General features: G+C 44.5%; 4 protein-coding genes and 1 pseudogene across 11 annotated transcripts; 2 read left to right on the forward strand and 3 right to left on the reverse strand.

Moving 5' to 3' along the window:
- Nucleotides 1–17,097: 17,097 nt before the first annotated feature.
- On the reverse strand, nt 17,098–33,087 carry FUCA1 (alpha-L-fucosidase 1). Its single transcript, XM_079134230.1, has 8 exons — nt 32,655–33,087; nt 30,736–30,870; nt 27,463–27,600; nt 25,145–25,250; nt 21,458–21,658; nt 19,785–19,972; nt 18,097–18,196; nt 17,098–17,672 (listed from the first exon to the last, which is right to left on the reverse strand). The coding sequence occupies exons 1-8, from the start codon at nt 33,041–33,043 to the stop codon at nt 17,532–17,534; spliced, it is 1,398 nt and encodes a 465-aa protein (XP_078990356.1). The 5' UTR covers nt 33,044–33,087; the 3' UTR covers nt 17,098–17,531.
- Nucleotides 33,088–47,857: 14,770 nt separating this feature from the next.
- On the reverse strand, nt 47,858–70,387 carry CNR2 (cannabinoid receptor 2). 3 transcript variants are annotated; one of them, XR_013762025.1, is made up of 3 exons: nt 70,091–70,387; nt 48,709–50,386; nt 47,858–48,192 (listed from the first exon to the last, which is right to left on the reverse strand). XR_013762025.1 is itself a non-coding variant. In XM_079128506.1 (3 exons), exon 3 carries the CDS (start codon nt 50,357–50,359, stop codon nt 49,280–49,282), a length of 1,080 nt encoding a protein of 359 aa, XP_078984632.1. In that variant the 5' UTR covers nt 50,360–50,386; nt 50,858–50,934; nt 70,091–70,387; the 3' UTR covers nt 47,858–49,279. The 3 variants fall into 3 exon arrangements, 2 of the variants coding, with proteins under 2 accessions (XP_078984632.1, XP_078984631.1); XM_079128506.1 differs by adding an exon at nt 50,858–50,934 and having other exon boundaries at nt 47,858–50,386; XM_079128505.1 differs by having other exon boundaries at nt 47,858–50,386.
- A 14,503-nt stretch (nt 70,388–84,890) lies between these two features.
- On the forward strand, nt 84,891–86,374 carry LOC306670515 (myosin regulatory light chain 12A-like; annotated as a pseudogene). The gene has a single exon. The product of its transcript is annotated as a myosin regulatory light chain 12A-like (transcript).
- A 1,933-nt stretch (nt 86,375–88,307) lies between these two features.
- On the forward strand, nt 88,308–93,762 carry PNRC2 (proline rich nuclear receptor coactivator 2). Of its 2 annotated transcripts, none has more exons than XM_079115493.1 (4): nt 88,308–88,483; nt 89,174–89,379; nt 89,644–91,585; nt 91,628–93,762. In XM_079115493.1, the coding sequence occupies exon 3, from the start codon at nt 89,663–89,665 to the stop codon at nt 90,080–90,082; it is 420 nt and encodes a 139-aa protein (XP_078971619.1). In that variant the 5' UTR covers nt 88,308–88,483; nt 89,174–89,379; nt 89,644–89,662; the 3' UTR covers nt 90,083–91,585; nt 91,628–93,762. The 2 variants fall into 2 exon arrangements, with proteins under 2 accessions (XP_078971619.1, XP_078971620.1); XM_079115494.1 differs by having other exon boundaries at nt 89,178–89,379.
- A 922-nt stretch (nt 93,763–94,684) lies between these two features.
- SRSF10 (serine and arginine rich splicing factor 10) lies at nt 94,685–106,045 on the reverse strand. Of its 4 annotated transcripts, none has more exons than XM_079115464.1 (6): nt 105,845–106,042; nt 104,323–104,429; nt 100,662–100,763; nt 99,328–99,490; nt 98,946–98,996; nt 94,685–95,693 (listed from the first exon to the last, which is right to left on the reverse strand). In XM_079115464.1, exons 1-6 carry the CDS (start codon nt 105,910–105,912, stop codon nt 95,633–95,635), a joined length of 552 nt encoding a protein of 183 aa, XP_078971590.1. In that variant the 5' UTR covers nt 105,913–106,042; the 3' UTR covers nt 94,685–95,632. The 4 variants fall into 4 exon arrangements, with proteins under 4 accessions (XP_078971590.1, XP_078971589.1, XP_078971588.1 ...); XM_079115463.1 differs by having other exon boundaries at nt 98,946–98,999; nt 105,845–106,036; XM_079115462.1 differs by lacking the exon at nt 94,685–95,693 and adding an exon at nt 96,276–98,814 and having other exon boundaries at nt 105,845–106,045.
- Nucleotides 106,046–115,897: the final 9,852 nt, after the last annotated feature.

Here is a 115,897-nt window from a genome sequence, read left to right on the forward strand (position 1 = left end):
GCTGTCCACTAGAAGGGTCCATGCCTATCTGTCCAGAGATGTAAATGGTCCTGTCCACTAACACTGCTTGACTGTAGGGACCAATGGTCCCTGGGGCTTTTGTGGTGCTGATCACTTTTCTGATAAGGGAAGACATAGCTAGTCCTTTGTTTCTCACATCCCTCTGGGAGAAGAAACCCCTTCACCAGCCCTGCCTCCTTCTCACCCCACAACTGACCAGCCCGGGAAGCACAACTTTTGTGGCCCTAGTTTTACATGCACTTTTCTGGTCAGACTGCAAGTTTTAAAAATCCTTTAGCCCTGTCTTCTGCTCTCAATTCTTACAATAAATCTGTCTAAATACTGACTGCAATATCCATGCCACTGACTGGATGCTCTGCTGCCTGGAAATTTTCTCTGTCAGATTTATTAGGCCATCACTTTTAAATTCAGCTTCACACTAAATCTCAGGACATGAGCAAAATATAGCCAAGTTCTTTACCAGAGTATAAAATGAATGACCTCTGGTCCAGTATCCAATGGAGTCCTCATTTTCTTCTGAAACCTCATGAGCAGTCTGCAATGCCTATAATCATTCGGTTCTTCTGAGCTCTCACCAGAATCTCCCATTAAGCTCTGTTTACAACATCCTAAAATTTTTCCAACCTGAATCTCTAAACGTTCCCAAATTCTTCCCACACATTAGCTCCAAAGACTTCTGAACCATATGGTCAGAGTAGTCACAATATGACTCCACTCCTGGTACCATTTTCTGTGTTAGTCAGCTTTATACTGCTGTGACAGAAATACCCAGACCTTTAGATGAAGAAAGGTTTATTTTGACTCATGATTTCAGAGATTTCGTCCATGGTCGGCTGAGTCCATTGCTCTGGGCTCAAGGTGAGGCAGAACATCATGGTGGAAGGACTTGGCAGAGGAAAGCTCCTCCATTCATGACAGCCAGGAAGCAGAGAGAGGAAAGGAAAGGGGCTACTGAGAACGTGAACCCTGGTAGGGCACACCCCAGTGACCCATCTCTTCCGGTCATGTTCTACCTGCCTACAGTTGCCACCCAGTCCATTTAAACTAGGATGGACTAATTATGTTACAGCTTTCACAATCCAATCACTTCACCTCTGAACATTCCTACATTAACACAGGAGCTTTTGGAGAACACCTCACGTGTATACCATAACGGGGGTTATCCTCTAGTCCATTGAGTACCTATATCAAACAGAAAAGTGGAGAAAGGAAGAATTTTCTCAGCTTGATCTGGGTTTCTTGGGCCTTTCTGCTTGGACTAGAAGCACACGCCAGCTGTTTTGGTTCTCCAGTTTGCTGATGGAAGACTTGAATCAATAAACCAAATCAATAAACCAAATAAAAAATTCAATGGAAAGCATCACCAACAGACTAGACCACTTAGAAGACAGAGTCTCAGGCAATGAAGACAAAATATATAATCTTTTTTTTTTTTTTTAATTAAATGATCATTTTTTCAAGGGGAAAATATATAATCTTAAAAATAAAGTTGACCATGCAGAGATGTTAAGAAACCATGAGCAGAACTTCCAAGAACTATGGGATATCATGAAAAGGCCAAATTTAAGATTTATCAGGATTGATGAAGGCATGGAGATACAAACCAAAGGAATGCACAATCTTTTCAATGAAATAATATCAGAAAATTTACCATACCTAAAGAATGAAATGGAAAATCAAATACAAGAGGCTTATCCAACCCCAAATGTACGAAATTACAACAGACCCACACCAAGTCACATTATAATGAAACTGCCTAACATACAGAATAAGGATAGAATTTTAAAGGCTGTAAGAGAATAATACCTGATTACATATAGGGGAAAATCAATTTGAATCTCAGCTGATTTCTCAACCCAGGCCCTCAAAGCTAGGACATCCTGGAATAATATAAACCAAGCTCTGATGCCAACCAATAATTAAGCTTCAGATTGGAAGATGATATAAAAACATTCCATGATGAATACAAGTTAAAATAATTCACAACTATAAATCCTGTACTACAGAACATTCTCAACAAAATATTCTATGAAGATGAAATTTAAAAAAAAGTGAAAACCAGCAAAGGAAGGAACTACACTAAAGGAATAGTCCGTCAAAGGAGAAACAAATTCAAATTAAAAACCAGAAATAAACCAAAATGACTGGGAATACAAATCATATTTCAATAATAACCTTGAACATTAATGGCCTAAACTCACCAATCAAAAGACATAGCCTGGCAGACTAGATTAAAAAACAATACCTAACAATACGCTCTCTCCAAGAGACTCGTCTCATAGGCAAAGACATCCACAGACTGAAGAGGAAAGGATGGGAATAAAACATATCACTCATATGGATTGTGTAAACAACTAGGGGTTTCTATCTTCATATCAGATAAAGTGGACTTCAAGCCAAGATTAATCAGAAAGGACAAAAAAGGACATATCATACTGCTTAAGGGAATTATACATCAACAAGACAACAATTATAAATATTTATGCCCCAAACAAAGGAGTATCTACATACATGAAACAAACCCTTCTCAGTTTTAATAATTAAATAGACCACAACACAATAATACTGGATGAATTTAATACACCTTTCTCACTACTGGATAGATCCTCCAAACAAAAACTAAACAAAGAAACTACAGAACTAAATAATATAATCAATAATTTAGACTTAACAGTCACAGAATATTTCATCCACCAACGAGCAAATATACTTTCTATGCGGCAGCACACGATCCTTTTCTAAAATAGAACATATCTTATGCCATGAAGCAACTCTTAGCAAATACAAAAAATAGAGATAATACCCTGCATTCTATCAGATCATAATGGAATAAAATTAGAAATACACCACAAGATAAAAAATAAAAGTCACTCTGACACTTGGAGACTAAATAATATGCTATTGAATGATGAAAAGGTAGCAGAAGAAATAAGGTTTGAAATAAAAAATTCTTAGAGGACAATGAGAATAGTGATAAAACATATCAAAATCTCTGGGACACTATGAAGGCAGTGCTAAGCGGAAAGTTCATTGCATTGGGCTCATTCATTAAACTAATAGAAAGTCAATGAGTAAATGACCTAACATTACATCTTAAAAATGTAGAAAAAGGGGGCTGGGGAGATAGCTCAGTCGGTAGAGTGCTTGCTTTGTCAGCACAAGGCCCTGGGTTCGATCCCCAGCACCCCCCCAAAAAAAAAAAAAAAATGTAGAAAAAGAACAAATCACACCAAAAGCAGTAGAAGACAAGAAATAATTGAAAGTCAGGGCTGAAATCAATGAAATTGAAACAAAAGAAACAATTCAAAAATTGACAAAACAAAAAGTTGGTTCTTTTTAAAAATAAATAAAATTGATAAACCCTTAGCCTCCCTAACAAAGAGAGAAAACTTAAATTACTAAAGTTCAGGATGAAAAAGGAAATAGACTGATACTACTGAAACACAGAAGATAATCAGAAACTATTTTGAAAATTTATACTCCAGTAAAATAGGAAATCTTGAAGACATTGACAAATTTCTAGAGATCTGACCTACCCAAACTTAATCAGGAGGACATACACAATTTAAGCAGACCAATTTCAAGCAATGAAATAGAAAATGCCATCAAAAGCCTACCAATCAAGAAAAGCCAAGGAGTCTCAGCTGAGTCCCAAAAGACTTTCAAAGAAGAATTAACACCAATATTCGTCAAAGTATTCCATGAAATAGAACAGGATGGAACCCTTCCAAACTCATTCTATGAAGCTCGCATAATAACCCTAATACCAAAATCAGAAAAAGACACATCAAAGAAAGAAAACTTCAGACCAATATCCCTTACGAGCATAGATGCAAAAATTCTCAATAAAATTTGGGCAAATCGCATACAGAAACATATTAAAAAGATAGCGCACCACAATCAAGTGGGGTTCATCCCTGGAATGTAGGATTGGTTCAACATACAGAAATCAATAAATGTAAGACATCACATCAGTAGACTTAAAGATAAGAATCATATGATTATCTCAATAGACATGGAGAAAGCATTTGACGAAAGACAGCACCTTTTCGTGTTCAAAATACTAGAAAAAGTAGGAATAGTAGGAACATATCTCAACATTGTAAAAGCTATCTATGCTAAGCACATGGCCCACATTACTCTAAATGGAGAAAAATTAAAAATGTTCCCTTTAAGAACTGGAACAAAACAGGGATGCCCTCTTTTGCCACTTCTTTTCAACATCATCCTTGAAACTCTAGCCAGAGCAATCAGACAGACCAAAGAAATTGAAGGGATACGAATAGGAAAAGAACTCAAACTATCACTATTTGCCGACAACATGATTTTATATTTAGAAGATCCAAAAAATTCCACCAGAAAACTTCTAGAACTCATAAATGAATTCAGCAAAGTAGCAGGATATAAAATGAACACCCATAAATCAAATGTGTTCTTGTACATCAGTGATGAATCCAATGAAAGAGAAATTAGGAAAACTAACCCATTCACAATAGCCTTAAGAAAAAAAATTGGGGAATCAACCTAACAAAAGAGGAGAAAGACCTCTACAATGAAAAGTACAGAACGCTGAAAAAAGAAATTGAAGACCTTAGAAGATGGAAAGATCAGGGCTGGGGAGATAGCTCAGTTGGTAGAGGGCTCACCTCACATGCATAAGGCCCTGGGTTCAATCCCCAGCACCACCACAACAACAACAAAAAAAAAAAGAAGAAGAAGATGGAAAGATCTCCCACACTCTTGAGTAGGCAGAATTAACATTGTCAAAATGACCACACTACCAAAAACATTATACAGACTTAATGCAACTCTATTAAAATCCCAATGACATTTTTTTTTCTTACTTTTGGTACCAGAAATTGAACCCAGGGGCACTTAACCACCAAATCATGTCCCCAATCCTTCTTTATATTTTGTTAGAGACAAGGTCTTGCTGAGTTGCTTAGGGCCTTGCTAAGTTACTGAGGCTGACTTCAAATTTGTAATCCTCCTGCCTCAGCCTCTTTTTTTTTTTTTGGGGGGGTGGGTGCTGGGGATTGAACCCAGGGCCTTGTGCTTACAAGGCAAGCACTCTAGCGACTGAGCTATCTCCCCAGCTCCCTGCCTCAGCCTCTTGATTCACTGGGATTACAGGCATGCACCACCGTGCCCGGCTCCCAGTGACATTCTTTTTTTTTTTTTTTTGGGTGCTGGGGATCATACCCAGGGCCTCATGCGTACAAGGCAAGCACTCTACCGACTGAGCTATCTCCCCAGCCCTGACATTCTTTATAGAAAGAGAAAAAGCAATCATGAAATTCATTTGGAAAAATAAGACACCCAGAATAACCAAAGTAATTCTTAGCAGGAGGCATCAAACTTAAACTATACTATAGAGTCATAGTAATAAAAAAGGGCATGGTATTGGCACCAAAATAGACATGCAGACCAATGGTACAGAATAGAAGACACAGAGAAAAAGCCACATAAATACAGTTATCTCATACTAGACACAGTTGCCAAAAACATACATCAGAGAAAAGACAACCTTTTCAACAAATGGTGCTGGGAAACCTGGAAATCCATATGTTGTAAAATGCAGCTAAACCCCTGCACAAAACTCAGTTCAAAGTGAATCAAGGACTTAGGCACTAGAACAGAGAACCTGCACCTAATGGAAGAAAGTTGGCCCAAATCTTCATCCTGTCGCCTTAGGCACTGACTTCCTTAACAAGGCTCCTAAAGCACAAGAAGTAAAATTAAGAATCAATAAATGGGTTGGACTCAAACTAAAAAGTTTCTTCTCAGCAAAGGAAACAATAACATGAAGAAAGAGTCTATAGAATGGAAGAAAATCTTTACCGCACGCACCTCAGATAGAGCACTAATCTCCAAGATAAACAAAGAACTCAAAAAACTTAATACCAAAAAAACCAAATAACCCAATCAATAAATGGGCTGAGGAACTGAACAGACACTTCACAGAAGAAGAAATACAGTTGGTCAACAAACATGGAAAAAATGTTCAACATCTCTAGCAATTAGAGAAATGCAAATCAAAACTAAGATTTCATCTCACTCCCGTCAGAATGGCAATTATCAAGAATACAAGCAACAATAGATGTTGGCGAGGATGTGGGGAAAAGGTACACTCATACATTGCTGGTGGGAATGCAAATTGGTGCAACCACTATGGAAAGTAGAATGGAGATTCCTCAGAAAACTTGGAATGGAACCACCATTTGACCAGCTATCCCACTCCTCGCTTTATCTCAAAGGACGGAAAATCAGCATACTACAGTGATGCAGCCATGTCAATGTTTACAACAGCTCAATTCACGATAGCAAAACTATGGAACCAACCTAAATGCCCTTTGACAGATGAATGGATAAAGAAAATGTGCTACTGTTAGGGTCCCATTCCGACTAATCCCCGGAGAGTCAAAGTGAACACACGGTAATGCAAATCACACAAGGAGGTTTTATTAAAGCAAGCTCGAGCCTGGACCGCAGCCAGCCCCTCAGACCCATGCAATGGCTGGGGGGAGGGAGCGGCCCCCAGGGGCGAGAAAGCCCTCTATTTAAGAGATTTCCAAGCATTCACACACAAAGACCTGTACGTTATTGGTTAACATTTGAACAGCTAAACATTAGTCCTCCTCTGGTTGGGTCCTGCCAATCTATTTGATTCTCATTGGGTCCCACCAGAACTGAACGGTCCTAGAGGAAGAAGGGAGGAGGGAAGGGGTGAACTATGCAGGAGATGAGTCAGGGTTAGGCCCCTCTGTCCTTGATAGATAAGGTTTCTAGGCAGCTGCACATTCCTCAGACAAATATCTCTTAACAACCTCGGTAAGCACGGGGGCCCAGCAGTCCTGTTTGTGCTGTATTGGCTCTTGAGGGTGCAGTTGCAACTGCCTGCATCCTGGTGATTAAGACAGTTAGCTGCACAGATATCACCCTGTTCTCAACACTACGTGTACACAATGGAATATCACTCAGTCTTAAAGAAGAAAGAAATTATGGCATTTGCAGGTAAATGGATGGAGCTGGAGAATATCGTGCTAAGTGAAATAAGCCAATTCCAAAAAACCAAAGGCCGAATGTTTTCTCTGATATTCAGATGCTGACCCACAGTTGGTGGGGGATAGGGAAGAATGAAGGAACTTTGGATTATGCAGAGGGGAGTGAAGGGAGGGGAGGGAGTATGGGGATAGGAAGGACAGTAGAATGAATTGAACATTATCACCCTATGTGCATATAGGATTATATGTCCAGTGTAACTCTATGTGACGTACAACCAGAAGAGTGAGAAGTTGTGCTCCATTTATTTATGATGTGTCAAGATGCATTCTACTGTCATCTATAACTAATTAGAACAAATAAGGAAAAAAGACAGTGGGACTTCTTGGCCTCCATAATTGGTGGGCCAGTTCTACCTGTTGGTGGATCTCCTATTGGTTCTGTTTCTCTGGAGAACCCTGACTAATACTGCGTCACCTAGAATAGGCACATTCACAGAGAAAGCAAGCAGGATGCAGGTACCAGGAGCTAGGGCAGGGGAAGTGGGGAGTTTTGTTTAGTAGGCTTATTGTTTTAGTTTGGGCTGATGCAAGGGTTCCAACGATGGATCATGAGGATGGTCACACACCAATGTGAATATACATAATGCAATTGAACTGTGCACTCAAGGGGGTTAAAATGGTGAATTTTATGATATATATATTTTGCCATAATTTACAAATACAAGTATACCTGTACCCCGCCCCCCGCAAATGACTTAGGCAAAGCATACCTTTTCCAGTTTTCTAGCCCCTACCATTCTGTTCCCCATCTGCTCCCTAAAACCACTTGTTGGCAAGTTCTACCAAAGTAAATAACTTACACACTCATTTCTAAGGCAAATGCCTAAAGGAAAGAGGAGAGACTCTAACTGGTTGTTTGCTGTGTTGTCCCCAATACTGAAACCAAGGGAAATCTAAATAAATAACTAGCTTCACTTGCTTTCAATTACTTGTTTTTAGTAAGCTTTAAAATAATCCCTGATTTTGGAGGTCACATGGCTGAGCATGCATTTGTCTCCCTCTGGCTCTGCTGTGGACGATACTCTGCCCTGTGGCCCACGATGGTGACGCTTGCCTGGGTTACTTATCAGGGACTTGAAGTCTGCTCTCGTTCAAACTGCTGACTCTTCACTTGGGCCTGCACAAGTGTCCAGTGGGTGACCTTTTAATGTCCGGAGGCCCCAAACTCCACCCTCAGCTCATGCTAACCTCCATTTTCTGAATGAGCACCCTGAGAAGGGCCATGAAATGTGATTTCAGGCACCGACCACTGATGCCATCTCCTCCAGCCACTTTCCTCCACATCTTTTTCTTTTCTTTTCTTTTCTTTTCTTTTGTGGTGCTGGGGATTGAACCCAGGGCCTTGTGCAAGGCAAGCACTCTACCAACTGAGCTATATCCCCAGCTCTTTCTTTTCTTTTTAAGAGGAGGAAAGATTTACTTTGGCTCAGGATTTCGAAGGTTTGAGGTCATGATCCACCTGCTTCATTTCTTTGGGCCCGAGGTGGGGCTTCTGCCAAGCCCTAAGTCACCCTGTTACTGAACCCAAGTCCATTTACTCGCCACCTGAAGAGGCCCAATGACTCAAGGGCAAGTTGTGGGGCAAAGAACAAATGTTTCAGAAAATCAGCAAACCCAGAGGATAGCAGGCTATTGCCAATAAAGGCCATCTTCACTCAGCATGTGTTTCAAGTTCCTTTTACCCTTAGTCAAGGGGGAAGAGTCAGGGAGGGGCTTGGATTAGGAAAGGACTAGTAACTGGAGACTCCGAGACACATCTCCAGTGGTCTGAAATGGGATGGTATAGAACCTGGTCGTCCATACCCACGTAATCACAAGGTCTTGATGCCCCTGTAAATCTTGAAAATATCTTATTTTGGTGTCTTCAGTCTGGAAGGGAAGGAGAGCGACTAGGTAAATTTAGGGCTAACCAGCCTTGTACTACCAGACCCGGATGAGCATCAGGCAGGGCCGAGCAGAAATCTGACCCAAAGGTTAAGTTGCAAAGGAGACAGAGGCAGTATGAAGGCAGCGATATGGAGACTTTCACCCCTTTTAGTTACCCATCGAACACTTTCACAGGCCTGAGCAAATGGGGCTCTCAGCAAGACAACTTTCAAGCCCCGTAGTGGCGCCCCGTTGCAATTCCAGTTGCTCAGGAGGCTGAGGCAAGAGGATCTCAAGTTCAAGGCCAGCCTCAGCAACTTAGCAAGACCCTGTCTCAAAGTATAAAACAGAAAGGGCTGGGGATGTAGCTCAGTGACAGAGCCCTTGCCTTGCATGCTTGAGGCCTTGGGTTCAGTTCAATCCCCAGTACTGCAACAAACAGACAAACAAAACTTCAAATGTCTGAAAAGTAACCTAGGCAACCATTATTGGGGCCCACACGTCAGTTTCAACTATAGCAGAGCCTGTGGGAGACTAATAACATATTACTCGGCTGTATGACCTTTAAATTAGTGAATTTTTTTAAGCCCACTAAAAGCGAGCAAAGCTAGAGGGTTTATTTAGGCTTTCATTTAGTTACAATCCTACTTCTTTATTCCATAAGCATCCCCAAACCCTATGCTCAGGAGGTGGATTTGAAAACTGGAACTGTTCCTCTACATTCAACTGCTTTTTGAAGAAGTTTTCTTTTGCAAAACGCATTGCATCAGCAATTGGCATATTGTACAGCAAGCGAAATGGACCTGGTTCAGTAACAATAGCAGACCTGTGGCTAGCACTAAGTGTTACTGAAAGAGGGTTACTAAGCCGCTATATGAGGATCTGCTCATTGTTATCCTCAGTTGAAATCTTATTTTAAGCAAGATGCTTTCTTATTTGCACTGTAACCTGCTCTCAATTTAAAGCTCAAAACAATATTAATACTAGCAACTACGACATGCTAAGCACATTCTATGTCAGTTGTATTACATAGCTTGGCATGAGTTATTTTTTACAAACTCTGCAAGATAGATATTACTCTGCATTTTAGAAACGAAGAAGTTAAGGCTGAAGAGACATTAACAAAATTAATTTCCTGAGCTCACGTATGGGAGGTAAGCTCAGTCCTAAGATCCACCCTAGAGCATGCTTTGTTTGCTGTATGCTGAGACTATTTCTCTCTTTCTTCTTCCATCTCTCAACTCTACAAAGACTATAGGACATTTACTAAGAGATTGCGAGGCTACGACCAAGACACAACTTGTGAGGTGCTGGGAAAGTGACTTCCTCAGACCTTCAGCTTTTATGATGATAGGTTTTTATCATGGGGCTTTTTTTTTGGTTTTAAGTTGTTTTTTGACTTGTGGAGTAGGTTGGGCCAGCTAAGGAATTAACACCTCGATTTAGGCAATAAGAGCTTGTAACAAAAAAGGTAACCGTAATTCAAATACCAGTTGTTTTCATGAAAGATTTTTGTACTCAAATTGCATTTCTAACACACAACAGTAAATTTCTATTTATAGTTCTTCCTTAAAAGCAGAGGACCCTCAGGTGCTGTGCTGTTGGGGGCTGTGCCAGGCGGCCGGGGACAGAAAGGCGCCTGATCACATCGGCAGCGGAGGTTAATTGACATAAGCACACTCAGGTGATTTATCGTCCACGCACACAATGCATGCGCATGTGTTCTCAAGCACTCCTAATTGTGCCTGCTCAGACATCTAGGGTCTTGCTTAATCTTTGCATAAGAGGCGTGGCCCTGCTCTCTGCCTCCTGGAGGTGATATAAGCGGGCCATAGGCAGAGCGAGACACCGCGCAGAGAAGCCATTAGCAGAAGAAGCGGCAAGTAGGGGCAGCGGCAGAAGGCAGATCGCAGAGCGGAGAACTGAGAACACACCTTTAGGTTGCAGATCACAGAAAGCAGAGCGCAGTATGTGGGACGCATCACTAAAGCACCTTAGGTAGACGCACCCTTAGTTCACAGGATGCAGGACGCACCAGTAAGAAGCAGCAGACCTTAAGTAAGGCATAGCAAGTCTCTCTTCCTCTAAGCAAAGTCCTTCTCTCAAAGTCTCTCTCTCTCTTAAGCAAAATCTCTCTTTCTCTCCGATAAGCAAAGTCTCTCTCTCTCTCCTCTCAAAGCAAGTAAGCCTCATTTCCTTTATCCTCTATAAACGAACAAGCAAGAAAGCAGCCCACTAAAGAGAAAGATAGAAGTAGCTCAGTTTCCAGTCCACCTCCGATAAATACCCACGCAATTGTTGCTGCAGGTGTAACAAATTGCCGCGGGCGGTGACACTGTGCTACACTGTAGTGACAGCTGCTTGGGAGACTGAGGCAGGAGGGTCACTTGGGTCCAGGAATTTGAGGTAAGCCTGAGCAACACAGTGAGACCTCTTCTCATAAAACACAAACAGCAGAGGATCTGACCTCCCTTCTGCAACTCGGACTGATGTTTAAATTCAACACCTTCTTTTCTGCAAAATTGGTGAGTGGTAGCCAGGCTTGGTAGCACACACCTGTAATCCCAGCAGCTGGGGAGGCTGAGGCAGGAGGATGGCGAGTTCCAAGCCAGCCTCAGCAAAAGTGAGATGCTAAGCAACTCAGTGAGATCCTGTCTCTAAATAAAATACAAAATAGGGCTGTGGAGGTGGCTCAGTGTAGGAGTGCCCCTAGGTTCAATCCCTGAGTTAAAAAAAAACAAACAAACCTGTGAGTGGTAGCAGACTTTTTACATTAGTGGAACCTTGCCAGTGTGGACTTTATGAAAGTTTATGATATTCTGGGCCATGAAACCAATATGAAATAATTGTGACATACATGTCCTATTAATTAACCATAATGTAATTAACTTAGAAATACCAAAACACTGTATTTGAAAATTATGAAGAAAATCCCTAATTCATAGGTCAAAGAAAAAAAAATTGTGGGCTGGAGATGTGGCTCAGTGGCAGAGTGAACGCTCAGCATACACGAGGCCCCAGATTCCAGCCCTGGCACCACAAAAAAAAAAAAAAAAAAAAGAGGACTGATACGTGTAACTTTGAAAACCTGCTAAGTGAAGAAGCCAGATACAAAAGAATGTCACATGATTTTTTAATGTTTCGAGGCTGGTAGAGAATTTACCTGGCATATGTGAGGCCCTGGGTATAATCCCCAGCATAATGCACACACAAAAGTTCATAATGACAAATTTTATGCTTGAATTAAATGTGTGTGTGTTTGTGGGGGGTGTGGGTGTGTGTGTGCTTGCATGCACAGACTGTACTGGAGATTGAAACCAGGGCCACATGCTGGATAGCACTTTACCTCTAAGCTACATCCTCAGTCCCTTATTTCTGAGACAGGGTCTCACGAGTTGCCCTTTCTGGCCTTGAACTTTTGATCCTCCTGCCTCAGCCTCCTGAATCACTGGGGCTACAGGTATGTGTCACTTCACCTGGCTTATGGTACATATATTTAATAACAATAAAAAAAGATTATCTAGGCATGGTGGTGCAAACTTGTAATCCCAGCTACTTGGGAGGCTGAGGTAGGAGAGTCCCAAGTTCCAGGCCAGTCTCAACAACTTAGAGAGAAGCTGTCTCAAAATAATAAAAAGGGTTGGGGGATGTAGCTCAGTGGGGAAGTGACCCTGAGTTCAATCCCCAGTACCAAAAAAAAAAAAAAAAAAGGATAAACAGAGCTTAGAGTTACCAGTAGTTTCTTCAATAGGTATACCAGTTAGCTCAAAAGTAGAAACGACCTACATGTTCTTCAAGTGATTGATAAATGTGGTAAGTCCATACAATGGGTTATTATTCATTCATAAGGAGAAATAAAGTAATAATAAATGCTACAACATGGATGAACCTTAAAAAGATATGCTGGGTGAAAGAAGCCAGACACAAGAGACTATATATTGTAGGATTCCATTTATATGAGGTGCCTAGAATAGGCAAGTTCATAGGTACAGAGAGCAGATGTGTTTGCCTGGGGCTGGAAGGGTGTTGGGGAAGAGAGGTGGTGACTGCTAATAGGTATGGGGTTTCTTTTAAGAATGAAATTGTCACCAGGTATGGTGGTGCTGGCCTTTAATCCCATTGGGCTCTGGGGGCTGAGGTAGGAGGATTGCGAGTTCAAAGCCAGCCTCAGCAATGGCGAGGTGCTAAGCAACTCAGTGAGACCTCGTGTCTAAGTACAATACAAAATAGGGCTGAAGAAGTGATTCAATGGTTGAGTGCCCCCGAGTTCAATTCCCTGAACCAAAAAACAAACAAAAAGAATGAAATTGTCTTATTATTATTGTGATAGACAATCTGTGAATATACTGAAGACCATTGAATCATACATTTTAAATAGGTGAGTTGGAAAATGTTAATTACATCTCACAAATTGTTTTTAAAGAAAGATAAGAAACATGTTTACATAAAGGGAGGGAAAGCCCCAAAATAACCACCAGGAGAGTCCCTGGGCTTCCATGGCCCAGCATGCCTGCCTGCTTGCGGTTGGCCCAAGCAACTCTAGGTTGGGGTCTGGGGCTTGGACAGTTTCCTTCACTGCATCCAGTGTCCCCTGGCAGCCACTGTGGCAGGACACCTAGTTCTGAGAGCCACACCTAGGAAATTTCCAGCCCATCAACATTTAATAGCTTGGTAAGATCAGGACCCTGAAAAAAGAATTGTTTATATTAGGTAGGATTTCATGGCAAACGGGAGTACGTCGCCCCCCAGGTCCGCAGCTGAGGAAGGGAGGCCTCAGTGACATTAGGGGTTCCGATTCTACTCTTCACTACAAACTGTCCTGGCCTCTTCTGGTAATTTTAATACTGAATGACCTCAGACTTTTGCATTGAGAGCAAAAGGCATTCAGTTGACTATCTCCACTGAGAAAGCCTCTCCAGGGAGGATTTACCACATGCAGATTTGCTAGTGACACCTGGTACAGTCCAGAAAACTGGAGTGGGGGACACACATCGAACTTCCACTGTGTACGGCTTCAGAGCAAATCAACCACCCTGTTTTTGCAGCAAACCATCCTGCCTGTCATCCTTCAGGAACAATTCTACTTGATCAGGGAGGCTGCAGGGAGAAACACAGCTGGGACCTGGATTTTGTAAGGAGTTGGACCTACTGTCTCCGACTTAACCATTCTGAAATGGAGACCCTACTGCACGGATTTGCTCCAGACTAGAGATTGCAATCTGAAGTCTTCCCAACTTGGGAAACAGTTTGGGACTCAATTTTGAAAGGAGTTAGATTTGTTCATAGGAGCCTTTCTCGAGCAACACCCAACAGCACAAATCTACCCCTTGATATCCTGGGAGATGCATCTTGGGAATCATTGTTTGAAGGAACTGAAAGCCACCTGTGTTCACAGCCACCACCCTGAAGCAATGCCAACCGGCGAGGATTTACTTAAGACCCTAGATGCAACATCAAAGTCCTTGGGAGTCGGGCCAGGCTTTGCAATGAAATCTCCCAGGAGCTAGAGCTACTGTCCTGCAGGAACCGTGCTGGACTCGTGCCCCCAAAGCATTCCGGACATTTACTACCTGCTGGAAGATATAGGAGCTGGGGACACATCCTGCGACATGATTTCGTGGGGAGTTACATCTACTGTGGAGTCACTCAGTGAGGTGGAGGGAGACATTCTGTGCAGTCCCTTGGGGAACCCTGGCCCGTGAATATCTCCATCTCATGTCTCCATCTGCATCTGCTCCCCGGTGGGTGGTTAGAAACTGGGGGCTGTTGGAGGTGGCACGGTTGGGAGTCACTTACTTTTGTTTTAGGGTTTTGATATCTTTTGTTGTTATGGCAAATAGGATTTTTTCACTGTTTCCTAATTCCTGGATTGTAGACGTGCAATCGCTTTTTACTGCTTCAAGGATTGATGAAAGTATCTTATTAATTCTAACAAGTGTTTGTATGCTGTTTGTATGTTAACCGTGGACTGTTACCATCTGAGAACACGGGCAGCTTGCTCTCGTCCTTGCTCCTCATGCCCCATTTCCTTTTACTTGTTTTACTGCATCTATTAGGACCTCCTCCCAAATATGGACTAGCAGACACCCCACCACATTCCCATAGAATCCCAAGATATTCTAAATACCTTGCCCTTAAGTATGTTCGCTGTGAATTATTAGTATGTGCCTATTTCTAGTCCTGCTTCACTTTTTTAAAAATCACCAACATTTTGAATTTTCAGAATTCACGAAATGTGAAGGTAACCTTGAATTCCTGAAGTAGCCAGTTGTAATGTCATTTGTATGTGTGTGGTGCTGGGGATCAAACCGGGGTTCTCGCACTCACCAGGCAGGTGGTGGACCCCTGAGCTACACTCCCAGCCCTGATTCACGTTCTCATGAATATTGCTTGGATTGCCAATATTTTGCCTAGAATTTTTTGCGTTATCTGTTCATGAATGGATAGGGCTTACTTACTTACTCTCCTTTTAATTGTGGTATCCAAATTATTGTACTATGAGAGTTATGTTTCATCTTCCTCTAGTCTGAAAAGCTGTACAACTTCCAACTTCCTTGTGGGTTTCCTGTGGCTGAACTGTGAAACCTCCTGGGTCTGGTGTTTTGTTGGGACAAGAGTCTTCTTTCACCCCTTCTTCGTTAGAGACATTTCAAGTTTCCTACTTTTCCTTTAGGCATTTTGCTTGGCGATATTTAATAGAAATGTGTTCATTATATACTTTAAATTTTGTTCTAATATCATTCATATTATTTTTTTTAATTTTTTTTTAGTTGTTGATGGACCTTTATTTTTATTTTTATGTGGTGCTGAGAATTAAACCCAGTGCCTCACATGCTAGGCGAGTGCTCTACCACGGAGCCACAACCCCAGCACTATTATTCTTTCTAATCTTGTACTTTTCATTCCTAAAATTGTTACCTGTGTATCCTTTTTTATTTCGTTAGTTTTCAAGAATCAACCTTGCGTCCTGTTCACCATTACTGTGTCGCACTTCTTTAGTTTCGGTTTTTAATTCTCTTCAGCCCCCTTTGTGTGTTCTTCCTGATTTCTTTGTGCTGACATTACACTGCTTGTTATGTTAACATTAAACATTAAAGGAAAATTAAACTTTTTCCTTAGGTGGTTTTCTTCCCCAAGTTCTTATTACTGTACCTTAAGCATGTTGTAAAATCACTATATGGTTCATTTGATACTGCTTATTTGGTATTTGAGATTCTTTTTTTTTTTGGTACTGGGGATTGAATTCAGGGTGCTCGACCACCAAACCACATCCCCAGCCCTATTTTGTATTTTACTTAGAGACAGATCTCACTGAGTTGCTTAGCGCCTTGCTTTTGCTGGGCCTGGCTTTGAACTTGAGATCCTCCTGCCTCAGCTTCTCAAGCCACTGGGATTACAGGTGTGTACCACACACCTGTCTGGTATTTGAGATTCTTAAATGTTCCATAAGTTCTTGAGCAAAACATTCTTTAAGTGTTGGGTAAAGATTTCTAAATATATTTGTCAAATAAAAAAAGAATAGAAGCTGGGCACAGTGGCGCATGCCTGTAATCCCAGTGGCTCAGGAGGCTGAGGCAGGAGGATTGCAAGTCCAAAGCCAGCCTCAGTAACTTAGCAAGGACCTAAGCTACTTAGTAAGACTCTGTCTCAAAAAGTAGGGGGTGGAACTGGGGATGTGGTTCAGTGCATAAGCGCCCCTGGATTCAATCTGTGGTACCAAAAAGTAAAAAGAATAGAAAGATTGACTAGATAAATAACAATACAAGAAGCTGAACTGGTAATCACTCAGAAGAATGGTACCCAAAGTTAGCAGCAGGATGCAAAACCACAGGCTTACATTCTTTGTTCTGCATTTAGGAGGCCCGACATGCTTTTCCTTCCTTTCTTTCTTTAAAATAAACAAACAAACAAACCAGAAACTGATCATAAAGCTATAAGCAGTCCAAATTGAAACAAGGGAAAGAAATCTACAACATGCTTTTTGGTAAAAATGATTTGACTTATAAATTTATTTGATCATATTTTAAAAAGCAGGGCAGAATCACATTCTAAGTCTTAATGGTACCACTGTAGACATACTCCATTCCAGAGCCCTTGGTCTGCTCAGAAGAGTTGATCCCCAGCGGCCTGGGGAGTCTTTCCTTCCCCCCTCCAGGCTCTCCTGTCCTTTTGGGGAACAGTGTGATGACATCTGATGCTCAACAAAGAGCAGGTGGTTGAACTTGCTAAGCCCTGTCTGCCTCCTCCCACAGGCAGCCAGGCTTAGCTTATTCTTTATGAAAAGTACTGAGTAAGTAGAAGGTCAACCCCAGAATGAAGGAAATTTCCATTGTAGATGATCCCCAAATATAGGAATGGGCGAACATGGTTTAACTGTCCAGTCCCTTCTTTTGCTGACCACAGAGAGATATGTTAGCAATGGATCTCTGATCCATCGAACACCAGTGTAATGTAACCAGTCCCCTTGATCAGAACGTGTTGGAAAAGCCATCTCTGGGTGGGGAAGAAATTACTTTATTGTAATGACGGTACTATAAGAAGAAAATCAAAGCAACCAGCAGGCAGAGTTCCTATATCACATCACTCCACTCCTCTCAGCTTTACAGTCCAAGCAGACCCCACTGGGAGAGCAGAGGGCAGCAACAGGGGCAGAGAGATGAGGAGACCTTCTTCCTGACGTTCGACCCATTTCAGATCTCCCTGTATTCCTAGCATCGTTATCTGCAGAAAGCAAAAGGGAATGGAAAACCCTAGTAACGCACCAGGGAGTACAAATCATGGCCTAAATGTGTTAGGAAACACCGTGGTGGGGCAGAGCAGGAAGAGTCTGGCAGGCGGAAGTATGGGAGGAACCCCAAGACTAAAGGAGGATGGAGAGAAGGCCCGCCAATTCCCATGGAAAAAGATGGATCTTAGAAAGGACTGAGTGGGTCAGGTGCCTGTAATCCTAGCAGCTCGGGAAGCTGAGGCAGGAGGGTGGCGAGTTCAAAGCCAGCCTCAGCTAAGCAATTCAGTGAGACCCTGTCTCTAAATAAAATACAAAATAGGGCTGGGGGTGTGGCTCAGTGGTCGGGTGCCCCCGAGTTCAATCCCTGGTACCCCTATTCACCCCAAAAAAAGAAAGGACTGAGTGGGGGCTCCTTACTTTTGTAGTCGTTGTGGTTATGGGGGATACAAGGTTTAAGATTCCATTTTCTGGCCAACGTAAAAAAATGGCATAAACAGCTAATTCCTGTGAGGTATACCTGGGAAAAAAGAAAGGTCGTTGTCAAAGACACCTGGATTGTTACCCCATAGATGATCTTATGATTCTGCTCTCAACTGCCTACCAAATCCAAGACCGTGACTCTGTCCTTTCTTCCAGGAGGCACTAAGAGTGCAATACCAACTAAGGGCTGCAGGAAGGAAGCAGTCTGTAAGACTCTTTTATATCTATTTTCCCCTCTGCTGGATTAAGTTTTATTTTTATTAATCTCTTACACTAGTGATTTTACACTGAAACTATTCATTGTCAAATCTTTTTTTTTTTTTTTTTTTCCAACTCCAAATTCATGAGAAAAGAAATTAGAGCAAGGGCAAGAAACGCAATGAAGATGAATTTGTCCTGAGATTTCACAGTGTTTAGGGAAGCGGGTGGAAATCACTAAATGGAAAAAGTCACCCCCACACAAGGAACAATGTGTTTCTCCTGGTCTGAAGACTAATGCCTTCGGCTCTTAGGTTGTTTTCCTGAACACTTCTGGGTGCTTTATACATATTAGCTCACTTAGTCTTCAAAACACATTTTTTTTGTACTAGGGATTGAACACAGGGGTGTTTTACCCCTGAGCCATATCCCCAACCCATTTTATTTTTTCTTTTGAGACAGGTTCTTGCTAAGTTTCTCAGGGCCTTGCTAAATTGCTGAGGCTGGCCTCAAACTTTCAATTCTCCTGCCTCAGCCTTCTGAATCTCTGGGATGAAAGGTGTGCACCACCACACCCAACTCGTCTTCAAATGACTCTCTGAAGATAAATATCATCACTCTCTTTTGCAGTTGGAAAAAACAAGGTTGAAGATCAAATAATTAGATCTAGAAGTTCAAGTACGAATGGAAAGAATTTAGAATGGAGCTCTGTGCATTGTAGGTGCTGTTCGAGCATCAGCTAGTACTCTTTTGGGAGGCAGGGTCCTATGATCTAGACATGTGGTGTCCCCAAACTTCCTGTGCTAATGCAAGAACTTCAGAGACGGGACGATTAGAGCACGAGAAAGACCTGATCAGCAGATTACTCTGTTTGCTGGATTAGTAATTTGAATGAACGACCTGGCGTTAACTATAGGTCACTGGGGGCAGGTCTTTGGGTTTATGTTTTGACCCTGGTCCTTCACTTTCTCTGCATCCTGGCTGCCATGAGCTGAGAAGTCCCCTCCACTGCGCCCCTCCACCATGATGTTCTACCTCACCTCAGGCCTAGAGCAAAGGCATTGACTGATCATGGACTGAAACTCTGAAACTCTGAGCCAAACTAAGCTTCCTTCTCTAAGTTGTTAATGTCAGGTATTTTGCTCACAGCAACGAAAAGCCGGCTAACACACAGGGCAAGAATCACAAGGACACGGACCAACGCGCTGCAGCTCCTTCCCTTTCCACCAGACCACGGCCTCCCTCCCTGCCAGGCATTCTGGTGTTCTAAAACATGACCCAACGGGGGTCACAGACTGTACGGCCAAACAGCTGTTGGGTTTCCTCAAGACAGCGTCCAGCCTGGCAGGCCACACTGTGGCCCTGAAGACGTGCCCATCTGGCTCAGCACAGCCTTGTTCCTGCACACATCCCAAGATGAGACTCACCACACAGACGAGTTCTTTTCGAATTGTACCCGCCATGGTTTGGAAGCATAGATGGCCTCCCCGTTGACATTCAGCCACCTGCCAATACTAAGAAGCCTTTCTTGGAAGATGGGAGGGATCAGTCCATCTTTAGTTGGTCCGATGTTGAGAAGATAGTTGCCTCCCAAACTTACTGTCTGAACCAGCTCCTAAAGAAAACGATGGAAAGCAAGCTGTGAATGCCAGGCCCGCTTACGGCTCAGCACACACATATTAAGAGAGGCGGAATCGGGGCACGCTCTTCCTGCTTTGTGAATATCCCTTAACATTCACAGATAATACATATTTTGTGTTATAAAAGCAGGACAGGCTCCTGTGAGAAACACATTAACTTGAATTCTAGGGGGCGGTCTCGGGCTCTTCCTGTGAGAGGCACTTTTCACCGGGCTGGACTCAGCGGGAAGGGTCGGACTAGAAGCACGAGAAGGGGGTGCAGGAAAGAAGAGTGCTCTGCAGAGGCGAGATCCACAGGAGTAAGGGAAGGCAGACGGACTGACTGACAGGAACACGGGGATCGGAGAGGAGAGATTCCGCATGGGTGCTGTGGAGACTGGGCTAGGGGAGACGGGAAGACTCCGGGACCTTCACCATGGGATGGGCCACAGGCGGCCCCTCTGGGAAAACCGCTGCTGAGAGGGGCAGTGTGTGAGGATCTGGGGTGGGGTCTGTGTGTGTGTTCCCTGTGACCTCAAGCAAGTGCCCGTCAAGCAACAGAAAGACTAAGGTTCGATGTACGGTATTTTAAAAAGGAGAGTCCATTACAGCATTCCAAAGACACCACACCACTAACCTCTAATGTCTTCTTTCAGTCTTTTTCCTATGCAATTAATCTTACTTTTATTTTTAAACTTTTAAAATTTTTTTTAGTATTGGGAATCGAACCTAAGGGTGCTTAACCACTGAGTCACATCCCTAGCGCTTTTTGAGACAGGCCGTCACTAAGTTGCTGAGGCTGGCCTTAAATTTGCAGTCCTTCTGCCTCAGCCTCCTAAATCACTGGGATTACAGGTGTACATCACCACAAGTGGCTTCATCTTATTTTTATTGATTGGTTGATTGATTGATTGATACTAGGGATTGAGTCTAAGGACACTCTACCCTTTTTTTTTAAATTTTGAGACAGGGTCTCACTAAGTTGCCCATGTTGGCCTCAAACTTGCAAACCTCCTGCCTTAGCCTCCTGGATATCTGGGATTACAGGAATAAGCCACTGCACCCAGCTCCCATGCAGTTAATTCTGTACAGCTGCAATAATACATGATAATTTTTCACTCAGAAATTCAGCATTAACCCCTTTTATGTTCATCAATATTTTACTGGTTTAAAAAAATTCTCAAATTTACTTATCTCTTTATGGCTGTAAGAAATTGAAACCACCCATATGTCTAATTAAAAATAATCCTGGGAGAACATCTCTATGTAAAACTTTCTTTGGAATTTGCGATTATTTCCTTAGGACAGGTTTCTTTTCGGGGGTTCAGTAGTTCTAGAAGGTTCTCTCAGCCTGCACTTCCATTCAGGTGCTTCTGTCACGCTTGGTCAGAAGGCTGGTTTGAGGTAAGTAGTTAAAAAATAGCTAACATTATAACCAATCAGAACAAATAAGAAAAAAGAAACACTTGGAGGGCTCTTACCCAAATGATCTCAGATTCGCTGGTGATGTCGGCCATGGACATGTCCCGGCGATAGCCCCAGGAAGTCTTGTCGATGCTGGTGCACATCTCCCACTTGTGGCCCAGCAGGTGCTGCGGCTTGAACTTGTCCTGACAGTTGTAGTACCCTCCATGGTGGCAGGAAGAGTTCTTACCCCACCGATCATTGACCACCACCTTAGCCTAAGGGAGGAAGGGCCGGGTCACGGCGAGGAACACCACGCAGCCCTCTGTGGGAGGCAGTGTGATGGGATAGAGTCTGTCTGGAAGCAGGAACAGCTCACCTAAAGCAGGGGGTCTCCAATAGGGGCAGTTTTGTCCTGTGGGGCATCTGGGAAAGCCAGAGACACTCTTGGCTGTCCCAACTGGGTGGTGCTACTGCCTTCTAGTGGGCAGAGGCCCTGGATGCTGTTAAACACCCTGCAGTGCAGAGGACAGCCCCAGTGTCACTGGGGACTGAGGACGAGACCCCTGACCAGAGACACAGGACGGCAGAGCCAGGAATCCACTTCTACTGAGGAAGAGTGGAGAGGAGGGCTCGTCTGAGGTCCTGTGCCCAGGCAGCTTCCAAGCCTGGGATCAGGCATGGGAGTCCAGCCAGGTGGCCTGCTATCATCAACCCTAAAGCCAGCAAGTATTCATTTTCCTCTTTCAAGGTTTAGCTGATCTAAGAGAAATCATTACACAGAGTACCTTACTGTGAGTGTTTAATGTATAGTATTGTATTTTAATAACACTATCAGCTCATAATTCGTAGAAGGACATGCAATAAAAACAAAATTCTGCTTTCTTGCCTGTTTTAGGGCCACTCATGTTACTATGGACATTCTTCCTATGAAGCTAGTTGAGTGCCAAAGCAAAAGAGGATATTCATTATTTGCAGCTAGTTTGATTTAATGTCCTGACTCAATTATTGATGTCTGGGCATCATCAGAAATGAGAGGGTCAAGAAAAAAAAAAAAAAAAAAAAACTGAAAGGGTGGGGCTGGGGTTGTGGCTCAGTGGTAGGGCACTTGCCTAGCACTCGAGGCCCTGGGTTTGATCCTCAGCACCGCATAAAAATAAAATCAAGGCATTGTGTCCCACCTACAACTAAAAAAAAAAACTACACACACACACAAAATCCTGGAAGGATTGGCTCAAGATCCACCCCAGTTCACCAGAGGCTTTGGATTCACAGCTAACTCCACCACCTATGAGTCAGAGGAACTTAAGTGGGTTTTACCTTGTTAAGTCTAGTTATCTGTAAAAACAAATGAACAAACAAACAACAAAACTCAACCAACTACAAACCAGCCAAAGGAAAATCACCTGCCTCCTGGGGGTTTCCAAAGGGATAGAAGTGACAGCAGCCTGCCCCTGGTACAGAATGGCTGCTCAGGAACCCCTCGTTCCTGTCTCCCTCTCAGCCCTCCCTGGACACTCAGCCCTTCAAGGACAGACACAGCCTTGAACTTCTTCATACCCACAGTCTAACTTGGCAGCCCATGATTGTGAAGACTTGGGACATACCTCTATTGTCTTTCTGATTACAGTACAGTGCACTCTCTCTCTCTTCAGACTGAGGTTCCTTGAAGGCAGAAATCATCAGTTCTGAAACTCCAGGGCTCGGCATACCACATGCCATAGAGCTGGCTCCTAACAGATCCTTGGGGAAGCAGGGAGCATCTACCACAATCCTGCATTTCTGCAAAGTTAGTGTGTGAATAGGTAGAGACATGTCCACACTAAAGGTTCTACTTGCTATGGAATTGTTGTTTTAAGAGAAGCCAAAAAGACTGTCTCCCTAGCTAACTGCACTTGTTTTTTTCCAGCACTGTTGGGGATCAAACCCAGGACCTTGTGCATGCTAGGCAGACGCTCTACCACTGAGCTGCACCCCCACAGCCTTGATATGATTGGTATCAGGGATTAAACCCAGGGGTGCTTAACCACTGAGCCACATCTCCAGCCCTTCTTTTAAAATTTTGAGACAGGGTCTTCCTAAATTTCTTAGGGCCTCGCTAAATTGCTGAGGCTGGTCTTGAACTTTCAATCCTCCCAAGCCACTGGAATTACAGGTGTGTGCCACTGTGCCTGCCTCAATGGCAGTGAAGTGATATTTCTTCTTTTCCAATCCTGCATCTTTGCTTAATCTTTTTCCTTTTTTGTGTGCTCCTTACCTGCAGACACTTGACTGTAACCCCACATAGCAAATGACCTGACTTCTTGGGTGTACACCTTGAATGGGTATGTAAAAGCCACTTCAGAGAAAAATGGGGTGTTGGCTGGGCATGGAGGTGCACACCTGTAATCCCAGCTACTGGGGAGGTGGAGGCAGGAGGGTCCCAAGTTCAAGGTTAGCCTAGGCAACTTAGAAAGAAAACAAAAATAAAAAGGGCTGGTGATATAGCTCAGTGGTAGAGTGCTCCTGGGTTCCATCCCCAGGACCATGGAAAGAAGAAGAAAAAAAAAGAAAGAAAGAAAGAAGAGAAAAGAAAAGTGGGGTTTTAACCATCCCCATTCTTGGTTTGGCAGCCACACGTTCATTAACTATTTACAGAGCATCTAGTATAAGGCTCAAACTGTGGCAGGTTCTGGGGTATCTGAGGTGACTAAAATACAGTTGCTGTCCTTAAAGAATAAGCATGAGACAGATACGTGGATAATTATGACATTATATCAGTTAATTTTTTAGGGGTAAACTGCATACCTGGGAATCCCTCCATACTCAACAAATTCCTGAAAGTCGCTTGTAATCTCTCTCTGTCCATCACACAGGGTCTCTTTCCTCTTTTCCTTTCTTCCCATATTCTAAGTTTAGTAATAGCTACCCAACAAGATCCTGAGAGGTATTTCAGTTCAACCTTTTATTTTGGTGCTGGAGATTGAATCCAGGGCCTTGTACATCCTAAGCACTCACTTAACTACTGAGCTACAAAGTCCCTAAGCTGGTTGTGTGTGTGTGTGTGTGTGTGTGTTTGTGTGTGTAGGGTGGGGGGCAAGGTGGTTGCTGGGGATCGAACCCAGGGCCTCAAATATGCTAGGCAAACCCCTGAGCCACATTCCCTGCCCCCAAAGTGATTTTACATTTAGACTTTTTTAAAAAATCTACAACAAATCTAGAATGTGAAATATTTGAATTTTTCCATAATCAAGATTGAGATTTCTGCTACTTTGTAAAAGCACTGCAGTATAAAAAGGGCAGCACATGCACTGGCTAATAGTGTTAATTATGAGGAGCGAGTCAGGGTAGGCAGTATACACCCCAAAATTTGAATATAAGGGAAATGACCCTGCTCCTTGAGAGTTAAACTATATGACTGATGTACGGTGGGTGAGACCACAGATATTCACATTTTATCCTTATCACTTAATTTTGTTTTACATATTAATTTTGGGGTGTTCTCATTCATACTATTTGTTCAATAAATTTATTTTTCTCTGGAGTAGTCTGGGAACTCTATATGCTATTTCTACTTTACCACCACTTAAACCTACATCATCAAAATAAAGAATGAAAGGAGAAGAGGGCGCTTGCTCTCAGGGAGGAGGGCTTCGCGTCTGCTGGGCCTCCCAGCCCTGCCAGTGTCACCGTCCATAGCGGCTGCCGCTCTGTGACCGCTCCAGGTCTTGGCTCCTCGTGTTTTCTTTTATCCTAACAGATAAACAAGTCCTATGATCACCCACCTTGACAGGGCTGTCATTGTAGAGCCAAGAGAGAAAACCCGTGGAGTTCCAGTAAGCATCAGGAGACTCCCACTCGCCATCGGACCAGATGAGATCCGGCTTGTAGCTGGAAGACAGGGGACCAGGGAAGAGGTCGCTCTCTGAATGCATGTGAAGTGTGAAGTCTGTGAAATGTCTGAAAGTATCATATGAGTGCTGCAGTGGGGAGCAGGTGGGAACTAAAGGGACAACACGTCACTTTGTCATCATAACCACTGCTTAAGACCAAGAGCTCTTTGGTTTATGTCCTCCTAAACTTTTTCTGGAAAAAGGAGTTGTTTCCTTCCAGTAACTAAAACCAATTAAGAGTGGTGCTCCAGCTGGGCATGGTGGCACATGCCTATAATCCCAGCCTCTTGGGAGGCTGAGGCAGGAGGACTGTGAGTTCAAAGCCAGCCTCTGCAACTTAGTGAGGCCCTAAGCAACTTAGCAAGACCCAGTCTCTAAATAAAATACAAAAAGGGGTGGGGATGTGGCTCAGTGGTTGAGTGTCCCTGGGTTCAATACCTGGTACTGGGGGTGGGGGACAGTGGTGCTGCAGAAGGTACAGGACTAGGGTTCTGCTTTTAAGGTGAATTGAGAGTGGGGTGAGGTGGCCACGCCTGTAATCCCAGCAACTCTGGAGGCTGAAGCAGGAGGATTGAAAGTCTGAGGCCAACCTCGGCACCTTCATGAGACCCTGTTTCAAAATAAAAAATGCAATGGACTGGGGACATAGCTCAGTGATAGTACCCCGAGTTCAATCCCCAGTACCAAAAAAAAGTTGCACTAGGCAGTTTCTACTCACTGCCTCTATTGGTTCTCATGACTTTGTGGTGTTTTAGCTCCATTTCATGCATAAAGCATCTGAGTTCTAGAAAAATTGCATGGTTAATTCAAAGCCACACAAATAGTAAGAACAAAAGAATTCGGATTCAGATCTAGCAATGTCCAGCTCTGTCTCGGGACAGGTCTTCTGCAGGTCTCTGACAATGATACTGTTTCCTTAGAGAAGTCCTCAGGATAGAAGCAGATGCAGGACATTGTGTTGTTGTTATTGTCCTGAAATGAGAGTCCAGGCAGAGATGGCTGTCCCTTGAGTTTAAGGTCTACCACCTGCTACAGGCCCCCAGGAGCAATGAGGGCAGACTGGGATAAACATGGTGAAGACCCGTGGCAAATTCTGAAGTAGAAGGGGCCTTTCTTTTCTCCCTCCTCCCTCCCAGCTCCCTCCTTTGCTCTTGCGCGCGCTCTTTCTCTCTCTCTCTCTCAGTACTGTGGACTGAAGCCAAGGCCTTGCACATACTAGGCAAGCACTCTACAATGAGCTATAGCCCCAGCTTTTTAATTTTTGTTTATTCATGGCACTAGGGATTGAAATCAGGGATACTCCACCACTGAGTTACGCCCCCAGCCCTTTTTCTTTTCTTTTCTTTTCTTTTTTGGATACTGGGGATTGAACCGTTTAACCACTGAGTTATACTCCCAGCCCCTTTTTATTTTTTATGAGACAGGGTCTCCATAAGTTGCTGAAACTGGTCTTGAACTTGCGGTCCTCCTGTCTACCCTTCCCAAGTTGCCGGGATCATAGGCATACATCACCACACCCTGTACAAAGAATGATGATCTTCATAACAACACTTTTCTCTGTACCAGGCATCATGATGAATACCTTCTATGCGTAACTCTAAGTCCTACACAGAAGGAATTACATCCCTACCTTACTAAGAATTGGAGGCCCAGATGAGTGATCTGTTGAAGGTTTCTAAGTGACAATAATGCCAATGTGTTAGACCATCCACCCCTCTCCAAGGTCCTGATGTAGTGAAAACAGAAAGCATGTAGGGAAGGGAAGTTCTGATTTACTCTCACCTTGGATTTGGGGAGACAGTTTCAATTTATAAAGGCAATATTACCACATTACAGAAGTTTCAAAAAGTAGAAGAAAAATTTATTTTGCCTTAATACAACCACAACCACCACTTTTATGATTTGCCGTCCTCTAGATTTTCTTCAAACCTGCCAATGCCCCCACTTCTGCTTTTTAAAAATTTTTGCAGTCCTGGGATTAAACCCTGGAGAGCTCTAAAACTAAGTGAAACCTAAGAGCTTCAGTCCCTCCCCCTTTTTTTTTAACTTTGAAGCAAGGCCTCACTAACTTACTGAGGCTCACCTCAAACTTGCAATCCTCCTGCCTCAGTCCCTCTGAGTAGCCACAGTGCCCCCCACAACAGCAGCCTACAGGAAGCTCTGATTTCATTGCTGAAAGTAATAAAGCCACCAACGTTTCTGGTTCTTACGTGTTAACAAGGTGGTAGAGCTCTGGCATTGTTTTCACATTGACAAAATTCTGAGTTTTGAAGCCATTTTTCTTATCCAGTTGGTAAAGTGGATGGAACCACTCTAAGAGTGAGTGGTAGAGGCCGTAGCGCAAGTTCCTGAAACAGAAAAGCAGGATGGTGACTGTCGTTAAGCAAAGGACACATAATTTGCTTGAAGAAAATTCAGTTCCAGCATTTTTTTACATCTCAGTGAAGTTCACTCTCATGCAGGATAGAGGGACCCAAATCCACTTGTTCAATTCTTCCTTCCCTTTCCTTCCTGCTCTCTTTTTATTTATTGTGCTGCTGGGATCAAATCCAGGGCCTCACAGAGGCTAGGCAAGTGCTCTAGCAGTGAGCTACATCCCCAGCCCTTAAGTTATTTCTCCTCATCTACTCAAGCAAAAGTATTGTGTTATTCTGTGTGTGTGTACGTGTGTGCGTGTTTGGTGGTGCTAAGGATCAAACCCAGGAGCTCATGCACTTTTTTTTTTTAATCTCTTTTTGTAGATGAACACAATACCTTTGTTTTATTTATTTATTTATTTACTTAACGTGGTGCCAAATCCAGTACCTCACATGTGCTAGGCAAGCGCTCCATCACAAGCCCAGCTACAAGCCCAGCCCCATGCACTGTGTTTTGATAATAAACATAACTACTTTTATACACAGATACCTTAACACCAAAATATCACTTAAGGCAGGGGGTGTAGCTCAGTGATAAAGTACTAGCTTAGAAAGTCCCATGTCCTGGGTTCAATCCCCAGCACCACACACCCAAAAAGTCATCTAAACTATTTTTTAGGACAATTATTTCAGTAACATATAGTCCTCTTTAAAAAATAATAATAATGTTTTCAAGCCAGGAACAGTGGCACACACCTGTAATCCCAGCAGCTCAGGAGGCTGAGGCAGGAGGACTGTAAGTTCAAAGCCAGCCTCAGGAACTTGGCAAGGCCCTAAGCAATTCAGTGAGACCTTATCTCAAAATAAAAAATAAAAAAAAGAGGGCTGGGGATGTGGCTTAGTGATTAAGCAACCCTGGGTTCAATTTTTTTAAAAGTTTTCATCATTAATCATAAAAATCTGTATTGTAGAAAAATTAGGGGGGCTGGGGATATAGCTAAGTTGGTAGAGTGCTTGCCTTGCAAGCACAAGGTCCTCGGTTCAATCCCTAGCACCGCGAAAAAAAAAAAAAAAAAAAAGAGAGAGAGAGAAATTAGAAAATAGAGAAAAGCATAAAGAATAAAATGCCCCAAATACTATCATTCTGAAATAATCATTTGCAACATTTTCTAAATAGTTGAAATGTATGACTATAGGTTTATCATTCTATTTATCTAAGATTTACTAATAGTTCGAAACATACCAAAAATGAAATGTGGTTAGAACAATCTGTTTTCACATATAAGGAAGATTTTTATTTTTCCCAGTACTGGATGGAACCCAGAGACTCACACAGCCTAGGCAAGTGCTCTACTACTGAGCTTCACCCCCCAGGTTCATGAATAGTGAGCATCATAGAAGAGAGGAGAATAGAGGACACTAATGCGAGGAAGGATGGGGGTGGGAGGAAGAGAGGGGGCTGGGTAACAGGTACCAAAATACAGCTAGCCAGGAGGAGGAAGTTCTGGTGTTTCACAGCACAGGAGGGCACCTACAGTTCACAATAGTTCATTTCATATTTTATAAAGAACTAGAAGAGAGGAGTGTGAGATTCCCAACACAAAGAAATGATAAATGTTTAAAGAGATGGAATACTAATTACCCTGATGTGATTGTTACACACTGTACACATGCATCAAATTATCACACCGAAACCTATAAAGATGCACATTATATTAAAAAAATTAAAAAAAAAAAAAAAAAAAGAATAGGCCTGTCATGTAGGGAGGGACTTGGGAGGCTGAGGCAGGAGGATCCCAAGTTCAAGGCCAGCCTCAGCAACTTAGCAAGACCCTATGTATAGCAAGACCTTGTCTCAAAAAATAAAAAGGACTAGAAGGTAGCTCAGTACCCTGGATCTAATCCCCAGTACCCTGAAAAAAAAAAAAAAAAAAAAAAAAAAAGAATAATGTTACAAAAACATTATGCTGCAAGTGAAAAGAAAAGACTATAATGTACAGGTGAGAAAGAACTGAAATTGGCATGTCATCATATGACTCAAGACTAAATAGCACACGGAAGATAAAAATACTGGTTTCCAAAGTCCATAACAAATCAGTATCTAAGATCTAATCAGGACTGATGGACAACTAATCTAATCAGGACTGAAGGACATCAGGACTGATGGCAACTGAATACTGAGCAGGTGACGGGAGTCAGCAAACTTGCTCTTGAAGTCCAGGTAGTATTTTAGGCTTTGCAAGACATGTGGTGTTCAGCTCAACTCTCCCATTGTACGCGGAGCGCATCCTAGACGGAACATAAATGAGTAGGCACAAATGTGTTCCATCAAACTATGCTACACACTTGGTAGCCAGTCTATCCCTCAAATAGGATACCACATTTACTGAATCATAGTGCAGCTGAGGCCAAACCCAGCACAAAACCCACCTTTCCTCCTTACAGGGTTGTTGGATCCAAAGAGCGAACATCTGGGTTCCAATCCCTATTCTGGGGCTGGGGGTGTAGCTCAGTGGTAGACTGCATGCTTAGCATGCAGGAGGCCCTGGGTTCAACACCCAGCACCCAAAACAAGAAAACAAATTCCACCTATGCCACGCCCTACCTCTTTGATCTTGAGAAGCCACTTCCTATTAAGTGAAAAACATTAGGGAACATTAATTACAATCAACTGTGTGCCCTTCCTTTTGTTCCGTTTGCTGCTTTAGCTAACCTTTTCAGTACCCAGCTTAGTCTACCATCATCCAAACCCTTCCTGTGTAAAGCTCGTGCTGATGGCTAAGGAGGACACAGAGGCAAGAGGCCCAGTCCCTGGTTTCCAACAGGCATTGGAAAAGGCTCTGCATTGAAAGCCTTCCCAGGAGGGATCCTCTGCAGGATGCAGGCAGAGATTTGTGGTCTCTACTGGGTATGCTTCACCCAACCAGAAGTGTCCATGAACTTCTCAGAAGGTGTCACGTTTGGCCATGTGAAAACTGTTAAGCCTTAAACACTGGTAATTCAAAGGCCAGAAGTTCTTCAGGCTCCTTGCTAAACGCAAACTTAGAAAACACTCGAGCAGAGAAGGTACAGAACTCTGAAAGAGAAGAGATGAGATGAACAGGGTAGCCGTCCGTAGACACACACCTATTCCGGACAGCTGCTCCCAACTCACCAACCAAATCACGATGGGGGCCCACGTCCTTAGAGTTCCAGTTCCAAGACACAGGACTTGGCCAGTTTGTGAAGCCTTCATGATGTTTTGTCGTGAAGACCACATACCTGTGAAGGTTAAAAACACATGAGCAAAGGAATTGGCCAGCGAGTCACAAGAATAAACTTGCCCAGCCTGCCTGTGGCTTTTAAACTGGTCAGGAGAACTTGACCATAGGAAATGTACTGGGATGGGTGACTAATTAGTGATACCCCAGATGTTGCTTCAGTCACAACACCCTTGGGTATTATTCCAGGAATGAAGCACAGCAAGCAAATCAGCATCTGCTTCAGCCAAGGAGACCCAGAGGGAGTGGAGGAGTGGGTAGGAGGAAAGAAGTGAACTTTAGCTCTCAGGTCCTTCGACCCTTCTGGGTATGAACAGTTAGCTTGGTTTAACCCTTCATCCTAAAGGAGAAAGGTCTCTATTGGAATGGTAGGTGATAGAAATGTAAGCCTTTTGTTTTGGTAAGCCTGTAGAACTTCCCTCATGTACAGAGGTGACAAAGACCCAAAGGGCTGGGGGAAAAGGGCAAGTACTGAAATAACCAAGAGACTCAGTATTTTATTTACTTCTATGGCAGAAAAATAGATAATGCTATCACGTGATGATTCTACATCACTGGTTGGCAGGAGGAACTCCTAGACTTTGGGGGCCAGATAGTATTTTATTTTATGCTTGTGACACAGTCCTCTATACACATTCTTTTCTTCTTTCATTAGAGTGCTTTGCAAATGTAAAAGCCATTCTCACTTTCTCAGCCTTAACAAAAACAGGAAAAGACCATTTCCTCTGGCCAGTCTGCTGACCCCTGATGCAGTGGAAAAGTCTTTACCCTGCAGTTATAGGATTTGCAGTCTAGGACATTAGGTCGCTTCCTCTGTCTCTGAGCTACTCACCTTATCCTGAGGGGTCTGGAAAGAGGCTGTCTCCAGATTTTAATTTTATTGTTGTAAATTATGGATGGCTAACACTACCAGAAGACAGATTACATTTGCTGTGCTTACTCAAACCTTTTATTCCCATTCATTTAGTGGGAAGCATTAAATGCCAATTGTAATTTCCCTTTAGTATAAGAAAACTAAAAAAGGCCCAGAGAAACTGAAACATGGAAGATGAGTGAAAATGGAAGACTGACCCCCCCACAAGCCTCCACCTACTCTCTCCAACCCACTTCCCTCTCCCAGCAGCCCAGAGCAGCAACCACTTCCTGACCTAGCCCGGGGGTCACACAGGGCCCTCAAGGGTTACTTCTTCAGGATGGCCCTGCCTTCCACAAAGGAATGGGTCCCGCGCCCTTTCCCGTATCGGGCCACTCCAAACTTTCAGTTCCCTGAACCAACCCGCCGCAAGCTCCAACCGTTTTCAACACAATTCACAGTATTCTGGAGCACTTCCTATGAGCAAGGCACCGAGAGGAGCTGACCAGGGAGAATCCTTGCTGCATCCCAAATACACTACACGCCTGCGAGGGCCCGTGGCGGGACTGACTCCCTTCCCTCTTTCCACCTTAGAGACAGTAAAGCAACCGGTGCAGTTTTCTTCTCTCAGCATCCAAGGAGGCTGGAGGGTGGCCGAAGTTCACAACTGAACTAGGACCTGGCTCCAGGCCACTGATGGAGAACCCCCGCTGCCGTGCGGATCGGGCCAGGGCATTAGGTACCGCCCTTTCAGGTGTAGAGCTCTCCAGGCCATCCAGCCCGAAATTTTTATTTTCAAGTCCCCCACCAGAGGGGACTTATGATCTCCTTATGATCAAGTGTGCCACGTTCGATTCTGCATCCGAAACACAGGGCCCGGAGGCACCTGAGGTCAGACAGGCCCTGGGCGGGCGGCCCAGCCCGGCACTCACTTGGCCCCCGCGGCCTGGAAGAGGTCGGCCCACTTATCCGGCTCGAAGAACCGCGCCGTGAACTGCGGCCCGAAGTCGGCGTAGCTGAAGCCGGGCGGGTAGTTCTCGCTCATGAAGCGCCGGTACTGGGGCAGCCCCTCGCCCTGCCAGTGCCACCAGAACCACTCGCTGCCCCAGGCGGGCACCGAGAACACGCCCCAGTGCACGAACACCCCGAACTTGGCCTCGTCGAACCAGGCCGGCAGCGGCCGGGAGTCCAGGCTCTGCCAGTCGGGCGTGTAGCGATGCCCAGCCCAGCGCGCCGACTTCGCCACTCCGAGCAGTAGCGGCGGCAGCAGTAACAGCAGGACGGCGACCAGAGGCCGCCACTTCCCCGCCACCTCCCGCATCGCTGCCTAGACACCAGCACCGCCCCTGCTCAACGCGCTGCGGCCGGAGAGCGGCTCCGCCCCTCTGACTAACGATTGGCTCGCACAGGAAAAGGGGCGGGTCAGTCCGACGGGCTGTTGAGCCGCTTCCTCCGCGGAGCGCCCTTTCCTCGAGCGCCCTCTGGCGGCCCAAGGGAGAAGGACGCAAGGCGGTGTTGATCTCGCTCCACTGATGAATGACCGCTGTCCCCCTAGGGTTTAACTGCGAGGGTAAACCGTGGAGTTTGGGAAAGCTCAGGAGAAAACGGGTAGTAATTCACTTTGCTGCGGTGATCTGGCAGGGGTCGGCGAAGTCGGATCATGAGTTTTATTTAGTGGGCAAATGGGAGCCACAGGGGGCTTCTGAGCTGTTCTTTTGTGAGTTTGGAGGGTGTTGAAACAGCCCTGGCAGAAATAAAGACAGAGAGGGATGATAGAAAGTAGCATTATGTGAGAAGCAGGCTCTGCCCTGTTCAGAGTCACTCCATGAAGTATAGAACAGCAGTTTTCAGGCTGTGCCTAAACCTGAGTTACTCCATTATGGAAAGCAGTAGTTTGCCATAAACTTCTACGTGCTGAGGTGGAATGACTACACCTTGTTTGTACAAGTAGACAACCACCATCAGCCCAGCACAACCAAAGGGCACCAACTGGTAAATAAAGTAAGTGTGCTAAAGAAAATAACTACCTGGGTGCCGAGGACCAGCCCAAGCAGCAGAGTCCAGGGGTCCTTGATGGCCTGAAATGTAAAAGCCCCGAGTGATTAGGCGGCGCAGCGTCGGCGATGGACAGCAACCACACAGACTCAGGTCAGTGTTAGGTTGCTGACAAGTTTATTGAATTCTTCTTACAGTTTATATACCTTTACACTTTTCACTAAAAATATTTATGACTTCATATGAAGAAGAAAGTTCTTAGAAGTTTATCAATAGATAACAGAAGTTAGGTCTGCACAGTTAGCCAATTAGCGCCACCTGGCACATTCATCTTACTTGACATTTCCCCACAATGAACTATCCTTGACTCGAAACTTACAAAAGCAAGTTGATGTATACCACTTGTTTTTCTTTGAAGTTTAACTTCTATTTGATCTCTTACCGCTAAGATTAATTATAACTTCTAGTAATTTGTTATTAATTTTTCATGATTATAATTACATGTCTATGCTATGTTAAATCATATTATACTATTAAGAACCAAGTTATTATCTTCAAAGTAAAAAATTCTTCATCTAAAAGAACTAAAACTTTTCTTTTGAACTAAATATAATGTATTTCTGTGGGAGGCTCATTACTTTGTAGAAGAAACCAGATGTAATAAATATGTTGATCACTGAAGCTAAGAGAATCACTTATATGTAACTAGATGTCTGGGAGTCTTGTAAAAGTTAACAAAAACATCACAAGACATATTGTTTCAGAATGTCCACCATTCCCTATAGGAATATTAGTGCTTTGTGTAAACAAATGAACTTTATTTTACTGGAATTGAGTTGACTCATATGAACTGTTTGTGTTCCCATCATCCTTCAACCGAAGAACTTTATTAAACATGATTAATCCACGTAATATTGTGAGTTCTGGTGAAAAACAAAAAAGGAAGAGAGATTAACACTCTGAGGAAGGGGCTCCAGCTTTACTCAACTTACGACGAGTCCTTGCCAGCGTCTTCCAGGGAAAGCCTTAGCAGAGCCCAACTTACGACGAGTCCTTGCCAACATCTTCCAGAGGAAGTTTCCAACCTCTGGCATGGACTGTTATCCGCTAGGCACATTCCCTTGGCATGAGTTCTATACGCCAGGCGCCCCCGCAGTTCCCCCTTTTTTGTTTTGAAGATCAAAAAGACCTTTTTGAATTTGAAGGCCCTTAATAGCCCTTGTTAAAAGTCGAAGGATGACTGGAAGACAAAGAATCATCATAAAAATGCAAAATCCAATTAGAGCAAATTGTAGAATAGTGTTAAAAAGGGTACTATCAGTAATAGTTTTCTTAATATTAGTAAAAATTTCCATGGGAAGGTTGGCATCTGGAGCAACAGCAAGATGTGCTTGACTCAAATCTTTTATTTTTTGTTGCAAATCTAAGATATCCGGAGCTAAATTAGTATTATTCCATATACCTTTAAGATGATTTTGAACCTCAGACCAATGAGTAGTGTTATCAGCTTCTAAAGGAGTAACACAAATCCATTTGTAGTTAGCATGACACCTAGTGGTCATTCTGGTTTGTATATTCTGAATCTTATTCCCTATAAAAAGAACTGCTTCTTCAAGAGCATTGATCCGAATCTCCAATTTCTTATCAATTTGCTCCTGGGTAGCTAGAGCCACGGAAACATTATGCGAGAGATCATTAACATGAGAAGCAGTATGGATTTGCTGTACTAAAGCAGTAGTTGAAACTGCTAATGCTGTAATGATACTGATTAAAGCTGTAATTCCTAAAATTAGCGCTGCCACAAAACGTTTTGGTCTCATTAATTCATTTAGGTTTTTTAGAATTTCAGTCCCTGGATCATCATACCAAGTCTCTTTTAAAGTTACAGGTAGAATAACATAAGGAGGTTGATGTACAATAAAGAATACCTTTAAATCCTTGTCAAATGTAGAGTTAATGCAATTAGTTAACACACAATTCTTACATCGTATGTCATAGGCATCATTGTTTTTTGTAATGTTAACATTAGAAACAGAACCTAATAAGATAGCATGAGGAGCATTAATGCAAGCTCTAATATTATAAGACTCAACCTTAGTAGTCTCAGGCCTATTTAATTTCACTACATCAATGGCTGCAAGCAATCTATATAAATCTGGAAAATATGAACGTTTGTCATGTTTAAGAACAGATTGAAAAGCCGGAGTTACCCAGCCGGGAGTAAACCACCTATGTAGGGGCTCTCCAAAACCTAACTCTTTTGATCCAGAAAGAGTATACGTTCCATCTGGCTTTTGATTTTCCTCAAGTATTTTTGGTTTATAATCAGTCCAGGGAGAAGATACAGAAAAATCTTTGATTAAAGTATGAGAATCCCTTGGGTTAAATATTACAGCTGATTGTGAAAACCCACAAGTAATCCATTTGGGAAAATCAACATGGATGTCTATAGTATTCCAATAACCATCTGGATGCTTAGCCTTTGGTTCACATTTTGTAACCATTTCAGGAAGACTTTCATTTATATAAGTTTCATTATAATTATTATAACCAATTGATATCATTTCTAAAGTCCAAATATATCTTTTAACTGGATCGAACTTGGGAGAATCAGTTAAATAAGTTCTATAACTAAGAGGAAGACATCCTAATGGCAAATGTATATTATCCAGAGAAAAGCACAAAGGAGTCTCTTCCGTTAATCCATGAAAATTAACTGTATCTGCCATCTTATGAGGAATAAAAGAATCAGATACACCTCCCATGAGTTCTGGATGACTAGTAAATATTTTTACGTTGGGTCTACCCCACGAGCTTGCATGAAGCAATGGCGGATTAGGAAAATAGGTCCAATAAGCCTTTTCGGCGTCAATTTGGTCATTCATAGCATGTACAGGCAACACCTGAACAGTGAGCAAGGAAAGCATAGCCAAAAAAAACCAGTTCAGGTGTTTTAACTTTACCCGAACTAGTCACCATACGCTCAGCCTCAGAAGTTAAACGTTTTAATTGTCCCCATGATGGAAAGGGAGAATGACGAGTGGAGTGAGCCTGGGGAAGACGCAATTCGTCCAATCTTCGTGTTAAAACATCATCCGGGATTGAACTGGTCGGGTAAGGTGTTCGAGAATTCCTCCTCCTTCTCGGGTGACGTCTTTTGTTTGACTTCATCTGCATTGATGTCTCTGATCAATCTATCAGGAATCCACAGCGGTGTTTCTGCGTCCTGTGGAAAAACACAAGCATAGCCTCGACCGGATGTTAAAAGAACATCAGGTCCTTTCCATTGTCCTGTAAGTAAATCTTTCCATTTAACCATAACAGCTGGATTGGGACTTTGTTGTTCCCAATGTCTCATCATAGGAGTTATTCCTTGTTTATCAGCATTTAAATGATTAAGAACAAAAAGAGCATGTTGTAGGATATGATGAGGGGAAGAATATTTTAATTCCCCCTCTTTAAGTTTATTAATCTGTTGTTTTAGACGTTGATGACTTCTTTCTACAATAGCTTGTCCTTGAGGATTATATGGTATACCTGTAGAATGGCTAATATTAAAACGTGAACAAAAATCCTTAAATGCTTTTGAGGTATAAGCTGGAGCATTGTCAGTTTTAATCTTTTTAGGCATGCCTAACATAGCAAAACATAGGAATAAGTGTTGAATGACATCTTTATAGGCTTCTCCGGTCCTAGCAGAAGCAACAACAACATGAGAAAAGGTATCAACCGTAACATGCACAAATGACAATTTTCCAAATTCTATGATATGAGTAACATCCATTTGCCACAAGATGTTAGGAAGTAAGCCTCTAGGATTAACTCCAAACTGTGGAGAAGAAAAATATTGAGGACAAACATGACAAGAACGAACAATCTGCCTAGCTTCTTCCCTAGAAATATGAAACTGCTTTTGTAGAGCAGAGGCATTTTGATGATGATTCTTATGTGAAAGAATGGCTTCCTCTTTAACTGTTAAAATAAAGGGTTTAGTCAGCAAATCCGCTTGAGCATTTCCTTCAGCCAAAGGTCCGGGTAATTTAGAATGTCCTCGAATATGACCTATAAAAAAAGGTAAATGTCTTTCTTGAATTAATTTTTGTAAGAGAGAAAGTTTAGGCGCTATGGTTGAGGAATCTGAGATGGTTGCAGTTTCAATAACAGGAAACAACTTTACAATGTAAAGTGAATCAGTATAAAGATTAAATGATTGACTAACATTACTGAAGGCATAAATAACTGCTTCTAGTTCGGCTCTCTGTGCTGAAGTTTCTGTTGTCCATTGAACAATGGGTTGATTATCAATTAAAGTTACAGCTTTGCCATTTGAAGATCCATCTGTAAAAATTGTAATAGCATTAGATAAAGGGAAAGAAGAGGTCCATTTTGGAAAAATAATGTTAGTTTCCTGTAGAAAATGTAAAATAGGATCATTCGGTAAATGAAAAGAAATTTTTCCCAAAAAATTACAGAAAGCTACAGTCCAATTGTCATCAATTTGCATTAAATGTTCAAATTGTTCCCTTGTATAAGGAATAATAATTTCATGCATTTCCTGAGCAAATAATTCTTTACTTCTTTGTCTAGCTTTAAGTACTAATAAAGCAACCATGGTAGGATAAGCTAGGAGAATCTTTTTTCCAGTAACAGGTAAATGAATCCATTCAATAGGATCATTTTGCCACAAACATCCAGTTGGAGTATGCTTAGTTTTTAAAATAATAAAATACCATGGTAAGGCATAATTAATTTGTTGTAAATAATGATGAGAAATGGCCTGTTCAACAACACGTAAAGCTTCTTTTGCTTGATCAGTTAAAGTCCTAGGGGAAGTTGGGTTAGAATCTCCTTTTAGTATTTCAAACAATGGCTTTAAATCCCCTGTAGATAATTTTAAATAAGGTCTAATCCAATTAATATCTCCTAGAAGTTTTTGAAAATCATTTAAAGTTTGCAATTTATCTTGCCTAATTTGTAATTTTTGAGACATAATTTTATCAGTTTTAATTGTTCTTCCCAAATAATTAAATGGAGGTTCATGTTGAATTTTTTCAGGGGCGACTACAAGACCCCAAGTTTGTAAGGTTGTAATGACAGTCTTTAAAATCTGTTTTAAAATATCCATAAGGGGATGAGCAAGTAAAATATCATCCATATAATGAATCATATAACAATCTGGGTAGGCTTCTCGACAAGTTATCAGGGCTTGATCTACAAACTTCTGACATAAAGTTGGACTATTTTTCATTCCTTGAGGCAATACTTTCCACTGATATCTTTGATAAGGTCTTTGTAAATTAGGAGAAGGCAGACTAAAAGCAAATCTCCATCTGTCTTGTTGAGCCAGAGGAATGGTAAAAAAGCAATCTTGTAAATCAATAACAATGATATGATATCCTTTAGGAACAGCTACTGGAGATGGGAGACCAGGCTGTAATGCCCCCATAGTTTCCATAGTATCATTAACAGCTCTGAGATCCTGCAAAAGTCTCCATTTTCCTGATTTCTTTTTTATAACAAAAATAGGAGTATTCCAAGGACTAGTGGAAGGCTCTATATGTCCCAGAGCAAGTTGTTCTTTAACTAACTGAGTAGCTGCAGCTAATTTCTCTTTAGACAGGGGCCACTGTTCCACCCACACTGGAATGTTGTTTTTCCAGATTATCGGGTCAGCCTGTCTGGTAACAGAGGCCCCCAGGAAAAAGGCGAGTCTGATTCATCAGTCAGTGTAATATTTAATTGCTCCATTAAATCTCTACCCCACAACGTAAAAGGGAGGGAGGGAATCACATATGGCTGAAAAGTCCCTGCTTTATTTTTATCTTCCGATTCCCAATGAAGTATCTCTGCACTTTTAGCTACGTTAGATGCAAGTCCCAAGCCCACTAGCGTAGATGGTGATTTAGTAGTCGGCCACGAAGGAGGCCAGTCATGAGCTGCAATGCAAGTAACGTCAGCTCCAGTATCTAACAACCCCTTGAATTCCTTACCATTAACTTTAATAACTTTCATAGGTCTTTGCTCTGATATTTTTTGAATCCAAGCTACCGTGTTAGTAGAGCCAAAACCGTCAGTTCTTTTTCCTTGTAAAACTGGATTAGGCAACTTTAAGTATGGCAATAACAGTAATTGTGCTATTCTCTGTTGAGGGAAAATCTGAATTGTTTTAGTAGGAGGCGAAACCATGATCTTAATCTCTCCTTGATAGTCAGAGTCAATAACACCAGGAATAACTTGTAAGCCTAGTTTTGCCATGGAACTGCGCCCGATAATGAGGCCCATATGTCCTTCTGGAAGAGGACCATAAACTCCTGTAGGTATTAAGGACACTTCTGATTCTGATGTTAAAATTAAATGTTCAGAGGAAGGTAAATCTAACCCTGCACTCCCTGGGGTCCCTCTGGCCAGGTCATTGACTGTTGTTTTACAAACGGGTTGGTAGCTCCCCAATTGTTTTTCGGGGCCTGGGGAAGGCCCCATAACCCGTTTTTTGGCTGAAAATTATCAATTGGCGTCACAGGGACAGTTTCTTGATTAGACCCTGGAGCAGTAAGTATTGATCCATCCTTATGGAATCTGGAGCGACACTCTCGGGCCCAATGAAATCCCTTTTGACATCTGGGACAAATAGTTTTTGGATTTCCAGCATTAAGTGCAGGCTTATTTTGTGGTTGAAAATTAATATTAGGAGGCCGAGAGGGACACTCCCTACTAAAATGACCTAATTGGCCACAAGAAAAACAGTTTCCTGGAGTGCGAGAAGACCTTGGCTGATTTCCTTGAGTGTTTTGGGGTTTTCCCTGATTGATATTTTTTAAATATTGGGCATAAGTTTTTCCTTGAAAAGCAGCTGCCATAATCATCCCTTGAATATGAGCTGGACTCGTGTCCATGCAGGTTTTTATATAATCAGATAATGTCCCTGTCCTTCTAATAGGCCTTAAGAGAGCCTGGCAAGTAGGATTAGCATTTTCAAATGCTAATTGTTTCAACAATATTTCAGCAGCCTCAGGATTAGTAATTATTTTTGAAATATTTTCCTCCAATTTGGCTAAGAAATCTTCATAAGGTTCCATACCTCCTTGCTTAATATTACTTAAAAAGGATGTTTTTGTATCAGAGGACGGAAGGCGTCTCCAGGCAGCTACAGCCAATTTTGAAACTTCCTCCAACACTTTTCTTGGTAATCTAATTTGAGCAGCTGGGGAAGCCCAATCATCAGTCCCTAATACTTGTCCCAGCAATATTCTATTTCTATCTCTAAGACCTTTAGCCAATTGAGATTGTAAAGTCATTTTTGCCTGCTCTTCATATTCGGTTTTCCATAGTAAATAATGCCCGGGAGTTAAGCAAGAACGAGCAGTTTGTTGCCAATCAAAAGGCGTAAGCCACTGAGAGCCAATATTTTTTACTAACTGGAGGACATAAGGAGATGTTGGTCCTAAATCTTTCACAGCTGTTCTTAACTTTTTAATTATCTTGAATGATAAAGGCTCCCATTGAGGTTCTCCTCCTTCATCGATAGCCCAAATCACTGGGCAGCAAAGACTAAGATCTCCGACCTTTTGTGCCTCTGCCACAGCCCCTAAAAATCCTACTTTTGCTGCTAAATTTTGTTTAGGTGATTTTTGTTTATGAGTAACAGGGGCCACAAAAGGAGGATAGTCCTCATTATGATATCTAAAAGTAGCCTCCTCCAAGTCTTCCTGATCTGAGGATGACAATTGATCAGGATCATCGCCTTCCTGAATTCCCTCATCATCAGCTTCATTAGTATCACGATTCTCACCCTGTGTTTCTTGATTATCTTCAGCAGAGACTGCTATGACCTGATCATTAGTAAGCTCCTGATCACTGGTTGGGGACAACAGTAATTTTCGTTCCAATTGCTCAGCTGGTGGTTTTGTATCAAAACAATCCCTAAATAAACCCCATAATGCAAAAGCATCCTTAGGAACTCTCTCATTTCCATATAACTTATAATAACTTTTCATATCACGACCGACCTGTTTCCATATTTTTAAATCAAGAGCGCCTCTGTCTGGAAACCATGGTGAACATTCCTGTATAAACTGAAAAAAGTGACGTAATTGTGCAGAACTTACAGTAACACCTCCTTTCTTTAATAAATGCTTTGCTATATCAAGAAATAAAGTTCTCTCTTTAGATTCTGTATTACCCATCCTTTCCAATCCCTGCCCTTTCTTTCTCAGTCTCTGTTACTGAGGGGACCGCGGCTCCCCGGGCAGTATCCTAGCTGCCAACCGCCTGAAAAGAAAAGAAAAGAACAAAAGAAAAGAGTAAGACACTTACCAATAAGGTCCCTGTTCGGGCGCCAAACTGCCGAGGACCAGCCCAAGCAGCAGAGTCCAGGGGTCCTTGATGGCCTGAAATGTAAAAGCCCCGAGTGATTAGGCGGCGCAGCGTCGGCGATGGACAGCAACCACACAGACTCAGGTCAGTGTTAGGTTGCTGACAAGTTTATTGAATTCTTCTTACAGTTTATATACCTTTACACTTTTCACTAAAAATATTTATGACTTCATATGAAGAAGAAAGTTCTTAGAAGTTTATCAATAGATAACAGAAGTTAGGTCTGCACAGTTAGCCAATTAGCGCCACCTGGCACATTCATCTTACTTGACATTTCCCCACAATGAACTATCCTTGACTCGAAACTTACAAAAGCAAGTTGATGTATACCACTTGTTTTTCTTTGAAGTTTAACTTCTATTTGATCTCTTACCGCTAAGATTAATTATAACTTCTAGTAATTTGTTATTAATTTTTCATGATTATAATTACATGTCTATGCTATGTTAAATCATATTATACTATTAAGAACCAAGTTATTATCTTCAAAGTAAAAAATTCTTCATCTAAAAGAACTAAAACTTTTCTTTTGAACTAAATATAATGTATTTCTGTGGGAGGCTCATTACTTTGTAGAAGAAACCAGATGTAATAAATATGTTGATCACTGAAGCTAAGAGAATCACTTATATGTAACTAGATGTCTGGGAATCTTGTAAAAGTTAACAAAAACATCACAAGACATATTGTTTCAGAATGTCCACCATTCCCTATAGGAATATTAGTGCTTTGTGTAAACAAATGAACTTTATTTTACTGGAATTGAGTTGACTCATATGAACTGTTTGTGTTCCCATCATCCTTCAACCGAAGAACTTTATTAAACATGATTAATCCACGTAATATTGTGAGTTCTGGTGAAAAACAAAAAAGGAAGAGAGATTAACACTCTGAGGAAGGGGCTCCAGCTTTACTCAACTTACGACGAGTCCTTGCCAGCGTCTTCCAGGGAAAGCCTTAGCAGAGCCCAACTTACGACGAGTCCTTGCCAACATCTTCCAGAGGAAGTTTCCAACCTCTGGCATGGACTGTTATCCGCTAGGCACATTCCCTTGGCATGAGTTCTATACGCCAGGCGCCCCCGCACCTGGGGACTTACAGAATTAATCAGAAGCACATGGACACTTGGGCATATCACACTCCTATCGAAACAACCAGACCACTGAATGCAGCAATCCCCTCACTCAAGGCCCATAAAAGGAGGAGCATCCTGACCCCATCTCCTGGTCACTCCTCAAGAGCTCTGCCCAGGATAATCACAAATCACCACAGCAATAAAAAACCAAATCTGTGTCTTTGGGCTTTAGTAGAATGCAGTTTCTCCTCCCCATGATGACCAGACACAGCCTCAAGCTGACACTCCAAGCTGACACTCTGAAACTGCCTTCACCCTGCACCTTTGCCTAGGACAAGTTCCTGTGCTTTGACAGCTCTGCACCCTGAAAAGTTCTTCTGCTGGTTCTTAATCTTATCTGACAACAAGCAGTGACTACATGCTTTTGTGTCCGCTGACTGTCTTTGCTCTCAGTTCAACTTCCTGAACCCCTGTGGTTGCTTTAACCCTTTCTTAGCCTTTCTGTAACACACACACACACACACACACACGTACAGTGTGATATGTGACTTGAGTGTTACAGATATTAGAAATTAAGACTGGAATAAAAGAACTTGTGTTTGTCTGGGTTAAGACTACCAGGTGACCCACAAGTATTCAGTGAACTGCCACAATTCTGAAACTGTGGACAGACACACATAGATGTGTTTGGTCTATGTTAATGCCACAGCTTGCTCGTGACACCTTTACCGGGGCTGAGGAGGGAGAACATGGGCACTGAGGAAGAAAGAGCAGCTGTGATCATTTTGCTGTTTAATTGAGCTTGCTTTTGGAATCTGGAGGCATTTCAGAGCGGTTAGCATCTAACTATGAAAACACAGCTGGGGTTTGGCGTAGTGGTAGAGTTCTCCTCTAGCCTGCCTGAAACCTTGGGGTTTGTCCCCAGCATTGCAAAAGCAAAACAACAAACGTGACCCATGCACAGGCTGCCCTCAGTGACATTTTTAGAAAACCAGGTTTAGAAAATTGAGTGCCAAGAGACGGTGAGCCTGGGAGGATATGTACTACCCTCGAGCCCTTGACTGTTGGTGCATGTTATACATGCTCAGTCAGGTGGAAAGTATGCCAGTCAGAAGTCACATGACCCACGTGGACGTCAGATGTCCCTGATCCCATGTAGTAAATACTGCCCCACAATTGCTACAGGGCTGGGGCCTTGCACGAAACTGAGGCAGCACGGAGGCCCTCCGTGGACCCCAATTCTTGTGAACACCTCAGAAAGATTTCAGACTTGTTGCTCAGAGTAACAGGCATGAGTCTATGAGAAAGGATAGGACCCGGGAAAGGGGACACTCTCAAGGGAGAGAGTGGGTCCTCTCGGAGAGGAGAGGGACAGTGTTCCCCTCCTGCCCTCCAGTTTTATTGGGGCCCCAGGGAAGTTTCTAGAGAGTCACCCTGAGGCCTGCCTCTTGACTTTTGACTGCCAGCAGGATGACTTCAGACTTTCAAGTCTCCACTGCCGTGACCATTCTAGGTCCCTGCGGTCCATGCTGACTGGTTCTAGTTGGAACATGTTCTTACAGATTTTAGGGTTTGGAGGGATCATCCTCATCTCCCTGAGTTCTGGGATCTGGTCTGTGTAAGGGTCACAAACGCAGCCCCCGTCTTCAGGCAGGGTAGGTCACATTCTCACTTCAGGCCTGCATGTCTCCTGCGGATAAGAGATTATTTGCTGGGACCCCAGCAAATACTGGTAGAGCGCTTGCCTCGCACGTGTGAGGCTCTGGGTTCAATCCTCAGCACCACATAAAAATAAATCAATAAAAAATAGAGGTGTCGCGTCCATTTACAACTAAAAATATTTTAAAAAATCAAAATTTAAGAAAAAATAAAAAGAGGTCTTTGCTGAGGACTGCAACATTTCCTGTGAACTTAAGCCAGGTCAGGCTGTAGGTAAATTGCTTTTCAGAAGAGAAAGCGTGTGGGGTCAGCACAGTGGGCTCATTTCGTAGATTTAGTCCTTTTTTTTTTTTTTTTTTTTTTTTTTTTTTTTTTTTTTGGTGGTGCTGGGGATTGAACCCAGGGCCCAGGGCCTTGTGCATGCGAGGCAAGCACTCTGCCAACTGAGCTATATCCCCAGTCCGAGTTATTCCTTTAACCTCATGTTCCTCTCACGTCTGTCAGTCCCTATCACAGTCAGTTGGAGAATAGCAGCATGCCATTTGGCCATGAGAGACTTTGTAGATCTCCGGCATCATCCTTTCCACCCTCTTCCCATTTTACAGAGGGGGAAACTGAGGCCCAGAGAGGGGAAGATCACGCAGCTCATTTGCATCAAGAGTGGGACCAGGATGCAGATCTCCATGGATGTGGAATCTGTGCCTCTGTCCACCTACAGAGGAGGGGCCAGAGCGGGTGTTGACAGAACCAAGCACTTCCTTATTGGGGAGTGATACGGAAATAGTGTTTTCTTCATTTTCTGTGTTTCTTCCTCTGCAAGGTTATGTGGAAACATTGTTCCAAAGAGTAAGCACAGATACCTTAAAAAAAGAAAGAAAGAAAAGAAAAGAAACCACCCACCCACCTACCCACATCTAATGATCAGAGTGTGCCCTGGTCTTTAATGTACAGAACTTATCTTGGGGGGCTAAATTGGGGTGCCATGACCTTCGTTTGTCCTTATCCGCATAACCAAAACGCCAACCCACAGGGACAGAGGAGAGACATTGCGCTGGAGTGGACAGAACTGCATGACAGAAAACCGAGGCTTCTTGCACTGGGCACCATGCTGGTCTCCTTGGGCAAGACTTGTCCCCTCGTTTGGTCCGGTTTCTTCCTCTAAACAAAGAGGACAATGCTCAGTGATCTCCAGGGCCCTCTTTCCTATCTTCCTCTCCCCCAATGAGCTTTCCTTCTCTACTTAGTAAAAGGAGACAAGAGGATGGTGTGGAAGTGCACTTAATTGATTCTTAAAACCTAGTTGTATTCATTCAATAAAAACTGAGTGCCAATTTCTGTCACGCACTTGGGCATTTTCTTTGCTAAAAAAAGGAGGAAAAGCCACCAATGGGGGGCTGGGGTTGTGGCTCAGTGGCAGAGAGCTCGCCTAGCACGTGTGAGGCCCTGGGTTCGAGTCTCGGCACCACACATAAATAAATGAATAAAATAAAGGTCCATCGACACCTAAAAAAAATTTTTTTAAAGCCACCAATGAAAAAGAGAAACATGCCACAATAACCGCAATAGTGAACGTGCAAAGTCACTTTAAAAATTCGTGGCATTTGCTGGGGACGTAGCTCAGTGGTGGAGCACTGGTCTAGTACGGGCAAGGTCATTGGCTCCATCTCTGGCACCAGAAAAAAAAAATTATGGCATTTCTTTGCTATAATATGAGTAAAAATAAAAATCTTGATTTTCCAAAATGCATGTTGGAGCTCTTCAGAGACAATTCATTTCTGCAGTTGTTGACGAGGTCCCTTAAGACCCTCTGACTCTCCTCCTTGACCACTGGGAACACAGAGGCAAATAGAGCTCAGATCTGGAGAAGACAAGCCAGTGATGTCATCTAACACAGCCCACAGGGGTGGACTTTGTCCTTGGAGGCTGTCCCAGGTTGAACAAAAAGCATTCCCCAGAACTTCACATCCACCTGGAGCCTGCAAATGTGACGTTATTTAGAAATAGGGCCTCATAGGTGTAACTTATTAAGATGAAATCATGATAGATGAGAGGTCTAAATCCAGTGATCGATGTTCCTAAAAGTAGACACTGAGAGACAAGGGGGGCAAGGCCACATGGAGACAGAAGTAGATTGGAGTTATGTTGCCACAGTTCAGACATGAGGGGCCACCAGGAGTTGGAAGAGGCAAGGAAAAAGCCTCCCCTTGAAATTTTGGAGGAATCAGGACCCTACTGATTTTGGACTTCTGGCCTCCAGAACTGGGAGGGGGTAAATTTCTGTTTTGTCAAGACACCCAGTTTATGGACATTTGTTATAGGAAATGAATACAGGGGTATAAAATGAAACACGTTAAGAAACAATGCCGAGTTAGAGTGGCAGTGATCTCAAGTTACCAAAAACCATCATCACGCCTAATGAGCACTAACCAAGACAAATCGGTCTGAACTAAGCCGAGAAGATAATGTTTAAGAAGGCAGGCTTTGGAGTCAAACAGAACCGGATTGGAAACCCCAGCTCTGGGAAGTCAGCCGTCCTTAACCACTGGTTCCACATGTATGAATTCAACAAACCACAGATCAAAAAAAAAAAAAAAAAAAAAAAAATTTTTTTTTTTAAATTTTTAAAATTTTATCTGGCCGGATATGGTGGTACATGCTTGTAATCCCAGTGATGTGGGAGACTAAGATAGGAGGATTGAAAGTTCTAGGCCAGCCTCAGAAACTAAGCAAGATCTTTAGTGATTTAGTGAGACCCTATTTCAAAATAAAAAAGATAAAAAGGGCTGGGGATGTGGCTCAGTGGTAAAGTGCCCCTGGGTCCAATCCCTAGTACCGGCCCCCCCATACACACGCACAAAGCACGTGCTGGAGGATGCGTGCAGGTTATAGGCAGATACTCCTTTTATATAAGGGATTTGGGCATCCGAGGAGGTTGGTATCTGCAGGTAGTGGAGGAGGCCCTGGAACTACATTTATTAGCAATTTGACCTCAGGCAAGTGACTTTTTTTTTTTTTTTTTTTTTAGTTGTCGAAGGACTTTTATTTTATTTATTCATATGTGGTGCTGAGAATCGAACCCAGTGCCTCACACAGGCTAGGCAAGTGCTGCTCCACTGAGCCACAACCCCAGCCTTTTTGAGGCTGCAAGGTCCTGTTTGTCAGGTTATCATGCAGACTAAGTGAAATAAGGCATCCCAAAGCCCAGGCCCAGGCTGGCACATAGCTGTGGTATGACCTGAACACACAGTAAGTCTAGCCTACTTGAGGTCACCTCCATCCACACCTACCCCATGACCTTGCCAGTGTCAGGCATTGTGTCTCCTGTCCATAGTTCGCTGGCTTTCTTTGGGGAACACATTGTCCCGTGACTATTGAATGAAAACATGGCTAGTCAATATGGTTCCTTTTATTGCATCTGTGGTCCCAAAGAACTGTGTCTGAATTCCTCTGCTACCCTTCCCGCCGACAGCAACTTCCCTGGCCTCCTACTGGGAACCCAGCCCCACTAATACGTGGAGCATAGGTCGGTGCAGATCTTCCTAAGCGTGGGCCTGTTCTTGCGGGGGGTTAAGGGACTGGAATGTCAGCCCCCTGCCTGGCACAGAGTAGGGAATTTCCCTCCCTCCCACTCGCTCTGCATTCTAGGTGTGTGGTGGAGGCAAAAGGGCTAGACTGAGGGGACTGAGAATGCTCTGGGGACTAGAGTCTGTGGCTAGCTTCCTTCTTCCTGGAGCTGGGTTCGTCTGGAACACTGCTTGCTCCCTGTAGCACCACCAACTGGATGTCACAGGGTCAATATGGCTCTTGGAAGAGTCTGCATCTCTAGCACCCCTCATCTCCCGGGGACCTAAGAGGGATTGTCAGGGCATCAGGAGGGTCCTTACCCCAACAAGGTGCCCTGAACTGAAGTCTTGTCATTTGTTTCTGGGAAGTGGGTCAACCCCCTTGATCCTCATCGACTCACAGTTCTTGAGCCTCAGCAGGAAAGGGGGACCTGACTGAGGGGCATTTCATGGTTCCAGAAGCGAGGAGGCTCTGACCGTCAGCCACAAGCCCTGGCTGGCTGTCCCTTCTGATACCCCAGGCCCCGGGAGCACAGTCCCCCTGCTCCTCACAGTTCCTCTGAGTCCCTCATCGCCAGCCTGATGCTCCCTCCTGGGGTCTCGGGATGCAGGCACTAAGCCACTGGCTGAGAAGGTTTTCCTGGCCGGACTTGAAGTGAGCCTGTCCCAGGCCCTGTGCCTTTGTTTCACTTTGTTGCTCGTCAAAGGCCCCAGCCTTGTGTAGGTGGACATGGCCAGGCCGCCCTCCAGGAGACAGTCGCAGCACACCTCAGCACAAAGGGCTCAGTGTCCAAGTTCTGGGGCTGGTTTACGAAGTCGAGAGGGCCAGAACCACTCTCATCCAGGGAGCAAAAGGATTTCTGACTTGAGTTAAAATTGGGATGAGGCCTCCTCAGTGATCTGAGCAGACTGGACCTCTGACCTCTGGTCCTGAGGTGATTTTCGCATCAGCCTCTGTCTCGGTGACCGAGGACTTCGGGACTTCTTCCCTTCCCTCAGGCCCAAGGCCCCTCAGGTAGCTCTTCCAGCGGTTCAGGCTATGCTGGGCAGAGGAGCGGATCTCCCTGCTCCTCAGGGCGTAGATGACAGGGTTGACCATGGAGTTGAGCAGGCACAACAAAGAGCAGAAGGCAAAGGCCTTCTTGACCTGGTCACTCAGCGTGGCGGCCAGACTGTAGACCAGGAGGGCCAGTACAGGGAACCAGCACATGAACAACACAGCCAGCAGCAGCCCCAGGGTCTTGGCCAACCTCACGTCCAGCCTCATGCGGATCATTCCTGGCCCCTGTCTGTCCTGGTGCTCAGCCAAGCTGGCTACATGCTGATAGGCCTTCCAGAGGACGTGCCCGTACGTGTAGACAATGCCAGAGAAGAGAAGGGCAACGTACAGCAGCCACCCCAGCAGATAGTTGTCAGGAATCAATGGGAACAGCTGAGAGCAGGGACTGGGACAGCAGGTCCATCCCATGAGAGGCAGGTAGGAGATCAGGGCTGACAAGACCCACATGAGGCCCAGGGTCACCAGGGCCCTCCCACGGGTGAGGAGAGCTTTGTATGTGGGTGGGTAGCGCAGACAGAGGTAGCGGTCAATGGCGGTCAGCAGCAGGCTGCCCACCGAGGCTGTGAAGGTCAGGGTCACACTGCCGATCTTCAGCAGGAAGATAACCTCTGAATCCATGTTGTGGAAGACATGGAAACTGACAAAGTTGCAGGCAAAGATCACACTGGCCAGGAGGTCAGCTATGGACAAGCTGCCAATAAACAGGTAAGAGGGCCTCCTGCGGAGCCGGTGGGAAGACAGGATCAGATAAAGCACAGTCAAGTTCTCCAAGGCACTCAGCAGGCCCAGCAGGGTGCACAGCACCGTGACCGCTGCCTGCTGAGGACTGTTGAGGACCATGTACGCCTCCATGGGGTTGGAATTCAAGCCCTGCTTTGAGCCGTTGACCGCTCTCTCCAGGCACACCTCCATGAGTCTGGGCTGGTCCCGAGGGCTTTGCTGCAGTACAAGGAAAAGAGAGAACTTGACATTCAATGCAATCCTCCGATAAATGGCAATAGTCACTTGACCTGTGCGCATGCACCACCTGTCGAGAAATCAGTGTACGTTGTTGCTCTACATTTTGTGTTTTCTCCATTTAAGCGGACAGCCAGCCAGGGCCATAGGAATGCAACAAGCAGGAATAACCTGTACTGTTTTTTGCCATTTGTTTTTCAAAACACTAATCATAACACTTCCTTTTGAAAGCAAGGGGGATCCCCCAGAGTCAACGATCAAGAAGAAAGCAAAAGACAAAGAAATGGAATCTGGAGATGGTGGACAGGGGTTTCAACAATTTGGGGAAGGGAAATAAGCTTGGTCTTCATCCCAAGTGCTGGGAAAATAAGCTCTAGAAGATTATAGAAGATAAAATATTTTATATTAGATAGAATATAGAAACCCAGTTAAGCTGGTTGCGGTGACACATACCTATAATCCCAGCTACTTGGGAGGCTGAGGCAGGAGGATCGCGAGTTTGAGGTCAGCCTCAGCAAGTCAGTGAGACCCTGTATCAAAATAAAAAATAAATAAGGACTGGAGATCCAGCTCAGTTGTAAGGCACCCCTGGATCAATCCCTTGCACACACACACACACACACACACACACACACACACACACAACAAAAGTTCAGTTAAATTTGAATGTTAATGAATCATTTTTTAATATAAAAGTTTGAGACATTGAAGAAAAAACTCAGGACATGTACATATTGCCTGCGACATGACAGATATCATTAAAATGCAAGCTAAACATTTTTCTAGAGGGATAGGCTTCAACAGCTTACACAAGATTTCCACAGAAAAAGGCCTGTGGAATCTGAGCTCACAATATAAAAGTTCACAGTGTGTAAGGAAGCGAAAGCAGGAGTTAGCAGGAATGTCAAATAACAGAATCACACTTCTAAGAACTTTATTAAGTATAATTCTTGGATAATACTTATAAAAATGTGTTTGGTGTAAATTAAGCAATAATTGAAAGCATGAGCTCAGAATAAGAGACTGTCCGGGTAGATGTTTTTATTTTATTTATTTATTGTGGTACTGGGGCTTGAACCCAGGACCTCACACACGCTAGGCAAGCGCTCTAAGCTACGTCCCCGACCCTTTCCATTTTTTGTTTTGGGACAAGGATTCATTAATTTGCCCAGGCTGACTCAACTGTGGTCCTCATCCTCCTGCGTAACGGGGATTACAGGTGTGCACCACGCCCAGCCTATTTTTCTGAGATGAGGTCTTGCCTAGTTGCCCTTCTGGCCTTGAACTTCTGAGCTCGAGCCCCTCCTGCCTCAGTCTCCCAAGTAGCTGGACTACAGGTACATATCATTGTGGGTAGATTTGAAAAAGAATGAAATAAAATTTCTGGAAGTGAGGGCTGGCAATGTAACTCAGTGGTAGGATGCCTGCTCAGCACGAGCCAGGCCTGGGGTATGACCCCCAGCATGCCTTTATTTTATTCATTTATTTATATGTGGTGCTGAGAATCAAACCCAGTGCGTCACACGTGCTAGGCAAGGGCTCCACCACTGAACTACAGCCCCAGCTGCCTGGCTGCTGCTGCTTTTTCTTTCTCCCCACCACCCCTTTTTTCTTTTTAATTTGTGATACTGGGGATTGAACCCAGGGGTGCTCTATCACTGTGCTACATTCCTAGCCTTTTATTATTATGATTATTATTTTAATTATGAGATAGTCTTGCTAAGTTGCTCAGGCTGGCCTTGAACTTCTAGGGATTGAGCCCAGGCACTTGCTCTACCACTGACCTATCCCCAGCCTGTGTCTTTTTTTGTGTAGTTACTGGAAAAATCTACTGACATCCGGGAATCCTGCCAGCCAGGTGGAGGCGTGCTCCCTAGCCCCGCCTCCAGTTCCCCAGTAGTCCTGCTTTCTGGACTCCAGGTCTTTGCCCTAGGATTCTTCTCCTGGCTCACCTTCCCTCTTGACCTTCCACTGGGCTCATCTCCTGCCCAGTGAAGACTTTGCCAAGCCTGTGGTCATATGCACAACTCCCAACCTTACTCTGTACCTCCAGTGTGTATGATTAGGGCCGCCACGGGTACCTAGGACAAAACAGCCAAGTCTTTAGGTCCTGACCCATCATCTATTAAGAAAACAGAAAAATATCAGGACCTTAAGCCCCTGTTATAGTTTGGATCTGGAATGTTCCACAAAGGATCATGATGGGTTCATGATCGAATGAAGTGTTAGGGGGTGGTGGAGACCGTAGGAGATGGTACCTAGTTGGAGGACGTAGGTCCCTGGAGGTGTGCCCTGGAAGGGGATGTCTTGTCCCCAGCCTCTTCCTCTCTCTGTCTCTTTGCTTTGTGACCACTATGAAGTGGGCCGCTTGCTCCCCACACGCTCTCCGTCATGATTGTCTGTCTTACCAAAGGCCCAGAAACAATGGAGCCAAGTGACCATGGGTTAAAATCTCTGAAGATTTATGCAAAGAAAATCTTTCCTCCTTTTGTTAATTTTCTCAGGTATTTTGTCACAGCAACAGAAAACTAACACAATCTCTAACCTATCATTCCTTAAAATCAGCATGCAGTTTTTTCTTTCCTTCTCTTTCTTGCCCACATTCTTCAACAATCTTATCACAAGGAAGGTGCACCAGAAACGCTAGAATACTGGTGCCATAATATCTGGAAAATAAACTAAATGCCAGGTGCAGTGGTGCCCACCTATACTCCCAGCAACTCAGGAGGCCGAAGCAGAAGGATTGCAAGTCCAAAATAAGCCTCAGCAACTTAATGAGGCCCTGTCTCAAAACAAAATATAAAAAGGGCTGGGGATGAGGCTCAGTGGTTAAGTGCCCCTGGGTTCAATCCCTGGTACACAAAATAAGAACAAACTAAATAAAAACTGATTTGTATCTTCTACAAGGAAGAAATTCCTGGAAAAAAAAAAAATACCATACTCATGACTAGTAGGAAATTACCAGACCTAGCCCATCCCCTGAACTCAATAAAAAGCTGGCCCCTTCCTTAGGGAGCATTCTGATACTGTCTCTCTCTCTGCGTGTGCTGTCTCCCTTCTCCTGAAATAAAACCCCCCAATTAAAGTTTTTTTCTGTGTATCTGAACTCCTGGCTGACCCCATACAAATTCCATATAAAATATTTTTCTAGCCATAATTGAATTTCATCTAGATACCTATGACAGAAGATTCACGATTGGGTGGGGCGAACTATGTCACCTGCATTAATTAGGACTTCAAAATGAACCCTACTATTATGTATCACTATAATGTACTAATAATTTTTTTAGAAAGAGGCATTATAAGAGGTTGGGGCTGGGGATGTAACTCAGTGGCAGGGCCCTTGCCCAGCATGCACAGGTCCTGGGTTCTGTCCCCAGCACTGAAAAAGGAAAAAAAAAAAAAGTTTTATTATTCAGTAGTTTTTCAGACTTTTAGGGGAGCAAACCTTCTGACAATTGACAGGACCCCTAGTCATAAAAGAGGCCACCATGTCCTCCCTCCTGTAAGCTCAGGTTCACCTGTGGGACCATCAGACTCCAAGGAACAGACTGAAAACTCGCCCAATGCCATCATCTCACCATGGAGCCAACAGAGTAAGGGTGGGGATGTGATTTGCCCAAGGCCACCCAGCAAATTAGTGGCAAAGCTAGAACTGGACTCACATCTCCTGACTCTTGTGCCACAGGCATAGAGATGGCCCTACCCAGGGAGGCATTTCCCTGGGACAGATGCCCTTGGCAGAGCATCATCCAGGTCAGAAAGCAATGCCAGCTGAACTCTCAACCTGGCTAAGATGAGTGACAAGCAGTGCCCAAGCCATGTAAGCTTCCTCAGCTCCATGTCCTTGTGCTGCCACCTCACAAAGCTTCCACCTCTGGGGACAGAGGTGCCCCCTATACCCTCATAAGCCCCCCAGCAGGGACTCTATTTTCTTGTTTCTGTTGAAAAACTGCCCCCTCCGGTCAGGGAGTGGCTTACTGCCCCCAGAGCCCAGCCTGGAAGAGGGACGCTGGGGGTGGCGGCACGGCTGGCATCTGTGTCTGGCTCAGCCCCAGTGTGGCTGGCGATCTGTGTTGCTGTCCAGAGTGGGAAGGGGCAGGAAAGGCGGGCTCACAAGGCAGCATCTAGCAGCAGCAGGACGCCCAGAGCAACAGGAAATCCAGCTCCCTGTCCTCGGTCCTTTGGAGTCACAAGAGCTGGCTTCTAGGCGAGGACGGGGCCTGAAAGCCCAGCACCTGGTGAACAGGTAATGGTGCCAGCCCCACCTCTGCCATGCCTGTGGAGATCCCTGTGACTCTCTGAGCTTCTTTTCTCAACAGGGTAGTGGCAGTAGCGGTACCTGCCCCTTCCTCCTTAGGAAGGCCAAAGGGCTGAGGATTTCCATGATTTCCAACATAGCTTTTTAACCCCGGGCCAGGGTGGGCTCTGAGGGGGCACTGATCCCTCCAAGTGTATGTGAGACCCACCAGTGCATTTATTTATTTATTAGGGAAAAGGATTCATACTTTTTATCAGTGGTCAGGGCAATTTCAAGATGAACTTGTTGGGTAGCAGTGGACTTGCTAGTAATGGGCCATGACAGGGGACCAAGAACAGCAGGTCACATGAATTGCCTTCCGTGAACAATCAAGTAACTCGTAGAACAACAACAGGTGTACTCATCCTGAGAACAAACAGGTGGAAACAAAAGGAGTCGGTTAAGAAATATGTAAAGCGGGAAAGATCAATGGGGTTGATTCCTGGCAGGGTCTACTGAGGTCACGGCACAGTTAGGGCTTACGTCCATCGGTTTCTTAATGGATTTCAGAAGAGAAATTTCTTTAGTAGCTCAGGCACGCTAAGGGAAACTGCCCGGTCAGGGACCCCGATACCCACACTAACATGGGGTGGGGCCGGCGCAGCGGCACACGCCTGTAATCCCAGAGGCTTGGGAGGTTGAGGCAGGTAGATTCAAGTTCAAAGCCAGCCTCAGCAATTTAGCAGCCCCTGAGCAACGCAGTGAGACCCTGTCTCTAAATAAAAGAAAGAGCTGGGGATGTGGCTCAGCGGTAAAGTTCCCTGGGTCCAATCCCTGGTACAAAAAAAAAAAAAAAAAAAAAATAGGGTTGACAAGACTAGTAGATGAAGCTCCCTGAATAGGCTGGTCACCATGACAGCTCAGGAGAGGACCAACCAGGGTCAGAAACTCCACCGCCCGACGCGAAGGAGGAGTTGAACACCTGCTTGGTGGACCGAAGCAGGTGGACCCCAGTTCGTAGTAATTCCGGCAGCAGAACTGTGTCCTTGGCTGTGCTCTGCAGGAGACCACCCACTGTCACTCTTGAGGGGGCCCTTTGCTAGAGCCTTACCTGACTTTCACTCTAAAATTTTCTCGCTTGACTTTTCGGGTTTGACTTTAAGTTTTCTTTCATCAGGACATAAGAACCTGGGTTTGGGACTTGAGCTCCCCGCTCTCCTGAGACACAGACACCTGGTAGATAGGGCCACTGAGGTATGCAAAAACGTCTTGTGAGCTAATGCTGTACAGATGTCAGACTGCAAGAGAGCCAGCTGACCAACGAGTGCTTTCTCCACGAACCAAAAGCCAAAGGCCGGAAACCACGCGCGCTCCTTCCCCAGGGAGCGCGTCCGGGCTGGGCGTGGCGTCGCGTCTGGGGGCTGCCGCCCGGACCCAGCAGAGCCAGCGTTGAGGGCTGGGGAAGGGAGCCTGGGACTGCTCAGAAGGTGTTCCTGGGGTTTTTTCTGACCTGAAGTGAAAACGTGAAGTGAAAGGAGGCGGCAGCCGCAGCCGCCCTGCCACTCCTGGAACTGCCTGCTGCGTGGGAAGCTGAGATTCCAGCCGCCCGCCTTGGAGGGGGTGTGGTTTGGGTTCTGGTTTTGTTTTGGTGCTGGGGGTGGAACCCAGCCTCCTCATCCCGGATTCTGACTCCTGCCGTGCCACCAAGCGACTTTGGCAGGTCCCTTCTACACTCTGAGCCCTTCTTTTCTCATTTTCAAAGCAGGTGGGTTCCTGGGGGTAATTCCTAGGGTCTTCACCAGGAGATTCAGCATGTTGGATCCCAGTGTCTTGAAACAAGACGTCCCTGCATTCAAATCCAGTTCTGTAACAAATGGGCTGTGTGATCTCGGGCAGGTTACTGCATTTCTCTGAGCCCCCTTTTCATAATCTGTAAACCGGGAGAAATCCTACCCACAGAACTTCGAGCAGATCAATGCTAGAAGCTTACTAAACTCATAGCACTGTGCCTGGTTTATAGCAGGTGCCTATTGGAAAGCAGGAAGTGCTCAGTAGACTTAGTTCACAGGAGTCTTATACGAGTCTGGGCTCAAGTCATTCTGGGATGAGGCAGATGGAAAGACCCCACTTACTCTGGACTGACGCCCTGTCACCATCGAGGCCAAACCTTCAACATTGAAGACCTATATGACCTGGAAGAATAGCCCATTAGTGACGGATCAGTGTGACCTTCTGGACCTGCCGCCCAGAAAGCCTTGAAGTCTCATGGGGCTTCCTTCCACTTTTTATTTTTATTTTTGTAGTGCTAGGGACTGAACCCGGGGCCTGAAGCATGCCAGGCAAGCACTCTACCCCTGAGCCAATTTCATCTCCTAGTCCCCACCGTTCATGGTAGTCCTTGATTACGATTGCAATACGTTTTTCTTTGAGTTTGTGGCTGTGGGCTGTGGTCATTCGCCCACATTTCATCCATTTTTATATCGCTATCTAAAACCACTACCTCCTTGGGCTGCGGATATGGTTCAGTGGCTGGCATGCACACGGCCCTGGTTTTGTTCCCTACCGCCATGAAAACACAACAAAACCCCAGCCGCCTCTGCCTTCTCCAAGAAGCCCTCTCTGGTTTCTCCTGCAGTTGGCTGAAACTTGTGGCGTCTGACCACGTGGATCACTGTCCACCTTGTGTTATTTGTATCCATTCTGTACCTTGCTTTCTGGACAATGAGCTTCTTGTCTTGAACTTCCAATTTGGATCCGGAAGTGAAGTTTTCTTTGTATTTCTCATCCCCCTTGCTCCAAAAAAAGATGTTGCCTAGCACGATGTCAGGGTCAAATTTGATTCTTGGTAGAGGCCTTTTTTTCTTTTCTTTTCTTGGTGCTGGGGAATGAACCTAGGGGTGCTTAACCACTGAGCCACATCCCCAACCCTTTTTATTTTTTTATTTTGAGACAGGGTCTTGCTGAGTTGCTTAGGGCCTCACTAAATTACTGAGGTTGGCTTTGAACTTGAGGTCCTCCTGTCTCAGCCTCCCAAGCCACTAGGAATACAGGCGCGTGCTACCATGCCGGGCTTGGTAGAGGCCTTTTGAAGAGGCACCAGAGCTAAGCAAAGCGACCCGTGTGGCCATAGAACAGCCCAGCCAGGTGAAGCAATTAGATGGCCCCTGAGCTACCACTCCTGGACCCCATGCCCATGGCAGACGGTGCTCCGGAGTCCTGCCCGTTCACCTGCAGTCTCACGGGCTCTCTCAACAGTGCTGCTGGCCTGGGGACGTGGGAACGACGCGGGAACACAGCAGAGCACTAAAGCTGGATGTGAGCTTGAAGGTCAGCAGCTGTCCAGGCTGATGGACAGTCACTCCTCAGGTGCATTCAGCAGGGGAGGTGGGAAAGCATCGTGGGGAGAAGGAAGTTAAAGTCTCTCCAGTGACGTAAGTCCCAGGAGTTTATTAATGCAAAGCAAAATACAGAAACTCTTGAGAGCTGAAGAACTGACACTGGGCTGTTTTTCCTCATCAGTTCCTTTAACAAACTCCTTCTGGGATTTCCAACGCCTGAGCCCGGGGGAAGACTGGCAAAAGTAAGCACTTAAATACTTTTAAATTGATTTGTCAAATGAATAAATGGAAGGGTGCCTGGTAGGAGAAAAGCAGGATTCTTCAGAGAGACGTTTTTGTTTGTTTTCGTTTCACTGTACTGGGAACCCACCAGGGCCTCAGGCATGCCAGGCAAGCACACTAACACTGAGCTACATCCTCAGCCTTTTTATCTTACTTTGAGACAGGGTCTCACTAAGTTACTGAGGCTGGCCTCAAATTTCTCTATCCTCCTTCCTCAGCCTCCTGAGTCAAAACCAGAGCCTACATGCATGTCAGGCAAGTGCTCCACCACTGAGTCACATCCGTAGCTGGAGGAGGTAAGTGGTTTTTAAAAATAGATATAAAAATGGATGAAATGTGGGCGAATGACCACAGCCCACAGCCCAAAACTCCTGAAAAATGTATTGCAGTTGTAATCAAGGATTACCAAGAACGCTGGGGACTAGGAGATGAAGTGCGGGGGCCAGAGGTTGGCTCAGTGGTAGAGTGCTTGCCTGGCATGCTTCAGGCCCCGGGTTCAGTCCCTAGCACTACAAAAATAAAAATAAAAAGTGGAAGGAAGCCCCATGAGACTTCAAGGCTTTCTGGGAGGCAGGTCCAGAAGGTCACACTGATCCGTCACTAATGGGCTATTCTTGCAGGTCAAGTAGGTCTTAAATGTTGAAGGTTTGGCCTCGATGGTGACAGGGCGTCAGTCCAGAATAAGTGGGGTCTTTCCATCTGCCTCATTCTAGAGTGACTTGAGCCCAGACTCGTATAAGACTCCTGTGAACTAAGTCTACTGAGTACTTCCTGCTTTCCAATAGGCACCTGCTGTAAACCAGGCATGGCGCTATGGGTTTAGTAAGCTTCTAGCATTGATCTGCTCGAAGTTCTGTGGGTAGGATTTCTCCTAGAGCCTCCTCTCGAACTCGCCATCCTCCTACCTCAAGCCTGTGCCCCTGCGTTTAGCTTCACCTGCATTCTTGCTGTGCAGATTAAATAATTATTAAAACAAATTAAGCAGTAGCTGGGGTGTCTGGTTGAACTGAGGAGAATGTCTGATGTGGTGAAAAGGAAAGGGTCCCAAAGTAGGAATCGGGGACTCAGAGTTGGAGTCTGGGCTCTGGAGCCAGGTAGCTCTGTGGAGAAGCCACTTACTCTGTCTTGTTCTAGCCCTGCCATTGGAAGACAGGAGTATCCTGGTGATGAGCACCAGCTCTGTCTGTGTACTACCTCATGCAAGCCTCCACACAGCCCTGCAAGCTGGGTATTGTTATTCTTTTCCATTCCGTATAAATGGGGAAATTGGGCCTGGAGATACCAAGAAGCTCCCTGGAGTCACTGGGCTTCATTCCTCCGAAGCCCCAGGATCCCTGCCTGCGGTTTTGCTATTCTCCTCTCCCCACCTCCAAACAGATGCTGGTGAATTCACTGACTAGCTCAAGATCTGCCCACAGGTTGGTTTTGTTGAGTCTTTTCAACCACCTTCCTCTTTCAGCTGTCTCGTGCTTCTGTGACTTCCTTTTCAGAGAAGAGCTGAATGGAGCCCACGTTCATATCAGACTTGATCATTTACACCCCAGCTGTCCAGGGAGACAGGCAGCATTCTCCAAGCAAAGGGGTTCAGAGGGGGTAGGTCACTTACCCAGACACCCACAGCAAGTGGCAGTCAGACCCTGTCATGGCACCAGGTGAAGAGGCAGGCAAGGGCCCAGACAGGAGACGCAGGCATCTACTGTCTTTATTACCAGGGGAAGATCACATGCCTTTTCTCTTTCTTTGACTCTTTCTTCTTCTGACCAATTTTGCTCCCTCATGCCTCCCTAGACTTTAGTTCTGTCCCCATCAACCTGGTAGAGTCCTGACCTTCTCACCTGGAGGACCTGCCTTGGCTGTTGGGCCTTGGAATCGTGGCTCAGAAAAATACTACTAACTTTGTGCCCTTGGGTAAAGTCGCTTACTTTTTTCACCACTTTCCCTCGGTTTCCTCATCTGTAAAATGGGAACAGCAGACAGTACTTGTCTCACTGGTGGTGAGGCACGAGGATTGATCGAGACAGTGCCACGCTTGCCACAGAGGCTGGCGCGGTGAGCCCTTCATAGTGACGGCTTATATCCATCTTCTGTAGAAGGCGTACTTGCTGCAGCTTTCTCCTCTGGGGCTCAAGTTCTTTGCTAGTTGATAATGAATGACAGTGAAGAGGTCATCTCTGTTGTGCTCCTGGGCTGGTAGGAGAAGGTCAAAGAGGGAGGTGAGAGGCAGCCTGGAAGGCTGGGACAAGAAGGCAGAGGAGGAGTATCCTCTTTCTATTCAGGATTTGTGGGGCTGAGGGTTTGCAGACAAGCCTGGCTGACTGTAAGCAGCTGGGGCAAAGTCAGCAGCCACCAGCCTGTCCTCAGGGCAGGAGCCCTGGATCAAGGACACATCTGGATTCCACTTCTATTCCTGCAAGAAACTGACAGCTGACGGCGGGGTAGCAGTCCCTTCTCACCAGGGTGGGATTATTCTTTCCTTCCAGTACTGGGGACGGAACCCAAGGGTGCCCTACCACTGAGCAACTTCTCTAATGCTTTTTACTTTTCATCTTGCTAAGTTGCTGAGGCTGGCCTCAAACTTGCCATCCTCCTGCCTCAGCCTCTTGGGTGGCTGGAATTTCGGCGTGCCTCTAGGAGTGGCTTTTTGGTGAGCTCTCAGAAGGTCCTGCCAGCCTGGAAGTGGTGTGGTTAGCCACAGCAGAGAAGCTGGCTGAGAACCGGGGTGTAGAACAGCCTGGAAACCACACTGTGGCCTCAGCTCCCTTCACCATCTTAAAAGTTCCCCCGGGCGCTACAGGGCTTTTGATGTGGGTTACCTCTATCAGTATTATAAAATAAAATGGGTAACTTAAAGAAGCCTTTAACAAGCCATCACTTGTTAATAGAAATAACATAGTTTTTTGGAAAAATATACTATTAGAAAACACCTTTGAATCCCTTTCTTGCCTGGCTTAGGAGAAGGCAGCTGGATTCGCACATCTGCTTCTGTGTTCAACTCTGGTTGAGGTGGAAGTGTATAAAGACATGGAGCCCCCACTGCGTCTGTGTACTACCCCTGTGGCAGGCACCACGCAAGACACTTGTTACACTCATTGTCTTCCTCTCTCTTTTGTTCAAATCCATATTATCTATTCTTTAAAATCTTTTTTTTTATTTGACTTGTAACTGATAAATGATTATTATCTCTAAGGAGTACCATGTGATGTTATGATACATATATCAAAATTATCCTCTTTGGGACTGGGTCGTGTCTGAGTGCAGGCTTAACACAATTCAGGCCTGGGTTCAGTTTCCAGCACCAGAAAAAAAAAAAAAAAAATGCTTAAAGAGTAGTTTAAAAAATTTTTTTTTAGTTGCAGATGGACACAACACCTTTATTTTATCTTTTTATTTTTATGGGGGCTGGGGATCAAACCCAGTGCCTCACATGTGCCAGGCAAGCACTCTACCACTGAACCACAACCCCAGCCCCTCGAGGAGCAGATTTTAAATGCTCATGCCACAAAGAAGTGGGCTGTCGCCTTTAGTCCCCTAGCAGCCCTCAGAGGAAGACACTCTCATTTTCCCTCTCTCACTGCGAGGAACCTGAGGATGGGGCCAGGATGGGGCCAGGATGGATTTACCCAGGTCACTCGCTTGTGTGGCAGAGTTGGGGTTCAGACCCCTGCCGCTCTGCCTGGCAGGGCCTCTGGGCCACACTGGCCTCTCCACTTCCTCCATTCCTCCTTGGGCGACTTTAGGTAACCAGGGCTTCAATGCCACCCGAGGACACCAGGGCGTTAGCACACGTGTCAACAGAGCAAGGGCTCCTGGCGTCTGCTCGCTGTGCGCCTTGGGCGCAGCTGCCCGGCCTCCTGAGCCCATTGGCTGACAGTGCTCTGGCTCAAGACGGTCCTCCAGGAGCCGTGCCTCTAAGATTTTCGACTGGACACGACCGATCCGCTTGCCGAGAGAGATGGTGGACTAAATGCACGTGGGCAAGAAGGGCGAGCAGCTGCGGACCCACCCGAGCCCAGGCGGCAGCTCTAACGCCCTCGTCTCCCTGCGCACACTCGGTGAACGCGCCCAGTGGCCGGGGCGGACGATGAGGGCCGTCGTCTCTGTCACAGACAAGGACAGGAGCCAGGAAGAGGTGGACTGGACTGTCCAGCCGGGTCCGGGGCAGAGCCCAGCCGGTACTCACCGCCCTGCCCTGCCTCCTGGTTGCTCAGCGGGCTCCTGCCACCTTCTCCAGGGCAACTGCAGGGCCTTTGGAAATACCAATAGCACCAGGTTCCCACGGCTGCTTCTCGGGACCCCAGGGTTTGGGTCTCAAGAGGACGTGCCATCTGTAGCCCTCCGTCACGCCCCTCCAGGGCGCCCCGCACCGCAACCAGGGGCTCCACTGAGTGCCCGTCCCCAGCTCTTCATCTGTAATGCGAAACAAAATGGCCCTATCTTTTTTCTTTGTTTCTTTTTTTGGTGGGGGAGGGGAGTGGGGATTTAACCTAAGGGTGCTTTACCACGAGTTACATCCCTAGCCTCCACCCTTTTTATCCCCACCCTTTTCATATTTTTATTTTTGAGACAGAATCTCACTAAGTTGCTTAAGGCCTCGCTAAATTGTTGAGGCTGGCCTCAAACTTGCGATCCTTTTGCCCAGCCTTTCAAGTCACCGTGCCTAGCTCCCATAGCCCTTTTTCAAAGAAAGCCTGCTACAGAAAATTATTTGAAACTCAGTGATCTGTGTATACACGATGCATACACACACACACACACACACGCACACACATATATATAAATTTTATTTATTTTTTGGTACTGGGGATTGAATTCAGGGTTGCTCTACCACTGAGCCACATCCCCAGTCCTTCTTTATTTTTATTTTAAGGGTCTTGCTACATTACCCAGGCTGGTCTTGAACTTGGGATCCTCCAGCCTCATGCCCCCAAATAGCTGGGACTACAGGTGTGTGCCAGCGCACCTGGTTTTACCCGTAAAATCTTAGCTGCTGGGAAGGGGGGCAGGCATTGGGGGAACCTTGTGAAAATCACCTGGGGTGGGACCCTTCTGGCCCTGAAGCACTCTCTGTGGGAAAGGAAACTTCCAAACCGAGAAAGGTTAGCGCAGGAGGACAGAGAAGGCTTCGGGTGACAGGCACGAGGAGGACAGGGCCCACCGTGCGGCCTTTCTTAATGGCCTGTGGTTTCCCTCCAGGCGGCTCTGCCTCTTCCTGGCTTGGCCAGATGCCCACCTCAGTCACGATTCTGCTGTTTGTAGGGTTGCTGGGGAGGCTGCAAGTCAGGCGACTCTCCCCACAGAAGCGGAAAGTAGGGAAGCATGTGCAGAGCCCTGGAGGGAGGCTCACCCCTTAAGCAGCCTGGTGGCGGTGGCAGTAGTAGCAGCTGAGCGAGTGCTCACCCTGCACGTGCCAGGCACCGGTCTCTGCACTTTGCGCATCAGCTCAGGCAGGGTGCGGCCACCACCTCCCTTCTCTACCTAGTAGAATGGGGCTCCAGCAGAGGGGCTGATTCACTGGGCTGGGAGTGGCTAAGATCTGGGGGTGGTGACAAAGGGGCTGTGAGGACCCTCCAGGGACAGCCGGACAGAGGTGGATGGGTGAGTTAAACTAGTGGGTGCCCAGGCCTTGGGAAGCTGGGCAAGGCACCTGGGGAGTCGAGCCTCCTGCCTGTTCCACCTGCCCCTTTGTCACAGAATTAATTCATGTGCACTTGTGGATCTGTTTGGATTTTAGTTCTTGGGACCAAGAAGAAGAAGCATGTTATGATCTCTGGCCTGGGATTTGGGATCAGACCCAGCTGTATCCCTACCCTGCAAGGTGGCCTGGTGTAGGGCTCCAGCTTGACTTGACTACAGCCATGTTGTCTGAAATGCCATTTTGTCTGTCAGGTGACCCTGGCACACATCCCAAACCCTATAGTACAAACGAAGTTGTTAAGCTAGTTAGCTGTTGGATGGGGAGGTAGCTCAGTGGCAGAACACAACCCTAGCACCATTAAAACACGCGCACACACGCAAACACACACACACATACACACACAAATCCACCAAAACCAAAACAAGATAGTCAACTGAGTGTTTTGTGCTAGCCATTCACAACCCGCTCTGTTTTTTAACTGACACTGGACTTGCTGATAACTTTGAGAAAGGCCAGGTCTATTCCAGCGGGCCGTGGCCCACCTTGGTCAGGCTTAGCATATATACCTCTTCCTCCTGCCTGGGGGTGCAGCGATCCTATCTTGTTGGCACCCAAGGCACACGTCGTCCGTATGTCCCCAATAAACTGCACTGTTGCCATCCTAGACCTGTCCGCTTCTTTCCTCTGCCTCACAGTCCCTTAAGCCTTGGCGGAGTGATTCTCTACGCTGGGATCTAGTTTTTCTGAAATACGTGGATCTCAATTTCCTGTTGCTGCTCCTGTTATTTCCTGTTCCTCCTCCTGTTCTATGGTTTATAACTAAGCACCAACTGAGAATAAGAAAGAAATAAGTAGACAAGAGGTTTAAGAGGCAGCCTGACGCACAGTTGTGAATTCTAATTCTGCCCCTTATTACTGCTGTGCTCTCTTGGGCCAATGGCTTTGCCTTCTTGAACCTCAGTGTCCTTATCTGTAAAATGGGCATAATGAAAGTACCTCTGCCCAGGGCTGGCGTGAGGATTAAATGGAACAGAAATGCAGAAATAGTGCAGAGCACAGTCCCTGGCTGTCACTTAGTATTAAGAGTCATTAAGTGCTATGTTGTGATGTTTCATGTCTAGGAATGCGTTTTTTCATGTCTGGTTACTTAATGATCACATCAAGATTTAAACAGTAAAATAAAATAGAATGGGGGGATTGGACTTGACCATCTCCAACTTCTCGACTCAGAAACTTGTTTCATAAGCAGTAGATACTTGTACAAGCCCCACTGGGAACTTCTCGAGCCGTTTCATCATTTTCTATGGTCCGTAAGAAAGGAAATGACTTTAAGTCAAATAGATTATTTTTGATAAGTGCATCATTTAAAAACTTACCTTAGCATTTGTTTTAAACCTTAAACTGATATGCATGCTATATGAAGCCAGATTTTGGCCTCTCTGCATTTCACAAGTTGCATGTGTGTTAGGTTTAGTTTAAACTCTTGACATAAGAAAATATAGGACCGCTCAACAAATTGTAAGGTGATATTTTATTGGGAACTAAGTGTGCGCTGAAGTGGACGGAATTGTGATGAGGGGGGAGGGCTCTTTCACTACCTGAGGGTTTGAATTTTTTTTTTTCTTGCTTCTGTTGCTGAAAAAAGTTAATTTGTACCTTTTTTTTTTTTTTTTTTTTTTGCGGTGCTGGGGATTGAACTCAGGGCCTTGTGCTTGCAAGGCAAGCACTCTACCAACTGAGCTATCTCCCCAGCCCTAATTTGTACCTTTTGAAAAATAATTTTTTGTTTGTTACAAAGAGAGATAAAGTAGGCCTCAGGTCCCTAATGTGCCTTGCAGGTATTGATCAATCCTTAACATTTCATGAAGCACTAGAATTTCTCTGATACGCTATGTAACAAAAAAAAGTCAGGTAAATGCAACTTCCATATATATATATATAATATTTTATATTATATATAATATTTTATATATATAAAATATATATAATATTTTAGTTGTAGGTGGACACCTTTATTTTTATTTATTTATTTTTATGTGGTGCTGAGGATCGAACCCAGGGCCTCACATGTGCTAGGTGATGGCTCTACCTCTGAGCCACAACCCCAGCCCCAACAACGTAAGGATCTTGAGACAAACTTACAAAGGAATCGCCATCTTCCTTCTGACTTCCTGGAATTTTCAGCAACATAGTTCCTATGCTTCCTGTGCTTCCTGCTTTTAATCATTGACTCATCAAGGGTGTAAACTAAACGACTAAGAATAAAAACCATGTAAGGTCAAACATGAACCAAAGCCACTCCAGGGCACAAATCAGTAGTAGTCTAGTTGTGACTCATAATGATAATGGTTTGTTTGGTCATCTCTAACTGTGGCTTGTCTCTTTCATTGATTCTAGAAACCTCTCACCTTGACAAAAAAGTCTTTTTCTTTTGATGGTAGGGATGGAACACAGGTCCTCTCACATGCTAAGCAAGCCCTCTATCACTGAGCTACACCCCCAACCTGCCCCAAACCTTTTAAATATTAAAATAATGATTTGCTAATTTTTTAGGCACTAGAGACAGGTACCAAGGGCTTTGAATGATATAAATCTTCCAAGGCATCTCTCTGCCTGGTGAGGAAAGCTGGTAGAAAAGAGATTTGGGCTCCACTGAGGTCTGTCATTACCTATTGTTTCTGAGTCTTGGTGGCCCCATCTGTGACATGGGTATTAAGAATGGCCCCATGAGAGGGAGGACTGGAGAAGTTGGTGAGACAGCTTCCTGCACCTCCCTTGTAGGGATCCATCTTGACATGACTACTGCCATCTTGACTGTAATTACCATTTTTGCCTGCCAGGTGAGCTTGGTGCCCATCCCAAACCCTCTAGGACAAACAAAGTTGTTAAGACAGTCAGCATTTTGTGCTGGTCACTGACACCTCGACTGTTTCTTAGTTGATGTTTGCCTTGCTGACGCCCAAGACAGGCTTCCACAAGCCCTTAATGAACTGTGCTCTGTACAGTCCTGGGTCTGTCCCCCTCTTTCTTCAGTCTTCTGGCTCCTTCCCGCTTTGTTGGCCATTTCTCATACACTAGTTTTCCTGGAACATTCCTGGTTCTCAGCAAGGGTCTGATCCACTGCCCCCAGGCCTCCTTGCCAGGCCTTCAGCTCTATTAGGTTGCCCAGGACCCAAACCCATCCACACAGAGAGACGCAGAGGACAGTCAATGAATTTTGCCAGAGGCAACACTGTAAGTGCAGCTGTGGCTCTTAAAGAGGAACTATGGGTGGCCACAACCCCGAGGGAGACAGGGGAGCCACCAAGAGCAGGGAGCAGCAGTTTGGGTGGGGGCTGTCTCTGGTGGCCTCCCCTGGCAGTGGGGGCAAGGTGGGAAGGAGAGGAGGGGCGAGGAGAAGCCATAAGCTCCCAGGACACCCCGCACATGGAGTCACTCCTCCCTGTTTGTGTGGGGTCCCTGCAGCCTTCCCTCCCTGGCTCCAGCACCCTGGGGGACCCCTGCTGCTCCCATGGATTTGCCCCTGTCTGTGGTTTTCTCTCTTTGGCATTTGAGGTCCTCACTGCATGGGGTGGGGACAGGGTGCACCCACACTCCCCAGATATGGAGGGAAGAGGAAGTGTTTTTGCCCTTTTCTGGGCTCTGCTGAGAGACGCTGGAACCCTGATCTTGATGCGTGACTCATGCATTAGCCCCATGGCGGAGGTGAGGCTGGGGGCCCTGCTGTGCCTGGTTCCCACTGTGTCCTCCTGCTCTTTGGTCTTGGCAAAGAAGTCACTCTGGCTAGACCTTGACTCCCCTGTTTACTCTGGGACAGAAAGAAATGCCTTGTAGGACCTGGGTGAGGATGAAAGAAGATAATGCCCTCGACACCCCTGAGCACATTGTGGAAGTGGGGACCCTTCCAGGCCGACGGCCAAGCCTCAGGCCTGGCATGGAGCGGACAGTGCGAAGTGACTGCTGGATGGGATTATCCAGCACTGGGAGGGGGAACCAGTCCCAGTCCTATGCTCGGCTCCCCTCCTGCCCCCAGCTCAGGGTCTTAGGATGCCGGTGCTGTGGCATCTGAAGTGACAGTAAAGACAATGACAGTGAATTGCACCTCAGCACCTGGGCGGTGCTCTCCGCACCCACTTGCCTGGCTCTGGATTCAGATCGACCCACCAGCTGGTGGCCCCCCGAGGCTGAAGCTGGTGTGAGCGTCTCACCTTGCAAGTGGGGGCGGGGACGGGGTGCGTGGAAGTGTCAGTGAGCCCCAGCGCAGGTGGCAGGTGGTGATTGAAGAAGAAAGCGAGCCCTCCCCTCACAACTTCCTTTCAGAATGGGAGTCTCGGTGGGAACAGTGGGAACGTGCTGTGACTGGCCCCAGGGCACCTGACTTAACTGGGGAGGGAGTCTGGGGTCTCGGGTGGCCCTGCAGTGGACAGCACAAGCCCTGGGCTCTGGGAGCTGGTCTCCACTCACATTGGCTCCTCTCTTCTCTGGCCACGTGACGCTGGCCAAGTCACCACTGCTGCTGAGCCTGGTTTCCCTTATGGATGAGATAGGCCTGTCACTTTTGCTTCAGTGAGTACCCTTTGTCGCTCTTGTCTGGGGCATTTTTGTAGATGTTGAGGTAAAAGCAGAAGCTATTTGAAAATAACCCTTCTTCCTGTCCTTCGTGAGAAGCCGAGTCAGTGGGAGGGCCAAGCTGTGTGCCAGGTGGGTAGGGAGAGAAGAGTGGCCAAAGAGAAAGCAGAAATTGCCCCTAGACTGGGGAGGGACCACAGGCCATGGGCCCCTTGAGTGCTGGGAACCAGGTTCTGCTCCCTCAACTTCCAGGAGAAGCTGCTGTGTGGCCCAGCCCCACGGTCAAGCACAAAGCCCAGTAGTCTCATGTGGGACCCCTGGCAAGCCAGAGAAGTGGGCACAGCCTGACTGGAGGGAATCAAGCCTACGAGGACAGTGGATATCCGCCAAGGGTCCGCATTTGCAGCTAGGAGGAGAGAGGCTCCGTGGACACCGAGGCTGTTTCCCACTAGCCCAGTAGGATGCAGGCTCAGAATCCTACGGAGTGAGATTCCATTGGAATAAATAAAAGGTCTTATGTACATTGAGGACACACAGCAAGAGTATAAAAGGAGGGAAGAGGAGAGACCGGTACTGGAGGCTCTGCTTGGCGGAGGCCGGCTGCCATTTTGCCCACTTGGACTGGCCAAAGGGGAAAGGACAGCTCACTGGCCAAGACCAAAGCTGCAGCTCGGGACAGGTGAGGGGGCCACCTCCCTTGAGCCACGAAGTGGTTACCGAGCTGGAACCAGGACCCTCTCCCCAGGCTCCCTGAGCCCCTCCTCAGCCCCTCCTCTGCCTCAGCCCTGGGCTTCATGCCCTCCAGGTATCTCCCTGCCACCCATTCTAGGGAAAGGTGGCCTCATCTTATCCTCATCTCTAATCCACAGCAAAATCTCCACCAGAGCCATACTGAGCCCAGCGCAGGTACCCACCTGCTGCCAACATCACTTAACTATGCCTGGGAGCGATGTTCTCAGTCCCATATTGCACAGGAGAGGAAACTGAGTGGGAGAGTAGCCTCAGGCCATAGAGTTACTGGTGGCAGAGTCAGGATTCAGTCATGGCCCTGGTCCCAGGGCATGCTCATCAGTATCATTTTTTAATTTTCAGATTTTAATAGCCCAGGGGCTCTCCCACTGAGACACATCCCCTCTTTTATTTCCCATTTTGAGACGCATCTTGCAAAGTTGCCCAGGCTGGTCTCAAACTGAAGATTCTCCTGCCTCAGCCTCCAGAGTAGCTGGGATCACAAGCGTGCGCTGACGCTCTTGTCTGATGCCATTGTGACTCGAGGTAAGTCGCAGCCCTGTTCTGCCAAGCGGACAGTGGCAACGGGGCTCGCTGTAGACAGTCGTGAGGATTGAATGAATTCAACCACGAAAGGTCCTCAGAGGCAGGCCCAGCACAAAGCCATATGTGAAGGTCTGGTTTTCACGGTGGTGGTGAGACAAAAGCCTGTTCTGACTCTTGGTTCTGTCCAAGGAGGACCCACAACCCTGCAGGTGTCCTGATGTGACCTCAGCCCCTGCCCCAGACAGGCCCACCCAGCTTCTGACTCTGGAGGGAGGGGGTGAGGCAAGAACACAGGTTTTCTGGAATGAGGAAGATGTCTAAATAAATCAACTAAAAATGTGACTCACGTTTGCTGGAGGCTGGACCCTGGGAGCTTGTGGGGTTTGTCCCCGCTGGTTTTTGTCCACCCCGAAGTCCTGGTCCTGCTCAGAGGTCCTGTTGAGCCGCTGCCCCCAGCCAGGTTTTTCTTGCGTTTGCACTTTCTCACAGACGAGTGGATGTGAAGAGGTCCTTCCGGCCCGGTTACCACTTCCCTCTGGGTCCCTGGTGCCACAGTGCTCTTGCCCCTATAGCTGAATTCTTTTTCACAGGAACTCTGGGCAGGGTGGGGCCTGTGCCCACGCTGTGGAGTCAAGGGACTTGGGTTCCGATCTGGCCTGGATGTCACAACACTGAACAATTCACTTAGCCGGCCTGAAGTTTAGTTTCTTCATCTGCGAAATGGGGATAATGTGCCAGCCTTACCTAGATTCCCCAAAAGGACATTCCTTCCACTCCAGGTGTCCTCACTATGAGGTCAGAGCTTAGAAGTGTGGATACCTACAGAGGCCAGGCAGAGACCATAAATGGGAGATGGGTATGGGACAAGAGGGAGTAGGGGGGACCATGGGGCAGAGGGGACTATTGGTGCCTAAGCGGGCAGGCACCTCAGCTCTCCTCCACTTGGCAGTGCAGACCCAACTGCCAAATGTTTCAAATTTAAGTTTAGAAAGTAGAATACAAAGTCAAATCTTTTAAAAATGCTGTGTGAGGGGTTGGAAAGTGTCACTCAGTGGGATAGCATGTGCTTAGTATGTATGAGGCCCTGGGTTCACTTCCCAGCGCCAAAAAACAAAAGCAAAATGCTATTCGATCAAACAACAACAACGACAAAACATTTTCACCAGGCTTGGTGGGACACGCCTATAATCCCAGTGGCTCAGGAGGCTGAGGCAGGAGGATCACAAGTTAACGTCCGCCTCAACAATGTAGCAAGACCCTAAGCCTCTTAGCAAGACCCTGTCTCAAAATAAAAAATAAAAACGGCTGGGGATGTGGCTCAGTGGTACCCTGGATTCAATCCTTGGTACCAAAACCAAACAACAAAAACCCAAAAGGAAGTTATTGTTTATCTGAAATTAAAAGTTACTTGGAAACTCTAGGCAGAGTGGACATTTAGCCATGCTCAGAGCCTTCTTTGGTTGTTTTACCCTGGTAGGGGGGTTCTGCTGTTCTCTAGTGGGCAGAGACCAAAAATGCTGCTAAATATCCTTCTGTGGGCAGTTTAGTCCTGATGCAGCCAGCGCAAGACGTTACCATGCCAAGTTTGAGAAACCCTGGTCTGGACCTAGCCTTGGCCCCTTTGGTGCAAACCCGGTGCTGGGGGCACTTTTAATTTGATAAAACCTTGTGGGAATGCACCATGATAGCCTCAGCTCTTGTGCCTCTACCAAGAGCAAGGAATTGGGACAGAGAACCCTGGGGTGCCAACAAAGAACAAAGAAGCCCAGGGGAGACACAGACTGGGGGCCTCCTGCAGCCTCCATCTGACTTCTGTAGAAGCTGCAGAACTGGACACTAGAGTGAGCTGGATGAGCTCCAGCAGGTCTTGCGGCCTCCAGGACCCTGATTCCTAGACCCCAGCTTTGAGGAGGCGTGTGAAGAATAGTGTGGTGGAACCCGCGTGCCAACTCTCCATTGCAGTCGGAGTGTGTGCTGGCAGCCGGGGTGCGTGGAGGAGCAAAGAAATGAACGAAGGAAGAAAGAAAGAATACCGGGAAACCGAGTTCTCGGGAAACCGAGGAGTTCTCATGTGACAGTCATTTCTTTTGTCTGGTCTCAGTTTCCCCGTTCCTAGAACGAGGAAGTTGAAGATAAGAAGTGCTTCTCAAACTTCCACAAGCAACTGAATCAACCAGAGATTGATTAACCAGTTAGAATACAGAGGGCTGGCCCAGGCCCCAGAGATTCCGATTAGTTCTGGGGTGAGACCAAAGAATCTGGATCCCTAACCAGCTCCCAGGTGAGGTCCATGCTGCAGGTCCTGAGACCCACCTTGGATGGCACTAGACAGTATGGCTGGTAAGGGGCAGGATCTCCGAGTCCCCGGGGTGCCCTGGCAGGGCTCATGGGCCCACCCAGGGAGCGTCTGTTCTTTTTCTCTGGTGCATTTGCAAGTGAGGGTCCAGTAATGGGTTCCTCTGCTCAGAAAACCAGCCTCACTGGCCCTTGTGCTGGGGGACACTGCCATCTACTGGATGTGTCTATACTGTGCAGGGGCCCAGAGTGAGGCTGCTACTGGGCTGAGTGAGGAATGTTCCTGGGAGGCTACTATTCCTACCAGTCTACAGGAAGCAGCCTTGATCATGTCTGGACTATCTGACTGCTTTGGGGTCCAATGTGGATGTTGGTCCCTGAATTATTTGGGGAAAATAAAAACAACATGCGTCTGCAAGCCTTGGGGATAACTTGCTCTATTGTGCCCTTAGTACCCTGGAATATAGGCCAGCAGAGTGGTGCAACCTGGTAATCCCAGTGACTTGGGAGCTGAGGCAGGAGGATCACAAATCCGAGGCCTGCCTCAGCCATTTAGCAAGGCCCTAAGCAATTTAGTGAGACCCCGCCTCTAAATAAAATATAAAAAGGCTGGGACGTGAATCAGTGGTAGGACAGGTGATCAGCATACATTAGGCTCTGGGTTCAACCTCGAGGACCAAAACAAAACAAATCCCTGTTGTACTGTTATCACTTTTAAAACACTAGCTGGGCCAGTTGGTGCACACCTGTAACCCCAGCAGCTTGGGAGGCTGAGGCAGGAGGATCGAGAGTTCAAAGCCAGCCTCAACAACTTAACAAGGCCTCAAGCAGCTCAGTGAGACCCTGTCTATAAATAAAATTCAAAACAGGCTGGGGATGTGGCTCAGTGGTGGAGTGCCCCTGAGTCCAATCCCTGGGACTCCCCCATCAAAAAAGAGGAACTTGGAGACTGTCAAAGGTTCTAGTTTCACATGATCAAAATCACCTGCAGAGCAGACTGAGCAAGGCCTGAAGTGGGCCTGAAAGTTCCATTTCTAGCCAGCTCCTGTCCCTGTGTGACATGTGCAACCTTGACCCCTCTGAGCCTAGGAAGCTTCAAAGAGTAAGGTAGGTGTCATGTGAAAAAAATGTGTGTCAAGTTTTTGTCACTCTCATGAATCATTTTAAACACGTCCATGGTTTTGAATCAGTAATTTGATGTGCAGAAATCTACATTTAAAAAGTCGTCGTCGTATGAACAAAGAGGTTCATAGTGGTATTATTTATGATAGAACCAAGAAATAATCTAAATGTCCAATAAGGGAGGAATTATTTAGTAAGTGTGGTACATCTATTTGTTGGAATATAATAAAGTTATTAAAAATGGCACTTTTCTAAGAGCTGTAATGAGTTCAGAGAATGCCCACCATGCTTTTTTTTTTTCTTCTTTTTGGTACTGGGGGTTAAATCCAGGGGTGCTTTACCATTGAACTACATCCCCAGCCCTTTTTATTTTTTGAGACAGGATCTCACTAAGTTGTGGAGGCTGGCCTTGAACTTGCTACCCTCGCCCTCCTGCCTCAGCCTCCTGAGTCCCTAGGATTACAGGTGTGCCACCACACCTGGCTACAGCACACTTCTTAAGGACACACTTATTTACTTGTTTTTTTGCCATGCTGGGGATCAAACCCAGGACGTTGACCATGCTGGGCAAGCACCTACCACTGAGCCCCAGCCAGCCCTGCAAGGACACGATTAAAGTCAAGGATACTTTTCAACCTAGGGATTCCCAGAATGGGGTCAGCCGTGTTGGGGGTAGGAGGACAATCAGCTCGCGGAGCAGGGCCCTGGCAGAGCACCAGAGTCGTGAGCCCTAGACTGAAGGGGTCCCCCTAAGGAAGTAAGAATTCAAACATTTGGAAATCTCAATATAATGTAAGGAAGAAACCCAAACTGCCCCCTGATGTCAGTTCGCACCGGGTGGTAGCCATGGCGACTTTAGATGTATCTCTCTTGGTGGCCGCGAGCGAGCTCAGGGCCCAGGTGTTCAGGGCCCAGCTTGCTGGTGGGGCCGGGGAGAGGAGAGATGGTGGCAGAGATCAGTCCGAGGGCTGAGTGAAGGAACCGGAGTGTGAGCCAGACTTTGGGCTTCCAGGATCTGAAACCTGCCCCGGCCAGACGTGGGCAGATGCCGCCCTGCCCGCCCAGGGTGTCAGCTCTAGGAGTAGACGCTGGGCTGGCCTGAGAGCAGGCAGGGCTCTTAGCCTGCACTCTCACCATAGGGCTCAGACAGCAGGACAGAGCCTCCTACCCCCAAAGGAACCATGGCAGATGTCTTTGGTAGCAGAAGACTAGATTTGGATTTTCAAAATAGATTCTGGCTCTCAGCGTCCACACGGTCTGGGCCAGATGGACCTGGGCCTCTTCCCAGTTCTGCCACTGCACAGCTGTGTGACCTTGGCTGGGTTACTTAATGTCCTAAACCTCAGTTTTCCTAATACTTATACTACCTAGCAATTAAATGTCAAAAAAAGGAAAAAGAAAGAAAGCACCAGATAAATAACAGGGACTAATGTAAACACAAGATAAATACAGATTCTATCACTGACCAAGATTCTCTCTTTGGCCAGACTTTAGTTAGGTTCCTTGTCTTTTCAACTAGGTGTTGACTTTGGCTCTGTCTTGTCTTTGGTCTGCCCAGCCCCATCTTAGAATCCTTTAAAACCATCCTGGAACAAGAGTCCACTTCCTGCTTTGAATATAAACATGGCTGCTTGACCACTTAGGGGCTTATTTTAAAACTGACCTTTTTTTTTTTTTTTTTTTTCCTTTCCTCTTTTCCTGCTCCCCCTCTCTTACCTCTGGAGAAAAAGATTAACAATCTTTCTGTCCTGGGCGGAGTTATCTGTCCTTTGGCTCACTAACTCAGGAATGAAGAAATTCCGACTTGGGAGCTGGAACCAGCAGATCTAAGAAACGGCCATCTCTCGAGGCTACCATCTGGATATCAATTATGAGTCCTGATAGGAACACTTGGAACTTTTTAGCCTTTGTGTCCCCTTTTAAAAACCTACTGTTGCCCCTGACAGAATCATGGTCTCTGAGATGTGAGTCCGCTGCCTTCTCCCTTGTTAGCAAATCAATAAAAACTTCCTTTTCTTTTTTCTCAAAACCTTATCCTCCTTCTTGGATCTGCACCAGGATTGAGCTTTCCATATCAGTTCCCCCACCATGATATATGACCATGCTCCTCAAGCCCCACCTTTGATGTAGAAATCCTTGGCCTGCCTTTAGCGAGAGTCCCCAATCCTTGATGTCTTCTCTTAGTGATGTCCATCTACTGATCCCCCCACTCTGCTCCTTGGCTGTGAACCCTCACTGGTCCTTGATGTATTCAGAGTTAAGCCCCAATGTCTCTCTGCTACTACAACAGTCTTCAGCAAAGTCTCATCTTTTTTTCTTCTTCTAATATTGAGGAGCAAACCAAGACCTTGCACATGCTAGGCAAGTGCCCTACCACTGGGCTATGTTCCCAGCCCTTCCTTACCATTAAAAAAAAGAAAAGAAAAGGAAAGCAAGGGGCTGGGGATACAGCTCAGCCGGTAGAGTGCTTGCCTCGCAACTGCAAGGCCCTGGGTTCAATCCCCAGCACTGCAAAAAAAAAAAAAAAAAAAAAAAAAAAAGTGAGAATAATTTTTCCTTAACATTCCCAGTCTGAACAAAAATTTAATAATTAAACCAAAGGAAAACTAATGGCAGGTAGTAAGTCCCATACCACTGTTGAAAATTTCATCCCACCCAGTATGTGGCACAAATATCCAACCTTCGGTAGGACTTCAGAAAATCTTTGTTGAATGAATAGATGCTGAGTGTCCTTAAATAGTAAAACTAATAAAAGTCCTAGTCTTTAAGAGCTCACTCCTATCTGTTCCCTTAGTGCAGAAAGGAGGGAGGGAATGGAGAGAGTCCTGGGAGAGACCCAAGTGATCCCTGCCCTAGAGTTCGGCCTCTCTTAACTCTGCCTCTGAGTCCCGGTCCCCAGTCTGCAGAATGAACAGGCTGGATTCCACAGGGAGTTAAGAAAATTTTCGTCACGGGGAAAAAATTAAAATCAAATAAAAAAATTCATATGAAGATTCATTTTAATTATAATCCAGTATATAAATATACTGGATTATATATACACTGGATTATATATACACTGGATTATATATATACTGGATTATATATATACTGGATATATACTGTCTGCAAAATTGCAACATCAATTTCATGAAACTGCAATAGCCTTACCATGAGGTGTAGGCTCTATTTTCTTTGCTATTTTCATTCTTTCTTCTTTTTCCCTCCCTCCCTCCCTCCTTCCTTCCCTCCCTCACCCCCTTCCCTTCTTCCTTCCTTTCCTGCTGGGGATTGAACCCAGGGGTGCTCTACCACTGAGTTACATCCCCAGCCCTTTTTTAAAAATTATCTTGAACAGGGTCTCACTACCTTGACCAGGTTGGCGTTAAACCTGTGATCCCGCTGCCTGGCTCTCCTGAGTCGATGGAATTACAGGCCATTTTTATCATTCGCCCGTGGATCACACTGAAATTGGAAAGCGCTGTTGGAGGGCCTCCTCTCTAGTCTGGGGTTCTAGTCTGCCTGCGTGTCCACCACCCCACCTTTGGTTCCCCCAGCTGTGGTGCTCTCTGCCCTCTGCTCATCTGCTTGACCTTGACTTCTTCCAGGCCCGGCTCCAGTTCTTCCTCCTCCAGGAAGTCTTCCCTCCACACATCCGCTTTTCAATCGATCAGTTTTCACTCCTCCACTGGCCAGAGCTGTCATTTAGCAAGCGGGTGTTTATTTATCCTCTTATGGATCTAGAAGCTGGGGGTGCTCGGGGAGACAAAAATGTGTAAGATGTGTTCAGAGGCTCAGGCGCCATTGGTACCATGAGCAAGACACAGAGAACGGGGTCAGGAAAAGGCAGCCTCCAAGGAGTGACAAGCCCCTGGCATTGTGAGGGGTGGCTTTTCCTGATATCCCCCTCACTGACCCCTGCAAGAACTCAGGGAAGTGGAGGGAGGACAAAGAGACTTAGGGCTGGGGACAAAAGTATGTCCAAAAGGAAGGGAGTGGCAGAAGGAAGGCCCTGGGAGAATCCAGGTCCCCACACAGTGCTAAGGGAAATGGGTCAGAGTGAGGTGCTTCCTGCCACTGGGCTCAGCAGCTGCAGGTTCCACTCTGCACAGATGCCCAAGCGTCCAAGTGACTGGGCACTCCTGACCCAGAGTTAACTAGAGGAGCTGCGGATAGGCTTATCTTGAATTTCCAGGAGAAGAAAGTTGATTGAACTATTTCAAAATCCTGGTCCTCTTGGTGCTTGCCTCCCAGCATCCTCCCCCGTGAGAAGAGATGCAGGGTCACGGGACTGGGCGTCAGGCCTGCATGCTGACACTTTAGTTACCTGTCCGTGGCAGACAGAACTAGTCAATCGAGATCCATACATTTTATGTAGAGAAAGCGGCCCGGGAGATGTTCAGTGATGCATCCTCTGCGTGACGGAGCTGGGATTCAAAACACCAGCTCCCGTGGGCAAAACTCCAAAGATAGATTGTGCAAGTCTGGGAATGGACTCTGTACTGGAAAGCAGGGCCGTGTGCAGAGAGAGGTGAGGAAACATTTTGGTAGCTACTTATAACTCCTGTATAGCACTTGGCCTGTTCTACTTTATAGCACACCTAATTGTTCCTTTTTCTGGATCCCTCTGGCAAAGCTCCATGTCTTAATTCATCCCTGAACCTAGCTAACGTCTAACCCAGCACCAAGGACTGAACTGGAGCTCAGGGAAAATATTTGAATGGACTAGATTCCTCCTTTAAGCTGAAGCACTAAGGCAATTATATCTGCTCATAAAAACAAGAACGCCTTAAAAACACATTTTAAAATCCCCCAACATTCCTGAAACACTTCTAATGCAAGCTTTCTACTTGGGGCTTTAAATCCAACCCAACATTTTCTTTCTTGAGAGTTTGCAGATGTGGTCACCAAAGAAGGGGAAGAAAGAGAAGCAAAGAGACTTTAAGGCTCCGAGGGACCCTCCCTGACACATTCCTCAGGGTGGGAAGGAGGCCGCCCATTTCCAAGTGTCAGATTCTGACTGAGGAGGAGCTGGGAGGAGGAGTTATTTGAAACCAGAACTCTCTGTGGAAACTTGTTTTCACAAAGTTCTCTTGTGTGACCTGACCCAGAAACTCTGGGGAAATTTGAGTGAGATTTTGAAGTTAGTCAGCAGATGCCCAAGAAATTAGGTCCAAAAGCTTCCTTCAGACTAAGGCCCTCCTTATGGAAACCCAGAGAACATAAATAGTTTCCAGCGTGGCCAGAAGGGGAATTCCTCAACGTGCTTATGTGGGTGGCTTTGTCTTCCCTTTTCCACAGCGGGTAGTAAACTTCCAGAAGTTGACATTGAACCGAAATAGAAGGATTTCTCCAGTTGTTGGACTAATGCTAAGTGCAGCTGAAGGCGCTCATTCTACCGACAAGGAGGAAACTGAGACTTTTGCAAAATGCATAGGAAAGCTCTAAATTATGATGGATAATATTTCACATTCATCTGACGTATTGAAGCAGCAGTCATGTGTGCCATGGTTCAGAAGCATAGTTTTTGGTTTTGTTTTGTGTTTTGGAGACAAGGTTTCCCTAAGCTGCCCAGCTGGGCCTCCAACTCCTGGGCTCCAGTAATCCTCCTGCCTCAGCCTTCCAAGTAACTGAGGCTGCAAGTGCCTCACTGTGCCTGGCAAAAATACAGCTTCAGAGCTGGGCAGACTGGGTTTCAGTTCCAGCACTATCATTTTGCAGATGTGGGGCCACAGGTAGACAGTTGGATCTCTTTAGGTTTCAATTCCCTCTATGACAAACTAGGTGTAATAATCGTTCCAGATTCATGAGGGTTATGTGAGTGTGTGTATATATGATTTAGGATATTAAATCATGGGTAGATGTTAGCTCTGTGGTGGGAAGCTCCTGTAATGTCTCTCAATGGCCCTTGTCTCCTGGAATTCACATCCTTTGTGAAATCTCCTTCTGAGAATGGGGTGGACCTAATGACTAGCTTCTAGTAAATAGAGTCTAGCAAAAATGATGACATGTCAGGGACCCCAAACTGCCAAAACGATCTTGGAAAAGAAGACTGAAGTTGGAGGGCCCATATTTCTTGATTTCAAAACTTATTATAAACCACAATAATCAAAACAGTGTGGTACTAGCTAAAGATGGACATGCAGACCAGAGGTATAGGCTTCCTTACCTTTTCTCTCTCTCTCTCTCTCTCTTTTTTTTTTTTTTTTTGGTGGTACAGGGAATTGAATCCAGGAACTATTTCACCACTGAGCTATACTCCCAGTCTTTTTAATTTAATTTTTTTAAATTTTATTTTGAGACGGGGTCTCACTAAGTTGCCCAGTCCGGCCTTGAACTTGTGATCTTCCTGCCTCAACCTCCCAAGTGGCTGACGCATGCTCCAGGGTGACTGGCCTTTATTTCCTTTCTGATTGGCAATGACATATGTGCACTGGGCTGATGAGAACCTGGACCCAGAGAGGTGGCTTGCTCATTCTGAGCACTTCCTAGGCACAGGGACTCTGAAGACTGTGCTAAGGCAGCAGGATGGTGGACACAAAAGCTTGGGTATCAGAGTAGGGCACAGTGGCAGGTGTCTATGGTCCCAGCACTCAGGAGACTAAGGCAGGAGGATCCTTTGAACCTAGGCTTCCAGGCCAGCCTGGGCAACAGTGAGACCCTGCAGCAAGGGGGAAAAAGAGAATGAAAGAGTGAGGGGAAAAGAGAGAAAGAAGGAAAGAAAGAAAGAAAGAAAGAAAGAAAGAGAGAGAGAGAGAGAGAGAGAGAGAGAGAGAGAGAGAGAGAGAGAGAGAGAGAGAGAGAGAGAGAGAGAAAGAGAGAGAGAGAAAGAGAAAGGAAGCAAGCGGCAAAAGAAAAAAAAAATCCTTTGGTCTTAGATTGACCCAGGTTTAAGTTCTATGTAGGTGATTTGGGTATTTTAGTTAGCTTTTTTACGGTGACTGAAAGACCTGCCAGAACAATTGGAGGAAGAAAAGTTTATTTTGGGGCTCACGGTTTCAGAAGTCTCCGCCCAAACAGCCGGCTCCATCCCTTGGGGCTTGAGATGAGGTAGAACATCAGGGCTGAAGAGTGTGGCAGAGGCAGGTGGCTCATGTGACAACCAGGAAGCAGAGAGAGAGAACCAGCCCCCTGAACAAGGGCAGAATACATACTCCAAAGGGCTGTCCCCAGGGAGCCACCTCCTCCAGACAAACCCTACCTGCCTTCAGTTACCACTAGGTTAATCTCCATCAGTGGATTAATTCACTGATTGGATTAAGGATCTCATAAACCAATCATTTCACCTCTGAATGTTCTTGCATTGTCTCACATATAAGGTTTTGGGAGACACCATAACATTGGGTAAATCACTGAACCTACCACTCTGAACCTCAGTTTTGTCATCTGTTAAATGGAGACAATAATAGCTCTGACCTCAGTAGGATTGGGGAGAACGAGGTAAGATGCACACAGTGGCTTAGTCTTGCCCCTAGTACAGTGCTCAGTCCTTACTGTTATTATCTAACGAGCAGACTTTGTAATATGTGGAAGACTGTACTTAAGAATTGTATAAGCAACAGTTATGACAAAATAAAGAGCTGCCAGTCAAAGGCAAAGAGATGTTGAAAAAATCCACCCCCAGTGAACTGGAATCAGAGATCAGAATGCCCTTCAGCTCGCAGTGTCTAAGAGGCTGTTGGTAATGGACACTCCCTTGCTGTCTGCCCTTCTCCAGAGTGGAAGGCACACCATGCTGTCAACTAGGCCAAGCGGTCTTAATGAGCTATAAAACTCTGTCAATATGTTTTGTTTTGTTTCTGCTATGGCAAAATACAGGCTCTTGGGCCATGGAAGCTTGATTTACAGCCTCTTCCCAAATCCAAGCAATGAGCCAGAGGACAAATACTGGCCTGTCTGAGTCAGTGGAAAATTCCAGATGTTTGTGGCTCATTAACTGCCAAATTGACAGCTATGAAAGCTGTCAACTGTGATAAATAAGTAGCCCTTATTAGCTCCATGTTACCCTGAAGAAAGAGCTGTTCCACAGGCTTATTTTATAAAGGACCACATATAACATGGTCTTGTGTCGGGGTGATGCCGGGCTTGACTGAACCCAGGGCCTGGCACAAGCACTGTGCTCCAGCCCTTTTACGATTTTATTTTGAGACAGGGTCTACGTTGCCCAGGGTGACCTTGAATTTGGGATTTTCCACCCCAGCCTCCCAAACAGCTGGGCTTATAGGTGTGCGGCACCATGCCTGGCTGATGTATTCACCAGCTTCTCTTACAGATCCAGTGTCAGAGAAGCAGCTGTGAAAAACAAGGAGGGGAATAGCATCCTCAAAGCTGGAAATTGGGACCTTATTTGTACCCAGACGGTGGGGTCCTGCGTGGATATGTTGAAGAAGACATATTTGGTAATATGTATCAAAATCCTATCTCCTATACTTACCTTGTACCTAGTAATTTCACTCTTGGGAATTTGTTCAAAGGAAATTTAGTTAAAGAAATGAAGTTTTATCTATACGGATATTCCACTTTAGCATGTGGAATATGCAAAGAATTGGGAATAGTGGAGGATAATAAAATGAATGAGAGATGATCACAACAGAAAGTTCTGGAATAACCATGCATACATGGAAACGCGTTCACAATACACAGCCTCAACAGTGAATGAAGACAGGTAACAAAACAACACATATCATTTATAATCATTTTTGTAAAGAAAACAAAAACATTCAGTAATCGAGGGCTTTGTGAGCACGTCAGTGATGTTGATTTAGTTCATCTGCACACTAAGTGTTACTGAATGGTAGGTATTGTTTTTATTCCTCTCACAGAGAAGACAATGGAAGCACAGAGAAGTTAAATACCCTGCCAAAGTCAGTTACATGCTAGGAAACCAGAGCTTTAAGACTGGACTCTGAATAGGCTTTGGAGTCAATCACTACTACTGATCCTGTTTCTCAGTACAGAAAAAAGGCTGTTTGAATGAACATTACTTCAAAGCACCAAGATTGGGGCTGAGGGTGTATCTCAATGGTAGATCACGAGCAGCATGCATGAGGCCCTTTGTTGGAGCCCCAGCATTCCCCTGCCCCCACAAAATAAGTGAACCACGGTTACGTCTGGTAGATGAGACATTAAGTTTTTTTGTTATTTTTACCTGCCTTTTCACAGTTAAAAGTGTTACATAACAAGACAAAACTTTAATGAAAATGCTAACAATACAAGATCTCTGCTGCAAACTTGAGAATCTGCTGCAAGAATCTCTGAGCCTCAGTTTCTTCATCTGTAGAATGGCAGGCATGCCTATTTGGTCGGATGGAGTGAAATGATGGATATGGAAGCATTCTGAAGGGGTAGATTTAGAATAAGTTAAAAACACAAGGGGCTCTTACAATATTAAGTAGAAAGTGATGCAGTGAATGTGTTTCCAAGAACTCAGAGATGGCCGGCGAGCAAACATTGGGAGCTTGAGAGTTTTCACATCTTACTGGATTTTCTTTGGCACCTTCCACTTTGACTTTTCTTTCTTTCTAATTTTATTTTTAAAATTTTCGGTGCTGAAGATGGAACGCAGGATCTCACGTATGCTAGGCAAGGGCTCCTACCACGGAGCTACACAGCCAGCTCTGCTCCCATTATTTCTGACCCGGGGATTGCATGTGTCCTCTTCATGCCAAGGATATGAACACTGGGAGACAGGCATTGTTACGGTCTTAAACATAAGTCGACGACTCCTCTATTCCATTTTGTCCCTTGGTATGTTCCAGATTCCCTCTATCGACCTAGTTACCAGTCTCGGTCTTTCTTGGTCATTCTTCTCAAGTTTACTGCCCAACTCTGGGCTCACCCAGCTTCTGGTCTGAGGGACTAGAGGCTCAGATCCAGAAGTGGGTCAAAAAATGAGCAGCTGGGACCAACAGACAAGCAAGGAGCCTGATGGCAGAGCCTGGGAGTTCACCTGTGTGATTAACACTTTTAAAAGCAAATCTAAACCAGGCACGGTGGTTACTCCACCAATCTCAGGAGGCTGAGGCAGGAGGATCTCAAGTTGGAGGCCAGCCTGGGTAGTTGAGTGACATCCTGTTTCAAAATAAAAAGAACTGGGGATGTAGCTCACTGGTAGAGTTCCCCTGTGGCCAATTTCCCAGTAAAGGGGGCAAGGGATTGTCTAAATAACCCTGGATGTTCAGGAGCTATTTTCTCACTTTCTTGTCAAGAATTACATAAGCGGGGCTCCTTCAGACATGCAGCGCTACACCAGATGACCCTTGGGAAAGCTTACAGCAGTAGTTTGCAACTAGAACAGAATATTGGGAGTGGCTGACTTCAAAGACCCATGTGCACATCCCCAAAAGTTCTGGTATTCTCGGATGGTGTTTGAGCATCAGAATCCTTCGAAGGTCTTCAATGTTGAACTCCCAGACCAGAGTCTCAGGAGGCACAGAAGGTTAGCACAGACTTCCTGTGCTCCATGGAGTAATTAGACCGAGATGATTGTCATGGCTGACAACAGATTTGCCACTTCTCCAGTGTGTGAGCTTATAGGAGGAACCACAGATGCTTCCCCAGGAAGTGAACTCATGATGTGGAGAGGGATGGGTGTTTTGATACCAGTTTGGCAACAGAATCCAAGTTCTGAAGCATGTCCAAACATGGGGCAGGTGTTCCATTTTATCCTCTGGCAGGTTCCAAGAATTTGCTGCAAATAAGCCATCAGCTGACAGACTTGCAGTCATTCACAGTTGACACTCGAAATTCATAGATGAGTTTGAGGAAGAAAAAGGACGACACCAGCCTTTGGTTTGAAATAGACACACTCACAGGGAAATGACCTAGCCTGAAAGCTAGACAGCAAACTGTGGCCAACCTGGCACTGTAGTGTCTCAAATATCAGTGAGCCCTGGCCTGCGACTTGCCCATCCTCCAAAGCGAGGCTTTCAGAAGCAACTTCTTTGTGTCCGACTCTTTTTTTGGTAGGATGCAATATCTTTGTTTTTATGTGGTGCTGAGGGTCGAACCCAGTGCCTCACACGTGCGAGGTGCTCTGTCACGGAGCCACAACCCCAGCCCCTTTGTGTTCAACTTCTACTTACAGATTAGGCAATGTTAATGTGATAGTTTCATTGATTTTGACTTCACTGACACATAACCACAACAGATTCTCCTATGAAAAATTTTATCAAGTGCAGGAATCCCCTCCTTAGCATTAGCAGGTTAACTTCTAACTCCAACCTGCTAACTCTAACTCCAAGTTAGCAGGTTGATTTTTTTGTTTACTATTCGCATGGCTTGTCCTTGAGTCTTGGAGAAGAATGGAGGAAATCTATCTCCCCAGGCACCAGCTTCCCTCGCTGATAAATGAAGTAAAGGGAACAGTTTTTGATCTCCTTTAGGACCCAGTGGAGCCTCATTCTCTGCTGTGTCCCCAGGGCTTGGCAGAGGACCTGGCACAAAGGAAGCATGAGATAAATCTTTGCTAAATAAATGTTTTGTATTAAACATGCATATTTATTCTGCATTTACCAACATTTTATTTGAACTGAGAACAGCTAATTGGATTGTGTTGGTGGAACTGATTTTAGAAAGCAGCAGGGGACGGAGAGAGGCTGTATTGGATGTCCTGAAGAGGGTATTATTTTTCTGCCATGTCGTCGTCAACTCTGAGCTGCTGTGGGTACTTGGTAAATATTAATGAATGAGCTGGAGCTAAATCGAGAAGGTACTGGGAAAGTGGGGCAAGTTAAAAATCCTTAACACTGCTCTCCTGAGGGCCATCTGACTTTGACCTTGTGGCAGAGAACCTAGTTCAGCCAGATGGCAGGATGGAGGCCTCATACTGCCCAGCTGGCCCTGGCAGCCAGGCAACTGTCAGTTCTCCTGAGCTGGGCACAAAGCACCTTTTAGGTGCTGGGAAGACACAGAAATGAGGCAGACACAGACTCTACAGGGAACACAGAACCCGGGCTCTGTAGTCTTTCAGTTTTAAGGCATCTGAGCCCCAGATTATTCTTCTGTTACAGTGATCAAAAGAGCACATACCTAAGAGTGAGAAGAAAAGGAAATGATGCAAACAAAAAATCTGGTCTATGGCAGGCAGCAGCGTAAGGGTGTGATATGTGTTTACAAGATGCCAATGCTCCACGTGTGTTCACACTTGAGATGAAGAGGTGATAGACTAATTCTGAAGGGCAAAATACCTGAGTAATTTTCTAAATGTTTAGGTTTTATTCTGTATTACAATTCAGAGTCACTGTTTTTAAAAAGAATAGCACGGGTTTTCAGCGGCTCAGGGTTGGAGAGTGGTGATAGAGGCAGTGCAGGATTCGCAAAGGTGCTTGATTCTCGTGGCTGTGTAGGAATCTAACCACCACCACGTGGAGCAAAAGGGCAAAGACCAAGACCACCAAGAAGCGCCCTCAGCGTGCAACATCCACTGTGTTTGCCAAGTTTGATCAACCGCAGATTCAGAAGTTCAAAGAGGCCTTCAACATGACTGCCCAGAACAGAGGCGGTTTCACTGACAAGAAGATTTCATGGCATGCCTGCCTCACTGGGGAGAATCCGTGGATGAGTACCTGGGTGCCATGGTGAACGAGGCTCCAGGACCCATCGATGTCACCACGGTCCTCACCATGTCTGGTGAGAAGTTAAATGGCACAGATCCCCAAGATGTCATCAGAAATGCTTTTGCTTGCTTTGATGAAGAAGCTACTGGCACCATTCGGGAGGGATTACCTGAGAGCTGCTGACCACCAGGGCGATGGGTTTACAGATGAGGAAGTGGGTGAGCTGTACAGAGAAGCCCTTATTGACAAAAAGGGGAATTTCAATTACATGCAGTTCGCGCGCATCCTTAAACATGGAGCAAAAGACAAAGATGACTGAAAAGAACTTAAAATTCCAGCCAAACATTCCTTGTTGCCACCTTGGGTACTTCTGAGATTTTTCTCTTAAGAGCCTATTGCATGCCCTTTTGCTTTACAGCTTTTGCCTTTCTTGTTTTGTATTTATTCTCAGCCATTCTGAGGCTCATGTATCTTTATAATCAGACTGGAAATTGACTTTTTGTCATTTTCAGAATAGAAAATAGGGTAATTTAAGTTACCATTGCCCTCACCCCCAATAACTGCAGTCTACACAGAGTCAATATATTTTTTCAGAGAAAGTTATTCACTCAATTTTTTCTGAACCATGATTGAACTTTATGATAAAATTTTAAAAAATAGCATGAGCAGATCAATGGATAGTGAGAAAGGGCAGGATGGTGTATAGGGGGGTAAATTAGAGAGATACCTGAAGATATTAGAAAGTACACCAAAACCAGACTGGCTACTCTATATAAAAACTACTATATTAAAAATATAGTAAAATATACTACAGCAATGCAGCCACATCAATGTTTGTGGCTGCTCAATTCACAATAGCTAGATTGTGGAACCAACCTAGATGCCCTTCAATTGATGAATGGATAAAGAAACTGTGCTATATATACACACAATGGAATATTAGTCATAAAGAAGAATAAAATTATGGCATTTGCAGGCAAATGGATGAAGTTGGAGAATATCATGCTAAGTGAGATAAGCCAATCTCAAAAAACCAAAGGAAGAATGATCTGATAAGTGGAAGATGATACATAATGGGGGGTGGGAGGGAGGCAAGAATGGAGGAAGGAGGGACTGTATAGAGGGAATAGAGGGGTGGGGATGGGGGGGGAAGAAAAATAACAGAGACAAACATCATTACCCTATGTACATGTATGATTACACACATGGAATGACTCCATGTACGACGAAACAAATTGTACCCCATTTGTTTACAATGAATCAAAATAAATTCTAAAAAATAAATTATAAAAAAAGAAAAAAATGTTATATGGGCCTTTTAAAAATGTTATTATTTTTTAAATTTCGAGACAGGGTCTTGCAATTGCTGAGGCTGGATTTGAACTTGCATTCCTCCCACTTCAGCATCTGGAGTGACTGAGATCACAGGTGTGAGCCACGACTGGCAGATGTTAAAGTCTTGAACTCATTTAAGTATAAACTGGTTATCTGGCCGGATGTCTAAGCAAGCTTCTAGTGTGGGGGAAACAATTACACCTTCCCGAAGATGGCAGTCGCATTTACATCTTACTTGAATATGATTAACACCAGAAATTCCCTCGCTCAAAAGTATCTTGTTTTACCAAATCACATTAACGAATTTCATCATTAGAGATGCAGTAACTTCAGATCCATGGCTAGAACACAGGGTTTGGGTTGGACTGGGAGGTGGGGCGAGACTTAGAAAGTGAACGTAAATTCCGTAAAAACCACTCCTACGTTCTATCCAGCTGCCTACTCCCGCGCGCGGCCGGGCACGCACACTCAGCAGAGAGCCACGAGAGCGCCTTGGGGCCTTCGCCCCAGAACCACTCCTATTCACAGAAATCGGGGGTTCGCTTTTAAAACATCCGCTCCGGGTGGCTCATAAATCTGCCCTTCCCTGCGCCTCCTGGCACGACCCGCCTTCACTTTCAACGGGAGCCAGAACAGGCCCCGGGCGCGGCCCTCGTTCCCGGCTGCGCGCCCGCAGCTTTCTGCGCACAGTTCGTGGCGCGGTGCCCGGGCGGCCGGCGGCGGGACGGCCGGTCCTGCTGGGGCAGGAGGGCTTTAACGCGAGTCGGGTCGGCGGGGACACGCCGAGGAAGCGCGCGGCGGACCGGAGCGTCGCCAACGCCTCGGCAGGAGCCGCGGCTGCGGGACGACTGCGCGGCTGGGCGCCGGGGGTTCGGGACGCGCAGGAACCGCGGGAGGGAGGGGCGGCGGGCGCCGGCCGCAGGGACCGGCTTTCCGAGCGTCTCCCGCCTACGGAAGTCGGCTCCGGGACGCGGTGGCCGGGCTCGGGACGCACGCCCCCTCCGGCGACCCTGGGGGAGGGAGGCCAGGGCTGGCGGAGCGCCGCCCTGCAGAGGCCAGCGGCCCAGGCCCCACGCGCGGAGGCGGCCGCGACCGCGGCCCGGCAGTTATTCCCGACATGCTCCTCCGGAGCATTTCAAACCCTCGCCACAACAGCCTCCCCGCCCTCGCCCCCGGCCTGCCCCAGCAACAGGCGGCGGCCCGCTCCTCATTGGCCGGGCCCCGCGCCGCCGTGCGCTGATTGGCCGCGGAGCCCCGGCCCCGCTTCTGCGCTCGCCGCCGCCTCCATTTTGTTGGTAGAGGCAGAAGGAGGTCGGGTCGTAGACGCGGGGTGGTCAGCAGCCAGCTCGTCGGCGCTCGTGAGCTTTGTTCGATCCGTGCCTCATCTCTCCCTGGAAAGGGAGGGAGGCTTCGACGTCGAGAGGGAGCCGCCGCAGTCCGAGCTTGAAGTCGGTGAGTGGCGGCGGCGCGGCCATGTTGGCGGCCGCGCTCCCCATTGTTGGGGACCGCGGCGAGGGGCGAGCCGCGAGCCCGGCGGGCGGACCGGCGGGACCCGCGGGCGCGAGGGCAGCCGCCTGCGCCGGGCCGAGCGGGTCGCAGCCCGGAGGGGCTCGGTCCGGAACTGTGGTTTCTTGAGGTTGTTAAAGCTGGCAAGCCCCGGCGCCCCGCGGAAGGAAGGGGGCGTTTGTAATCGGGTCCGCGACCGTCACACGGAAGGGACCCCTGGTCAGCGTGGCCTCAGGGAGGCGTTGCTGGTGGGCGCGCGCGAACGTGTCGCGGCTTGAGGAAAGGTGCTGGGCAGCGGCAGCCCGGCCCGGCCCCCGCACTGCCGCCGGCGCTCCCGGGGTGGCCCGCGCCGGCCGCTTCGACATTCCGGTCACGGAATGTGAGTGACTCGCAAAGATCTCTTCTGGGAAGAGGATCAAAACAAAGTCGTGGAATCGCAGAGACGCTTCTAAAACCCCCCAGGCATGAGATGAGTGCTTAAGGTGATGGCAGCTGTGAGGTCAGAGAAGGCCATTTTCAGAGAGCTTATTTTCTAGAAATCTTTCGTTCGGGAAGTAGCCGTTCTTGAAACAGTGAATTTAACTGGTTACTTTCTCCAGGTTTTTTAAATTGAATGAAGTAATTTTTCTTTCCTAGCTAGGACTTCTCTCAAACCTGTGTGCTGAGGAGACTCAGATGTTGGCCTCAGCTTCTAGGCTGAACTCAGCAGATTGGCCCATGAGAACTTCTGTATTGAGACAAAGGAGAGGATCCGGCAGAAAGCAACACCTATTATCCTGGGCTTGGCAACAAGGAAGAGGACAGGTAGTGGAAATCCTGCGATCGGAAAAGCAGACCGAAAGGTATAAAGCTCACATCATAATGGGGCAAATATTTTATGATGAACCCATCCTAAGTTGTTTTTAAACAGATTTACATTCTGATTTGTGGGTAAGCTCATTTTTCTTAGGAAAGGCAATTCAGGCTGTGCATATAATGAAGTGGGATGGCTTGCTTTGATTTTGAGTCTCCCCCAAGATTTCTGGAGCTAAAAAGAACTTAAAAGAAACTTTTTAGTGTTTGAACTTGTACTGAACTTTTGACTCAATATTTGTTTCCACTTTCAGGTGACAAAGAAGCTGAAAGATGGGTGGTGGAGAGAGGTATAACATTCCAGCCCCTCAATCTAGAAATGGTAGTAAGAATCAACAGCAGCTTAATAGACAGAAGACCAAGGATCAGAATTCCCAGATGAAAATTGTTCATAAGAAAAAAGAAAGAGGACATGGTTATAATTCATCCACAGCTGCATGGCAGGCCATGCAAAATGGGGGGAAGAACAAAAATTTTCCAAGTAATCCAAATTGGAATGCTAGCTTATCAAGTCCCAGCTTACTTTTTAAGTCTCAAGCTAATCAGAACTATGCTGGAGCCAAATTTAGTGAGCCACCATCACCAAGTGTTCTTCCCAAACCACCAAGCCACTGGGTTCCTGTGAACTTTAATCCTTCAGACAAGGAAATAATGACATTTCAACTTAAAACCTTACTTAAAGTACAGGTATAAAATAAGATAAAGTACTAATGTTTAAATTTAGTTTACAAATAGTTGTCAATTGGTCTGAAACAAATTAGAGATTCACTAGGGAGTTAATTTGTGTGAAACTGCTTATTAATGTAAGAATATTAATCAAACTTCATCTCATTTGTTTTTACATATTGTGTGCACTGTGATGTAATGGAGGTTATCAGTGCAACTTAAAATAACTAACTGTACTTGATAGTGTTCTGAATTGAATAGCTTTTAAGTGAAAACCAAGTTTATATTTGGGGAATGGTTTAAAGGAATCAACTTTTTCTATTTTTATTGGGGGGATATAGTAAAACTTAAAATTCATGGATAAGTAGATTTACTTGTAGTGAATCAGATTAAGCATCTAGCTGAGACAAGGATTGAAAAACAGGTGGACATTTGAAAGTTTAATGTCCCAGAAAGCCAAACTGTTAACACGCCAACAACTTAATGCACTGCCAAGAGAAAATGTGAATTTTTAATAGTTGTATTTTACTAAATTGCACAGTGATGAATGTGTAAAGGGCACTTGGGGTTTATTAGAATGAGGCACAGTATGCACAAGTTGCCCTGATTCTTAATTGCAGTGGATAGGTGTCTGCCAATAGATGGACTAAAACCATTTTTATAGAAATAGTATTGAGCACTCAATAGCTTTCAAAGTACAATTTTTGTATTACAGCACTGCACAGGCTAGTCTTACAGTGATCTGGCCTCATCCCTGCAAAGCTTAAAGTGGGGAACTGTATAATGTGAAAGTTCTAAGTACCTAGGAAAGAAGAGCCATGTAAATACATGTAATAAACTTGTAGCATATGTAAAGTCTTCTTGGCCTTTAGCCTACAAGAGTATTTTAGTATGAATTTGCTGAATGTAAGACCATGGACTGTTTTTTTATACTATGGCCTAATTTTAAAGGTCCAGAATTGTTTTTAAAGTTTGCCCTCATGCTAAAGTGCCAGTGTGTGTGTGTGTGTGTCATAATTGATTTGGTTGTAAACTATATTACAAAGTAAATCCTAGTGTAATAAGTTTTGTATTATAACTAAAAAAAAGGTTTAAACTGCTAGAACATTTCCTATTTTTAGGAGATGTAAAAAGCAGTACAGGATTCCTCCACCCTCCAGTCTATAAACCCAAAGATTCATTTTGGCTTTCACCAGTTCTTATAACCAATGATACAAATGGAAATGGTGTTTGGTGCCAGTGGGTTGTTTTTGTTTGTTGCTTTTTTGGGTCATGAGTTAAGTACAACCCAGGGGACCACAGGCAAAAGATGTAATTTCTTGCATAACACCCCCTTTGCATGTTTTACCATCCTTAAGGGAAAATGCTAAGTATAACAGCCTAATAGCAAGTGAGAAAAGTGCATGGGCCAATTAAATTCTGATAATGCCCTACTTTCTAATTTGGCACCTTTTTTGATATTTTAAATGTATTTCACTAAATGAATTTAGATGTATTTCACTAAATGAATTTAGATGAACCATTGCCCAAGTTGTATTTCACTAAATGAATTTAGATGAACCATTGCCCAAGTCAAATATTGAATATACTAAAGGCAAAATTTATGTAGTACTTATTGTACATGATATGAATTTGAAACATGAAATTAAATAAAAATTTTCTCCCCAGTGGCTTGTTTTTATTTCAAAAACTGTTGACTGCCTAATCTTTGAATATACATAATTAACTAAAATGTGACTGTGGCTTGATGAGAGACTAACTTACTGTTTGATAGTTATTTTGATTAGTTTGATGTTATGCCATTAAAATAGCTACTTGGGACTCCAGCAGTGCCAACAGCAAAACATTTTGCTATTTTAACTCCCCAAAACAGTACTTTTAAGAACTACACAAGTTTTGAAAGCCTAGTAAACCGATGATTTCAGTTTACAGAAAATGGGACGAAAGAGCTCAAATTGGCAAGTACCTGGTGTTTGAAGCATAAATGTAAAGGGACCCTTTGAAGAAAAAAGCATCATAACAACCACACACTTAATTGCTTTGTTAATGGACAGGTTCCAAACCATAGGGTGGCTTAAACTAGTTGAGTAATTCCAGTAAACACAAGACTATTTTTCCATGCAAACAATTTGTAGGTAAGGTAGTCCTTTTTTTTTTCTCCTTCAGTTCCAGCATGATTTCTGTGTATAGGAGTGCTAAGGATTGCCAAGTTCTTCTCTGATGCACTACAATTTTACTAGCCTGACCAATTTTCAACCTAACCCATTTAATGTACTAAGACTTCTAGCTTGGGACTTAAAACTGGTAAAAGTGCCTGGGATGGAGGGTTAAAGCAACAAAAGCTCCCAATAATGCTGAAGACCAGTGACCATATGAATGTTTCATACCTTAGTGCTAATTAGAAAATACTAATTGTGGATAACCTTTAGAAAGCATGCAGACACGAAACATCAATGCCCATGTGATAACAAAGTATCACAAAGTAGTTTGCAGATAGAACCTGTATGTATATATTACAATGGAATGCAGGCCCACAAACCTATCCTTACATCCCAAGAAGTCCCTCCCTCCCCAAAGCACAAGGTGGCAGTGAAGGGTTTTGGGCAAGTTTTCCCCAGTGTTTAGTTGATTTCTCAAAGGCAATTACTTTAAACCAAGGAGAATATATCTCCAAAACCTCTTAAAACCAGGGGAAAGTCTATCAGGGTATTTGTATCTGTAAGGCAGAGCAAAATCTAAAAAAAACAAGATTTGTTGGCTCCTAGACCAGTTTATTATTTCACTCTCCAGCATTCAAAGAAATGTGATCTGCAAAAAAAACTAGATACAAAGGCCTTTTACTTCTTTACAAACTACTGTTATCAATGAAATGAATTTACATGCCTTACTTTTTATTCCAAAAGAAAAAAAATCTCCATCTTTTAACACAAGGGTGAAACTGCTTTACAAATACACAAACATCATAAAGATAACCAACAAGGTTGGAAGAACGGGTAGAGGAAAAGACCCCAGAAGGTGCCTTTTCCATGACTAGCAGAATGTCTTACAGATGTCAACAGTGAAAGATAAACAAGTTGCTTACTTCACACCTATTAAGTCATCACTATTTAAAATGAGTATTCACTCCTGGGATTCCTAAAAGTCTCAAAGGTCCTCTTAGTAGGATGTCCTTGGTTTATTCCCAAATATTGCTCAAGTCACAGCGTTCCCATTTCAAAATACAATCCCAAGACTTTGTAAATAGGAACATGGTCAAAATAAAATACAATGAAAAATATCTAAAGAGACTGAAACTTGGAAAGCCAGGATACAATGAGTCTGAGCAACACCAGCCTGTATACTGGGGTCTAACAATCTAATTTAGAAAAGTTACCATTATAGTGCAAGATGATTTGAGAAATGAAGCAGGATATGCAAAAAGTAAGTATCATGGAAGTATTCTGTAAATGACAACTTTTTTCTCATTTGTAAAATGGGAATAGTACTCATTTTCCAGGAGTGCTTTTAGGATTAATCAGGAGTATCTGAAAAGCATTTGGTTTGGCAAATTAAGTGCTTAATAACATTGATAGTCTTCAATATGTTTCAACCACTTAAGGTATAACAATGGACTGTAATTCAACAGCTGCCCAAACCACATGGACCTTTTGATTTACCACATTTAAAACTCAGAGAATTATTGAGTACTACTGTTATAAGCCAAATATTTTCCAACAAGAAAACCAAAGGCTAGTAAAAGTGTTATATAGTCACTAATTTTTTAAAAAAGGAAAATCTCAACCAGCTATGCAACTAAACTCTACTGTAACCTGGAACGTTTTAACCTCAATTCAAAAGAAGTGGAAAAGGAAGGTAGAGGGCAAAACACACAGGAACTACACAGGTACTGTTCTGAAAGATCACACAGGCCCTCCAACCCTTAAGAACCACCAATTCGATGTTCAATGCTAATGATGAAATTATGTAAAGGTATAAAAAAGAAATCTCAAATTTGTGATATTTGCTTGAAGCAAACTGTAGATTCCAGTAGGTCAATTTTTATCTCCTTGAAAATAAAGCTGTTAACATTTTCCAACAAAAACCAATCAAGTCAGAATTTATGGACTCTAACCTAGTACCTGTAACTTATGTTCTTGGGCAGGATAAAAAAATATTTTTTTTAAAATAGGGATAAAAATACCTTCATTTTAGACCTCCCTTCAGGCTTGTATATTCTACTGTATGTTCAAAGTTCTTATAAATTAAAGGCTTAAACCCCTGTTTTTAGATTTTAGATATGACTAAAATCAAATGTGATGCAATCAAGGTATGATAAACTTTATATCCTAATAAGGAACTAAGGAATCCAAAACATGTTTGTGACACTATAAACGTTATTTATTCACTATACACAGAACATGTCCCCTGTAAGATGTACACATAAATGACTAAAAAGTATAATTTGGTGAACATTTTCTCAATTACAGAACATACTAAATCAGCTGGGGTAATAGCTGTCTGCCTCCAAATAATCTAATTATAGCACCCAGGGTCTCCTTTAGATCTAACGCAAAGTTAAATATTTATTTTGGGGATTATTTCCTTATGTGTGTGATTGAGGCAGAATTAACAATTTAATAACTAGTATAGTACAGTCACTGCACAATAAATCAGTTTATTACAAATTAAAACATTTTTCATTATTTGTATTAATGGGATGCAAACAAATAGACTTGTAAAAGGCAGGAAACCAAAAAATTACTTATCTTTGATAGAATATTGAGTTTTATAATTACACTGGGATATGAATGGTGTAAAATATTGTTACAATACACCTCAAAACAATGAGGCCATATTATAACAATTCACTAGATTGTGCTCAGTAGACATTTATTGAATAAAGGAATTATCTATTCTTCTCCCCAATTATCCAGTACGATGCTTTGCCCATGATAGGGGCTCAATAAATATTTGCTGAACATACTATAAAAGAGGTGAGAAGAGATGGGCCCTCTCAGCTGGATGTCAAGTATAATTGGAATTTACCTGGGAAAGAGAGTGGTTAAAGATGTAAACTGCATGTGGTATACAAGTAAATAAACTCAGATGGCAACAAAGCAAACAAGCAGAAAACACTGGCACCAGAATAAACAAAGGCAAGACGTGCCAATAATGGCGTAAATGGAACTGACTTTTAAGAGATAACCAAGAAAAAGTTTATATTGGACCATACCTTTTCCCACCCAATTCAGTTTGAGACAGACCAATAGAGGCACTGTAAGAGACTATGGCTGTCTTCCTTGATATTCAGACATCCTAGTTTCCAATCGTTTATTATGGACCTGTTACCCATGAATCAATATAAACCTGTTCATATTTAGGGATTAGTTTCCACAAGTACAAAGTTGAATTTCCTTTTATTTGTCCTAAAATGCTTACTTTCAAACTCGAAGGGACTTCAATTATTCCATGTAGTTTTCGATAATTCTTTTATCTTTTCAGACCAGAGTCAAAATATTCGTACAGTATTCATACTGCAGCACCTTCCACCCACCCTTTGGTCGCTTGAACTGCCCTTCTTTGGTTCTTTTTCCGCTTTCAGATCTTTCTTGAAGTGTAGTAAGCAGAACTGTACTGGGTATTCCAGCTGCAGTTTGGTCTTAAATAAAAGAAGGATGTTTGTCAGTTTGGTTTTCTTTATTCTTCTCTGTGGTATACAGGATTTTGTTAGTTGAACTGGATGTAGCAGCTTACTGGGTCAAATTTTCAAGAGAATAGTACAGTAGTTCCCAGGTCTCTCCCCTAGGTTGTAACTTAAGAGCTCATACTCTAATGTAGCACCTCTCCTCTCTCTCTGAAGCATTATCTCTCTTTTCTTCTTGCTTACTTGGCTTTAAAAAAATTCAGAGGGGTCTCAAGTAAAAACAGGTGAAATATTAGCCCTCACTTGTGTGTTGATATGACTATTCAATATTAAGCCCAGTGCCAGACATAGTAGGAACTCAGTAACTGTGAAACTCAACGATGTGGTTCAAAATTAGCTTAATGGTATATAAAGATCCTCACTACCCATCAGTAGGATGCTAACTATTATGAGTTCAACTGTAGTATATAATCCTTGTGAAGCTGTTAGGTACATTATTTAATAAACAATACAAGCTTCTCAAGAAAATGGTGTTGTCTAAAAATAAATTAAGGAAAAAAAAAAAGATTAGACCTTTTAATTCTAAACAGAACAGTACACCTGTACTACGCCCCCAAGTGGCTATCACTTAATAAGTGCTCATCAACATTCAATGAAAAAGAATTAAAAATCATGTCATAAGCATAAGGCCTGATGGATCTTGTTTAGGAAGGGGGAAGAGAGTTATTGATTCAGCCATTAATGAAAGTATAAATTTAAAATTAGTAGGTCCAAATTTAATTTTAATATGTATCTTAACACTATCAAATAACCTCTTAAGCTATTTAACCTAAGAGGTTTAATGAGCAATCATGAATGACATAAGTAAGGAGTTCTTAAATACTATGTAAAAGATGTAGATTTCTGTAATTTCCAAAGTAAGTTATGCCTAGTGCAATGCTGATTAAAAATATTTCTAAATCTACGAAGGACTCTTTTTGTTATTTTAGAATCATATCCAATACTATAATAATTCCAGTTAATCATTATTTCCTTCATTTTGTTTTTATTATAGCATGTTTGCTTAATTTACAGCAAGCAGAAAATAAGCTGGGTCTTGTTTTGATCCAAACATTGATGTTTTTAAAGGTTGTACACAATATTTGTTAAAAAGAACATATAAAAATACCTTTTTAGAAGCTTCTATAAGAAAGAAAATACAAAGTTTAACCCCACAACTTTCCTCTTTGCTAGAACTGCAAACTACTGCTACAGTTTTAAATAGACTTTTTGTTGTTTAAACTATACATCCAGGAAAATCTAAAAAAATTAAAGAAACGTGCATATAAATGATTGCATAGCAGAACATGAACATTAACTGCAAACAGTAAAGAAATGAAAAGTTAGAAATACTATCAAATATACAAAGGTTGTAGAATCAATCCTTTAAACACATTCCACAAACAGTATTTAAAAACCATCTTTTTGTTCTTTACAGGCTAGGCCTAGATTTCTAAAACCAAAGTTGAAAAAAGTAATCCTCTAAAGGAATCGTTTCCCCATAATACTTCTTACATCTGCAAGCAAGCAAGCACTCTGAGATTTTAAAAGATGCTAGCTTTTTACTCTGAAATGAGACTGGACATTTCAAGTCACTTTTTTTTTTTTTTGCCCCCCCCCACGATCATTCAGAGAAATACTAGAAATTATAAATAGTTAATGGTATTATTTCCCCATTTTTAGTCAGGTATGACATTGATAATCAAAAGCTCAAGAAGTGGCTCTTGCTTAAAACTGACAATCCCTTTTTCCAAAATTATTTTAAATTTCATGGCACCACAGAATCATTCACCTAGAATGGGAGTGTTCTCTTTCCACTTGCCTCACATTAAACTAGCTGAGGCGTGAAGAGCAAGCCTGCCTCATAAAGAGGTAGGCAAATTTTGATACAAATGCACAAGGCGAGTGCGCTAAGCATCAAAATTCAGTTCTTTTACACTGTGCACACACACGCACACACACACAAACCTACTTTGAAACAATTCACTTGCTCCTAACAGCAGTAAGAAAACTAAGCAACAATGCTTCTTAATAGAATAACTACGTTAAGAACATTCTTTTCCCCTTAAAATTTATTTGTCATTGTTGACCTACTCGAAGTTTAAGGGGAGCTTTTCTCATGTTTTCATGTTCCAAACCTTCATAGAAACCAGGAGGGGGAAAAAAAAAAAAAAAAAGAACAGTGAAGGCTCCATGTTTCAGTCGAAAACTTAATCTCCCTGAAAATGCTACTTAACCCAGTTGGCATCATTCCCCAAGACAGTGGGGTAAACAAAAGAACTATTCCACACTGTATCATAAATAAACTATTATCACGGGCCTAGACATCTTGACAAGACAGAAAGGTCCACCCTGAACCTAAATGTGTCTGAGCAGTCAGTGTTGTACTGTGGCTACAACTTCACTTTTGTATCATTCCATCTTATTAGCAAGCTACATTTCTAGGTTAACAGTTCTACCAAATATGGATATGAAAGTTTATTTTTAATAAGACAATGTTGCAAATTATGGTCAACCAACATCTTTTCACCAAATACTTCAAGCATAAAAAATGAGAATCTTTACAAAAATATACAGAGACACCACAAATTGGTAGCTGCCCATAACATTAAACAAACTGGACTCTTAAGAGTGGCTTCTCAACAGCATATCATTTTAATTATAACCATTGCCTGGTACAGGGAAAACTAACAAGTGTTTTTTACGCATCATTGCAACATTGTATTCCTGATAATTTAAGTATACCAAACTATGAGTAAATGAATGATACATGCCTAAAAATAATCATGGTTTATACTATCAGTGGCCACTGGACTTAGGACTAGTCCAAGACCTTGATCTAGATTTTGACCTAGACCTAGACTGTGATCTTGACTGAGATTTGGATCTAGGTGGTTCTTTTTTCCTTGATTCCTTTTCATATCTTGAGCCAGACTTATAATGTGTTTTGGAATCTGTTTTAGAGGTGCCTCTAGTTTTGGTGTGAGATGCAGACCTAGAACGTGATTTAGCCTTCATTTCTTTCTTGGGCTGGGACTTGGACCGTGATCTTGAATTGGATTTAGATCTTGAAAAAGATCGATTTCGGTGTTTGAATCTTTCAAAACAGAGGAGAGATACAATTAGAGTAAAAATTAGATTCTATATTAATCAAATTTGTTATTTTTAGAGCAAAAGTTCACTCTGAATTGAAAAACATGAGTCTTGTTTCAAAGCAAAGTTATTTACCTATCATTGTCGGAATGGCTTCTGCTACGCCGTGGTCTTCCAGTCGGTCTACTGCTAAAAAGCATATCAGAAAAAGCAAACAGTGACAAATGTCTATTATAGGTCTTAAAACTTTTCAAACAAAACACTACTTTTAGTCTCAACAAAGTATTCAACACATATAAAATATACAAAAAGGTAAAAATACAATGCTAACAAACACATCCTTTTTGTTTTTGAGACAGAATCTCACTATGTTGCCCAGGCTGGCCTTGAACTTCTGTATTTAAGCAACCCTACTGCTTCAGCCTCCCCAGTAGGTGGGATTATAAGTCCACGCCCCCACTCCTGATCACGAACATATATTTTTATTTAAAAACAGATCACTGTACATCAAACTTACTTTCTAGGGCTATAAGATCTTCTATAGTTGTAATCAAAAGACCGACTTCTTGATCTCCTCCTTTCGTAACTTCGGCTTCTAGAACGTCTGTATCTATCATAATCATCATAGCGTGAAGAACTGTACACATTCCTCCCTTCCTTGGCTTTCATTTGATTTGGAGCTAGGATATATACACAGAACACAAGTATTCAGAAACATTTGAAATTTAGTATTTACATCCTTAAATTGTAGGGAAAAAAAATCCCCACATTCCCTTCTCTAACACCAAGGCAGAGGAATAATGTGTTTTACAATCTGTCTTAGACATGCCTTTAGTTTTGGTAAGATGCAGATCTAGAAGATGATTTAGTCTTTTTTCATGGGTTGGGTCAAGGTTGTAAATATTCATCTTGGGCATTTATTTATCTTCAAAGATGTGTATCACAAGACTGCTTTATGTAAAAACTACAATTTCCTTGATTTATGCCTTATATACACCTACACCTTTGGTTCTCGACTCATCTCACTCAATTCTACAGATACTTTATGTATGAATGTGTATGTATATATAAAAAACAGTGACTACCTAGGAACCCATCATCCAATTCCAGAACAAGAGAATTAACAACTATATCTACCTAAGTGCTCTTACTCTTTAGCAGTTATCTTAATTTCTATCTTCTAGTATTTTTCCAGGGTAAAATAATGGTTGAGCCACAATTCAAACTGAGGTCTACTTTACCCTAAAGTCTATACTCCTGCCTCATTGAAATATAGCTAAAATCTGGTGTATACCTTGCATAATAATTAAAAGAGTACTAAAATAAGATCTAGTCTAGGTTTAATCTGGATAGCCCTTCCAGGTATATCAGTTCACTTCCATAGTCATGCAGCCACATAAACTTTGAAGGTTTTTTTTTTTTTAAAGCTTCCTTTTAAAAATACCTTTTTTTATGTGATGCTGAGGATTAAACCCAGAGCCTAACTCATGCTAGGCAACAACACCGACCCCACTCTGAAGATCTCTATGAGGAAGAAAAATGGCTCAAGAGACCCAAAATGTTATAAATTTATATCCCTTTCAATTCCCCTCCCAGTATATGAAACATGTCACAGCTGATAGTACTGATCAACTTTCTAAAAAGAGTTGAAATACATTTCAAGCATTCTCCATGCCCTACCTACACCTACCCCAAAACTTTGTAAAATACAAAGTATTCAAGATACTATGTTCTTAAAACAATCTTCTGGGATCTGAACAGAGTACACATACTGCAACAATGCTTCCAAAAATCAATCTGGAAAAATTTTCTAAAATTAATTTAAACTTATGCTAGGGTAATGGTACTTACTCTTTCGATCCCCCTGTGCAAACTGTATTTCGATTTGACGTCCACAAATCCATTTTCTGTCCAAATTATGTAAAGCATCTTCAGCATCACGAACATCCTCAAATGTGCTAAATGTTAAGGGGGCTTGGGAAATTTTGCAAACTTTGATAATGAATCAAAGTTCAGTTGGTAAGGCTGGAACAATTCACAAAGTCCTAATATTCTAAAAAAATCAACCAAATCCTACTTGTTACTTGGGTTGATTCAGCCAACATAACGCTTCACAACAAAAAGTACGTGTGATTTTCTAAGGCAAATGTTTTAGAAAACACATGAACACGTTATCAGATCTGTTAGAGCTAAATCATCAAGTTATCCTATTAAAAAATTTCCCCGAGTTTTAAAAAGTTAACTTTATAAACAAGAAAGAAAAACAAGCCAGTCAATTCTATGCGGGGTGCCAAAAATTTCTTAAAACCCAAATACTGTTTTCATACATTTGTTTTAAATGGAAAAAAAGGAATAGTTCTTGTGTAAGCAAGCAGTATATGCCTTATCTTAGAAAAGGTGAAAGCATTAACTCCAAATGTATTTGCTATTTTTTCTCCAGATATATCTAATACTATTATTTCATATATTTGTCTTCCTTGCACCGCACCAGAAAGATAGGCTGCTAGCACTTGTGGGTATTAAGACAGTTAAGCAATACTCAATCACTATACCAAATGCATATTACATCCATGCAGACAAAAAGCATACTATCAAGAAAAAAACAGAGCATCATAAGGATCCTGAGACTGGAAAGCCCCAGCCATGATACTAAATATAAAGCTTTCTGCAAAGTAGTTTTGGGACTGGTTTCCAACTTGAGAATTTCAAGATAACATTTACCAGCATTAACTAGTATCTTTTGGTATTCATTTTTGATTTGAGAAGCTAAGTTGCTATGACTCCCACTCGAGTCAGCAGTAATATTATGAGAACCTTGGGGTTTAGTTATTCTGTCCAAATGTAGCTCCTTTTCTAAAATCATCATTCCAACAGAAGTCAAATATACATTCAAGGTAGTGTCTGATATAAAAGGTTTGGAAAGGGAGCCAAGTATGAATTTTCATTCTATCCTACTAAAAATAAACAAATAAATAAATAAATCACTATTCTAGTTTTGCCCATTTCTAGTTCTCAGATTTGAAAACAGAACAACACGAGATTAGGAGAGCTGATTTATAAAACATCCCTGCAGTGACTCATTCAAGACTGATGTAAGTGTTCTTTAATTACAAATGCGATGGTCTGCCTCAGTCTTACTAGATTTCCTGTGTTATGAAAGGAATTAAGGACTGCAGTGGGTCCCCAACTCTTTTCCTGAGGCCACTGTGAGTAGGTTAAATGGAAGGAGGTTTGCTCTTGTTCAATTCTTAAATAACCCAGCATTCCAAAATGAAAATGCTGATGGAGGGATTCAGGACCTTGAATACTATAAGTGAACATCCCTGAAAGTTGATGCAGTTGGGCTCCAAGCTAATTAAGAGGAGATAAGTTCACTAATGGGTAACTACTTTGTCACCCCAACAGAGAATATAATAACTTAAAAAAGGATTTACATCAAGGGCTATAAAAAAAATTATGGGCTGGATGTTAAGGTTCTACAACGTTCCTGTTAAGATACAGATAGGAAGAGAAGGCTAACTGGGAAGAGTCAGGCCAGAGAGCAGCAGGAGGGGCAGCCAAGTATCACTCTGATGCCAGTTGTGGACAAATTTGTACTTCAGGGTCTTTGCAAAAGTGGAACTGGTAAGCCTGTTATATATTTCTTACTGTTATGTATTTCTTTTTTTTTTTTTTTTTTAACTATTTTAACACCACAGTCAAGACCTACTGAACATGTATTTTTTATCACTCTTTTGGATTCCTTTGTGTAACCACCCTTTTCTAAAGGCTCGAATACCACCATGAGTCAAAATTTCTGTTCTTGACTTCCACACCATCCCAAACTAGTTAAAATCAGATCAACATTATAAGTCAGAATGCATCACTACCTTTATTTACCAAGCCATATGTAGATATATCTTCTCTGTAAAAGTTTTGCAACTAAGTTCCACAACTGTCTTTGATTGCTGGTCCTGCAGTAGCAGCTTTGGCCTTTCCTTATTAATTCTTACTAGGACTCTACTAACTAGAAAGTTCTGAGGGACTTACTGAATATTTAAGTAGTAAGAATTCTTCCTGACCTCAAGTCCACAGCCCAAACCTTGTTTTTGCAGGGAGATGATCTCACTGAAGGGAAGAAGCAAGGTCACCTGAAACTCTGGGTCAAGGATAGAATTCCCACACATCCTGATTAGGTATCCATACTAGGGAGAAGGCCTTCTGCAACCCATTCAAGGCCAACTGATCATATGTGCTAAAGCAGTGCAGGGCCAGAAAGCTTCAGAGTTAAGCTCCAGAAGTTAGGAATTTGTGTGTGTTCCCAGAAGCCATTTAAAAATTTATATGGTATTTCTAGTGGATCTGACACTACATGTCCACCAGAGCTGTTTCTAAGTAGCCCCCAGTGCATGCACTTGTCTCCCTTTCAAGCAGGGCTCTGTGGCTTGAGCCCAGAACTTCATGCTACTTTAAAGAGCCTCTGACCACCTGGTCCAAAACCAAAATATGCCGAATTTAAGCTTAACAATGTTACATCTGGTTATACTTTAACTTGATAAGCTAAAAGAGTGCATTTATACAAGACCACAATCACAACATCAAAGGCCCACACAAATCAAGTTACAGGTTTTGTCACTAGACCAAACCAAAATAACTTTGAAAATTAACTGCTTATAAAACATTAAAAAAAAAAAAAAAAAAAAAAAAGGAAAATAGTTATTCTGTAGGATACATCAGGTATGACTCCTTTAATCTTGGCCATCATTCAACTTCATCTTGACCTTTAACTCTTTAAGTGCTTGTCAGAAGGACTTGTCATGAGATGCTTGGCCAAATATGACAGATGGCTTTATCTTTAACTTTGAAAAACAACCTTTTCCCCCTTTGTAGATAAAGCGAGGCTTTGTCTCCCATTAGGCTTGTCCTTCTTCCAGCTTTTCTTTATTTTTTCTTTTCCCAAACTCTCCCTTCTCTTCAAGCCTGATCCTTAAGAGGTCTTTGGCTTGTCTACTTGCCTTAAGTGTTGAATTCTACTCTAAAGGTTCTTTCATGCTTTCTCTTTGGGGTCGCCATAACTGTACAGCTTTACATTCTGAGGTAACAACAGAGGACAGCAAATTAGGGGACAGTATTAAAGAAGTTTACCTCATTTTTATACAATTTGTTTTTGATCAAGTGATTCAAATTAACAAACAAGAATACTAAACTTTAATTGCTAAGCACAAGAACATATTAACTTTTAATCTGACTTACATTAAAGGTGGCAGAAACCAGAGTGTATTCAAATTTAAATCACATATTATAATCACTGATTTGAGTTTCAGCATCATGAATGGGAATTTAAATATTTAACTATTTTTGGATTAACTTTAAGAAAATAGTAAGAGCAATGTGAGTCAGAATTAATTTTCAAAAATTTGGAGACATAAGACATTAGAGGACAAAAATAAACTACTTTTTAGATGTTACCACTTACATAAACTTGAATTTCAAACTTCAACACCCCTCACTAATCAGCATCTGAAGAAAGGATATTGAACATAAGCAAATCCTCTTGGGCGTCGAGTGTAGAAATCAAGTGGAACATACACATCGACTATAGGACCATAACGACCAAATTCACGCCGTAAATCTTCAGACCTAAAACATCATGAAAAGAACTCAAATTTTTATGTTCATTCCCTTAAAAGAGTTTTATAAGTAATAATTATTTGCCAATAATCTTAACAGAAGGGGTGGTGATTAGTAACACTATGACCCTACGGTCTCGGCTGTATCCTTGCCCTAACTGACCTGAAACAGAAAAGCTTTCTAAATTTTGACATTGAGCCAATTGTCAATACAAAAAATGTAGTAGCAATACCTTTTTGATAAAGGAAAGCCAGGATCCAAGAATTTGAAAGATTAAAATGCAGTTTGAGTCCATTTATTATTTTACACAGAAAAGACATGTAAGGAAACGATCACAATTTTTAAATCTACAGCCTTCATTTTTCATAAAAGGGAGAGCAGCACTGCTCTGGGTTATTTTTAACAGTATCAAATTAACTCTAGCACTCTGGAAAATACAGAACAAAATCGCCCCCAAATCGTAGTGAGTTAGACAATTAATTAGCGGTAAATAAAGTCTGGCGGGGAAAAAAAGCCTCACATAAAATTAACTCCTTAAACACTGTCAAAACAACAAAGGAGAGATTCTTTGAGATGCTTCGAATTATTGCTTCTTCCTTACAAGATTAAGACAGAAGGAAGTAAATCACACAACGCCAACCGAAAAAGGCTTGTTGGAGGTTATTTGTTAAATATTTAAGCATCGTCATGTGACAAGATCTCTTCCAAAAAATTATTTTAGGCAATTCGCAGCAATTAAGGGGACTGCTGAAAACAAAGCCTATTTGAGTACAGTCTCAAGCAATCTCAATTAGCTATCAAGGTGGAGACCTCCTCAACCTCCCTTTCCAAAGGGTCACCAGATTCTCCGCGAAAAAGGACACTACACCATGTAACGGGAAGATTTTTACTTCTGAAACCTCGGCACCGCTTTCCCCCCTACGTCTCCTGCGGATTAACCACTACGAATATGCACACAGCCGCGGCGAAAGGCAAGGACAGCACATGCTCTTCCGCGCTCCTCCCCCTCGACCCCGTGATTGCACTGCAATCTTTTTTTCTTTTTTAACTAAAAACCAACCAAGCCGCCCGCCCCGCTGCGGGGCGAGGGGGCGTGCACCCCGCCGAACCGGGAAGGCGCTCAATGGCAGCGGGCGGCGGGCAGGCCGCGCCGAGGGCGCGGGCAGAAGGCCCGCCGCGGCGGGGGAGGGGCCGCGCCGCCACGCGGCCCGCGCACCCCAGCGGCCGCCCGGCCCGACCCAGCCCGCCCGGCCCGGCCGGCGGCCAGGGCGCCGCCTCGCTCCGTCGCGGCCCTAGTGCGGGCGCCAAGGCGGGCGCGAAACCCGCCATCTTCACCCCGCCCTTCCCCGGCCCGCCGCCGCTCGGTCCTCTGCTGTGCGCCCGCGGCCTCCTCGCGCAGGCCCGGGTACCTGCCCTGAACCTACCTGGTGTCGTCGGCCACGTTCCTGACGAACAGAGACGTGTTGGGGGGGGGGCGCAGGTAGCGGGACATGACGGCGGCGCGAGTCTCCGGCCAGGGGCAGTAACGGGCTCGGCAAACCGTCCGCGACTCCGGCAGCGGCTCCTCAGACACAGGCACACACGCACACAGCCAGAGGACTCCGCTACGGCAACCACCCTCTTCTCGCGAGACTTCACTCCCGCCTCCACTCCCCGCTTCTACCTCGGCGCAACGCCGGGCCGGGCAACGGTTCTTTCCCGCGAGATTACCAGGCGTGCGCCTGCGGCACGTGGAGGGCTGGAGCACGAGCCGCAGGCCTCGGTCTCATTCATTGGCTTTTCGCGCTGGCTCTTCCCCTCCCCTCCCAGGCCTCTTTCTTTCTTTAGTGCTTCTTTTTCCCGCCTTTGCTGATTGCACCTCCTCCCCCTCCCCCAGGAAGCAAACGTCCTTGGCCCCTAGGCCACATTTTACAGTTAATACTAAATGGACCGAGGTTTCGGCATTATAATTCGGAGAGACTGCCGTGTGTTGCCTAGGCTTTATGGAGCCCAGACAACCAAGAGGAGAAATTTACGGACTTGCAACCGAGTTTGCAAACTAAGGAGGCGTCTGCCGTTTACAGGGAGCCGGGCCTGTCGCCCTAGTGCTGTCGGCAGGCTTGGGGCATACTCCCCGGGCCGGATGGCACGCAGCCCCCTCCTGTCCCCGCCAGCTTCCTCCAGATGAAAGGCCGACCAGGCCTGACGTTTTAATCTCTCACATGTGTACTGTATTTGTTGCTAATGGCTTCCTGGGTGTGCCAAGTTCCTGTGCTGTAGTGGTTCCTCAAGCTTGTTGGGCTCATTACCCTTCACACCTGGAAGACCCCAGAGAGGTTTCTTTTTTGTTTTGTTTTTTGTGGTTGATTGTTTTTGTTTCTGGGGCTTGAAATCCAGGCAAGGGTTCTACTGTTTAGCTCTGCCCCAGCACGCGCACCCCTTTTAATGTGTGCTATGTCTGTAATTACTCTTTTTGAATTTGAAATGAATGTTTTAAGACATAGTAACACACACATTCCACTACCATTCCTCAAACATCATATGCAGCCTCTGGAAAACTCCATTCTGCATTTGTGGAGGAGGTATGAGCATGAAAAAGGCAATAATAATTTAGTCTGCTTTTCACTTTTGGAGAACTCCTGAGAACCATTCCCTACTCCTGTTAGAAACCCCTGGCATGTCCTCCAGGGCCAAGGCAGATAGCAGGGAATCAAGTTTTAACCAATGGTCTTTTTATTTTAGGTAAAGTCCATGAAAGAATTATTTTTGCATCAACCAGTATCCAGGCAGTTGGACCTGACACAGGTGGTGATAGGATAGCGCTCTGTAGCAGAGCTATTGTTTCTACGTTTACGTTTCCCCAGAAGCTTTGGGCACATAATTTATTAAAATGTTTATTGATTAGCTATTAATTTTCAGATGTTATGTTAGACTCCAGAAATTCAGTCCATAAACAGCATGCCACTTGTGTCTCCAGGGAGTGGGTAATTGAAATAGTAGGTAAACAACTAAAGTAGTTGCAGATTTGGAATAGGAAGGAAACAGTAATGTGGTAGCATTTCTTTGTTTTGTTTTTAACTCCTCAAACAGGGCTGTCCCAGGAGAGCTTGTACTCTCAGTTTATTTATTTTCTAGTGGCAAGAAAACAGACTTGGAGCTGGGATGAAGGTGGTGCAGCACCTGTTATCCAGGGCCTGGGGAGGCTGAGGCAGGATGATCACAAGTTCAAAGCCAGCCTCAGCAACTTAGTGAGGCCCTAAGCAACTTAGTGAAAAAAGTCTCAAAATAACATTTTCCCTAGTTATAAATATTATATGGTTATTGTTAAGATTTGGGGGATTTAAAAAAAATTTTTTTTTTGTACTAGTAATTGAACCCAGGGGTGCTTTACCCCAGAACTACATCCCCAGCCCTTTTTATTTTTTTAGGCAGGGTCTCAATAAATTGCTGAGGGCTTAGGCTAAGTTGCTGAGGCTGGCTTTGAATTTGTAATCCTGCCTCGGTCACATGAGTTGCTGGCATTACAGATGTGCACCACTATGCCCAGCGGGAATTAAAAATTTAAAGAAAAAAAATCACCACTGATCATATTTGCACAGTTAATTACTATTAAAATTTTGATGTATTTCTGTACGCTTACATAAATGTTAAAATTCAAATCGTACTACGCATACAGTTTTGTCATTTCCCCCCAACCATGTTTATTAAAAGTATCTTCTTGTGCTCGCTTCAGCAGCACACATACAAACATTGGAACGATACAGAGAAGATTAGCATGGCTTCTACCTAAGAATGATATGCATGTTCTGGAAGTGTTCCATATTTTTCAATAAAAAGATGGAAAGAAAAATATCTCCCCTGGCCATTTAATAGTTTTAACAAATATAATTTTTAATCCTCCAGTCCCAAGTTTTAAATTCTGTGAATATTTCAGTTAAATTGTGCATTAAAATACATTGGAAAGCATAACCTGCAGCTTATTATATAATTAGTCATCACTAAATATTAATGATGTAATGATCATTGATATAAATATTAAGTAACCATTAATTATTACGATTATTAATATGATTTTGATTGTCAATATTGTTTATATTATTCTCACTAATTTTTACCTATTATTTTTCTCAAAAACAACAAAACTCTAAAACCACATTTACTTCAAAGTAACCATAAGTGGTATATGTGATGCTCAATTTAAGTTTTTAGGTGTTCCTTAAATGGGACTAGGGGACATAATGGGTTCATCATTGCTGTGTCAGCTATAAATCGAGTTCAATTTCTAGCAGAAAGCCCTGGAATAATAATAGTCTCTATCCTGTTGGCTAACTGAGCAGTCAATGAGACAGCCCCTCGCCAAGGGCAAGTGCGCCCCAGGCCCTTAGCTCGTCGCTGCCAGCTACTAAGAGCGATGCCCTCACTACCCCTCACTCTCCTCAGATGGCCCATGCGTCTCAGGAGCCAGGTGCACCATTGAGGCCAGGATGCCCTGGCCGTGACCCTCCAACAAACAACACAAAGGACAAGACTGCTGCGGAGTCGCCAAAAGGGCACATTCCGGGGCCCCTCGCTCCTGGTGGCACCCCGTGCGTTTGCTCCCACTCCCCAGCCTCAGTCCTCAGCAGCGCCCCACGTGCTTATCGCAGGGCCAGGAGGGACCGTCTACCTCCAGATCCACCACCTCTCTCTCCAGGTTGGGTGCTTGCCCAGGACCTGCTCAGAAAACACCTTGGAAAACGTGCCCAAAGGTGCCCAGCCCTGCAGTCCTCCCACAGCAAGAAAAACCAGCGCCCTTCTTTGTCCAGGGTCGTCTAGACACGTTCAGGATCCGTGCTGTGTCTCTGCTCTAACAGGAAATCCCAATGCAGGTGTCCCACCAAAGCTGGGCTTAATCTGGTTCTTCTGGTGGAGAACTCCAAGCCATCCAGTGGGTAACAGCAATGCCAGGTACTCTTCTATGCAGAGAATGGGATGCCATCAGGGGTGCGGTAGGAGGCTGTGGCTGAAGGTGATAGCTTTCAGCTATTATTATTCTAAGAGACAAAGACTCTTAAGGGCTGTGGTTGCAGCCCACTGCTAGGGCACTTGTCTAGCATGCACGAGGCCCTGGCTTCCATTCTCAGCACCGCAAAAAATAAGGAGAGTATCTTGCTATGCTGCCCAGCCTGGGTTTGACTCAAGTGATCCTCCTGCCTCAGCCTTCCAGGTAACTGAAACTATAGACAAGTACCACTGTGCCTGACCTTCCTTATGGACTTATATATTTGGTATTGGGGGTTGAACCCAGGGATGCTTTACCACTGAGCTACATGCTCAACCTTTTACATATATATATATATATATTTTTTTTTTTTTTTTTTTTTCCCTCCCTAAGTTGTCTAGAGCCTCACTAAGTTGCAGAGGCTGGCCTCAAACTTGAGATCCTCCTGCCTCAGCCTCCTGAGTTGCTGGGATTACAAGTGTGCACGATCCTGCATGGCCTAGGTTGTTTTTTTCTTTTTTGGGGGGGTGCTGGGGGTCGAATCCAGGGCCTTGTGCTTGCAAGGCAAGCACTCTACCAACTGAGCTATCTCCCCAGCCCCTTTCTTTTTTTTTTTTTTTTTAAGTAACATATTAACCCATTTAATCTACACCCCAAATTTATAAGCTAGGTTATTGCTATTATTTTTATTTTGTAGATGGGAAAATGGGCCTAAATAAAATTTAGGAGACTTATTTATTTATTTTTGAACAATGAAAGATCAGAAGTAGAGTTCATGATCGGAATGGTTGCTCTAGTATATCATAAGTATCCAGTCTGCAGCCCGACTTCTCTTTTGTCTTCTTTATGCTCAGTTCTGGCTTTTATATTCAGATGGCCTTATTGTCACAAGATAGCTGCTGGAGCTGCAGGTATCACATCTACATCCCAGGAAAAGAGAAAGAATAGAAACAGAGTACAGAAGATACATGGTAGCTCAGTTACCACTCACCCCTTATATGTAACAAACACCAACAATTCCTGCTTATCCTTAATGGCTAGAACTGAGTCTCAAGACCAAGTTTAATTTTCAAGGAAGGTTAACCACTGTCACCCTCAACAAAATCAGAGTTCTGTTTATAAGGAGGAAGAAAGAAGGGAGGAATATTTTGGATAGACTAAAAGGGTACATTTCATTGCATGCTTATATAATTGACTTATGTAGAAATGGTGATGATGGGTGATAAAAGGTAACATTAAATAAGAACTAACTACATATGAAATACTGTGTTGACTACCTTATCTGCATTATCTCATTATCTTCACTACTATGAGGTAGAAACGATAACTCCATTGTAAAGAAGAAAAGTCTTCAAGACACTATAAAGCTTTCTGATAATATGTAAGGTTCAGGGGGTAAAAGATGAGAGTTCCTGTGTTTTCAAGGTGTGTTTGAACCAGCAAAGAGCATGTTTTTTGTAAACACATTATTTTAGTTAGTTTTATATAGTTCATGTTCACTTGCTGTTTTTTTCCCAGTACTTGAAATTGAACCCAGGTATGCTCTTCCATGGAGGTACAGCCCAGTGCTTTTGATATTTTATTTATCTTGAGACGGGCGCTCACTAAGTTGCTGAGGTTCTTGGTGAGTAGCTGAGACTGGCCTCAAGCCGGCAATCCTCCTGCCTCAGCTTCCTGAGTTGCTGGAATTACAGGCGGAGGCCCCTGTGCTCAGCTCATGCCAATTTTAATATGGCTAGGTTTGTAACAGCTAAACTGCACATGGTGATTAGAATCCAGTCCCAGAGGACGGATTTGGACGCCAAGTACAAAGGATTGTCTTCGTTTACTTAAAGGCATGTGCCGCTGGGCCCGTAGTCAGAGACTGTTGGAAACAAACACAGATAAACAAACACAAACATTCAGGCTTCACTGATGTCCCCCTTCACGGGCAGCACGAGCAGGTAAGGACAAAGTCAAACTCAAGTGCTCCGGCTCCAACACTCTCTGCACCCTCTTCATGCTCAGCTAAGTTCATCGAGAAAGCAGAAAGGGGCTGGGGATATAGCCCAGTTGGCAGAGTGCTTGCCTGGCATGCACAAGGCCCTGGGTTCAATCCCCAGCACTGAAAAAAAAAAAAAAAAAAAAGCAGAAAGAAGAAGAGCCCAGCTCATGTTGCTGCCCCCAACTGCACCACCAGGGCGAAGCCCCTCTTCTGGGCCTGTCCTTTTCCTGCAGTGAGGGGCTGCCCGCCCCCATGTAGGGCCAGCTGCGCCCCCCACCCCGGCACTGTGCCCCTCAAGCTGCTCTTTCTCCTGCATCATCAGTTCCCCGTCTCTTCTGGGTCCTTTCCTTGAGCACAGAAGCACGCAGCCACAGCCCCCCTGAGGGAACGCCAGCTCTGAGGCTGATTTCCAAGCTTGATTCTGACTTGCCCTGAAACGTCTCCCTGGTCTTCCTAAAAAGTGGATCATGGAGCCATGGTTAACCAAGGAGCGCTTGGAGGATGGGTGGGAGCTGGTAAAGAGTGTAAGAACTTCTGTCCTAAAGGGAATTACAGAATCGCCAAGGTATACTGTTTTTTTTTTTTTTTTTTTTTAATTTTATTTTAGTTTTTGGTATGGGGATTGAACTCAGGGGCACTGGGCCACAGAGCTGCATTCCAAGCCCCATTTTGTATTTTGTTTAGAGACAGGGTCTCACTGAGTTGCTTAGCAGCCTCAATTTTGCTGAGGCTGGCTTTGAACTCGGGATCCTCCTGCCTCAGCCTCCGGAGCCACTAGGATCACAGGCGTGTGCCACGTGGCGCCGGGTACTATTCTTTTGAGGCTGCTTATGTAACATGTAACAACTTGTATTGTCCAATAAAAGACCAAGTAAACCGCCCAAGAAGTGGCAGAAAGTAGCTTTGGAGGTCACCCTGATTAGTCATTTTCTAAGCTATTGAACTTCTGGTTTATATAAATTCTTATCAGGAACTGAATATATAAAGCCATTCCTGGGAGGCTCTACCCCCTACCCGTTTGGGATCCCCTGTAGTCCAAGTGGCCACAGATATAGTTCAGTAGCCCCCCTATAGAGGCAAAGAAATTGGATCCCAGAGAAGGGAGGGACACACCCCAGCTATACACCAGTGCATGGGGAGAGTTTGTTCTGGGACAATAGGCACCAGTTGTTGGAACTGCATGTTAATATTGACTGCAGACTATAATTTCTTTGAAGAAAATTTGTGAAGTCTCTTCAACATTTGTGATGAGTTTAGTTAAAATTATATATGTTAACATGAAGTTTATCGAATGATAGTTTGCGTATGACAACATGCACATATTTCAAGCATATCTTTCAATAAGTTTTGAAATTTCTATACCTGGGTAAGAGCTATCATGATCAAAATAAGATTTTTTATTTTTATTTTTCCTGTGCTGGGATTGAGCCTAGGGCCTCGAGCATGCTAGGCAGGCACTCTACCATGGAGTTATACCTTCGGTTCTAAGTTGGACAAACTGGCCTCCAATTTGTGATCCTCCAGCCTCAGTCTCCCCAGCAACTGGGATTACAAAACAGGACCACCAAGCCAACTGCAATGGGGGATATTTCTATCGTCCCAGAAGTTCCTTTGCGTTCTGTCCCAATTTCCCTTCTACCTGTGGCCCTAAGGAACCACAAGTCTGCTTCCATTTATTATGTTTTTATCTTTCCCGACATTTCGTATGCATGGCATTGTACAGTGTTTTTGTTCTTTTGAGTCTTGCTCAGCGTGTGCTTAAGATTCATCCATGGATTTGCACATATCTGTAATTCATTTAATTCATTCCGTGGCCAAGTGGTTGTCACTGTAGAGTGACATGGCTAATTACATGCATCAACGTGGCTGGCCCTGGGTTCTCAGACATTGGGTGAAACATTCTTCTGTGTCTTTGAGGGTGTTTCTGGAGGAGATTAACATTTGAAGCAGTAGACGGAGTGGAGGAGAGTCACCCTCTTTGAATCAGTCAAGACCCTAATAGAACAAAAGAGCTGGATAAGGGGTCTCGCCTCACCTTGACTGTTTGAACTGAGGCATCGTCTTCTGTCCTTAGACTAGAACAACACCATCGCTCCCCTGGGTCTGTCTTCAGATCTTGGGAATTCTCAGTCTCCATACTGCATGAGCCAATTTTCTTATTATAAATCTCTTCCTTTCTCTTTTTTTCTTCTGGTGTTGGGGATTGAACTCAGGACCACTTTACCACTGAACTACATCATCAATCCTAATATTTTATTTCTGATTAAGTTGCTAAGGGTCTCATTAAGTTACTGAGGCTGGCCTCTAACTCATAATCCTCTTGCCTTAGCCTCCCAAGTTTCCTCGAATACAGGTGTGCACCACTGGACCTGTTTTTATAATAAATCTCTTTATGTTTATCTCTAGATAGGTAAACACATCCTGCTGGTTGTGTTTCTCTGGGGGAACCCTGACTGATAACATACGGCTTTGCTCAGGCTTGTTTATCACCTACTGCTGGACATTTGGGTTGTCTGCAATTTGGGGCCATTGTGAATGAAGCTTCTGCATACATTCATGTGGTCTTTTTGTGAATATCTGTCTTCCTTCCTCATGGGTAAATATCTAGGAGTGGAGTTACGTTATATGGTGAGTCCTCTGGGAAGCAGTTACCAGGATGGAACAAGAAATGCAGATTTCCTGAGGTTAATGCCCATGAAATAAAAAGGGGAAAGGGAGCAGGAGAAAGCAGGGCAGGTCTTAGACCAGATGTAACCAGTGAAAGGAGGGGAAGAAGGAAGACTGCAGGCACCTCATGCTTTGGTACAGCTCTGAGGAAGTTCACCAACTCCGAGGGAGCCCCAGCACAGCTCGCCCAGTGAGGATCCTGGGCTGGGCAGGAATGCCAGGCCCAGTACCCCCTTGGCTGGGGTTGCCTGGGAGGAGCACAGCCCCAGTTCAAATGCCAGTGGACCCTGAAGATGCTGCAGCAGTGCCCTTAGCTAACTAGGCACTCCTGGCCGGGCGCTTGTTGAAGGGAGATCTAAGTGCCGGCTGCCCAGAATCCACGCCATGCCCCTGTAGATCTGCTCAGATCCGCTCCTCTTTATGATTGGGAGCAGCCCCTCCATGGATCCCGTGAGTCTCCCCTGGAAGCGGGAAGTCAGTGGGCTGAACTGCAGTCCCCACAGCTGCCCTTGGTCCCTGTCTCCATGACCCTCACTACCTCCTGTCACTCCCGTGGATCTTAATGTCTTACTTGGTAGTGAGGGAGCTCCTGGTCACTATGCCCTTGGAGGTGGTAGAATATGGCACCCCCAAATGTCTCTTTTATTTTGAGCTAAAGGCGCTTGAAAAATGGCAGGTGCAGGTGGGCTCTCTGACCTCCCCTCAAGCCAGAGGGGAAACTCGGGTGTGATAGATGGCTTCCTGCACCCAGAGGAAAGGGGCATTCTTCTCACCGAGCTGGGGTCAAGGGCAGGAGAGATCTGTACTGCGCAGGCGCCTGTTTATTAAAAAAAAAAAAAAGTGTGCTTTTTCCTCTTATTTATCTGTCTCATGTCAATTTGGTTTTTTAGAACCTGCTGGAGACACTGAGAGAGAAGTTCTGCTTGCCTTCTGTCCTCAGGCCAGGGTTTCAGTCCTCATCCGTCTGCTCCACAGTTGGCTAAGAGGGACCATTGGGGTCACCTGGCTCACACACATTCTGCCTCCATTACAGAACAATGACTCCACCTCTTCCTGCGGACGAGGGCCAGCTGTGACCGGTTATGAGGAATCGCAGGGGGCTCGGCCTCGATTTCAGTACCTGAAGGTCAGTTGCAGCTGGATCAGTCTTGGCTCAGTGGGAGTCTAGACCAGGAGCCAGGGAAGCACAGCCAGGCCAGTCTGAAGGCAGCCCACTGTCCTATGGTTTTCATGTTAAGAGCGGGTTTTGCATCTTTGAAGTGGTGGAAACAAATCAAAAGATGAATACTTCTTTATTTGTTGTTGGTTACCTGACTCCCTCTGCTGAATGTAAGTTTCTTTCTCTTCTTTGGTGGTGCTGGGGATGCAAGTCCTCCGTAAAGCAAGTTCAGCAGCAGCAGGGACTTCGTTGATTCATAATGCGACATTCTGGCCCAGCGAACGTATGTGAGAACATTTTTTTTTTTTTTTTTTTTAATCTTGCTATGTTGTCCAGGTTGGTCTCTAACCCCTGGGCTCAAGGACCCTCCTACCTCAGCCTCCTAAGTGAAGGGACTACAGGCACAAATCGTCACACTGGGTATGTCACAATAGTCTGTAGAACCTTCTGCGTGGATGACAGGAGTGTGACGGGGCCAGGCAGGTCTTGAAGACGGTTGGACAGTAAGACAGTTGCCTCAGTAAGTAAGGCACAGAATTCTCTAGGTCGAGGCGTTCCACGCCTGGGTGTGTACCCCGAGGGGTGAAAACGGGTTGAATAAAAACTTGGACATAATGTTTATAACAACACTAAGCACAATGGTCAAAAGGTGAAAACCTGCCAGAGGGCCATCAATTAGTGGATGGTTAAATAAATCACGGTGTCCT

The sequence above is a fragment of the Sciurus vulgaris genome (assembly GCF_902686455.1).
Source record: "Sciurus vulgaris genome assembly, chromosome: 1".
Taxonomy (NCBI): domain Eukaryota; kingdom Metazoa; phylum Chordata; class Mammalia; order Rodentia; family Sciuridae; genus Sciurus; species Sciurus vulgaris.

Coding starts and splice junctions, on each gene's coding strand:
- FUCA1 (XM_079134230.1), bottom strand. CDS start 33,043: ATGCGGGAGGTGGCGGGGAAGTGGCGGCCTCTGGTCGCCGTCCTGCTG. Junction 30,871..32,654: donor TTCCAGGCCGCGGGGGCCAA/GTGAGTGCCGGG, acceptor TAACCTTCACAG/GTATGTGGTCTTCACGACAA. Junction 18,197..19,784: donor GAAAAGAACTCGTCTGTGTG/GTGAGTCTCATC, acceptor CTTTTTTCCCAG/GTATACCTCACAGGAATTAG.
- CNR2 (XM_079128505.1), bottom strand. CDS start 50,359: ATGGAGGTGTGCCTGGAGAGAGCGGTCAACGGCTCAAAGCAGGGCTTG.
- PNRC2 (XM_079115493.1), top strand. CDS start 89,663: ATGGGTGGTGGAGAGAGGTATAACATTCCAGCCCCTCAATCTAGAAAT.
- SRSF10 (XM_079115461.1), bottom strand. CDS start 105,912: ATGTCCCGCTACCTGCGCCCCCCCCCCAACACGTCTCTGTTCGTCAGG. Junction 104,430..105,844: donor AACGTGGCCGACGACACCAG/GTAGGTTCAGGG, acceptor ATGATGTTTTAG/GTCTGAAGATTTACGGCGTG. Junction 98,815..98,945: donor AGCCATTCCGACAATGATAG/GTAAATAACTTT, acceptor CTGTTTTGAAAG/ATTCAAACACCGAAATCGAT.